This window comes from Tachypleus tridentatus, chromosome 4, assembly GCF_004210375.1.
Source record: "Tachypleus tridentatus isolate NWPU-2018 chromosome 4, ASM421037v1, whole genome shotgun sequence".
Classification (NCBI taxonomy): domain Eukaryota; kingdom Metazoa; phylum Arthropoda; class Merostomata; order Xiphosura; family Limulidae; genus Tachypleus; species Tachypleus tridentatus.
In genome coordinates this window covers 67,068,163-67,212,341 of record NC_134828.1, presented here as the reverse complement: position 1 = coordinate 67,212,341, position 144,179 = coordinate 67,068,163, and the positions used below count along the sequence as shown (strand labels likewise).

At 32.8% G+C, this 144,179-nt stretch overlaps 4 protein-coding genes across 17 annotated transcripts in view; 1 reads left to right on the top strand and 3 right to left on the bottom strand.

Annotated features, from left to right (window-relative positions):
- Positions 1 to 18,129, top strand: part of Atg101 (autophagy-related protein 101) — a 19,969-nt gene extending 1,840 nt beyond the window's left edge. The window contains exons 3-8 of one of the 3 annotated variants that reach the window (XM_076499067.1): positions 514 to 597; positions 770 to 868; positions 2,691 to 2,805; positions 3,512 to 3,678; positions 15,666 to 15,796; positions 17,787 to 18,129. In XM_076499067.1, the coding sequence (XP_076355182.1) occupies positions 514 to 597; positions 770 to 868; positions 2,691 to 2,805; positions 3,512 to 3,678; positions 15,666 to 15,749 (549 nt within the window). In that variant the 3' untranslated portion in view covers positions 15,750 to 15,796; positions 17,787 to 18,129. Of the gene's footprint in view, positions 1 to 513; positions 598 to 769; positions 869 to 2,690; positions 2,806 to 3,511; positions 3,679 to 15,665 lie in introns of all 3 variants that reach the window. The other 2 variants (XM_076499066.1, XM_076499068.1) reach the window with 2 other exon arrangements.
- Positions 18,130 to 18,364: 235 nt separating this feature from the next.
- On the bottom strand, positions 18,365 to 49,709 carry LOC143249353 (uncharacterized). 6 transcript variants are annotated; one of them, XM_076499059.1, is made up of 12 exons: positions 49,590 to 49,709; positions 40,086 to 40,232; positions 38,676 to 38,791; positions 37,951 to 38,003; positions 35,205 to 35,268; positions 34,732 to 34,811; positions 30,924 to 30,980; positions 28,742 to 28,823; positions 27,899 to 28,023; positions 25,289 to 25,349; positions 24,572 to 24,670; positions 18,365 to 21,031 (listed from the first exon to the last, which is right to left on the bottom strand). In XM_076499059.1, exons 2-12 carry the CDS (start codon positions 40,112 to 40,114, stop codon positions 20,730 to 20,732), a joined length of 1,068 nt encoding a protein of 355 aa, XP_076355174.1. In that variant the 5' UTR covers positions 40,115 to 40,232; positions 49,590 to 49,709; the 3' UTR covers positions 18,365 to 20,729. The 6 variants fall into 6 exon arrangements, with proteins under 6 accessions (XP_076355174.1, XP_076355177.1, XP_076355179.1 ...); XM_076499062.1 differs by having other exon boundaries at positions 18,365 to 21,028; XM_076499064.1 differs by having other exon boundaries at positions 18,365 to 21,004.
- A 19,970-nt stretch (positions 49,710 to 69,679) lies between these two features.
- Positions 69,680 to 83,579, bottom strand: LOC143249351 (serine/threonine-protein kinase PAK 1-like). 4 transcript variants are annotated; one of them, XM_076499055.1, is made up of 6 exons: positions 77,650 to 83,579; positions 76,432 to 76,520; positions 75,144 to 75,341; positions 74,703 to 74,840; positions 71,179 to 73,092; positions 69,680 to 70,758 (listed from the first exon to the last, which is right to left on the bottom strand). In XM_076499055.1, exons 1-3 carry the CDS (start codon positions 77,893 to 77,895, stop codon positions 75,338 to 75,340), a joined length of 339 nt encoding a protein of 112 aa, XP_076355170.1. In that variant the 5' UTR covers positions 77,896 to 83,579; the 3' UTR covers positions 69,680 to 70,758; positions 71,179 to 73,092; positions 74,703 to 74,840; positions 75,144 to 75,337. The 4 variants fall into 3 exon arrangements, with proteins under 4 accessions (XP_076355171.1, XP_076355170.1, XP_076355173.1 ...); XM_076499056.1 differs by having other exon boundaries at positions 76,428 to 76,520; XM_076499057.1 differs by having other exon boundaries at positions 71,179 to 72,268.
- A 152-nt stretch (positions 83,580 to 83,731) lies between these two features.
- Positions 83,732 to 125,751, bottom strand: LOC143249350 (MYG1 exonuclease). 4 transcript variants are annotated; one of them, XM_076499053.1, is made up of 10 exons: positions 125,623 to 125,709; positions 121,190 to 121,262; positions 119,456 to 119,498; positions 113,645 to 113,837; positions 108,042 to 108,137; positions 100,809 to 101,039; positions 96,664 to 96,742; positions 92,234 to 92,356; positions 88,542 to 88,723; positions 83,732 to 83,963 (listed from the first exon to the last, which is right to left on the bottom strand). In XM_076499053.1, exons 4-10 carry the CDS (start codon positions 113,797 to 113,799, stop codon positions 83,783 to 83,785), a joined length of 1,047 nt encoding a protein of 348 aa, XP_076355168.1. In that variant the 5' UTR covers positions 113,800 to 113,837; positions 119,456 to 119,498; positions 121,190 to 121,262; positions 125,623 to 125,709; the 3' UTR covers positions 83,732 to 83,782. The 4 variants fall into 4 exon arrangements, with proteins under 4 accessions (XP_076355168.1, XP_076355166.1, XP_076355167.1 ...); XM_076499051.1 differs by lacking the exon at positions 119,456 to 119,498 and having other exon boundaries at positions 125,623 to 125,751; XM_076499052.1 differs by lacking the exons at positions 119,456 to 119,498; positions 121,190 to 121,262 and having other exon boundaries at positions 125,623 to 125,751.
- Between the last annotated feature and the right edge of the window lie 18,428 nt (positions 125,752 to 144,179).

The window sequence follows — 144,179 nt, the reverse complement described above, 5'->3', positions numbered from 1 at the left end:
TAAGACAGGGATATCTGGCTCAGCATTGGTGAACTTAAGATGAAGATGCGGCTTCATGTCAATAAGACTATTTTGGGCTCAGGGGCAAAACTTTTTAAACCTAGTGTCTTCATTTATATTTTGCCCCTACCAGGTGCTAACAGTGGTACATGTACCACACTCTGAGAAACACTGTCTTAAGTGAATGCAGTTTTAAATTAGTATTTGCTGATTTATTTTTTTTCTCTTGATTGTTTCAAAATATCTGTTTTGTAGTTTCAAACTACTTGATGCATTGTTGGTAAGGTAAAAGTTATTAAATATTTAATGTAGTTCTTAATCATATTTGAAATATAAAAATAACATAAAATTGAATTTTTTGTTTACAAGAGAGCAGTTGGTTATTAATGTGATAAACTTGTATATATGCATGTGTGTCTGTGTGTCATTGTGAAAAATAGATAACTTGTAACATGTAGTTCCCATTAATAGGGATTTCATGAATGGAGTAATGTAACTTGTTGTTCATAATAGTTTCATTACAAGCAAGAAGGTAGTTATTCAGTTGGGACTGTTGGCTTTGAAGATGTTCAGTGTGACTTTGTAGACTTGACTTATGTAAGTATAAAGAAATAAATAGTACTGAAACTGAATAATTATTTTAACTTGAATTTTTGAAATTTATTTCTTATTCACATATATAAATTGTTTTAGCTGGAATCATTTTTGTATGTATGGCAAAAATAATAATTCCATGTATACAAGGATTATTATTTGTATATAATATAAGGTTCGTTGTGCATCAGAAGAACTAGACAAAGCAATAACGAGAGAAATTGCAGCATTTTCTGATTCCCTTCGTAGCACTGAAGGTTCTCGAACTGGTCAGGTAATATGTGTTTTATATTCTAGTGTATTTCTGTGTTAAGGTGAACAACTGATATTGTAAGGTTTTAGTACTCAACATATTTACCAAGTTAAAAAAAGAAATATTTCTACATCTAAAACTAGTATAGACTTGCAAGTGCTTTCAAATTTTATGAGCAGTAAAAAGAACAAAATGTGTTATCCAACTACATGTGATTCACTATTTCTCAATGCTAAACGTAATATTCTATGTTTTCAGAACACTTGCATGTAACTTTATCATTCTTGTTCTAATTAAAAATTTATATTCCTTTTTATATACCAGTATTTGGACTTCTCATACTTTTCACGTATCACTGAGTTTGAATTTTGTGCTGATTATGAACCTTCTGTTACTATTTGTACTGCATATATATATATTTTTTTTTTTTTTAATATAGTTAAGGTTTAAACTGAGGTATTAACTTTTGTTGTGATTCTGAAACATCACATTCTAAAAACAGGTTACAAGTTTGAAAAATAATTTCTATTCAAAATCAAGCTACATATGTAAATGAGTCAAAAATTAATCCAGTAATGAATATAAGTAATTTAATATACCACAGGAGTAGATTTAGGATTTTAAAAAGGGAAAGATCCAAATAAATGGATATCGGAGTTTCTGAGAGGGCTTGCCCTCACATTAAAAGCTTACGATTTTGTGAAATTTTAAATCCCTTTAAGTCCAATTCCTGACACTTTCCATTGATTAAACAGGCTTGCAATGGTGTTTAGTTTTCTGAAATTTTTACATGTTCTATGGTAACTCCTGTATGCTGAATTAAAAAATATCCATTTTTCTCTATCATGTACAGACTTATCACAAAATTTCATAACATAATACATAAAAGATAGACCCCAACATGTAGTTTTGAGACTAAAAGACTTAAATTTCACAAGAAATGAGGATGAATGAGGATTTATATTTGTTTGACATCAGTGTTCTTCCCTTTTCTTCAGCTTGTTTGTATTTTTGTTAACAAACTTAATAGAAAATGCTCATTGTGGTAAACTAAGTTTTTTTTTGTTTTGTTTTTTTTTCCAAATTGGTAAATCTTTGTGATAGAAAGAAATGAATACTATTTTCAAAATCTGCATAGCCAAATCATGGAGAAATCTGTTATTAAATTCAAAACTACTTTTATATAGTTTAATTTTGCAGGCCAGTGTTATTGCTATCACTACTATCTGGGAATTATTAATAATAAATCTGAATGACCAATATTTCTGTTACTATCTGGAACAACTTTACCTTTATTTGTGGAGCTGACTGTTAGAATCAGAAGCTTGAAGTGACACTTAGAATCAAGTTTGGCAAGTGCAGCTCACTGATGGGATAAAATGAGGGATGTAGTGTATAATATTCATACCATTATAAGTGGCTCTTTCAAAGACTCGTGAGTGATTTTAAATTGATTATAATATTTATAGGGAAAAATATCCTTTTTATAGCTATCTTCAAGATTTTACAAATTACAGATAGTCCAGAACTCCTTTTCATATAGGAATATGAACATAACTAACCGTAGGAAACAAATATGCTATTTTTCACTTTATTAAAAAAAAATCCAGACCCCTTTTTCTCAGATCTTCTGTTTCTGGTACTGTCTTACTTATAGGTATCATCAGTTGGTTGGTCTTGCTGTTAACAATATGAACTACTTTAATTGCATGCTTCACTGATTTTATTAATGATAACAAGTTCAATATTCTGTACTAAATACATTTATAACTAATACCTTTTGTAATTAATATTAACATTTTTTAATTTTTTTTTTTTTTTTTTCTCCCATCCCATTTTGAAGATATCACTGGAATTCTATCAGAAAAAAAAGGCAAGATGGCCATTTCCACCAGAAAGTATACCATGGGAAGTATGGACAGTGAAAGTGACTATAATCACTTTACCAAATGAACATGGTAAGGTGTTGTTTTGCATCACTGCATGTGTGGTCAGTCAGTGAGTTTAAAAATAGGTTTTAGTTATGTCTATGTTACACAACAATTTTAAATAGTATATATTCATTCACAAAATTAAATGTGAACATATTCAAAAATTGAGCACAACTGATTAACACATTTTGAAAAGTAAAATGACAAAATGTTCAAGCCAAAGTTTTCCAAGATGTTATGAAATTAGATGTAATTACTATATTTATAAAATGTAGGTAAATTATGCTACTTAGTAGTTCAGTGGACAGGGGTGGCTTTTTATCATCTTTAATTTTTAATATTTGTATGTCGATGAGTAAAAACAAAAAATTCTACAGATGTTTTTGCTGTAAGTTGAAAAATGCAGAAAAAGGTTTTTATATTGATACATGTTTCATTTGGCAGTTAAGAAAGTGATATTTCTACTGTGGAATGTGATTTTAGAAATCATTAAACTCAGTTACATTTCTTTCTTCAAAATGTATTGGTTATTAATGCATCTAATGGGTTGAAAGGTGAAAATAAGTCGTATCGTTTAACAGGATAATGCATCTATTAGGTTCTGTTAAACTAATTTCCACAGGTTGACGTTTTAACGAGATTCTTTTAATCTAGTCATTGGTAACTGAAATTACACAGAGAAAAGACTTGATGCATTCTATTTAAATTATCTTTATTACCCAAATTTTAATAGAAAGGCAGATTTATCGGGAGAAAGTTGGAGAAATGTTAGCAGAGAAAGTGATGGCTATAGCGGCTGCCATGAACAAGCATGACTATATTCCAAAGATGCCTAATCAGTCAGAGCTGGACTTGATCTTTGATACAAGCTACCCAGATGTTCAACCTTATTTATTCAAGGTGCGTTATTAGTTTGAGTTTAAAAAACCTCAAGTCCTTCTCAAGCATTCATGTATTCTTTGTATGATACTCTATTACTAAGTAAACTTTCTTGTAATCTCAAAATAATACCTATTTAACAGTTTAACTGTATTCCATGTAGTTTTTTAACTGATCCATTCCAGATTCTCATAATTAACATTTTAAAATATTACTATTTCATGTTGGAGTTGAATATTTTTTGTGGAACCCCTCGGTGTGGATTCCTGTACGTGGTGAGGGGACCTCCCAGGGAAGGTTCTGTTCTATCTGGTTACCTTCTCTGGGATCTAAACATCCACCCATGTGTTTGCCGTGCGTGGCGACCCGTGAAGGGGAGGAGAGGATCCTGGTGATTGAGGGGTCCAACCCTAACACACCACTTTGGCCTCGAATTCCTGTAGACGGGCGGCCTTTGGGTGGCCCCCCTTGGGTCAATTGGCTGGTCTACTTGGGCTAGAGTGAACAAAGTACCAGTGTTGGAAGTTCTCAACGGGTGTTGTGGACATTGTGCCTGATGCTGGTGTTTGGGTATAGTGCTCACGAAACCCTGGCGTTGCTGCATTGTCCTTGCGTGACTTTGTAGTGCGTCCCCTTGTAGGGCTCCATGGTGGGTGGGGTCAGTGGGTACCAAATTTTTTCTTTTCCTATGGATCCTCTAAAAATTTAAATAAAATTGTAAAAAAACAGTCAATGGGTAGCGACCACGCCTTGAATACTCAGAACAGCAATCTTCAACATCAGTAACACACGCATTCCTCATTTTCTTATATTACATTCTCTTTCGGAAAACCTTTAGGGCAAATGTTCCCTTTTTTTATTCAAAAGGGACTAGAGGGACTTGCTGGCTCTCCAAAATCAGTAAAGAAACTTCGATCTGGTGACATATTGGTTGAAACATCCACATCCCAACACAGTGAACTCCTCTTGAATTCAAAGGCAATTGGGGATATACCTATTGAGGTTACACCCCATGCTACCTTGAATTCTTCACGAGGAGTTATTGTTGAAAGGAATTTGAAGAACGTTCCTGAGTCGGAGATTCTCGCTGGTCTCTCCACTCAAGGAGTTTCTGCAGTGAGGCGCATCTCCACTCACAAAAATGGAATTACACTGCCAACAAATACCCTCGTTTTAACATTTACTTCACCACGTGCACCTGCCACCATCAAGGCAGGTTATCTCATTTGCAGGGTTCGCCATACATACCAAACCCTCTTCGATGTTTCCAATGTCAGAGATTCGGCCACTCAAAGACATCCTGTTGTGGTTCCCTGACATGTGCTCGTTGTGGAGGCAAGGACCACAATGCCTATGACTGTGACATGAACCCACATTGTGTAAACTGCAATGGTTCTCACCCCTCTTACTTTCATTCTTGCCCAAAATGGTTGGAGGAAAAAGAGGTGCAGCGTTTGAAAACGACACATAACATTAGTTATCCTGAGGCTCGAAATTGCTGTCCACAACTCCATCTCGACATATGCTGCTGCACTTCATTCCACAACTACAGTGGGAGTGCAGACAGATCTGTGCCTCCAAAAGAATCGTTTTCAAAACAAATGAAAAGCCTTTTGACCTCCGTGGTTAAAAAGGTTGAATCGACTTCCACACCTATCTCTGTTCCTCCCATACCTTCCAACAAACCTCAAGATCTACGTCCTTCAGTTTCAAATACAGGCATTTCTTCTGATACATCTTTTTTTCTCCCACCACAAGAGACAAAACAATTATTCGTTCGCGTCCTCAGTCACTGGATTCCCCTTCCAATAACAAAAACCTGCCCACCCGACACAGAGCAGGATCCATGGAGGTTGATAGACCTCCTCCAACTAAAAACAGTAAAGAAAAAAGACGTGGTCGTAAACCGAAGGGTTCTCCAGCCACTTCACCTACCCGTTCTTAAAAATGGCCACCTTGATACAATGGAACTGTCGAAGTTTACGTTCTAATCTGGATGATATCAAAATGCTGATTGCTTCCTACCATCCTGTTTGTCTTTCTTTACAAGAAACATTTCTCAAAACTGCTGATACTGTCTCCATTCGGCAGTTTTCTCTGTACAGAAATGACAGGTTGTGTGATGGTTGAGTACATGGAGGGGTGGTTGATCAACACGTGCCCACCCTGTCTTTGTCACTCAACACACCCTTGGAGGCTGTAGCCATCCGTGTTTCCTTGGGTCATACCATCACTGTTTGTTCTCTGTACCTGTCCCCTGGAAAGACATGATCAATCAGATCTTGATGCTCTCGTTGAACAATTGCCATCTCCATTTCTAATCCTAGGGGATTTTAATGGACATCATCCCCTCTGGGAAGTGCTATTATTGATGGGAGGGGCCAATCTGTAGAGCGGATGCTCTCTGATCACAATCTTTCTCTTTTCAATACTGGTTCTTCCACTTACTTTCATGCACTTAGTTAGTCCTTTACCGCTATTGATCTCTCAGTTTGCTCCCCTTCATTATTTTCCCATTTTTCATGGAGGGTTGACAGTAATCCACTAGGCAGTGATCATTTTCCGATCCTTTTGAGAGAGACTGGCCGTGGTCGATGCCACCCTACCTGCATGCCCCGGTGGAAGCTGGATCAGGCAGACTGGTCCACTTTCATTGCTCTCGCAGAACTTGATCCTGCCATTGTAAATCAGCCATCAACAGACGACTGTATAGCAGCGGTAACTGACTGTATTACACATGCAGCTGCTCAGTGTATTCCTAAAACCTCGACACGTTTTCCATGATATCCTCGTCCGTGGTGGAATTCTGCTTGCCACTTAGCACGGAAGGCTCAAAAGCGGGCCTGGAATACTTTTCGTAGATATCTCACACTTTCAAACCAGGTTGCTTTCCAACGGGCCCGTGCACATGCTAGGTGGGTAAGACGTCACAGCCAGAAGGAATCTTGGATTAAGTTCACAACTAGCATATCTTCTACCACCAGTTCCAAGATCATATGGGACAGGATTCGAAAGGTTAATGGACACTACAATTCTATCCCCCTCTTGATCTTGCTCTCTGATGGTCAGGAGGTGACTGATGTTCGGAACATCGCTAACACTCTAGGTGAAAGCTTTTGCCGGGTATCTAGCACTTCTGCTTGTTCCTCCACCTTCCTGGCCATCAAGACTCATGCAGAGCGATCACCTCTTTCCTTTCGAACTGACTGTTTCTTTGACTATAATTGTTCCTTTACCCTGGTGGAACTAAAAATGGCCCTTCATCGGTCTGCCAGTACGTCTGTTGGGCCTGATGATATTCGTTATGACATGCTGCACCATCTATCTCCTGCTTCTCTTGATGTCCTTCTGATTGTTTTCAACCGAATCTGGCAGGAGAATGTTTTTCCTGATGCCTGGTGCCAGGCTATTATTTTACCTTTCTCTAAGCCAGGGAAAGATCCCAAGATTCCTTCAAACTACCGTCCAATTGCTTTGACGAGCTGTCTCTGTAAGACATTAGAAAGGATGGTTAATGCTCGTCTTGTTTGGTTCCTTGAATCAAACATCCTCCTCTGACCCACCCAGTGTGGGTTCCGTCGACAGCACTCCACCACAGACCACCTAATTCGTCTTGAAACATCTATCAGAGAAGCCTTTCTCAACCACCAACATCTTGTATCAATATTCTTTGACATAGAGAAGGCTTACGACACAACATGGAGGTATGGCGTTTGGCGAGACCTCCATACATATGGGTTACGTGGCCATCTACCCATGTTTATTAAACATTTTTTAATGGACAGGAGATTCCAAGTTTGTGTGGGTTCGACACTTTCCCGTTCTTTTGTACAGGAACTTGGAGTCCCTCAAGGCTGTGTATTGAGTGTTACACTCTTCAGTATAAAGATAAATGCCATCACTGAACAACTCCCTCTCACTGTTGCGAATGGGCTGTATGTCGACGACTTTCACATCTCATGTCAGTCGTCAAACATGAGATATATTGAGCGGCAACTACAAACCGCCTTCAATTGTGTACGGAAGTGGACTATGGCGAACGGCTTTAATTTCTCTCTCTCCAAAACTGTATGCATGCACTTTTGCCATCGACGGGGTATTCACCCTGATCCTGAACTTCATATCGGTGAAGTTTTGCTGCCAGTGGTCCCGGAGACCAAGTTCTTGGGGCTTATCTTTGATCGTAAACTGACCTTTATACCACACTTAAAGCAGCTTCAGGTCAAATGCACAAGAGCACTGAACATCCTCCGTGTTCTCTCTTCTACCAATTGGGGGGCAGATCGCTGTTCAATGTTAAAGGTATATCGTGCTCTTATTAGATCGAAACTCGATTATGGATCAATGGTCTATGGCTCTGCCAGACCCTCGGCCTTAAAGATGCTGGACCCCGTTCATCACCAAGGACTTCGACTCTGCACTGGGGCTTTCCGCACCTCTCCAGTTCAAAGTATATACATTGAATCTCATGAACCTTCTCTACACCTTCGCCATTTGCAACTATCTTTACAATATACTTCGAAACTTCATTCCTTACCAAAGCATCCCACCTGGAAATGTGTTTTCCTTCCTTGGTGGGCAGTACTTTTTCAGAATAGACGATCTGTCATTGCTTCGTTTGGCCTTTGCATCCGGGAGCAATTGGATGAATTGGGTCTGTCCTTGGATAACATTGCAGATTCCACAGGTCGGCCCATCCCACCATGGCTTATTACAGCCCCCAAATGTGACCTTTCTTTCAGTCACCTAAAAGGCAGTTACTCCAGATTGGAAGTACTGTCTTTTATTCAATGAATATCTTTCAAACAATCATTCAGTTCCTATTTATACAGATGGTTCCAAATCAGGTAATTCAGTGGGCTCTGCTATGGTTTGCTATGGGTCGGTAGTTGCGTGCAGAATCCCTTCTACAGCATTTTGTGTTCACTGCTGAACTGTATGCCATATCTCTTGCCCTGGATCATATTGCAGCTGAGCAGTACTCCAACTGCACTATTTATACTGATTCGCTTAGTTCTATACTTGCCTTGGAATCGCTACACGTTAGCTCACATCCTATTCTCGCTGATGTTCGAAACCAACTGGCCCATTTCTCATTAGCAGCTACTTCAATCCAGTTTTTCTGGATACCAGGCCATGTTGGTATTCGCGGGAACGAGCTTACAAACATGGCAGCTAAATATGTCTGCTTCAGCACCATCACTCCTATGCCTATTCCGTACATAGACTATGGTGTTGTCTTCAAGGCTCGGCTCCGTGCCAGCTGGCAGTTCACTTGGAATGAGCAACGTGACAACGAACTTTTCAAATCAAACCCAAAATTGGACTTTGGCCATCTAGCTTCCATAAAGTTCGGAAGGAGGAATTTGTTCTCACTAGGCTACGATTGGTCACAGTTTTTAACTCATCATTTTCTTTTATCTGGAACTGATGCACCAATGTGTAGTTTGTGTAACACTCAAATCACTATCAGCCACGTTTTACTTTCTTGCCATCGTTACAATTCTCAACGACGGCAATATTTTAAACTTATTTTTCCCAGGGTCAATCTGTAACATTGGACAGAGTTATTGGTGATGGTGACTCTGTCCACCTTGATAATGTTTTTAATTTTTAATGGCCATTAACCTTTTAATCTCATTCAAGTGTTGCATATTTATTCATTACACCTTTTTAATTGTAGTTCCTTTTTTACAGTTTTAATCTCTCTTCTTCAATTTGACATTGGACAATGGCCAGAACATTAGATAACTCGACACCAGGACTGGAAAGGCCAACTTCAGGTGACTAACGCTCCTGTTTGAACTATCCGTTTGAACTACTCATTAGTCATCCTGGCGAGTTGTTATTATACTTTTGCTGCATATCATTTTGCACTTTTACTACTTAACTTTTTAGTACTGGCCATATTGACTCATAACCCAGAACCAGGACTGGAAAGACCAACTTCAGGTGACTGACGGTGGTTTTTATACTTACCTGTTAGTCTTCCTGGCGGGTTACGATCATTACCATTCTGCTACAGGTAGTTCTTTACAACTTTGTTGACTGGATGTCAACATTGGTTTTTACGCCATTTTCTGTTTTAATTGCCGTTTTGCTTTTATCTTCAATTACTTTTACAAATTTTACTCCATTTACTTGACTTTTATCTTTTTACTGGACATTTGGCTACTCATTGTTACGATTTTGCAGAGTGTCTTTTAAAACTTTTATTCTTTTACATTTTGATAATAGCTGCTATGACACATAACCCGAACCAGGACTGGAAAGGCCAACTTCAGGTGATTGACGGTGGTTCTTGAACTTACCTGTTAGTCTTCCTGGCGGTTATGATCATTAACATTTTGCTAGAGTAAATATTTTGCAACTTTGAAGACTGGATGTCAACATTGGTTTTTACGCCATTTTCTGTTTTAATTGCTGTTTTGTTTTTATCTTCATTTACTTTTACAAATTTTACTCCATTTACTTGACGTTATCTTTTTACTGGACATTTGGCTACTCATTGTTACGATTTTGCGGAGTGTCTTTTAAAACTTTTATTCTTTTACATTTTGATAATAGCTGCTATGACACATAACCCGGAACCAGGACTGGAAAGGCCAACTTCAGGTGATTGACGGTGGTTCTTGAACTTACCTGTTAGTCTTCCTGGCGGGTTATGATCATTAACATTTTGCTAGAGTAAATATTTTGCAACTTTGAAGACTTGATGTCAACATTGGTTTTTACGCCATTTTCTGTTTTAATTGCCGTTTTGTTTTTATCTTCATTTACTTTTACAAATTTTACTCCATTTACTTGACGTTATCTTTTTACTGGACATTTGGCTACTGATTATTACGATTTTGCGGAGTGTCTTTTAAAACCTTTATTCTTTTACATTTTGATAATAGCTGCTATGACACATAACCCGGAACCAGGACTGGAAAGGCCAACTTCAGGTGATTGACGGTGGTTCTTGAACTTACCTGTTAATCTTCCTGGCGGGTTATGATCATTACCTTTTTGCTAGATTAAATACCTTGCAACTTCTTATACTCTGCCTTCTATCTTAACATTGTAGACTAGGTGTCAACATTGGTTTTATACTTTTTTGTTTTACCTTCATTTCCATTTATGTCTATTACTACATTTATTTATTTATTTTTTTTACATTTTTACCGAATGTCTGGCGCAGATAGCCTCGCTGCTTTGTGCTATAAAACACTAAATCAATCAATCAATTTTTGTGGAACTTAAGTCCATACCACCAGTAGGACTAATTTCAAGTCCATTTTTTCTGTTCACTTCATATCTTGATTCACTATTTGCTTATTTTACATTTCTGTGTCAAAAGTGGTTCTTGTTTTTTTTTAACATTTTCTATCTCATTTAGTATTTGATAAATTATCACATTTAAAGTTGATGTTTAGTATTACCAATTATCACACATGGATTCCAGTCATAAATATTCCCTTATACATTATATGAAGAGAATTTCATTTCTTCTATGTATTCTTTATTTCTTTCTTTCACATATAACTTTGTATATAACATCTTTCTTGTGTATGTGTTTAGGATAACTGACTTTTGCTTTACTTAATGTGGAAGGTCATGTTTATTTACCTTGATCATTTTTAATGTAACATTTACATAAAATGTTTTAACAAACTTAACAAAACTTTACACAATGAAAGTTTGCAATTTTTCAACAGTTTCTTCTTTATTTTATTTCTAATGAAGAATGTTTAGTTGTTATCTTATACTAATGCAGAGGATGATGTTTACTTTTTAAAACATATCTAAATGGGCCAATTTTTGTTTTAAGATCACCTGTGCCACAGAACTACAGTTTTATTTTGATGGAGTTTGCATTAGTTGAATTATAATCCAGTTATCTGTTAACCCTTCAACTGTGGTTGTCATCATTTGATGTTTGTGTTGGCAATTGCAGCTTATATCATATGATGCAAGAATCTTTGCATGTGGGATGGTAGACAGATTTACACAAACTAGAAATGAGTGATTTATGTGATTTGATTTATGGTATAGTGTAGTGGATATTCTGAATCCATTTCTCTTTGTTAACACATCTAAAAATTGAAGTTTGGCTGGTTTTAATCTATGTACTTAATGCAGATCTGGTTATTAAGGGGGTCAAGGGAGATTGTGGAAGTTTGTTCTCATGTTGTTATATAAGAAATGTACCCACGTTTTTTTTTTTTTTTTTTTGACCAGATTTTATCACTGCTTTTTGTAGAATGATTTTATTTAAAGTTGGCACATTTTTGGGGATAGAAGTGATCCATTTGATTGCCTCATTTAAAATAACTGGATGTTAGATGTAGCTGTGGAAGTTGTTCAACAGAGAAGAAAGAGATTGGTTGCATTTGCAAGGGTGTCTTGCAGCCAATTTCAGAGAATACTAATAGCTTTATCTATAATTACTCTAGTAAAGTGAAAGATAGTATTAGAATTCTCAAATATACCCTTATGAGCAGTTATTGCACCCTTAATGTTTTCTTGACAAAGTTTTTGTAACACAATTTTAGTTTATTTAGATATAAACGAATATCGACAAAATGTCTAGCAATAAAGCATATTGGAGAGTTCATATAGGAAATATGTTTCGGAGATACGTTAGAAGTATTCTTTTTTAACAGTTCATAAATGTTTAGCTACCACTTAACTATTTGTTTAACTTCTTAGCAGAGAGCAACATGGAAATTTTCTTTTTCTCAAACAACTCATTCATTTTTTTTTTTTTTTTCAAATTTTATTACTGAGATTTTTAGATGCAGACATTTTTGGAAGTAAAATTTTTTGAGGAGAATAATTTTTATTGTTTAATCTCATTTCTTCATGATAGCCTTTGCCTGCTGGTAATACAATAATTGACTGGTCCTTTTGGAAGTTCTTAAACTGTCTTGTTACCTTTTCTGTTGTGGAGAGTTTTTTTAACTATAGGATTCTTGACTTCAGTCTGTAATTCAATCTGATATTACAGTCATGTGAAAAAGTTAGGACACCCTATGAAAATCTGTGTATTTTTGTAACATTTTTGGATATATAGATATTTAATCTCAATTTTAACAATACTGAGAGATTATAGGAATGTAACTAAAGAATTAAAACTGAAGAAAAGACTTTTCAAGATCTTCTGTAAATGTAATTCTACAAAAATGCATATTCTAACTGAGGAAAACGTTAGGACACCCCCACATTTATTCCCACTTAAAATGGCTCAACTCACACACAGGAGTAACACACCAGGTGCACGTGATTAGAAGATCGTTACTCAGCATTTTTAATGAGGCTTGCTCTATTTAAACCTCGGACATTTAGTTTGGTGTGCTCCTGACTGTTGAAGTGAGAGTGAGCACCATGGTGAGAGCAAAAGAGCTGTCTGAGGCCTTCAGAAAGAAGATTGTAGCAGCTTATGAGTCTGGTAGGAATTTAAAAAGATCCTCAAAGATTTTGAAATCAGCCACTCCACTGTCTGGAAAATAGTCAACAAGTGGAGGGCTTTCAAAAGAACTGCCAACATGCCCAGGTCTGGTTGTCCAGGCAAGTTCACCCCAAGAGCAGATTGCAAGATGCTAAAAGAGGTCTCCAAACACCCTAACATGTCATCACGGGATCTACAGCAGGCTCTGGTTACTGTTGATGTGAAAGTGCATGCTTCTACAATAAGAAAGAGACTGTACAAGTTTAACTTGTATGGGAGGTGTGCAAGGAGGAAACCTATGCTCTCTAAGAGAAATGTCAAGGCCAGACTGAAGTTTGCCAGAGAGAATGTAGACAAAGACCAGTACTTCTGGAATAATATTCTTTGGACAGATGAGTCCAAAATTTAATTATTTGGATACCAGAACAGAGGACATGTTTGGCTTAAACCAAATACAGCATTCCAGGAAAAGAACCTCATACCAACTGTGAAGCATGGAGGTGGAAGTGTCATGGTTTGGAGCTGCTTTGCTGCAGCAGGACCTGGACAGCTCACAATCATAGAATCCACCATGAATTCTACTGTGTATCAGAGGGTGCTTGAGGATTATGAGACCATCTGTACGAAAATTAAAGCTGAACTGGAACTGGACCCTGCAACATGACAATGACCCAAAACATACCAGTAAATCTACCAAGGACTAGCTGAAAACTAAGAAATGGAGAGTTCTGGAATGGCCGAATCAAAGCCCAGATCTTAAACCCATTGAGATGCTGTGGGGTGACTTGAAATGGGCTGTACATGCACGAAACCCCTCAAACATCTCACAGCTGAAAGAATTCTGCATTGAGTGAGGCACATTTTCTTCAGACTGATGTCAGAGACTGGTAGATGGCTATAAGAAGCATCTCACTGCAGTTATTTCAGCCAAAGGGGGTAACACTAGCTATTAGGTAGGGTGTCCTTACTTTTTGGTCAGCTAGAATATGCAAGTTTGTATAATTACATTTACAGAAGATCTTGAAAAGTCTTTTCTTCAGTTTTAATTGTTTAGTTATATTCTTATAATGTGTCAGTATTGTTGATATTGAGATTAAATATCTATATATCCAAAAATGTTACACAAATACACAGGGTTTCATAGGGTGTCCTAACCTTTTCACATGACTGTAGGTTGCAACATTCTAAATAGGAGCAATTATACATTTACAGAATTGCTTCAGAGATTGGTGCAAAGTTAAGACATTTTGTCAGTGTACTGATCTGAGATTTTGTTAAAGCAAGATTTGTTATAATAGATTTATTTGTTATTATTGTATAGCTTATGATACTTATTGGCTAATCATTAAATGAATTTGACTGATGTGGCACAAGCAACAGGTAACTTGTACAATTCAAATGGATGCCAACAAAAGACAATCCATCTTTGAAATCATAATCATCAGTTATTCCAACATTTTTCCTGCCAGCCTTGTTCATATGAAAACATTACCAGGAAAGATCTTAAAAAGAAACAACTTTCAAATTAAGTCCATCCTTTTGACTGAGGGGGAAGTATTGCAATCTTATACATACATTTTAGTATATTTAAAAGTACCTTCATAACTTCATGCACATAGCAGAAGCTAATTTGTGCAAAAAGTGGACAAAAATGCAAGCTCTCAATGGAAACTTCTTAATAAGGTAGAGCTCTACCTTTGGCTGTTAAAATTGCTTTTGTTTAGTAGGGAATCTTCAAATTCTTGAAAGGTTTATTGGAGAATTATGTTCCATTCCATGAGGATACAATTTTACACAAGTCATAATGATCATTGAATCAATGTTGCATTCACCTGGTTAGACTTGTGGAATAATTAACACACTGTACCAAAGCCACCTGTATTGTGGTTTGTTTTATTACATGAGAAAAACAAGTTTTTGAAACTTGAAGTGAAACTTCTTCAAATTGTGTAGCTTCTGCAAATAGAATTTTATTTTATGTGATGTTTATGTGAACTATTAGCTTTGCGTATTTGAAAAGATTTTGTTCTGATATATATTTTAAGAAACAATTAAAAATATTACTTTTTTGTGAATTTCAATTACTGATTGTGTTCCTACCTTTTTGTAAGACATTCCTATAAAGATTTTCTTTGTTTTGATTCAAACATACCACATTGTTTTGTTTTCAATCCTTATCATATGAAAGTCATAAGCAAGCCAAAATTTCAGAATTGTTGATCAGAGGCTTAATTTAATATTTGTATTAAGTTTTAAACCTTTTTTAAATAATTTTGTGTGTGTGTGTGTGTGTGTATTTTGTACATTTCTTTTAATGATTTTCCTTTTTACAGTAAAATAGTTATTTATGCCAGTAAGACTTAATATAAACATAGATTATTGGTGGCCTTGTCAGCAGAATAAAACTTTATATGGTTGAGTGCAAAATGATCTAATTAAATAAAGTCATTGTTAGACTTAATATCCATACTTGTATAAAATAAATATAGAAAATTACTAACCAGACTATGTAAATATAGCATGTGGTTTATAAGTTAGTGAACCTAGCCTAATGTTTTTCTTTATCATCATTTAGATTAGTTACCAAACATGTGATCCAGGAAATGCTTCAGTAAGTAACACCATGAGAAAGCTTTTGAAGGACACATTGGCTTTTTGAAAGATGCTGTGACATAAATTTTGGGTCATAAGATATTAAAAACAAAAGTAAGTTTTTCTTGCCAGTGTGTAAAGAGATATAACAACATAACTATGTTCATTCCCAGAGTTTGCCATCTTTTGTGAAGTAAAAAGTTAATAATTTGGATTTTTCTTTTTGCCATTGGTTTTTATTCAAGGCAAAAATGTTAACCTAATGATGAATACATAAATCACAAAATGGTTGTTTTTAAGAACATACCATTGGTATAATTATAAGCTCAGTTTTTCAAAGCTTGTGTAAAAAATATAAAAGTGCTTCATATTGTTTTATAGTGTACATTTCTTATTAACTCCAGATTAAAACTGAAAAGTTTTTTAGTTTTGACAGTTTCATTAATGACTTAAATAACTGTCAGTTGTTCATATGTTCAGACAAACAACTTAGCATCTAACTGTGCTTTATGTAATGTCCAGCTCATAGACTTCTCTTAGACTATTCTTCTGAAAATGTTAGATTTCATGAGGAGATTAAACTGCCCTTTCTTTTGCCATAGCTGACTTGCTGTGGATTTTTATGATTTAATGTCAATATCCTCCTAAGTTTATTCTCAAGTTTCTTCTAGGATACTTACTTTTTAAACCTAATAACTGTGATATCTTTTATGAAACCAGAGGATGCTGTAGTGTGCTATTACTCTTCATTCACTCTACTGCAATTAAAAGGTGTTGTAAGGACTTTTTTTTAAATTCTTTCTGCATCTGTCAGCAACTGAAACAATATTATTTGGTTGAAAGTCAACAGGCAACTTGCCAAGAAGTGTGATAATTCATACTTTGCAATGGTGTCCTCTAAGAATTTTAACAAGGAGGACTTGCATGGTTTCCTATCATATGTGAACTTTACATCTTCTAAAACTTTCTCAGCAGGAAAACTAATTTCAGTTTGGTTAAAGGTTTTTGTGCTTTTGGTGTTGGAGACATCAGTAAGAATAAACTTCAGTGTTTGAATTGGAAAGAATATCTTTCTTAATGAAGCTTCTCATCAACTTCTTTATAACTAATGACATCATCAGATAGAAAAGGGACTATTAGCTAGGCTGTATGATGTTGGGCCAGAGATTGTTGGACCTGCCCAACAATTCAGTTGAAAGGCAACATCTCAGGCTTCATAGATATCCTCCACAGCTTGATATACACATTTTAATGGCTATAAAATATCTTATGAAAGATTAACAGACTTGAAGAGCATCTTTGTCCTTCCTGCAACTTTGACAAACACTTTGAACAGGAGAGTTCTTGAATTGACAGTGTAGAGATGACAGTACTTGGTTTCTGAAGAGCCAGCCTTAAGTCCTCAAGAGCCAATGTGTATCAGGTGCTTTCCATAATTGTAGTTTAGCTGGATTTTTGAATGATTGGTAGTTCAACAAAAAAGGTCCATCTTTTGAAAGCACTTGGATCATAGCGTTTGTTAAACAGATTTTTTTTTAACCTGTTTCCCTAACATCATGAAGGAAATTATAACACTAAGTCACCAACATAAGGAAAATATACCAGAGAAATGAGTGCAAAATTTGGTAAAAACAGTGCTGTAAATGGATATTCAGATTTTATAAGATATAAATTATTTAGGAATACCTATTGTTGGGCTGAAGTAATAAAATTCAAAATTTTTTTTATTGTAAAACTGTATTTCAAGCATTTTAAAGGGCTTTGAGTACCATGGTTAAAAACTTCATCAATTATTAGAGATTTTTGCTTATGAACAATGTTTTGAATGTAGAGGCATGTACAATTCTAGACATTTATTAACAGCTGTAGTAACTGATTTTCATATTCATAACCAGTAATTTCATGTATAAAAGATAGTGTTCTGTAATGTTGCAAATAACTTATGACTACAGTTAAAACAATTTTTAGGAAGATTATTAGAAAGAAACATGAAGGGATGTACTTTAGTTGTTTTATAACTTAAAATAAGAAACATGAGAATCAATTTGGATCATTGCTGTACCATGTTTCACATGATTCCTGTTTATTTCATTGACTATTTCAGCTGGAACAAAAATCCTCCAGCAGTTAAAGATTGTGTGGCTACAGAAGGAAAACAAAATAATTAACATGTATTATCTTTAGGACCTAATGGAAATAGATTATAACCCTTATCTGTTTACTGGCAGACTGTATATTCAAAAGCTTTTAACTTTATCACTGAATTTGTTTGGTTATTAGTAGAAAAAATTTTTATTGCTATAGATGCCTTTTGAAAGTATAAATGTTTTTACTTGGAAAGGTTTTATGCAGATTGTATTAAAATTCTGTCAAATGAACATTTATCAGTTAGAAATGTGCCCGACTGATAAGTTCAAATAAAATCTAGATCTGTGTTCCTTCTTTTACGTTTGAGTGCTCTTGTATAATTTTTTTTAGAAGGCAGGTATACAGTTCATCTCGGATTTAAATTTTGAACATTTTTGATGGAAAGTACTTTTGGAGCAAGCAATGAGTAAGCAGTGTATAACTTGTTACCAAGCATTCACAAAATTATTTCTGTAAATTAACAACAATTGGAGGAGTGGTAGTATCATTTCTGAACCTTCCTGTTTAAACAAAGGTTTGACAACAACTTCAATACAAGATGAAGTTTCTCATTTTTATTTTAATCAATAGTGGTGCTTTGTACAATACAGACTTTAAATTTAAACTCTTTAAAACAATGAAACCACATTCTTTGACTTGTGCTAAATATATAATTAAGATGCAGATAGTGTGTAAACATATTTACAAAATGTTTTGCAAGAGTGACAAATATAACCGAAACTTAGAAGAATGGAGTACAAAAAGTTGTTCACACATTTTATATAAATAGTCTATCAATGAGTAAATGTCATATGGTACACACAAAGAAATAACTTGTAAACTTATCAGGATCAAATACTCTTAATATTAAAACATAATTGAAAAGTTAAAAGGAAAAGGCGACGTTATTTGCAGACTATGTACAAATTCCAAGATTGGTAGAAATGCCAGACTAAAGTTCAGTTATGTTTTTAGTAATTTTATTTTTCTTAAGAACAACCTCTTAATTACTGTGGATTTAGAAGAACTGCAATTGGGCAAGAAACCTAAATCCCAATCACCTGCATATAACACTAATACCAGAAAAGAATAAGAGATTCTACCTACACAGTCTTTCTTTAAAACTTGGACGATACAGAAGTAACAGAGGGGTTAGATACACTGTATTTATGTATACAAGTCTGAAATCGTACACAAATGTAATTTAAGGTTTGCTTTTACACAGTTAAAACTACTAAAGTTTTTTTGAAGAAATATATGTAATAAGGTAACAAATTAGAGCAAATTTTAAATAAAGGAATAAATTGAATGAAATTTTTTGTGGTTTTTAATAAGGTCTACCCATGCTAAGTTAATCTTCTGCTACACGTCTATTTAAACTATAGCTACTCACACTATCTGGAAGACTGGCAATGCCTTACTGTTAGTCTGAATTCATATACATTATGGAAGGGGGGGTTAAACTTTAGTAGAAGTTGCAATTTGATGGTATATTGTTTGGTTTATATTCTTCATAACTCAACTAGGAATTCTGCTAACATTACTTCTTTGAGAAAATCAAAACTGCTAAGGGTATAAGCTAATAAAAATAAAGAAAGGAGAGTAAAAGCCTGTAAAAACCCCAAACAAAACAGCACCTTAAATATACGAGTTCGTCTTCACACTGTTATTGTCTACTAAATTATTAAGAGGATTTTATTCACTCAAGCAAAATGTAGGCAAGACTAAACTGCATTATTAAATTAATTTATACTACCAGAACACTTGTACATGTATCAGATGAAGGGGAGTTAATATAAACCAACAGAACAATCTGTTTATTAACTGCACATTATTATTACTGAAGATATTTATTTTGATAGGAACCACTTGTACCACACCTAACAGTAAATTTACCTTATTTACCTTTTGGTCAATAAAAGAGATACTTAGGTTTAGAAAATAACACTGTAATTACCAACAAACTATTTTTATTCAAAAAATAGTTAGTGTGCATGCCATGATTGAAAGGAACATACTGATAATATAGAATGCTGGGATACTACATTATACAATAAATATTTCAAAACAACAATCAAGTGACAACATGATTCTCTATTAAGACTTTTGGCTGAGAAGATAATGTAAATATTTTAACAAGCAGATTTCAGTTATCAATTCACCAGCATCAGAACACAATTTACTTTCTACATTAACAAATGCCTAAAAAAAAAAACCAACCAAAAAACCAACAACACTGATCTAAGTAATAAATTTTAAGTCTACATCACAATATGTCTATCAAGAGTTGACTTTGAGATTTTTGTTGTTTATTTAAATGTTATAATTTGTTTTTAAAAATGTTTTGATATCAGAACTATGTAAAGAGGTGCTTTTACTTTTACAAGTGATTTACAAATAATGAATGGAATTACGTGCATTTTGTTCTACAATATTTGTCTTACACTCTACCCTCTTTACAACAGCAAACACTTTTAAACAACCCTAGAAATGCTGAACAGACTCTCAAAGCACAAGTAAAAACATATTAAGATTTCAAAAATTGACAATTATTGCATGAAGTGTTTGTAATCTTCATTCAAATAAGCTCTTTCAGTACACATTATTTTCAGTGTCATCTGTTAGTTTTTCCATTAAAACTGACCAAAACTATAAAGAATGTTGCATTTTTCAAGATGTTGATGGTCGTGGCTATAAACAGACAAAAATTGAAGTCACAAAAAGCAATAAAACAAATGAAAATAAGTTTCAAATACAACATTACCATGCAAAATACAAAGGCTGAATTTTCTGTCTTCATTGTGCTGTAGTCTTATCAGAAATTTCCAGGTTCACTCAACCTTTTCATAAATATATGTTAAAGAGTATCACAGAGACAGTCTACTGCTTCACTCAAGGTTACCTGAATATTTTGTAAAAGTCAAATTTTGGCAGCCCCAAGGGCATCAGCTAAATCATCTGGATAACAGTCCTCTGTATCCCATTGGATGTCAGAGTTCCAAACTGGAGGACAAGAAGGTGAAGCTTGCCAGTCTGATTCTGATGGAAGACTACCAATATATGAAGTATCAGATGGTAACTGGGTTACGGACGGCACTGCACGTTGTCGCTGCACTGTACTTTGGTTTCCAAGTCGATTGTTGGCTAGAGTTTCTTCTTCATTATAGAACTTGCCAGTGGTTGGATCATAAAACCCTGGGGTGTAAGGAGGCGGAGGATCTTCTAAAACAAGTGGACATAACTGGATCGTAACATGCATTTACAAATACTAGATATATTGCTAAATGCAGTATTTAGTCTTTAAGACAATTAGATCAGACTCAACATACAATTTTCTTATTATTAACAGCTCACTTGAAAATAATAAATGTAGGTTGTACTGAAGTAAAAAGGATATCACATGATTTATTGTTGCATGAACCAACAATAGTAATTTTATAAACAGGCATACTTCATTAAAAAGAAATAAAAAAACTGAAATTTCAGATGGTTTTAATATTAGTTTTAACATCCTTTAGAAGCCACCAGAATATTGTTTAGTCAAAATTGTTCATAACGTGGTAAATTTAGTTACAATTACCAAAATATGTTGTATAATATATTCCATAGATACAGTGCTCTGTCAGCTATGTGGGTTGAATTCTTTACAGTTGGTTTCTGTGTATTGTTGGCTATAAATTTCAATAATAAACAGACAACACACAATCCACTTGTTCTAAAATAATATTTTCAAAACAAAGCACTACACTACTGGTTACTACAATTGAATCTAAAGCTTTTAAACAACTCTCTTTATAATCAAAAGTTCACACAGACTGGTTTAGTTACTTCAGAATCCAATTGACAGTAAATTATTTCTTTTCTACCTTTTCATCAAAACAGATTAAATGATATATTCACTTACACTACCCCATAGCTTACCACCATTGTATCCAGATCTTTACTCCTTAAATGGCAGCCATCATCAAGTGATGCTGCTACCTACAACATTCCTGCTGTTTAAGGATTAAATAATTCTGATTTACTTCAAAAGTCTATACAGCCTTATTCAGTTACTTTAGACAAGTTACTGTTCTCTGTATCTCTCTTGTTACAATAAAATCTCTGAAACTCACATCAAAATCACCATTATAACTGTTAGTGACCACAGTTGGATCCAAAGACTTACATAATTAACTTCTTTTAGTCAAAGTCCACACAGGCAGGTTCAATAATTGTAGAACAACCTTTGACAAGACAAATTATTCTTTTCTTTGTCTCTGTTAATATATGAACTATGAAACTCTCACTTTATAAATTGCCTATTATGGCTAAACTGACAATCATGCAGTCTAATTTCACTTTCTCTAACTGTACATACTTATAACCCATGACAGAAAAATCTATAAATATCTAGTCATCTTGTTGCAACAATACTACACAAGCCTATCACAACAATTAAACTGCATGCACAAAGTAAGACTTGTACATAATTATGGGATGAAACTTATAACTATCACTTAAAATAGTTAACTTTCAACACACTTGTTATGAAAACTATATAATCATTAACTATTAGATAACTACATAAAGTAAATGATGACTCTTATTCCAAACAGTCTTGTATATCCAATAGCCTTATTAATAGTTTACCTGCTAAAAAATTCAAGATAATAAAATTAAATTATGTAACTAATCAAATTATAAATATATTAAAAGAATTTAGTTACACAATATTTTTTTACAACTCAGAGCTATTACAGTAAGGAGTAATATTGGTCAAAACAAGTATGACTTATCAATCACTTGCATATTAAGTCTCATGCACACGTTTTAATAGTATTTCCTTCACTTATATAGACCTAGCATGGAAAATCCATTTTTAGGTATCTTAACCATGCTTTTCTTAAATACCTTAAAACAAAATGCAATTGTCCCCTCATTATATAAACTTTCATTTGGAATTAGATATGTAGATGTTTTTTGGTTTTTTTTGCAATTTTCCTTGTCACAGTGAATAAAATTCCTCTATACACAACATATATAGACATAAAATTTACAGTTAAAAGTGAAAATAATTACACAAAGAAATTAATAAATGTTAACACCACAAGCTGCTCCTTGGCTTTGACACTAAAATCTATGGAAAGTATAAGTAGTGGAAATTATGTAAGCTGGTTTTCTAATCATGTAATCCACCAGAAATTAAACTGTGTAAACCATAGAATACATATGTGAAGAAGCTACACATTTAGCCCAGTGCTTTACCAATATAAATTCCTTATTACAGAAGTTACACAAAATACTAATGAATTTAATAAACATACACATTTAACAAACAAACTGAAAAAACATTCCACAGAAAAAAGGAAACCTACTCATTGTCACTAACCTGTATATAAAACACATATCACATTTAACAAAAACATAAAACATTAACACAAATATAATCTTAGCATAATGACTAGATTTATTTTTTACACCTGGAATGAAAATTAACCACGTTACAAATTAAATAATGAACCGTCCCACCTAAATAGCACTTACAAAAACAATATAAAAATTACTCAGCCTTTATATAGGTGAAACATGATTAATTTAATTTGATTGGTTTGTTTTGAGTTTCGCACAAAGCTACTTGAGGGCTAGCTGTTCCTAATTTAGCAGTGCAAGACTAGAGGGAAGGCAGCTAGTCATCACTGCCAACTCTTGGGCTACTCTTTTTACCAACGAATAGTAGGATTGACCGTAACATTATAATGCTCCCACAGCTGAAAGGGCGAGCATGTTTGGTGTGATGGGGATTCGAACCCATGATCCTTAGATTACAAGTCGAGTGCCTTAACCACCTGGCTATGCCGGGCATTTAATTTGAATATCAGGTTAAAAGAATACCAAAAACCCTCTTTCCACAGTCCTTCTAACACAGGGTTACTATACTAAGATATGAACCTGATATTAAAAATAGAAAAATCATAGAAGCTTTATTAACCCTTTCACTGCAGCTGGGATGTACATTTTCAGGAGCACTAGGAAATAAAAAGTGCCAGCCACAGTGAATGAGTTAATAAAATCAAATAATTCCTCAACTGAAAAATACCCAGACACAACTTTATGTTTTCAATTGTTATTTCCCCAGAAACTCCTCAGCTTATCTTAATCTTTCATAGAACATTTTCCACATACTCATATTTATCTTATGAATCTGCTTTTCTCTCTTCAGGTATAAATAATCTATCAATTTATGCATACTCCTATACACATGCATAATTATCACTATCAATTCTCTAATTCAAAAACATTTAATATTGTTGAATGTTGATTTAAAAATAAAAAAACGTCTTTACAATTAAAATTTTTGAATTCGAAAATGATCACAACAGTGACTGAAAAGTCATACCTATTTTAAAAACTAATTCTTCCTTACTATAGAAGTAGCAACTTGTAAAAAGACTTAGAATCAGTAGGTAAACTCTAGTAAAGCTATTCATTAGGTAGTCATGTTCCACTATTGGTATAATTAGTTAATTTTTGGATTTAATATGTGAAAGAATACCTAACATTATAAAATGCATAATTCAATTGTAGATAGTTGGTATGCATACACATTATAAACATTTAAAGTGTTTATTTACAAAAGAATGAAGTACATGTTTTTTTTATTACATTCTGTTCCAAATTAATATTATTCTTAAACTTATTCCTTAGAACACTTGTGTTAAAAGTCTATAAGCTTGGATCTTGTTTTCATTATATTCTATTGAAACTTAAACACAAACATACCTATAGCTGGATTACAAGGAAGGAGCCGATAGTTCTGTTGTCTGTACTGCAAGACCTTTTCTCTGGCTTTAATTACAGCCAACTTTGTTGCTCCTGATCCTACAGTGGTGTGAAAGATTATGGATTCAGTTAAAGTTTCTGTAAGAACTGAACAAGTGACAAAAAATCTGATACAAAAAATATTTTGGTTAAATATATTAATGCTAAAATTTTGTTGAAATTAAAGAAAACTGTAAAAAAGAAAGAAAGAAAGAAAGAAATAACAGATGTTTGTCTAGTGGATCATAATTATAGATCTGGGTGATTAATTTGATTACATCACTTAATGAAACAACAATGCATCTGCTGGAGAAGAGAATTTTCAGTGGAAGTTTGTTTTGGTTTTGGAGAGAACCTGAATAAAAATGACAATGCACTGGAAATTAAAAAAAATTCTTTAAATAGCCAAATTTCATAATCAAGTGATAGTTTTTAATTCTTACATGAAACAAGACTAGTTTTAACTTCATATTAGTAACACTAGAGAAGATCCTTCAAAACAATAGTATATTTAATTAGCTAATTAATTTAATAAACACCTGTGACATTTACCAGTGAAAAATTGTGATAAATTAATATAGGGAATACAAGTGAAAGACATACACAGGACACACAATATGTAATAAAAGTTATACATTTAAAAATAATTATTATACCTCTATTTCAGCATTGACTTACCAGTATATTTGACCTCATGCAAGTCTCTACCATGAACATCTGGGACATAATGAGATATCTCCTAAAAAATTAATTTTGGTCAAATAAATTACTCATTTCATTCCATTATATTTTTGAACAGTAAATGTTACTGAAGATTTGAATTAAACTATTACAAAATTATATATATTTCATACTATAATGTGAAGAGCAAATTAATTTAAAATTATACATACATTATACATACATCCAGGTATTAAAATATTTTCAGATCAATAAAAAGTATAAATGTTTCACATTTCTGTCCTTTTGAATAAACAAGTATTATGTATACATGTATGCAAAAATAGTACACAAGGAACACAATATCTAAAACTTGAGTTTCAACTGCAAGACCTACTTTGCTTTTTACATGACCAAGATAGTTATTTTTCAATGTAACATTATCTCAGAATTATTAAACCGACATGTACACAGTAATGCAATACATACAATGATTCCATGCCAAACACCTGAACACCAAGTACATGCACAGTGGTACATGGAATTCTGTATTGCTCTAAAGCTGTACACTTTAAGGCTCATTTATTGTTGAACGTTTAGAAACAATGAAGATGTATTCATTTCTTAATCATCTATTGCAATAATACTGCATACAGTTTAACAGATGTTTTATTCCAAACAATTAAGTATTGTTTAAATGTTCAGAAGTGTGTCTATGACAATTTTGAAGTCTTAGTAACTGTATCTACATGTGATTACATAAATGCTTTATAACCAACAAAGGAAAACAAATAAACATAACTTGTTTTATTTATTCTACAAACTTGTACTACACCAATTGAAAACCTAGTAGTTTGTATATTCTTCAAATAGCTTAAACATAAAATCATGAACAATAAACATCAGAATAATATCAAGGAATCAAAGAAAACTACAAAGTTTGTTTATGGCAAACCTGCTGAGGCCATCTTTCACTGTATCTAATTTTGAATTATCAGAGGAAAGACAACAGGTTGAGAGTGCCCAGCATAAACTCTAAAGCTAATATTTACTAACAAATAGTGGGAAGACTGTCATGTTATAATGTGCTTAGGACTGAAAGGGTAGGCATGCTTTGTGTCTGGTTTGTTTCCATGACCTCTAGATTGTGAGTCGACTCTTCTATTTTAGAATTTAATCATTTTAAACATCTTATATTCTAACTCAAACAATTTCCACTGATATATAGATAGATTTCTATGTATCCACCACTAGTGGCTCTCAGCATCGATACTTAATTTCAGTCCATGTTCTCCATAACACATCCACAGTTACAGATGCAATGGTATACATTATTCTCATCTTTAGCTCTGTGACATTTGCCGTAGGTGTGAGATAAAGAATGTTTTTAACATACCCTCAAAGAAAGAAATCTATAGAGTGATGTTTGGTGAATGCATAATTTGTTTGTTTCTGAGTTTCACGCAAAGCTCGACGAGGACTATCTGCACTAGCTGTCCCTATTTTATCAGTGTAAGACTAGTGGGAAGGCAGCTAGTCATCACCACCTGCACCAACTCCTGGGCTACTCTTTTACTAACGAATAGTGGGATTGCCCATCACATTATAATGCCCCTATGGCTGAAAGGACGAGAATGTTTGGTGCAACAGGGATTTGAACCCCAACCCTTAGATTACGAGTTGAATGCCTTAACCCACCTGGCCACACCAGACCCAATAAATGCAGAGGCCACAAAATTGGCCCAACTGGATCAATGCATTACTTGAGCCTTTTCTTGCATAGTTGCTTTTTATAAGGTAAAACTACTTACTAGAACAAAAAACACATGACAAGACTGTTTGAGTTGGGCTACAACATACTGAAAACTGCATGACTGTATTTCTTTAATTACTTAATTATTAAAACCTAATAGAAAAAATAATCTTGGACCAGCCTATGTTGTGTAGTTGTGTTAACAATGCTGTTTAATATCTCTTTGCTAGCCACCATAATGTTTCATTTTTATAGTAATATAGTAATGATATGATAAGCATTAACTTTTTAAAAGCTAGCTGTGTAACACTGTAATCACATTTCTAGCATTTCTTGTACAAAAAAAACAAACTTGTTATGACTTAGCAATTAGGATGAATTGGTGTTGACCATATACACCTAAAGAAATGTAAATAAAAGTCAAACAAAGTTAAAATAATGCTAACATATTCTCTAATACAGTAGTTTGAATTATTTTATAGCTTTACCTTAAAAAATTTGAAACCTAGTATGGAATAAGTAATAACAAAACCCAGGATTTAATCAGATAACAAAGTTAACTGTAGTTACAATACTGTTAAATTCCTGTTGAGGATACTTGAAACAATAAAATATTTTTGTGATTTATTACAAACAAAAAAAGATTGTTAGTTTGAACCAGTAGCTCTTGTTATTTCTGCATTTATTATTTTGAGCTTTATTAAAACTTCCTGCACAAATAATGTAGAATTCTGCATAAACACTGGGTACATAAATAAATTTAACTTTATAAACTATAATATCACAACTAATTTACTATATTCATTGCCTAATTTATTTAAGAGCAAATTTTTTTAAATAAAAAATTATCTTGAGATGTAGAATAGCTCTCTCACCTTCTGTGCACTAAATATGATAGCACATTTGTTGGCCATCTCTAAATATGCATCAGACACTTTGATAAGTCCTTCTTTCAACCTTATCAACTTTACAGCCTCATTTTCATGAACTCGTTCTACTACTGTAAAAACAATTATATTCCAGCAGATAGAAAATTTTAGTATCTATTCTTGATAACATTAATTAAGAATAACTTTTAAAAAAAAGATTAAGTCAAATCACAAAGATGCAAGTTTTTCAATTATATCCACTTCATTTTGTGACTGACGGTATTAAACTACAGATTTATTACACTTCTTATGAATATTCAGGTATAGAGAAATTTAAAATAAAAAAAGAATTGCAACATGAGAGAAGGTCTAAGATATGTCCTACCATATATTTACTGCAACTCAGAATGATGTGTGTAAAGTTTGAGTAATGGTTCATTGAGCATCATTTTATTATTTTACATAACCACAAAATAAAAGTAATGCATTCACATTAGTAATGCACATTTCAGATTTTTTCAAAGTTACAAATATCTTAGCTAGCTATTCTTAATTTTCAACTGATAGGCTATAAGGGAGGCAGATAACCAACAACACCCAATACCAACTCTCAGTTAATCTAATAAAACAGCAAAATCTGGCCATCACTCTTATTATGCACACACAGTATCAAAGAGTAAGGTACTATTTTGTGGCAATGGAACATAACTGAACCATGGAACCACATCAGAAAAATTTTGAAATAAAACATTTTCAATACAAAAACAGAAATAACAAAATACTGTGTGTTTGTTTATACAGATATAAACTGGTAAAAGTACCAAGAGGGATTAAAGCAGTAACTGTTACCTTCTAACTGAGCCAAATCTTTTGCTCGTTCAGCTTGAGACAGCTTGATTTCCAGGTTATTTATTTCTTCAACTGTGGTTTTCTACACATTAAAAAACAGTATTGAGTTTCTAAACACAAAAATACTTTAGTAACTCTACACAAAACAAAAAGCAAATTACAAGAAGGTTCCATATAAATATAGATTCCAAATGAGTCTTCCTGTATACTATAAGTTTATTTTCTGGTAATATAAGTATCTATATAAAAATAACAATGCAGGTTATTACCAAAGATGCCAGTTTTATGCATAATAATCCTTAGTGCATTTAAATGGAATATCCTTAATATAGGATCTTTTCTTCAATCAGAAACCCCTTGGAAAGGGTTAGGTATAAAGAATAAGATTTATCTCATGTTGGTGAAACTTCTCTAGGATGTATCAAATTATTAAAATTGCAATTTACAGAATCAAAATCTTACTCAAAAATTGACTGCAAAATACAATATCCTATAATCTGAGCACTCTTGAAAGGTGAACCTATCTTCTGCAGTTTATCTCTGAAGAAAAGTCTACCTTTGAAATTACCGAGATTTTACGGCATTGTTTCTTTGCGTAAAATTGACTTCTTAAACCTATGTTTTGATGTGACTGGCCATATCATCAGCAGAATCCTGATACTTAATGAAATTACATTCTGTTGTCAGGTTCTTCACCATCAATGACTCTTTGGCATGTTTTTGTCAATCACATTATTTCTTTAATTACACCTTTTCATGCAAGGTTGAGATCTTTGGCTAGCAACTTGTGCAGCTGCAGTGGATACAAGCATAAAGGACTTTTTGACAGCCCTTGTTAAAGCAAATCAATCTATCATGCCCACAGATGCCATGACAGCACTCAACAAGGGTAGTAACAACAGTAGCAGTAGTAGCCTTCTTCCAATTCTGAAGATTATGTTAAAGATCTCCAACCACAAGCAGACAATGAAGAAAGGTTGCATAATTTGAAATGAGAATAGAAAAAAAAAAAGGGAAATTATTAACCTATATGTGTGACCATTGCTGTGAAAGCAGTGTGGCTACTCAAACCTTTATCTACTAATTATAACTCCCAAATGAAATATGTTACCATAATACAGATTACATATTTAGATACAGCAGAATCACAATGTATGCAATGCAACTAATAAATAATTAGTGGAGTTTCCTGTTCCTTTCTCTACTACAAAAACACCCCTCCTCTAGTTAAGGGAGAGATCTTGTGTTCAAGGATCAGGAAATTATCCAACTTCTTCAATCATTATGTTTTTACTTAGTGCATCAGTTTTTTGGTAATAAGATAAGTGGGGATAAGAATAAATGAACTCAGTTACAGATTATCTTGAAGTTGAATGCTTATTCATTCCTAACTTGTTAAGCTTAAATTCCTTCTTTAAACATTTTGTATATTAGTTTAGCTTAACACTAAAGAGTACAAGAAATCAGCTTTAACTTGAATTTGAAATTTATTAAGAAACAAAAGTTCACACTTGAAAATCATCCAACCCCTTTTAATTATGTATCTAATAATATTAACTGACTATTATTGGTTATATTTCAAAGAACCTGTGAAAGTAACTTCTTAATATATGAGACCCTTGGATTAAAATAATTGTAATCTAGAATTCATGCTGCAGATTCGTGAATTTTTTCATCCATGAACTCCTCCAAATCTGATAAGTGGAACTGGGCATGAAGGGGTTGGGGGGTCTAGGAGTAGGTTATGAGGCTTGTGAACACAAATCTGATTTTATTTTGTGTTATTATCCATCCCACTCACAAGTTACCAGAAGCAAACATAGGACATGTACTCAGGTACAATAGATAGGTGTACCAACAGCGATAGAACCCAGTTTGGATAGCCAGAGAAATAATTGGGAATAGCAAAGGAGTTCAGTTATTAATGGATCATGAAGGAGTCTATGAACCCCAAACCAGAGTACAGGTACTTTATTTCAGTAAGCAATAATGATCTTTGTTTCTAATATACTAATTCAAATTTAACATATTAGAATCTACAATTTGAAAGATAAAAATTAAAATGCATTTTACTTAGAAAGATCAGAAAATCTATATTTAAAAGTAATATTGCAACAACAATTTAACTCGATTACAAAATAGCTATAAAAGTTTTGAAAAAATCAAAGAAAATACAACTAACTTTTGCAGCTTTCTTCAATTCTTTTCTTATTTTTAATTCTCGTTGTTCACACTGAGCCTACAAAAATAAATGTAATTAGTTCTGTTCTACTTGTACCTCATTTACTATTAACTACTCCTAACCTAACTTCATTATAATGCTACAAATATAAACACGTACAGTCATGTGAAAAAGTTAGGACACCCTATAAAAGCATGTGTATTTTTGTAACATTTTTGGATATATAGATCTTTAATCTCAATTTTAACAATACTGAGAGATTATAGGAATATAACTAAAGAAAATACTTTTCAAGATCTTCTGTAAATGTAATTCTACAAAAATGCATATTCTAAATGATGAAAAAGTTAGAACACCCCCACATTTATTCCCACTTAAAATGGCTCAACTCACACACAGGTGAGTCACGTGAACCTGGTGCACATGATTAGAAGATCATTACTTAGCATTTTGAATGAGGCATGCCCTATTTAAATCTCAGACATTTAGTTTGGTGTGCTCCTGACTGTTGAAGTGAGAGTGAGCACCATGGTGAGAGCAGGAGAGCTGCCTGAGGCCTTCAGAAAGAAAACTGTAGCAACTTATGAGTCTGGTAGGAATTTAAAAAGACCCTCAAAGATTTTGAAATCACCCATTCCACTATCCGGAAAATAGTCAACACGTGGAGGACTTTCAAAACAGGCTCTGGCTACTGTTGATGTGAAAGTGCATGCCTCTACAATCAGAAAGAGACTGCACATGTGTAACATGCATGGGAGGTGTGCAAGGAGGAAACCTATGCTCTCTAAGAGAAACATCAAGGCCAGACTGAAGTTTGCCAGAGAGAATGTAGACAAAGACCAGTACTTCTGGAATAATGTTCTTTGGACAGATGAGTCCAAAATTTAATTATTTGGATACCAGAACAGAGGACATGTTTGGCATAAACCAAATACAGCATTCCAGGAAAAAAAACCTCATACCAACTGTGAAGCATGGAGGTACAAGTGTCATGGTTTGGGGCTGCTATGTTGCAGCAGGACCTGGACAGCTCACAATCATAGAATCCACCATGAATTCTACTGTGTATCAGAGGGTGCTTGAGGATTATGAGACCATCTGTACGAAAATTAAAGCTGAAGCGGAACTGGACCCTGCAACATGACAATGACCCAAAACATACCAGTAAATCCACCAAGGACTGGAGAAATGGAGATACCTGGAATGGCATAGTCAAAGCCCAGATCTTAATCCCATTGAGATGCTGTGGGGTGACTTGGAATGGGCTGTACATGCAAGAAACCCCTCAAACATCTCACAGCTGAAAGAATTCTGCATTGAGTGAGGCACATTTTCTTCAGACTGATGTTAGACTGGTAGATGGCTACAAGAAGCTTCTCACTGCAGTTATTTTAGCCAAAGGGGGTAACACTAGCTATTAGGGGGTAGGGTGTCCTAACTTTTTCCTCAAAATATGCATTTTTGTAGAGTTACCTTTACAGAAGATCTTGAAGTCTTTTCTTCAGTTTTGAATGTTTAGTTATATTCTTATAATCTCTCAGTATTGCTAAAATTGAGATTAAATATTTATATGTCCAAAAATGTTACACAAATACCCAGGCTTTTATAGGGTGTCCTAACTTTTTCACATGACTGTATATTAATAAACTCAAACTGATATCATGTGCTACAAAAACTACAAACCTGATTTGTAATAAAATTAACAATTATTTCAAGTTTTACAAAAATAATTATTCTACAAAACTAATTAAAAAACTCAGAATTATATTTTCCAAAGATCTTCACTAATGGCCTTATCTAAACACACACACACACACACACACACTTGTCTTAGAGTTGACAATTAATGTTAACAGATATTTGAGATATTTCCAAATTTAATGCTTTTCCAACATGAATAATTTAATCCAAATGGACAAATGTGTTTTATTCAAGATAATTAGCTCTACACAGCTCACTATTAAAATACAAGAATTAAAATCAGAAATTCAACTCATCACCTGAAATGCCCAGCAATACTGAAGTTTTGTCTTTCCCACACAACTTATTGAAAATGCATTTTTCTTTTGAACATTTAAGCCTGCAACCTAGAGTTATTGGGTTTATATTTCAAAATATAATTCATAGAAAGTTCTGAATTAAATATCTAATATAATTTCCTAAAACTCAAGTATTTCACTTCTACTTTAACTCCCTCAACATGGTCTCAGTCAATTTGACCAACCATGTGACCACTTCATACTTCCTTAGTCTTTATAGATTTAACACTTCTAAACTTTTACTACAGTATGTATATCTTCACAAATTTGAGTCTTTCAGTTAACAGTAAGTTTTTTAGTGAAGTATTTCCAATGAACTAAAATAAAGATCTGTCCATGAATAAATTGAGTATTGGTTTGAATATCCACTTACAAAGTAATTTTCATATTAATATTAAAAATACTTTTCTTCACCTCAAAAATCTCAAATTTCCTTTGTGTAATCTCTGAAACCTTCTAAATGAATTTCAAACATTTGTTTTCAGCAAAATTGTATGGTTATTTTCTCTACCCCATTTCTGTACAGAATCAATTAATTTGACTGCCCACATAACCAGCAAAAACAAATCTAAATCACCCTTCTTTTTTCTAAAATGACTTCAAAATGTAACATGAAAATAGATTTGTTTATCCTAGTTAGCTTTGAGCTTGTAGCAGCATACATTTGTAATTAAATTTTATTGCCCTTTGAACTATGTTTAACTACTGTCCACACCATTATGATTCAAACCAATTGGAAAATGTGCAGCTAACGTTACACAATCAAATACATTATCCACAAGCTACTACAAGCTGCTTGCATGCATGTCAAAAATGAACCATTTTTATTAGATTATGATAACATATTTTACCCAATCTACTCCAAACTAACCTTAAAGGATCCCAATTTTTACATTTTAGTTACTTTTATATTAATAAAGAATAAACATAAAAACAGGAAATAATGTACTTACCCAATCTTCTTTATTCTTGCTGTCAATAACACATAACCTTACTTTTTTATACTAATGATAGTAATGCACTAAACAATTTTCATTCAATTAAATAATGTACCAAAGAACACAGACTAATAATACACAAAAAGCAGACAATTCCCCCTGACTCTCAATTTTTGTTTTTGCTTTACAACTATACATTACAAGAAGCCATTCCAAATTCACCAAATATAGTTGTCAGCTTTCCCATGGGAACAAAGCTTGTACTTCGAGTGAAACTGATAACTATTCAGAACATTATATGGTATGTCATTTTATAGATGAAAACCTTGGATTTCTATTGGTTATAGGTAATAAATAATTAAACATAAGAGGATTATTAACAAATCCTGAAAGTGAGAATAAGACAGGATGGGTGTGGCAGGAAGGGTCTGACTTTTCTATTTGATAGCTCTGTAACCATACAAGATTAAAGACTACAAAAACTGTTTTGTTTCAACAATGATGATTTTATAGTGAATAACAAATTTAATTTCACACTTTTTGGAGGGAGTGGTGGATAAAATAGATAACAGAAAGATACCTAAAAATATGTGTCATTTGTGTCACACTGGGGGAAATTCTGGTTGTCTTTTTTTTTCAATTTTTACTTAGTTTTAAGTTCTTAATTCTATAAGCTGAAATTTTATGCTATACTAATTGATATAACATTGAAGTGTAGTTTAATAAAATTTTGAATGTAAGGCACTAAAACTGCAATATGGTTGACAGTTTTATGAAATGAGTTAAGATAAGACACAGACATTAACAGATATTAAAATGAATCAAACTTACGAGGTGGGTGCGTGCATGATCAACTTGTTTCTCTCCTTCTAAAATCATTTCAAACTGGTGCTTAAACTTTTTCAGATGCTCTAAAATAATATTACAATGAAAGCTATTGGTATATTAGCTTTAATATATACATGTCAAAAGGTACTGATATAAACATCTCTCATTCTCAGAGGTTTTATTTAAATCAATATTATGAAAATCTTCACTTCCAAAATTTCCAACACAAATGATATGATTCAATATTTTACATAAATATATGCAGAGCTGCATAAAACCTACTAGTACTTTGACCTAATTAAAAGTCAAAATTAAAACCAACATTATAAAAAACAAAACATGTTTCCTTTTCAAAGTTAAATTACAGAAATAAACTATAGAAAATTAAATAAAAATACTACATGAATATTTAAAGATATTATAAAATTAATGCATAAAATAATATTTCTCTGCTTTTACAAGACTGCTGAACTAACCTGCAAACTCTTTCTGAACATCTGTCCACAGTGTGTTGAGCTCAGCCAGTTGGCTCATTATGTCCTAAAAGTTACAATGATCAGTGTTATAATACAGATTTAATTACCTTTTGAATTCAGTTTATATTTATAATAGTGTATTTAAAAAACATCTTCCTTTTTACATATATTTAATTCTGTACAATAAACAAAATGCATTTCTTCACTAAATGCAAAATGAAATATGTTTGCCTACATTTTTATTTATGAGATTTGAGGGTTGAAATAAAGTTTCTTAATAGGTATTAATAATGATATCAGTAACATTCAAACCTAGCAGTATAAATAGCATCTTGAAGTGACTTTTATAAACAGACCACAGTCTTTGTCACATCAGCCGAGTCCATGACCACATACTCACCTTTACAGTTTCCAAATTAACTTCTAATATGTTTTGTATATCTTCACAAAATTATGCAAGCTTTCAATAAGCATTAAGTTTTTTGTAGACAATAAATCTTAATTCTTTAATAAAGTATTTCACTAAATATTTATCTGTTAATACATGGAGTCAAAATATTGAGGGCTCCAAATGCAAAGTGGTTTTTATGTTGAGATTAAAAATACTTTTCTTTATCTGAAAATTGTCAAATTTGGATAATCCCTAAAACTTTCTACATAAATTTCAAACATTCTTTTCCTGTAAAACTTTATATTTTATTTGCTATTTTTCTATCCTAACTCCATAAAAAAGAAATTAGTTGCCTTTTTTTCCTAGAATGACTTCAAAGTACAACATGAAACTACTTTTGTTTATTCTAAACTTTAAAGTCATTACAGTTTATATCTGTTCATACTTAAAATTTGTTGTTCAGTTGCCATTTGAATCATGTTTAACTAACAAACCCACCACACAAGTTATAAATCACTTGGAGAATGGGTATCTCATACTACCCCAGTGAATTATGCAAGTTGCTCATAAGCATACCTTGTGAAAAATTTTATTATTATTATTATTATATTTTCTATATTTTACCTAGTCTAACCTAAAATTTAGATTTTATTTACTTTTGTAACGATAAATAAAAATATACATGAAAATTACCCCTACTTTTATTTTTTACACTAATGGTAATACAGCAATAAATTTTCTATTTCATCAAATAATACACCAAAGGACACAGTATTCACACAAAAAAATGTAGATAACATCTTATAACTATGTAATGGAATGAGTTAATGGATTTAGATGGAGAATGTTTGACAAAATATTGACATTTTAGTACTAGAAAAGATGTATTATTAGTTTAGTTAATAACATTTACTGTTGCTTAAAATTGTTTCTTATTCCATTTCACATTTGAAAATATGAATCAATTTGAAAATTCCATAAATTGACTGATTTTTAACTCTCTATGGACATCTTTTGTTGTACATATTACAAAGTTTTAGTGAGTTACATTCAAATTTAATTAAAGTAGTTCTTTTTGTGGTATACCAACAAATATAGTATATGAATGTAAATAATAATACATATTTTAATAATATCCTCCAATCTTATATGGTTAAAGAGTATCAAACATAAAATTAGGCCCATCCATCTTGCCATGCACACTTGTTACACCCTCTCTTTCAAAAATTCACAATTATTTTTTCTGACATTTAATACTATATTATTTATAACCATCTGAAAGACAAGCTTTTTATCTATCAAATGACTTGTTATATTATGTTGCTTTCTGTGTCTTAAAGTTTTTGGAATAGAGGGTTAATGAAAAAATAAAGGATATAGAAAAGTTAGAATTTGACCAATTCATCAGGTTCTTCAACAGGGCGTGCACCAATTCACGTAAAAGAACAAATACAATAAAGAAGATTCAAAATATAAATTTATTAATAGGGTAAAATTGAAAACTTCGGAATTTTGATTTATTTGTTAATGGGATAATAAATAAAATTAGGATTGATATAATAATGGAATTGTTGATTTCACTTTCAGCAACTAACTTAGATGAACTTGCAACAGCTCTTGTTGCATAGTTAGAAAGCCAGGAATAAATTCAACAAAAACAGGAAACGTTTTAGATTAGTTAAGGTTAGATTAGGTAAAACAAATAATAATATTATAAAAAAATTTCACAGGGTACACTTGTAAACTGTAATTCAGAGTAAAATGATCTGTACAATTGATGAGTGATTTAAAATTTATAATGACATGCACAGTTCATAATTTATAATAGCATGAATAGTAGTTAGATGTGGTTCAAGGGGCAAAACAAAACAATAAAATTTAAGCATAAATAGATGTATACTTTTATGAGTTTAAAACTATTTAGGGTAAACAAATGTAGTTTCATGTTACAATTTGAAGTAATTCTAGAAAGATAAAGAGGATAATTTAAATTTATTTAGGTTTCAGTTTCTTTGATGGTTATGAGGTCAATCAGATTGACAAAACTTTTATAGATGTAAAGTATAGAAAACAACAGATAAAACATCAAGTTCTAGTGAAAATGACTAAAATTTAGTTGGGTTGTTTTAAAAACTATACAAAGGTGTATATATATTCCCAGACAAATCTTTTGTAAAAATATTTCAATAAGAACCTAATATTTTGTTTACAATAGACTTGTAATGTTTACTAAAACTGTCAAATGTTGTAAAGATACACATACTGTATTGAAAGTTATGAAAACTACAAGTACAAAATGGTTACAAGTTTGGTCAATTGGATCAACCTCATTGCGAGAGATTTAACTAAACTTACTTGAATAGCTCTGTTTTCATTCCCAGCAGCCCATGATGTCATGTCCTGAGCAGCTAATGAAATAAAGTACAAAATAGCTATTACTCAAAGTGAACTAAGCCTCCCAAGAAAAATGTTATGTATGCTATAAACAAAAGCATTTGGTTAATATGTGTCACAACTGGCAGAAATATAAAATGTTTTCTGACATTAAAAAAAAACATTGTAGTACTAGTACAAAACACATTCATAACAAGTTGTACACAATAATATATTATGTTATAAGTGTTCTCAGATGAATGATTCAATCTACGTGTAAGAGTTTATGAAAGTTATTCATCCCAACGGCTATCATTAACTTATACTAAGAGTTCTAATTTCTAAAAAAAAGTTACAAGTGTACATTAACATTGTTTATTGATATTTTATCAAAGTTTATTTTACTTGTCTAAAGATGAAGAAATTTTATTACAAACAAAAAATATTAAAAAAAAGTGAAAAATCTGGTAGGAGTTAGTACTAATCACAGCTTTTTTTGGTAGATTTAAAACTGCAAAGCACTCGAAACAGCTTCAGTTAAAATGGAAGCCTATATTTTGCCAAAAATAAAAAGCATTCCACGTATCTCAAATTTTCAAAAAATAACGAAGTGATCTTCAGTCGTTTATTTTGTTCAGTTAATGTTGACTTGAAAATATATGTTGGAAGTATTTCTACAAGACCTCACTTCCATGAACTTAACTCACCAGAATTCTGAGCAGTCATGAAGACTTTGGCAGCTTGTCGTACATCTTTCATTTCAGATATAACCATATTAAGTTCTGAATGCCCACCACCTAATGACTTCAACCGAACACCACTCCTGAAAAAAAAAATATTTAGAATCATTTACAGACAAAAAATCTAAAAAAATTCTATTACTTAAAAATATAAAGGTTTTTTTTAAAAAAAGAAAAAATACTATTAACTTCTTAACACATTCTCTCATTATATTATTGAAAAACCTACAATAATCATTCATTAAAGTTAACCTTCTTCATGTTACTTTTGGTCCCCTGACTAACTGAATTAAGTAATACTCCAGCTTTATAATGTTTCACTAAGTGAGGTTTTTCTCTATCCCCCTACCCAAACTAGTTTGGGATCAATCAGCACTTTTGTACACCAATAATGTTAACATCCAGGTGGCTGGCCTATTCAGTAACACATGGTGCAATCTTGCTCAGTGACAAGGATCTGAATTAATGACCTTCAGGTGTTGGGTCAAAAAACCTAACAACCAGGTCATGCCAGACCCACTAGGTGATGTAATCATGCAATATACATTGACTTAAACTTATACATGCAATTTATATTTACTTATGATAAGAGTTAATACAGACATCCAACATTATGTTTAAAATTTGTTTTACTGGCATTATATACATATAAATATGGCATAAAATGGTTTTAGCAGAAACAAAACACAAAACTTTGTTGGTTTCCTAAATTTAGCAATACTTTAACTTAATGATAATAAGTCAAAACCCTCTCCATGCAACCTTATTACCTGAATATAATCTAAATGTATACTTTATAATATTTAATCATTTTGTAAACTTGTAAGGAAAGAGATAAGAACATAAACTACTATGTCAATCACACTATATCTAACACATCCAGTGCTGACAAGACTGGCTGAAATCCAACACGCACAGCAGTGGCTGAGACACTATTTATATTATCAATTGTATGCTCTAAATTAAATGTACTTATTATCAATTTCTTAAAAGTCATCTACAATTCAAAACAAAAACTGCTATGGTGTAAGATATATAAAGTGAGGTGTAATTATCAATTTTTATATAAAGTAACAGTTCAACTTTTAAAAAATCACAAGTTCTATAAAGAAAAACATTGAATATAAAATGTCTATTTAGAAGCTTTGTTTTTGTCTCTTTCAAATTTACTGTAGTGACAATATTGTGTTAAAAATACTGAAGTATAACAATTAAACATTAAAAGAAAATGTAGATATCTTCCCCATCAAATGAAACTTATGCAGAGTAACTGCCAACATCCACTAAACTATTACAATGCAGTATGTCAATTTTTATTAATTATTTAAGTACTGTAAAGTTAAAGTCACTGACAATGACACATTTGTTCTGTTTTACCTGCGAATGGCTTTGCTTGCTCTTTCCATTTCTTGACAACAGTTGAGACTTATTCAGATATAAACCCCTGTACTTTGTAATTCAGTTCCTACTACTCTCAGTTGTGTTGTATAGCAAGTATTCACACATCTGGTAAACTGTTGCTTTCTGAAATGGCAGAATGGTGAAATGAAATAAGTTACAAATGCTTGCTAAAGTACAATACCTGAATTTTATTAGTTACCATAAAATGTTTAATCCAGCCAAAACTTTTATACTACCTTTTCTCAAATACACTTACATGGTTAACTAAAGTCAAAAGCATAACATTCAATGCATCTGATAAAAAAGAACAAACAAACAGTGATATATTATGCCTTCTTTTTCTAGTAAACACATGTAAATACCAAAGATACTTTCTTTAATGTAACACTGATCTAAATCACTAAGGTTATTTTGAAAACACTATCATTCAGTGGTGGATTTAAGATTGTTTGGACTCAGGGGCTAATAATTTTTGTGGGTTCTACATTCCATGTAATATCACATAGAATAAAATTATCAAGAGCAGTGAAAGAGGGCCAGTTTGCCTGATCCAGCTTCCACCAGGGCACTCGAGTCAGGTGGCATCAACAATGGCCAGTCTCTCTCAAAATTGTAAGTAAAATGATCACTGCCTTATAGACTACTGTTAACCCTCCATGCAAAATGGGAGAATAATAAAGGGGAGCAAACTGAGAAACCAATAGCAGTAAAGGACTAACTAAGTGCTTGAAAATAAGTAGAATAACCAGTATTGAAAAGACAAAGGTTGTGATCAGAGAGTGTACGCTCTACGGAGCAACCCCTCCTATCAATTTCAGCACTTCCCCAGAGGGGATGATGTCCATTAAAGTCCCCCAGGATTAAAAAGGGAGACAGCAATTGTTCAAGAGCATCAAGGTATGATTGATCATATGTCTCTACAGATGACAGGTACAGAGAACAAACAGTGATGGTATGACCCAAGGAAACACGGATTGGAAACAGCCTCCAAGGGTGTGTCAAGTAGCAAAGACAGGGTGGACATATGCTGATCAACCAATAGTGCCATCCCTCCATGCACTCGTCCATCACACACCCTGTCACTTTTGTACAAAGAAAACTGCCGAAAGGTGACTGTATCGGCAGAATTCAAAACTGTTTCCTGTAAGGAAAGACATACAGGATGGTAGGAAGCAATCAGTGTTTTGATTTCATCCAGATTAGAGTGTAATTCTCAACAGTTCCATTGGATCAAAATAGCCATTTTTATTTAAGTGTAGGTGAATTGGGTGGAGAACCCTCCTGTTTATGATCATGCCTTTTTTCCTTACTGTCCTTATTTGAGGGAGGTCTATCGACCTCCATGGATCCTGCCCTGGGTCGACCGAGTACATGAATGAATGATCGTTTTGGATCTTGAGGTGGGAGAAGAAGATGTATCCAGGGAAATGCCTGTACCCGGAACCAAAGGAAGTGGATCTTGGAATTTGTTGAAATGTATGTAAGGGCCAGAGATTGGTGTTGAAGTTGATTCAACTTTTTTAGCCATGGAGGTCAAAAGACTTTTCATTTGTTTTGAGAATGATTGTTTTGAAGGCACAGAGAGATCTGTCTGCACTCCCACTGTAGTAGTGGAATGAAGTGTAACAGCATATGTCTGAGATAAAGTAGTGGACAACACCTTTCGACCCTCAGGATAAGTAATGTTATGAATCGTTTTCAAACACTACACCTCTTTTTCTACCAACCACTTAGGGCAAGAAGGAAAGCAGGACAGGTGAGAGCCATTGCAATTGATATAATGAGGGTCCATTTCACACTCATAGGCATCATGAGCTTTGACAGCACAATGAGCACATGTCAAGAAACCACAACATGTCTTTGAGTGACTGAACTGCTAACACTGGAAACATTGAAGAGGGTTTGGAATGTATGGCCATACCCTGCATTCAAAATCACCTGCCTTAATAGTGGCAAGTGAACGTGGTGATGTAAATGTCAGAATGAGGATATTGGTCGGTATCGTAATTCCATCTTTGCAAATGGAGATACGTCTCACTGCAGAAACATCGTGGGTGGAGAAACCAGCGAGAATCCCCGACTCTGGGATATTAAACAAATCCTTCTCAACAATAATTCCTTGTGATGAATTCAAAGTAGCAAGAGGTGTAACTTCAATATGTACATCCCCAATTGCCTTGGAATGCAAGAAGAGTTCACTGTGTTTGGGTGTGGATGTTTCCACCAATACATCACCAGATCAAAGATTCTTTACTAACTTTGGAGAGCCAGCAAGTCCCTCTAGTCCCTTCTGAATGAAAAAGGGAGACATTTGCCCTAATGATTTGTCTGAAAGATAAAGTAGTATAAGAAAATGAGGTACAACAGGTGTTACAGATGTTGAAGATTGCTGATCAGAATCTTCAAGACATGGTCATTTACCTATGGACTGATTTTTCACTATTTTATTTGGAGGATCCATAATAAACAAAAAAGGAAATTTCGGTGCCCACCGACTCCACCCACCATGGAGCCCTACGAGGGGACACACTACAATGTCAAACAAGGACACTGCAGCAATGCCAGGGTTTTGTGAGCACTATACCCGAACACCAGCATCAGATACAATGTCCACAACACCTGCTGAAAACATCCAACACTGGTACTTGGTTAACCCTAGCCCAAGTGGACCAGCCGACTGACGCAAGGGGACCCACCCCAAGGCTGCCCATCTTCAGGAATTCAAGGCCAAAATGGTGTGTTAGGGTTGGACCCCTCAACCACCAGGATACTCTCCTCCCCTTCACAGGTCGCCACGCACGGCAAACACATGGGTGGATGTTTAGATCTTAGAAAAGGTAAATTGAAAGAACCTTCCCTGGGAGGTCTCCTCATCATGTACAGGAATCCACACCAGGGGGTAGTAGACTTAAGTTTTATTAACAGCTTGTGATCAATATTTCTGAAAATGTAAAAATTACAAAGAAATTGTTGTCTGTTAGGGGCATGATTTCAATGAACTATGAAATATTTGTCAAGATTAAGAATTTCATTCAAACTTCTGAACTTGAAACAGGTGAAATACATTTCTGACAATATTTATAAACATTTTAAGAATTTGCTATTTATGTTATTAAAGGGAATGTTTCATTACATTTGGACAAACTGATCAAGTCTGTTTCAAGTCAAACTATTCATTACCTATTTGTTCATTGTTATAATGATTAGTACCTAACCATCTATTTCAATCTTGTATGCGGGTCATTCCATGTCAAATCATCCAGATTTTGGAAAATTTTCCAGGTGAACCCTTCAGAATGCCTTGAAAAAATTCACATGTGCTCATCTACCCATAAAATGAAAAATTGCCAAGGATTAGATCAATATCTCTAATAGTTTCTGATTTACAGCCCTGTAAAAGTTAGTTAATACTTTTTTATTTTTGGCAAATTTATTTTTGGGCAACTTTGGCTGCTTAAAGCTGCAAGAGTAATGGTGGTAGAAGGCTGATATTTGCTACACTGACTGAATTAATCTCACAAAATTCAAAAATGGTCTCAAACCAAGTTTATCTCTCAGAATTTTCATAGTGAGGCTGAAAAATCACCTGAAAACCCAAAATTGTAAAAAAACATTTGTTTATTTAATAAACCATAGCTCTTAGACTTAATGATACAAAGCTGAATTTTGTTTCCAAATTTCCTATAACATATCAGTTGATAAATCAGCAATTGTTGTAATTAAAAGTCTCTTAGATTTCCTGTAAAAATATTTAGTTGCATGCAACTTTTTATGATTTAGCTAAAAATAGCCCTACTTCAGGCCACAGTTTGACCATGTCACCAGTTATTCAGCCTTTTCAGATTTTTACCATATATTCTTACATCTCTAAATATGATCTACAAAAAAAACAGGATGGTGTTCAACCTACTTTTTGAGTTATAATTTTTTAAAATATCCTCTGATCATATGTTGTTTACTTGAGAAAAACAAACTTCAATTCAGGTGTGTTACTGTGTGCAAATATATCCATACAATTTTGAAATATTTATGAATCCCATTGAAATATTCTAATCAGCCTTTACCATATATTCTTACATCTCTGAACACAATCCTCACAAAAATCAAAGTTGTGAAAAATAATAAATTATCAAATTTAAGTGTCTCTGATATGTACCCATTGGGCAAAGGATCACATTCAGGGCATTCAGTTCTTTCTTGTCAATCAGGAATCAGTCCTGTAGAATTGTGTAAAGTTTGATCTACTTGAGCACTATGAAAAATGCAAACCTGTGGCAAGTATTAGGTCAAATCATAGCTTTATTCCCTACTCTACCAACAAATTGTATGTGAGAAAGATATCACATGATGATGTGTACACAGTTGTAACTGTTGGTAGTAGCAGTAAAAGTGATGCTGCAGCAGCTCAAATAGGGTCTAATGATAGCAATTATCAGCCAGGGAAATATGTGGCATGCATATACGATCATGAATGGTATGTGGGAAACATAAAAAAATAGATCAGATGAACATTCTGATGTATTGGTGTCATTTATGAAGAAATCAAGAGACAAACTGTTCTCATGGCCTGCAAGTTTACATAAGGATGAAAGCTGGATTCTTTTCCAACACATTCTTTGTCTGATAAGTGCACCTACCATACAAGGCAGTAGTGCTCCCCACTATGTTCTAAGTCAAAGTGATCTCAACACAATCAAACTCAAATTTCAGAAATTTATTCAAGCTGTCTGAACAAAGCAATGTTTATTTGATGTTGTTAAGGCTAATATATTGCCAAAGCAGTTTTTGAAACATTTCATTGTCACAATTATTGCAGTTTGGTGTGACTGTAGTCTTTCTCAGTTATCCCCTGTTGTAGCACTGTGCTTTTTGTGTCTGATTTACCTTTGTATTTATTATATCAAGAATCTTAAACTCAGCCATATCTGCATAACTGTAATGTATACACACTATATTTGCATTGCCATGTGATCTAACTAGTTATGCCAATAAACTTGTTCAGAAATGAATTAATTCTTTCTTGTTTCTTACAATTTCATAATTTAACATTGTGAAAGGCTGGTTAGAATATTTCAGTGGAATTCATAAAATTCTGACAGGTATTTTTCAAAATTGTATGGATATATTTACATACAGTAACACACCTGAACTGATTCTTAAAAAAACAACAACAACGTATGGTCAGAGGATACTTTAAAAAATTATAACTCAAAAAGTAGGTTGAACACCATCCTGATTTTTTTGTAGATCATATTTAGAGATGTAAGAATATATGGTAAAAATCTGAAAAGGCTGAATAACTGGTGACATGGTCAAACTGTGGCCTGAAGTAGGGCTATTTTTAGCTAAATCATAAAAAGTTGCATGCAACTAAATATTTTTACAGGAAATCTAAGAGACTTTTAATTACAACAATTGCTGATTTATCAACTGATATGTTATAGGAAATTTGGAAACAAAATTCAGCTTTGTATCATATTAAGTCTAAGAGCTATGGTTTATTAAATAAACCAATGTTTTTTTTACAATTTTGGGTTTTCAGGTGATTTTTCAGCCTCAATATGAAAATTCTGAGAGAGATAAACTTGGTTTGAGACCATTTTTTGAATTTTGTGAGATTAATTCAGTCAGTGTAGCAAATATCAGCCTTCTACTACCATTACTCTTGCAGCTTAAAGCAGCCAAAGTTGCCCAAAAATGAATTTGCCAAAAATAAATAAAATATTAACTAAATTTTACATGGTTATAAATCAGAAACTATTAGAGATATTGATCTAATATTTGGAAATTTTTCATTATATGGGTAGATGAGCACATGCAAGTTTTTTCAAGGCATTCTGTGGGGGTCACCTGCAGCCCCCTGGATGATTTGACATGGAATGACCCATATATAATTCTTGGGAAACTTGCTCCTGAAAATGTAATAAATATTTTTTTATGAACCATGAAAACATTTCAGCAGACTAAGAGAAGTTAGTTACAATGCCTATGACATATACTTAGTTGTGATAAATATATAAAAAAGTTAGATGTAATTTCTCTAAAATGAAGTTAGTTGTAATTCCAACAAGTTTCATATTCTTTAAAGGGTACTATCTGTTTCAAGAGACTGCTTTGAATTATTATTTTTTGCTTTTCATATACTGTAAATTAACACAGGTAAATATTAAAACATACAGTAAACTTTCTTTAACATACAATACTTTCAGTTTTGAAATGACAAAACTACAGGAAAACTTAGCAATTCCAAAACATAAACAACTAATAATTTATAAACTGGTTACTGAAAAAGTTAAGGATTTCTTTAAAACTTGCATCATTAATGAAGTTAATATTCTTTGTTAATGTTTCTCTTGTGGGTATGACAAATGTATTGCTACCTTGAGAATAAAGATAGAAAAACAAAAAAGCCTTTAATCTCCAGAAAATAACAAAAAATCTTTTAACTTCAGCCACACTTTTAATTCTTCAAAATATCTTAAAAGACTAGATTAAGAAGGCAGTGTTTAAAAAATGTAATAGGCCTAATGATAAACACCTTATGACAAATGTTTGAACAATTTCTGATGACACATATAGCTGTAACCTGCTAAGCTTATTGTGCATAGTTACTTTTTGTTTATCAAATGCATGCATACCACTACTAATTTGCCCCTGTTGAGTTGTTCACTCATAACACATGCTATTAATTAAGAGTTCACTATATCAAAAGCTACAGATTTAACTATCCAGATGTCTTGATAATCTGGAAGAAATGCTTCATTACAAGTGTGTTCAAATTAAAGAAACTTCACAGTAGTTTGTGTTTCTGCAGCAGTCTATTTCTGAAGTTATGAAAGAAATTATAATTCAGACATATCACCTGGCACAGAAAAATGAAGAGTTAATTTTTAATATTTCTTTTTAGATTAAGAAGTTAAAATTTATACAATATACAAATGTAAATTATAAACTATGTTTTCATGCCAAATATATCAGTATTCATTGATAATGAAGTTGTTTATAGTCTGAATGTAACACTATAAAAGGTCACATGTCCAATGGAACCAGGCCAAGACATGTGGAGAATATAGTGCTAAAAATTGAGTTTTGATACCTGCAACAAGCAGGGATTCCTATTGTGCAGCTTTATGCTTAACAATCTACTAACATAATGGTAATATTTTGATTATTTTGATAATTGGAATGATTGAAAACAGTAATATTAAAAATCCAATTATTTATTATCATAATTTTGTTTAATTAATTACTAATGGAAATATTAATGTAATTAATGCTTATGGGTAATCTTTATCTCAGGATGGCTGGTATGGGTATTAATACAGGGTGTTCGGAAAGTCACTGTGCAGTTTTGTCTGTTAATAAATATACAAGTCACAGTGACTTTCCAAACACCCTGTACTTTTACTAATAAAGCAGAGAACAATGTTTCAACTTTCTTACATATAACATGGATTTGATGCTTTGGCTACTTATTCTTACAGACAACAAGTAATAATCACTATATTTTTCTTTATAAATATTACATTTACTGTAGCTTTAATACTTTGTTTGATACTGGTGGATGGAGAAGTCTTAGCTGTTCAAATAGTTAAATCACTGATGGCTCCTCAAACTTTGCTCATGATTATATCTACTGTTTGAAAATTACTTCTTTATAGGATGCTTGCATTAAGATTTAACTGCAATATACTTTATGTGATGCAACTGTAAATTGACAAGCAACTGCGGAACACACCACATTGTGCGTTTTAATAAAAATAAAAAAAATGATAAGATTCTGGGACTATACTGTCGTTTTCAACAAAAAAAACTCTGCACCTGAGGATTTACTGTTTCTACCTTAATTAAGGCCTGGCATGACCAGATGGGTTAAGGCATTCGACTCATATTTTGAGGATCGCGGGTTTAAATCCCCGTCGCACCAAACATGCTCGCCATTTCAGCCATGGGGGCTTTACAGTGTGACAGTCAATCCCACTATTTATTGGTAAAAGAGTAGCACAAAAGTTAGTAGTGGGTAGTGATGACTCGCTGCCTTCCCTCTAGTCTTACACTACAAAATTAGGCAGGACAGCTAGCGCAGATAGACCTCGTGTAGTTTTGTGCGAAATTCAAAAACAAACAATCTACTTTAATTACAGGTATCTTTTTTAATTTAAATATTGATACATCAATCTTCTCAACAAATACTGAACAATTTTACAACTTAAGAGAACATGCAGATATACTGATGTAAAGAAGTACTAAATCTATTAAATTTATCTGGCATAGTTATGCATACCTACTCAAAGATCAAGTACAAGAAAAAATTCCATGTGGCATTTCTTTTAAAAGGTATGGTGAATACAATTTATTTTTAATTAAAATATACAAAGTTGAACTGTTTTTCCACTTTTCATACAACTTCAAATAAGGATATTATAAAAACTGATTTTAAAAAGTAACATAACAGTATAGATTATGCATAACTTACCATCTTTCCTTATATAATCTAACACATAACTCAAACCTAAGCTCCACATCTTTCAAAGTTATCATTTTATTCAACTCTTCAGTTATGCTGAGTATGTTGTTCTCCATGGTGTGCTTGTTAACTCGGAAATAAATTGCATAATTAACAAACTCAATACAGAATATAACTTTCTTCATCACAGATGTACATACTCCAACACAGGAATAACTATTCAACCTTTTACACTTATCTTTTCATTTAACTACAAGATTATTCTAAGTCAATTGTTTCTCACAATGTACTGTGGTCATCAACTTTATAGATTACATAATTAATAGTTATTGCAGGATATAAATAACTTTCTTTATCCTAACATTACATACTCCAACACAAGTCTAAGCATTTGTCATACCAAACTGATTTATAATCATATCTGTTATCAGTACTAGTCAGAAATCACACAGCCTGTGCTACTGTTATATGAACATTTCATGTAATTCAGTAGTACTTACCACATTCTAACCAAGTGAATAATTTAAAATACAAATTAGTACATCTCTTTGAAATGTATAGGGCTAAATTATAAAAATTAAATACATGCTTTAGTTAAGTCTAATCATAAAATATTTTTGTGGATTTCCTGTTGCTTATGGCTACAGCATGCATATTACTATCAATTTTAATGTACTTCTATAGAATTTCACCAGTTCTTCTGATAGAAATTACATAATTATACTAAGCAGCGACAGATCAACATTCAGCCTCTGAGCACAGACTATACGAGTTTTATAAAGATAACTATGTAAAATATATAACAAATAAAAATTCATTCCTTAAACTTACATGTCGACTAGTACTAGTTAACTGTTAAACGATCAAGACTTATTAAATTTTATTTTTAGGACAGGCAATAGTTTCACTAGGATCACTCTCAGGATTACATGTTAAAATCTGATAAATTATTGTATGTATTTACAAAGCTATTATTCTAATTCAATTGTTTAAAAATGATATAATATACTTACAAATTTAGCTTAAATCAAAGAGTAACAATGCAGCTTTTCACGTAATAAAAATACGCCTATCCCCTCATCTTAATCTTAACGCAGTACTTTTATTGTTCGTCTATAAGACCTAGCGGCAAGGAAGAAAACGTATATAAAATATATGATAAAAACTATTACACCTGTAGATTGTATATAATATTTATTATAAAAACGATCACGTTATTTCCTTGAGGAATTACACAGTTACATAAAAATCAGTATAAGCAAAGCTAAAATCCAAAGTTTCCAAAAAAAGTTTCATTGAATTTCGAAATTCCTACACCACCATACAATTTATATCTGAGAATCACAGTGGCTGATAATATTGTTGTGCTGTTGCTCTTTTCTTGGCAGGTTCCTTTTAATTAGGAATGGCATGGCCAGATAGTTAAGACGCTCGACTCGTAATCTGAGGGTCGAGGGTTCGAAGTCCCGTCACACTAAACACGCCATTCAACCGTGGGGGCATTATAATATAACTGTCAATCCAACTATTAATTACTAAAAGGGTAGTCTAGGAGTTGGCGGTGGGTGGTGATGACTAGTTGCCTTACCTCTAGTCTTGCACTGCTAAATTAGGGATGGCTAGAGCAGATAACCCTCGTGTATTTTTGCGCTAAGTTAAAAAGAAAACAAACAAACAATGCTTTAAATTATCTTGAAGGAATAATTCAATGCCCATTTTACGTAACGATGACACATTACTTTCCATCCTTTAACCTTCTACACACTTGATCCCTTGTATATTGTCGTAAATTGTTACAGACCAACGTTAAAAGTGACGTTAACTTATTTGGATGAAGTAAATGTGATATTTAAACTAACTAATTCACTGTAATATAATGACAAACTATACGCACTTCACAACTACCTCATATTTATTATCTAAGGATGTGAGGTCAAGTTTTACTCGAATAATCTAGACAAAAACTTGACCTCACATTCTTAGAACTTTCCAAGCATTTTATGCCCTGTAGCTAATATGCAAATTACAACATGAAAATATAACTTACAACACTACAGTCTTCCTGCATTACAAACTCTCTTGAAATATACTAATACAAAAAATAAGAGTCTATCCTAAACTCTTCATTCACCAAGCATCTTTGTTTGTTTTCTTTTCTGAGGCTTGTGATATACAGATAGGATAATATGTTGTCACTTGTTATCACTAGCCACCCTGTTGTAAAAGGGCTCTTTTTGGATAGGCAATATCAAAGGAATTAACTTGTAGTCTCAGCCTTAATGATCTTCTAAAAGCAATTTTATCAGGATCTCCAGGCTACTCTTCAAGTTGAAGTTCTACTGACAAGCTCTCTGGAGTTACCTAGTTGGCATACTTGAGAAGACTACCACAATATATGACTCCTGGCTTGAATAGTCTATTATTTAAAGTTCTGTAAACCACATGAATATTCTTTCCAGGACAGCATATGGTTCCATCCAGCACTTACTTAATTTTATAGTTCATCCTTTCTTGCAGAGGAGATTGTACAATGTATAATAATACCATGTCACCATGATATAATCCAGTTGTACCAATATTTAGCATTGTAAAGACTTTTCATTTTGTTGTTAACAAATTTAAGACTCTATATGGTAAATTCGTGTATTTCACCGATAATGTTGTTTTGTCTCTTTACTTATCCTGTACAAGACTTTTCCAAATCACTGTTCTCCAGGTGAAAGTACAAAAAGTCCAAACGCAATTTCACTTCTCTCCTGAGCATCATTAATGATGGCGTGTTGCTGGTAGCTTTAAGTACTGCTTAACAATAATTCAACAGCAACACTGTAAGATCTTGATTTTATGTTATCTGAAACTCATCCCTATATATGACTATTGAATTTAACAGTGTGTAGTTGCATCTTTACACCATACATTAAGAAATTGGATAAAGGGCTTTTCTGTAAACAAGTCGGATTCAAAGTTCGATCCCTGATATGAGCGAAGTTCCATGGGCACATTAAATCCTTAAGCGGGTTGTTTAATAACAATACTTAGAATACTTTCTTTTCCTAGTTAAGAACAGCATATGTTTCTGCCAATTTGATGAAATAATCCATTGCAAAAATAATGTTTTTATACCCACTTTTATTCTGTGGAGAAGGACTAAGAACACCAATAACAATTATCTCTAGTGATGCTCCAACATAATACTGCTGTATTTTCCCATTCTTTTTTCTTGGACTTCTCTACTCACAACGCATTTCACGTGTTTTACATCAATTTCCTACGACACCCCGGCACTCAACTTAATAAAAGCATTCTGTTACTCTTACCAACGTTTTCTTAACACTCAAGTATTCAGCCATTGGAAGTTTGTGGGGAGGAAAGAATGCTTCAGAATGTAGAAATTGTAGTCCTTGTTTCTGTCTCTTGGTATCTTCCCATTTCAAACATAAACAAAAGGAATTACACTCTGTCCAATACATCTTTATTTTAGGGTTATATGGAGCAATTCCTTGCGAAATGGGCCTTTTTGTACTAGTATTAAGCCACTGAATAATTGGCTTTAAATTTGTATATTTAACCTAGCAGTTTTTATTTGGAAACTTATCCACATCTGTTCTCCATCATCACTTATACTCTGTTGAACCTTAGATTGCTAGTTTTCACTATCTTCTGCTATTCTCTTTTAATGTATCAAATTCCATGGTTCCTTTGAGGGTAATGAGTAATGCTAAAATTGTATTCCTTACGTTTTTAGAGCCATCTTTCCATATGGCTTTCTAAATTACGAAAGTTGATCAGTCACTTCTGTGCAGCATGATCGGTCTGTAGTATAAATGTTTGTCCATATGGAAAGATGGCTCTAAAAACGTAAGGAATACAATTTTAGCATTGTATTCTGTAGTATAAATGTTTGTCCATAAAGATAATGGTGGAAGTGATTGAAACAACTCTTAGTGGCTGCTTTAGAGTTGTACAGTTTTCCTTTATGTGACAATCATTGTCTTACTATAACATGCAATTACATGTTAAACTTCTGACAAAACTACTCACACAGTAAGTAGATTTTGGTATGCTTATGAAAGAGTAGTGTTATCTCTTTCCTCGGACTGTCGAATGTTTCTTCAAAATAAGCAATCCGATATAATTTTATCGGTCTTCAAGTACTTATGTAAGTCAAACTATTTCAGGGGAAAATGTTTTAAAAATATGCTAGTAAGAACATAGTGTGAGAAATTATCATATTATATAAAAATTCGTTGTTTTGGGTCAGTTCTTGAAGGAGTCATCTCTTATGTATCTGTATACGTTCCCCTTCTACTAATCACATTATGTAACAACATTTTTATTTTTTCTTGTTACTGGGCAGAAAGTGTTATTTCCCAATTGCTTATACATAAATTAAATAAATAGAAAAGACCTATTTTTCTCTTCAACCTTTGCTTTTGTGACCAGGGAGCGCATAATGAAAATATGATGGGAGACTATATTTGGGGTCTGTTAGGTGAAAGTGATTTACATTGCAGTCGCAAATCTCGAAAACTACTCACTTCTAAACATTTTTGCTCATTTTTGTATAACTTTAGTTTCAATACATATAAACCTTGATTCATATGTTGTTTTATTCAGACCTTATGCAAATTTGCCCGTTTTTACATAAAAAAATAGGTTAATTTCTAAATTTCATTATCCAGGTCACAAAAGCAAAGTTTGAAGGGAATAATGTCCATTTTCTGTACTTTTACAACATAAGCAATTAAGAAATAACACGTACTATCCAGGAACAAAGTTTGTGTTACATAGTATATATATAAAATGGCTGGTTTGGGTTGAGAAAATTTTTATGTATAGGAACGAACAACGTTTCACCTTCTTCGATCATCGTCAGGTTCACATCGGTCAGAAAGAGGTAACTGACCGATAGTTGACCACATTTTGAAGGGGTTGTGTAACTGAGTATAGGAATGTAGAGGGCGTCCTTAGATGTTTGATTATATTTATTAATATAGGTATAAATGTATTCCTTTGTATTAGTTTATTTTGGGTTTGAGTTGTTGTATAAGTAAGGCTTCTTTAATTTTGCGTTTGTTTATGTTTGTTTCTTTATTTAATATTTGGGTGTTTCTATGGTTATGATGTGTTTATTTGATTTGCAGTGTTCGAAAACGTGTGAAGGTGACTTTTTGTGTTCTTTGAATCTGGTTTCCATTTTTCTACTTGTTTTTTTCAATATAGAAGTCGTGGCTGTTTTCACATTGTATTTTATAAATAATGTTAGTGTGGTGTTTGTCAGTATAGTTTCTACATAGTATAGACCTTACTTTTGTGCCTGGTTTTGAATAAATTTAGTATTAAGTGGAATGTCATATTTTGTTTTTAGTTTTTGCCAAATGCTGGTTATTTTTCTGCTGATGTCGGGAATATATGATATGCAGCAGTATATGGTTTCGTGATTTTTTAATTCGTGGGATATATTTACTTTTGTTGGTTGATTTTGCTTTTTGTCTAGGTGTGTGCGATTGTACAAGAAGTGTAAGTCTTTGTGTTTTCTTCATGTATTTGTACTTACAGTCATGTGAAAAAGTTAGGACACCCTATGAATGTGTTTTTCTTACAGCAAAGCCACATCGGGCTATTTGCTCAGCCCACCGAGGGGAATTGAACCCCTGATATTAGCGTTGTAAATCCGGAGACATACCGCTGTATTAGCGGAGGGCCACCCTATGAAAGCCAGTGTATTTGTGTAACATTTTTTGATATATAGATATTTAATCTCAATTTCAACAATAGTGAGAGATTATAGGAATATGACTAAACAATTAAAACTGCAGAGAAGACTTTTCAAGATCTTCTGTAAATGTAATTATACAAAACTACATATTGTAACCGAGGAAAAGTTAGGACACCCTATCCTCTAACAGCTGGTGTTATCTCCTTTGGCTGAAATAACTGCAGTGAGACGCTTCTTGTAGCCATCTCTCAGCCTCTGACATCGATCTGAAAAAAGTTTGCCCCACTTCTCAATGCAGAATTCTTTCAGCTGTGAGATGTTTGAGGGGTTTCTTGCATGTACAGCCCGTTTGAAGTCACCCCACAGCATCTCAATGGGATTAAGATCTCGGCTTTGACTCTGCCATTCCAGGAATCTCCATTTCTCCAGTCCTTGGTGGATTTACTGGTATGTTTTGGGTCATTGTCATGTTGCAGGGTCCAGTTCCAGTTCAGCTTTAATTTTCATACAGATGGTCTCATAATCCTCAAGCACCCTCTGATACACAGTAGAATTCATGGTGGATTCTATGATTGTGAGCTGTCCAGGTCCTGCTGCAGCAAAGCAGCTCCAAACCATGACACTTCCACCTCCATGCTTCACAGTTGGTATGAGGTTCTTTTCCTGGAATGCTGTATTTGGTTTAAGCCAAACATGTCCTCTGTTCTGGTATCCAAATAATTAAATTTTGGACTCATCTGTCCAAAGAATATTATTCCAGAAGTCCTGGTCTTTGTCTACATTCTCTCTGGCAAACTTCAGTCTGGCCTTGACATTTCTCTTAGAGAGCATAGGTTTCCTCCTTGCACACCTCCCATACAAGTTAAACTTGTACAGTCTCTTTCTTATTGTAGAAGCATGCACTTTCACATCAACAGTAACCAGAGCCTGCTGTAGATCCCGTGATGACATGTTAGGGTGTTTGGAGACCTCTCTTAGCATCTTGCGGTGTGCTCTCGGGGTGAACTTGCTTGGACGACCAGATCTGGGTATGTTGGCAGTTGTTTTGAAAGCCCACCACTTGTTGACTATTTTCTGGACAGTGAAATGGCTGATTTCAACATCTTTTGGGATCTTTTTATATTCCTACCAGACTCATAAGCTGCTACAATTTTCTTTCTGAAGACCTCAGACAGCTCTTTTGCTCTCACCATGGTGCTCACTCTCACTTCAACAGTCAGGAACACACCAAACTAAATGTCTGAGGTTTAAATAGGGCATGCCTCATTAAAAATGCTGAGTAACGATCTTCTAATCATATGCACATGGTCTGATACACCTGTATGTGAGGTGAGCCATTTTAAGTGGGAATAAATGTGGGGGTGTCCTAACTTTTTCCTCAGTGAGACTATGCATTTTTGTAGAATTACATTTGCAGAAGATCTTGAAAGGTCTTTTCTTCTGTTTTAATTGTTTAGTTATATTCCTATAATCACTCAGTATTGATAAAATTGAGATTAAATATCTATATATCCAAAAATGTTACAAAAATACACAGGCTTTCATAGGGTGTCCTAACTTTTTCACATGACTGTAGGTTGCAACATTCTAAATAGGAGCAATTATACATTTACAGAATTGCTTCAGAGATTGGTGCAAAGTTAAAACATTTTGTCAGTGTACTGATCTGAGATTTTGTTAGATTTAAAGCAAGATTTATTATGTCTGAACTAACATACCTTACACCACTATTAACAGTACACACTCATACGATCGTAAAGAAACTAAGAAACTTTAACCAAAAAATTGTCAATAGAGAAATGATATCTATTTCACTCAACAACGTGGAAAGGAACAACTAACCCCTAATTTGTAAAGGTAAAACTATCTAAAAAATTTAATCAATGGACAAACATTATCCAAAATGTACAGAAAAAAATACTTAAAGCCATGTTGAACACGAAATAGAAAGAACTACATGACTTACAAAAACAAAAAGTGAACCATTGACTGGTATGCTGCATTAAACCAGAGATTTACGGACTTGTACAACGAAACATCAACCAAATCAACACTAGGAATGACAGAGACAAAAAGATCTGCCACAACAAAAAACTAGAGAAACTAAGAGGAGCGAACAACGTTTCGATCAGGTTCACAATGACCGAAGAAGGTCGAAACGTTTTTCGCTCCTCTATCCTTTATATAAAATTTTCTCAACCCAAACGAGCCGTTTTCACATATATATTTCTCTACAAGTGGGTTTTCTCGTCATCACTGATTGTGTTATGTGTTCAAGTGGAATAATTCACACTTCTTCTTGGGATTCAGCTTAATATTCTCTTTTCTCAATTGATCCACAATTTTTTTAGCCCTTCATAAGCAATATCAAAGGTATTCTCATGTGTGATCATATTCATTTATTTGAATAACATGTTTAAACTGCCCTGCACTCTCTATTAATTGTTGGAATGTAATAGAAGCATTACATAATTTAATTTGTAGCACAACAAATTGTCACAAAACATTTCTTGCTGTAAAGGCACCTTTTGGAAATTCATAATCCAATTGAAATTGGATAGAAAAAATATATCATGTAAAAGCAACATTTCACTGCTCTTAATGCTCACATAGATAGTGAGAGAAGCGGCTGAGACTTCAAACGACACTTTGCAGTTGTTTTCGAGTTGTAGCATTTATTGCCTTACTATAATAGGCTATCAAATGCCCATTTTCCCTTGATGATGTCACATTCACAGTGATGAAACATTTCTTTTAAGTTACATATTTTTCTATCCCATTTTAGCTGTTTTGTGAATTTAAAAAAGAAAATGTTTATAGAGTGCATGATACCGCCAAGATTTATATTCTCTCTACTTGCTTTGTCGGCTTCCAATATCCATTTTAAATATCCAAGATCGAGTGTTGAATATCATTTTGATCCCGATAATCATCAAAGGTAAAATCAAACCTTCGGGTTATCCATGCAGAATCTTGTGGATTCATCATACTTTTTCAGAAGTAAAATAAGTCATGTCTAATAACTAGTACTTGTTCTATTGCAACCTGTTTCTAAATGGATTTTATCTCTATAAAAGCGTCAACCTCTTTTGCAAGTAGAAATTATCTGGCTGACTCGTGTATTGAAACTACATCTCCAGTATCAATTTTGTAAGATATTTTGTTTGTTTGGCCTGAGCCATGAACTCCATTGGAGAAAGTTTTATTACCATCGGCTACGATCAGTTGTAAGACCTCCACAACTCCAATATATCTCTTGTGAGTGAAATAATAAACTGTCCTTATGTAAGGGCTTTACATCAGAATTCCTACATCTTTCAACAAAGATGACTACTTTTGTGTTCTTTGAGTGAAAGTACTATCTTACAGCTTTACATCTTGCAATTTCTCACCCAGATTTAATTCAAATTTTATGTTTTTTATTCTTTGTCCGAATTATGTCGGTATTATTTTTCATAATGCAAGAATTTTATCAACTGTTATTAGGGTATATGGTTCTATGATAGCTCAGTCTCTTAATGTACATTTATTTTTAACACATTCTTTCATGACTACTTCACTTCTGTATGGTATATTTACTGCTCTCCTTATTATAATGGGAAGTACAATTTCTGGTTTGGCAATTGTCATGTAATGCACAAGGATTTCCTGGTCGTAGACTGTGAAGCTATTTAAAGCTAGCCTTACGTTGCAAAAAGTCATTTCTCAATACGAACTCTTCTTTAACGTTAATTGCTCTCATGTCATGAGGCCTAGAGAAGTCAACTGAAGATCTTCATTTAAGAATATACATCTGTTTTGTTTCAGAGTAATTATCATACCATATCTGTTATAAGATCTGTAAAATATTCACGTGCCAAGTAATCATTTAACGAGTAAAAATAATAAATTTGGTCAGTCTTTCAAACCTTCAGCAAATTCAGCTAATATTTCTTCTTTCTGAAGTACCCTATTCTAGAACTTTGCTCTGAATACTTCTTACCAGTACAATACTCTGATCCTGTTAGGTAAGATGGCCATTTATTCATGATTTTTGTAATGGATCCCAGCTTGAAGATTACTAAATGTTTCTGAAGCTTATCTTTTCAAATGGGCATAAAAATGGATAATTTATTATTCATCATTTCACTTGTTCACTCCATAAATAATTTCAAAATGGCCCTGGTATGACTTCAATCGTAACTTTCAACAATAATCGATTGGTTTCTCTATTATGACCAATTTTTTGAACAAGTTAGCTAAATTATTCAACTAGGTTTAATATTGTCATATCTGAAATAATTCAGGAAGATCCTTTAATAATAGCTGGCATAGCAGTGTTAGTAATAAGTATAGACTAAGTATGTTCTCCTATTTTGTATCTTGTAGTAAATTGTGCCTTTGGTTGGAACTTTTGAGCCAGTACGAAAAGAGGTATGGCTGGTTTAAGCCTTACATTTAATATTTCGTTTTTCAGATGCTTCAGTCTCTAATTTATGGTTTTCCTTCCTCAATGATACCTTTACCTTCCTAGTTGATGTCTCTTGATTTTGTCAATGTCATTTTGTTCTTTGGTTTTAACTTCACTGAAGTTCTTTTGTATTTCTTCAAAATATTCTTCCACAGTTTCATCGATCTTATTTTCAATCATATTTATTTTTATTTAATCAATCTTTAAATGTTACATCTCTTTCTTTTAAAGTCTATCTTATATTCGTGTATTCATTTATTTTTCAATCTATTTCTTTGTGTTTTTATAAATTGTTTATCTCTTTCTGCATGTTCTTTCTATTTTTCTATTACGTTTTGTCATTTCTTATTTTACTCTCTGTCCTTATAGTTTTCATCTTCAACAGTTAAAGTTTGCAAATATATCCACAATTATATTTCATTTTTATCAGAGTAATATCCATCTTCTCTTGAATATTTTTCTTATCGTTAGCAGTTTTTGATTATCGAATGAAAATAATACAGCGCTCGGTCTACGTGACGATAATACAATATTTTATTTGCTGTTTCACCTTTCTAAAAGCTCGAACAATTGCACACTGCCATACGTTGTTGAAGGCTTATATCACAAATGACGTTAATTATTGCAAAACAAATCAACTTAGTTGCAGAAAGTAATCGCGATAGCCAAAGTCTTATTAACTGTGACAAAGTGTCTCCAGGACTTCAAATGGTGAGAGGTCACTACTGACGAACAGGAATGTGAATTTAACTTTCTCTTGTTTATATATAAATCTTCATATTTTATACCTAATTTGTTCTATTCTTATTCAATACAGACTATATCAATTTGACCGACCTCGTAACCAAAATAGTAAGAAATAAAACTACTACTTTGATGAATAAAACGATAACATTAGATGTTGCTTTTATATCAATGCTTTGGTATCAAATTATTCGAAGACTTGATAATATAAATGCTAAGTTAAAAAAGAGACTTGATTTGCCTTTTGCTTAAAACTTAGCAGTTCACTGAAGGAATATGCAAATTTACTATTTTAAAAACTCGATAGGATAAAATTTTAAGCTCGCCAGCTAATCAGTTTACAGGTGAGATGATAGAAACAGACAAAAAAGATGGCAAATGATAAGACGTATGAAGGTGAATTAGTTTATATAAACTCAAAAGTTTCATATAAAAATTTTTATACCAGTAGTTGATTATTTACAAAGGTGTTTGGAAAACGGTTTGCTGCATTTAAAGCGACAAAGACGAAGTTTGGTTTTCTATCTTATATTAATAATTTAAATGAGACTGAAGCTGTAGTTAAAAGATTGGGGGACATATACTCTCCAGAACTAGACAGTTCCTTTTCCAATGAAATGGTACAGCTTGCGCAATTTTTAGAGTGAAACATCATCCGCCCAACAATGCATCAAAGTAATAAAAAAACAACACTAATCTTTGTTTCCTAATGTTGACGTGACATTAAGAATATACTTGTGCTTACCTGCCACAAAATACAGTGCAAAAAGAGCTTTTTTTTTTTAAATGGCTAGAGTTAAAACGAATTTATTTGCTTCGATGTTAAGTGAACGCTTAAATATCCTTTCCTTATTCACTATAGAAATGGTATTGCTTAGGAAAATAGATTATGAAGATATAGCCTGAGACTTTATTGTAAAAAGGAAAAAAACAGATTTTCATATCGCCTTCGGTAAAAAGTCAGCTTGTAAGGGTGTGAGGCCAGTTAAGAAAAGACAGCACTAGCTTAAGCGAGGTGTAACAATATGAGTTTGGAATTGATTTTCTCATCGTGGACCGAGACTGTCGATAAAATATTGAGTTTTCGACCAGATAGTGGACTTAGTATAGTGTGTATGTTTGTAAAACTGTTGTATATGAACCAATATTCATAATAACCGTTATTATAAATTGTATTGTTGTTTTATATTAAAATATATATGTATTAAGAAAAAATCAGTGTATCAATCTTGTTGGCAAATATCGTAAATCTGATACATATTGAAATTAAATTAACTTCTAAATTAATATTAAAATTTCCAACTTCTTGAACTAGTACTACGTAACATACGTAAAATAATAAATCGGAAACTCGTCCGAGAGAAACACAAAGCTACTCGCTTTGCCAGTGACGAGAGAGGAGCTGTTGAATGGCTTGGCTATGCTTTGTATATTACCAAGCAGGGCACTGCCATGGATGAACAGATAGTGAAGTGAGTGAAATTAGACCTACAAGACCACAGGCTTGTTTCGACCAAGTCGTCTTAGGAGAGGAGCAATTTCATGGCTCAGTGGTTGTACAGGATGCTGATGAAAACCTCCCATTCATTATAATTAAGTAAAAGCCCAACAAAAATGGTCGTTTGATTGAAAAATGAACAACAGAAAGTGAAGTTGTACCTCTTCCTTTTTTGAGTGAAGATCAACACTCAATGGAACAGTAATGACATATCCACAACCATTCCAATGTCTCTCCTTTTATGGTTAGAGTTGATTGTGCCACTAATGAGTGAAAGACCATAGCTTCCCTTGTATTTTGAACCTTTGACTGAAAATGGCATTACACTGTACACTACCATTAGTAAAATAGATAGGACAGTTATTTGGTCAGGAATCCTACAAATAAAAAACTGTTGTACCTTTTTTCTTTCCAACACGTGTGCAATCTTCCAATCAAAAATTGTCGCTCTTTTTCCGAAGTAGCATCAGTTCATCCAAATATACTACAGAGTTCTTCAGAAAGCAGATACTGTACTGTAAGTGTAATATTCTATGTTATGCAAAAGACCGTGCTCCTCACAATGATGTTGATGTGTAAAGTAGGAACAAAAGACAATTTTTTTTTTTTTTACCAGTACAAGAACTTGGGTTGAACAATAATTCCGACAAATTGCACCAGAAAGTATTTCTAAGCTGGAAAAAAATCGTCGTGTCTTGTCTTTAGCAGAAGGAAGTACTTAACTGTCAGAAAACAGCTTACAGAAGTAGCCCACGAACTATAGCAACGGCAAACTGGCCTGAAGCAATCTGTCAGAGTTTAAAAGTAAACTTGACTATGTATTTAAGTTGAATGGTTTCGTATATATTAAAATATGCATTTTTAATTGTATGCTTGTGTGGTGTGACACATGTGTATAAATCTTTATACAAAATCATTCATATGTATTGACCAACACAATAAGAATTAAACTTGAAGTGTATAATTGAGGACAATCTTTATTGCAGAATAGTATAATTCAATCGGAATTTTGAAACAGCTTATGAAGAACTGTGAATGTTGGTATGCAGCTGTCTCACCAATCTGGAAGCACACCCACATACGAAATATGTATAGCTTCCTATTTTACGGGTTCTAACTTCTCTGCTTTGTCGGAAATTATTTAAATCTCACAAAAATAATAGACATCTATACGCGGACTCCTAGAGTATTTGACCAGGCTAGCTTGCTTACATGCTCATAAGAAGCCGTTCAGGTTGAAAAATTAAATTTCAATTCATATAAGATTATATTCAGCAATTTATACATTCATTATATAAAATACTACACTTTCTGCATAAACAAAGGTTAATAAACTTTCTTCAATTATTAAAATATCTTTAAGCTGTTTCTATTACAAACTCATCCTATTCGATTTTGGAAATTCTTAGTAAAAGAAAATGAAACAGAAAACAAAACAAACTAAAACAGAGAAAACAGCCCCTCCATATGAATCAATGGTGTGTTTACGGACTTACAAAGCTTAAATCTTGAATGAATGGAATTCACATAGTGCACTAAGAAAACAGCACCAAAAAAGAAACAAACCAGAAAACAAAATTGCCATACACTAATAGTTTCTCGAAAATTAGTCTAGTGCTCTGTGATTATTTTGAGAACTATACACTAAATATTTAAAACACTGTCTTCTTAATAGTAACTAAAAATCAAAATTCAGAGACATATCATTGTTAACTTAAAGTAGGTTGGAGAACCTTGATTTAAGTTAATAGAATCTGACAACAGATAATTATCCCGGAACTAACTTTTTTACGAAGTAGCCAGTTTTTTGGGCTTAATATTGAGGAATCAATAAAGAGACGCCACTCTTGCGGGTCATGGTCACAAACCAAAGCAGAGAACAATCCTTCGATATCAACACAGAAACAGAGACGGTCAACTTATGCAAAGAATTTGGTTATATCATCTTGGCGGATTCGAAAAACAAAATGTTTCGTACCTGGTAACAGCAAACACCATTCTTGCAGTCTCGAACCCTGCAATTCGGCTTTTGCTTTCGACAGACCCAAATCTCTGACCAGATCGTATAATTCTGACTGTGTTATGAGATGTGGATCACCTGAGGAGCACGATTCAAAAACCGGATCAATGTCACTGCATTGCAGTTTCTTCGTCTGGTTCGTCTGAGGTCCATTCCTCTGGTGATTTCGGAATTGGAAGACTGTCGTCATGTGGCACGGGTCTCATTGCTGAAGGCAGATTAGGGTATTCAATTGACTTCTTGTTTTTGGCAGAGAAACCAGACACATTAGTCAAACAGAAGTAACAGTCCTTCACATGGTTTTTCTGTTCTCGCCATATCATCGGGACAGCAAACAGCATTGTCTTTCGAATGCCTCTGACAGACAGCACATGTCGCACAACAAATGTGAGGCGCCCATTCCTGGTCTTAATCACCAATTTTGCAGCCGAAGTACAGATTATATGCTTTCTTCACATGAGCAGTCATTGAACGTCTTTGATGAACAAGCGATAACTCGCTACAAATATAGCAGAATGTGTCGCGGGTGTTACGATATTGATGAGACATATTAACCAACACCAATCGTCCTGTAAAACGTTTATAACATCTAACTTACTTGTTACAGTGCCACTGAGGCAATGCTATATTCTGAAAGAATAAGTAAACACTATAAAGTCTATATTAACCCAATGAGCAGCGTCTGTGTATGCAAGCCACTTATAGCCTGCTGAGACAGTGTCAAGCTGGCTCCTGCCTGCCTAGGCATGCCCGGGCTGCATACTTCCACAGAACAGCTTCCAACCTGGCCTGATTTAATGCCTGGACATGCCCAGACTGCACAAAACATTGTTCATAGGTTTCTTACAGAAACGAAATTTTTGGACACAAATATAAGAAAAAACATGAGAAAACTGAAGATTTCGATGAAACGGTACGTGATGGGCAAATTTGGATGTGATTTTCGTGATCAGCAGCCAAAAATCTATAATGAACACCAAACAGTTTACAAGAAGCTAAAGCTTTGTGGTGCAGTGTAATTATCGCTTTCAGTAATATAACACCTTAATAATCTGAAATACACCAATGAATCATGTCTTCGTATTACACTATGTAAGAAAATTTTTACTTTTTGTAGTTCCTGGGCAGGGCCCCAATGACTCAGAGGTATGTGTGCGGAGTTAAAACGCTAGAAACAGGGTTTTCATACCCGTGGTGGGCAGAGCACAGATAGCCCATTGTGTAGCTTTGTGCTTAATTCAAAACAACAACAGTCCTGGGAAGAAAGTGTAGTTTTCCAATTGCTTATGTGTAAAGTAAATGGAAAGACCAATTTTTCTCTTCAAACTTTGCTTTTGTGACCTGAGAACATATAACGAAAACATGATGGGAGATTATATTTTGGGACTGATACGTGATAGTGATTTGCATTACAATCGCATATTTCGATAAACTAGTCATTTCTAAAATTCTTGTTCATTTTTATATAACCTAAGAATAAATACATGTAAATCTTAATTCATATGTTGTTTTATTACACGTTGTGTAAATGAAAATGTGCAAATTTTCCAATTTTTACATAGAAAATAAGTTAGTTTCTAAATTTCATTATCCAGATTACAAAAGCAAAGTTTGAAGGAAATAATGGCCATTTTCTGTACTTTTGCAACATAAGCAATTAAAAAATAACACATACTATCCAGGAACAAAATTTGTGTTACATGGCGTTATCTTATACCTCATTAGACTGGAACATTTTTAGAGCAAATATTTCGAGATTGCAGACTTGCTGTTGACACAGGAAACAAAGCTATATTTGAAGTAGTGAAAACTGTATTTTGAGCACTACGCTACGCAATGTATTATTTTTTCTGTGCTCACAGCGGGTATCGGAACCAAATTATTATAGTTATAAGGGTATTTTTATGTGAATTATTCCTTGTAAAATTAAAACCAACAATGTTTTCCGTATACGTAATGAAACATTTGATTATCATTTACATAATTTGCTGCTGAAGAAGAAAAGTTCACCTTTCCAAAGCGCTCTCGACTCTCTGAGGTTCGCAAGTTCGAATCCTGGTGAAACAAAAACATGCTCACCATTTCAACTGTGGGGGCGTTGTAATGTTACGGTCAATCCAACTATTCGTTGGTAAAAGAGTATCCCAAGAGTTGGCGATGGGTGGTGTTGACTTGGTGCCTTCCCTCTAGTCGTACACTGCTAAATTAGGGACGGCTAGCGCAGATAGCCCTCGTGTAGCTTTGCGTTTTTACATATATAAAAACCAAACAAAGCGCTTGGGTTATACGATTTCTATTTCATTTCTATGAAGATTTCTTCAACCTACGTGTTTTACCAACATCATGAGTTTATGTAGAATAATATCCATCCAAATGTTTGATTTATAAACACACAAGTCTCAGTGTTAAATTGTTCTATAGGTTTCAGGAAATGTTTGCAACGTAATTAACATTTAGCTTATTTTCCTATTAAAGACTTCACTTTTGTTCGGGTCCAGTGGTTGTTGATCTGGACCACATGTCCAAAGATCAGCGATTCGCACCTGATTACCACAGAGAGAAAAAAGGTGTTCTGCACTTTAGTGCAATGGGTGTGCTATAAGAGAGACAGTCAAATATAAATATTCGATCAGAATAACCAATGAATTGACAGTGAATGATATTGTATAATTTCCTTCCGTCTAATCATTCACTTCAAAAGTATGGACGTCTGGTGTAAACAGCTGTAGAAGAGCTTTGCGCAAATTTCATCAACCAACAACAGTTACTCATTTCATTTCTCAAGCATTGAATTCTTGGGATTTTGTCCAATGATTCTTGTCGAATTAAAGACACCTATAAATGATAATTTCTGGTTTTGTTTTGATGAGGAAGTTATATTAAATAGAGTGTTCAATGTAATGTAGTTAGTATATTATTTTTATGCGTGTTAAATACAAGTTCACGTACAGGATATAAGCGATACAGCTTGGAAGATTAATCAGACTGTTGAAAAGAAACATTAATTATCAATTAAAAATAATGATTGGTTGTGTGTTAATTACAGATGGAGTCGGGATAAGACCATTAACTGTATGTAAGAAAAAACTGCATCAACTGAACAAATCATTGAGCAAGAAATTGATCGCTAAATCATGCGGCCTGGCCAGATAGGATAAATCTCATGATATATTATATAGTGCCCGAAGTAACCGTCCAGTGGAAAGAAAATGTATACAATTTGTGATTAATGAAATATTATCTTAGGACATGAAAAACTGCTTCTTTGTAACGAAAAAATGCAAATATGTTCATAAAACCACAAAACTAGAAACGTTTGTGTACCCCTCATGGACTTAATAAATCTTAATACTGATTTTGAGGAAGGACCACGTATATCTTGCGAATTACTTATATAATGTTTCCCGCTGCTCCACATGTTTTGTTAATGGCTGTTCCAGTAATCTCCAAGTTGTTTTGATAACTGATTTTAATACTTAAAACATTTATTGTTTGTTTTTTTATCCATGAGTTTAGCTTTGTGCATACAAAATAGGAAAACTGAAGATAACAGAACTAAGAGAGAAAGCAGGAAAGGAACTTGACAGGAAACTAACTAAACCTCTTACGTGCTGACGTTTAACAGTAGAATAAACTTACGTTACTAAAATCTGAAGACGAATAATAAATTTGTAACGTCCAACTGCAATCTCGTTCCCCTTTATACTCTCGTGCCTAAGACATGTGCCCGCAATGGTCAGTTACATATTCTCTCCAGCCTAGGAAAGTCGAAACGCTCTTCTGTGCTTATCAATAAAAGTGTTAATACCCTTATGAGCCGTTCTGAGATACATTTTTATTTCAAGGGAATTTCCCGTCATCAAGAACAAAATGGTTTTAAGGTTTGTGTTTTTTTTTTCTCTTCTTAAAATGGGTAATATTTCATATACTGTACCAATCTGTTTCTCACCATATACAATTATGTCTTGTTTCATCCCTTCAATAACGTTTCATGAAGTTTTAGCACTAGTGAATGAAACTATAAAAGTGTCTTTGTGTGTGTCACGTCACTCTTCCTACATCGTTGGTTACATCAACTGTTAAAAGATACCAAACCAATCGTTACAGTTCAAATATTTGCACAAACGTAAAGCTTTTGACATCACTCTTTGGGGATCCCGAAGATTTTCTTCAAGAAACCCTTAGTTTGAACCGCTGTATTTCTCGACTACTAAATGCTGCCAAACTAATCTTCTCACCCCCGATGTTTTGCATATAAATAAATAACACTCCACTTATAAGGAACTGGATACTTTTCATAAAACACTTTACATTTATACACAGAAAGCTAATCCTAAATTTGTCAGAGACTTAGATTAGAACACGAGTATAAGTAGGCTTACAAATTACCTAAAATGTTAGATCAAGAATTAAAGTTGAATTATAGTGGCCTTGTACATATGGAACCTAGGCTCATGATTTTTCTAATTTAGAATATATGATTATTTTGTGAAGTTATGAAACAATCTACAGACAAGTAATAATTAATTAATCCTACATATGAGATAATTTTATTGTAGACCACTTCAATACCATTTCCTTACGGGTCGGGACTTTGTTATAGATCGTTGTGTAATTATATTTGTTTTGCCCACCTAGTTTATAACAGTTATACTTATTCATATTAGAAATTGTCTCACATTAAAGTAAATATGATAAATTGTTTTTTATGTCCATATCAATTAAATATCGAACTATGTTCGTTTCTCACTAGCAGTATGCTACTTTCTTCTTTCGCTGCTCCTAGTTTATTCATTCTCTCTCACACCAAAAATGTTTTTTTATTCTATTTAATCGCCTTGAACTTTTCTATATATCGTGCAACAACACCAACTATGTCCTTTATCATAGAGTTGCATCGATTTTCCGTAATTTAGATTATAACTTTCAAAATCATAGCGGTTCTTGTAGCTTTCAAATTCGAAGAACATTAAAAAGGCCTCCTCTAATAATTCTCTAGCAAGTGCTGTAATCCATTAATCCCTAAGACTGGCTAAATTTCTGTCACTTATTGACCTTTTAACCCAAACCAATTTTTATATCAAACGATAAAGTGTATAAGGTTATCACGATAGCAACGTTTCGAAGATTTTTATTGTAGGGTTTCAAAGACTGTTTTCTTGGAACCTATTTCATTAGCTTTGTTCTTCTGCACTGATAGCAACCATTAGGTGATATTAGATTTTACCCTTATTACATAATTCTTACCGAGTAGTCTATTTACTCGTTTGTTCATCTCTAATAATTTCATTATTTTTTCTTGATGTTAATTTTTTAAATATTAACTTTTAAAACTATAACAGTATAAAAGTTGTACGTGTTTATATTATCGATATGTTTCAAAGAAATTGATTATTTCAGTTACATTTAGTGCTCTAATTTTTTTTAAAGTTTAGGAAGTAAAAGTAAAAACATTATTTTATAGTTCGCCACTTAATAAGATATGTTATCTTTCTTGTTAGGAAAGACCTTTAATGTAAGAGAGTTTCACGACATCATCCTACAACATCAGGGTCAACTAATGGTTCTGGAAAAACAAGTGGACAAATACATTAAAAAATTAAACAAGAAACGTGACATGATTCCACTGTATATCTTTGTATATCATATCTGTCATATTTCAGCAACGTGTTTTTTGCTCTGGGTGTTTGCTCACATTTTCTTCCAACGATATGTCACGTGACATATGTATATTTTTTTTACATTTTGCTATTACTAGAAAAACAGAAAACTAGTTCTTGCTTTACTTTACTTGCTTTACAACAAACACATACTGAAGATTTTAATGAGACATTTCAAAATCATTATTAAACATGCCTGCTGTATTTCAGTTTTCAGTTTTGATTGTGGGTATTTCTCTATAGTTCCTTGAAATAATCTTTAACGATACAGATATTCCGGTCTATTGATATTTCTCAGGAAATCCGAAATAAACTTTTCATTCTTTTATTTGTTTTAATTGTCTTTTTAAGGGCATGAAACATTTAATTAAAGCCAACTCAAGTTGAAGCTTTTAATGAAACGTTATTAACAACACTTACCTAACCAGAGCCATAAATATACTAATAACATTTGTTCTCTTTTCATGTCTGCAACACTAAAATAAACTAAAACGTATTTAGAACTTAGCTTTTAGTCTACATTAGTATAATTCAAATCTAGACCGTGTAACTTTGTGGGAAATTAAAAACAAATATAAGATTGCCATGATCTGGGATGATGTTATAAACATTTGTCCTTCCTCAAACAGCGATTTAAAATTATGGCTGAACAATCAGTAACATTACTTACATTTACAAAAGAATGATATATTTCTACATCAAATAAGATTATCGCTCACAGTTGGACCAGGCATGGCAAGGTATTTAGGGCATTCTACTCTAAATATAAGAGGCGCGGATTGAAATCCCCATCACACCAAACAATTTCACCATTTCAGACGCATGGGGCGGTATAATGTTGCTAAAATAACAACCCAAGAGTTGGAGGTGGATGGTGATGTCTACCTACCTTTCCACTTGTATTACACTGTTAACTTAGGGGCCGCTAGCGCAGATAGCTATTACCTGTAGCTTTGCAAGACATTTTAAACAAAAACAAACAAACAAATTTTTCATTACATTTATTACATCTTTGAATACACTGCACAAAAAGCTCAGTATTTTATATTAAAACAGTATTGAATATGCAACTGTACATAATATAAACAAACGAAAATTATGTCCAAAAACTAGATCATCAGAGTATTATTGGTTCTACCAAGATAAGGCTTGCAGTCACATCTCCCATACTGCCGTTGTATATCTCAAGAAGGTTATTAATAACATAAGGATTTGTGTCAATAAATTGGAGAACATATCAGTTGAATTACCAAACACGGTGTCAAGGGATTTCTGTGCTAATAAGCAGTCGTATTTATATACTTATTGGATCATGAAAACCAAATGGTAGACGTGATTTGTTTTCAACACAACAGAATTACGACACAATTTTTGGTATTTTAAACTGACGAACTATTGTAGAAATGTATTGCTGTCTGGTAGATCATGACCGGACATGGAGACACGAGGTGTAACCTATGTTATATTACGATCAAAAATAGTTCTAATATAAAATACTAAAGTCACTGTACCATATACAGCTGCAGGCCCGTTACTAAAGATTTGGAGGTCTTATTGTAAAAATAAAATCTGTGTCTTAACTTGGTCCATGTATATTTCTTTAACAAATAAAATCAGGTTTAAAAGTCGAGTTCAAATATAATTTGTAATTACAATTATAATTTTTCACAAAGTTATTTTATATAAAACCGGTAATTCAAATCAAATGTTACATACTTTTCAAACAAATACAAATTCAAAGACTCTTAACAAAACAGAAAATATGGCACGCTTACTTTTGATTGTATCATAAATATTAATTTTTAGAATATAGTAAAGGCCCTGTACAACTGTGTTTCGATATTTAAATAACTAATAAGTTTGGCTCTAAGTATTTCTATTACAGAATCATTCACTTCTCCCGATTGCATGAACAGTCCTTTTTATTCCTCTAACTGTAATACAATTGTCAAGATTCGATATTCTAGTAATCGTTACAATGACCTGTTTTGCTCTCGATCCTCGATACTGGCCAGACAACCACCAAAGAAGGCAGACCATTAAGTACACTGGAATAAAGATTTCAAATTCATTGGCCATGAAGCTATCGACCTGGAAAGATGATTTACTAGTTGTTAGATAAGAAGATAATACTACACAACTTTAACATTTTAGAAATACAAAAACAAAACTATATCATAGGAATTTAAGAAAAAAAACAATTTTATAAGATATTTAAAATACATTTCATGGTGAAATTACACTATATTAGTACCAAAATTGGCCTTTTATGAAGATAAAACCTAACTTTTATCCTTTTAACTTGCCTTAATTTGTACTTATTATGATGTAATAATTTAGTCACAAAACAGACATACAGAAAGGGGTTTAAAGGTTTTTATGATGCTCTTCATTGTTTAATATTATTGCAGTAACAATTGTCTTAAGTATTTCCACGGGTTGTTCATGTTGTGTTTTGATAACAGTGATGCTTATAAGCTAATAAACAAGTGCAACAGTTTTGTGACTTACACAAGTTTTTGTTGACCTTCTAAAAAGTGGATACAATTTCAGATGCCACAGTCTTCATGACCTGCAATAAACTTCTTAAAATTATAGTTAATTCTTTGCAACTATCAGATATTGCTTTGAAGATAAATTTTTATCATGTGTATGTTAAATAATTGGATATTTATAGTTTCAATATTACAGTTAATGTATTTATGCGTCTATTCGTGTGTTTACCTTCTTTGTTGCATTAAACTTAATCTATATAAACCACTTAAAACTTCTACAGATATCCCATTATATGGTTTTGTCTGTAATGACAATTAACCAACAAAACATTTTTTTATCAAAATCATACTCTACACATTAACTAAATGTTGTTTATGCAGAATTCCTATCTTATTTTATTGATATTTTCTCGATAATTTTCAAATATGTTAGTGAAATGGAATAAACTGTATCAAATAAACCTCTACAGTTATTTTGGATTTTTACACAAAAATATAGATAATATCAAAAATATCAAAAGGTTCAATCAAGTAAGCTTGACATCATAATTAAAGCAATAAATCAAGTAAATAAGGTACTCTTACTGATACTTTGAATTCGTAACAGTAATGACATCACTATGCACATGAATTAACACAACGGACTTTACTAATGATTCTTATTAATACATATAAATACTTGAAGGACAACATGGGAACCTGTTGAATCATCTACGCTGTCCCATTTACAATACTAATCTATAAAGTAAGGAAAAAACTCAAATTCAACAAATATGATTAAAATATTTATCAAGTCCTCAATTCATATCCGTTAACAGATTACATATATCACATTTGAATGAAAAACGTTCAAAGACCAACCACCCTTTTAAAGAAATAAAATTGTATCAGCAAAAGATGACTCTTACCATGCCAAAGTTTACACTTGTGTAACCTAATCTTACTTTTCTTATTATCAAGTACGAACTAAAATGATGCTTCAATAACATCCGTTTCCTTGACAATCGTCCCTCGCTGGTTCAGTGGTGAGTCTACGGATTTAAAACGCTAAAATGAGGGGCTTGATTCCCCTCGGTGGACTCAGCAGATAGCCCAATGTGGCTTTGCTATAAGAAAAACACACACTCTTTGATAATCCTAAACATCTCAGACTACCAAAAACTCTTCTCACTGCTCAGGCAAGACAAATAGGTACATACGTATCTGGACAGTTTGTATTGCCTCCATTGAAAAAAGTTTACAATCTCTGACAGCTGTCCACTATTCAAGAATTAAAATAAAATTATATCTAGAAAATGTAGAGTTTATTAACAATTCCATAATCATCAAATGTTAGTTTTTTCTGTATCATCCCGAAAAATCCCTTCCAGAATCCTAACATTTTTGTTATTCTTAATGCAATTACAAAAATTCAAACATTCAGCCAACCTTATTTCTTGTAGTTTTTTACTTTTTTTTTTAATTTCATAATCTCCCGTTTGGCCAATTAAACAAGCCTCTCTAAATCTTCAATCTTTGCAGTAATTGAGATTGTTTAAACTATTAATAACAAAAACTAATCGAGACTGCAAACTTGAAAACAATTTTCATTGTCATTATCTATAATAGTAATATTGTCATTTAATACTTGATTCACAGTGTAAAAAGTATAAAATAATGTCACAAGAACATCAACTCCCAGCTACTACTGGAACTATCTGGGATTTGTTTTATGTTTTTAACAACACTACATATTTGTTTACTTTTACTAAATTAACATTAACATGATATAAGTAAGTTTAGTTAATATGATGATAAGTCAGCATTATACATTAGTAATATATTGGGATATCTGGTTCTGATCTATTAATAATTTCTTCTACACATTTCGCTGCTGTCACTGTGAGGGGTTGTAAAGTTTCCACTCTTCTGCTAGATCCATGAATGGATGCTGTGTGAGAAAATAAAAAAACAAAAAAAAGATATCTGTTTAACAAAATGTGTAAAATGTCAAATAAAGACTTTTGTTAAACAGATGATTTTACTGTATTATGACAAGAGAATATTTTGTCATTCCTTTCATTGCCATTACTCATTGTAAAATTTCAGAACTGAATGAACCTGTGTGAAAATAGTTACTTTTCAGAATTCCCTGTATATGTACCAAGGACATATCATAAGGATTTTGCTTAAAAAAACAAACTGATCAAACTTAGAGCCTGAAATACTTGCCATTGTACTCTATGTAGTGTCTTAACTATACAGCTAACATAGGATACTAGTATATGCAAGATACATATAAACGTTGATAAGAATGTGATTAACACTATATATTAAGTTTTCTTCTTATGTTATAGTCCACAAAGCATAGAGAACAATATGTAGAGCAGGGAGTTTGCGTTACGTAATACTGTTCACGCTCTCCAAACTTTGATGAAATATAGACTTAAATGACTTCCCAAACACTGTCAAGTACACCTATACTGTGAAACCAAAAGAGGTAAATTGGTAAATGAGAAAAGAAAAATTGGAACATCTTGGCTTGATGAACAGAAGGAAGACTGCCACTCATCTCAAACATGATATAAACAACCATGCTCCATGTATCTAGCAAAGTATTCAAAATAACCGAAGGATCGTATATCTGTAAAAATGATATTTATACAGATTTACATAAATTATTCTACTCTGTGAGGATTTACATCACAAAATCATACCACTCTTGATCATATGATATGATATAGACTAATTGCTAAGGCTCCAGTGTAACTTCCTTTTCAAGACATCATATGGTATATTTCATTCACAACAACATGAATTGACAAGTGGTTTCTCTTGTGGTAGATATGCAATTCTTCATAATGTGCTTATTTTATAAATATTAGATATGTGAGATTATCAAACCATGAACTTTTAAAATAACAAAAACATTTGTAATTCTAAAAATTTATGGAAATACCTCAAACAGCTAAGTGACTCTTACTGGGAAAAACAAATTATACCTTAATCATGTTATGGAAGAGTTGTTTTTTCACTAAGTAGATAATAATGTACATCATGTTTATATCTGAATAAAGACAAGGGAAAATGCTAACAATGAAACAGCTTTCGTCATAAAAATATAAATAGAGAACTGTCTCTTCGATAAGCCATACAATATAGTAAAACACAAATTTATTTTTTTCAATTTAAAGTATCTGAAAATAAAATCCAGCATTTTCACTTTTATAACTTTGGCACCACTATCAAGTTAAAACACTTTTACCTCTAAGAAATCAACTAAAGTAAATGTGAATGGATGGGATTAAATGTAACATGACGTTTTTATAAAGTAAAAATATTTAAGTAAATGTTGGTTAGGGAAGTGAAAATTACTCCATTTTTCACTAATAAAAGTTGATACTGTACAGAGTTATGGATATTATGAAATAAACAAATATGAAACTATAAAATGGCGCCATATTAAGATGAACCTCTCAGATTCTAAGATGAACATTGTAAGATAATAGGTTCAAAACAAAACAAAATAACCTAGTAAAATAACACTACTTTCTACCATACCTTTAAGAGTTCAGAAGCACTGTATCTTTTATCTTCATCAACTTCTAAGCACCTGTCTAAGAAATCTTTAAACACTGAAGACAGGCTATCTTTACATTTGATGTTTGGCTTCCCATTTCTTGCTATTAAATCTTTTACCTGAAAAAAGATTGTGACTTGATGACTAAATCAATAACCTAACTTTAACAACACAAAATATTAAAGCAAAGCATTAATGCATCCAAATTATTAAAAGACTATAATTTTATTCACTGAAAGCCTAAAAATTTTATACTATTGCTGTACCAAAATCTTTAATTATCTGTCTAATTCAACGTCTTTATGATTTTTAAAACGTAAACAACTTACACAGAAGAAAAATGAGAGACATTCAAATGAGGAAAAACTCAAATTCAATCTACTTTTACTCTTTGGTTCTAAGTACTGATTGTCAGCACTTACCACATCAGGATCTTTGTCATAATAAAGAGGGCTACCATTTAACATTTCAATTGCTGTGATACCTAGTGACCATATGCCAACTTTAGGCCCATACTAAATAGGCTCTTCCTATTTCAGGAGCCATCCAATAACGAGTCTCAACTAGAGATGTCCTTTTGTTTCGTTCTTCGGATATTTTTGCACATAGTCCAAAATCACCTGTGTGATGGAAAGAAGCAAAAGAAAGTTATCATATCAATAAAGTAGTTGGTGTTGAAAAGTTTAAAATACAATTAAACATAAGTATAATTTAAACAGAAAAAATAGATAAAATATTGGCTTAAAATATGTTATAAACATCAATCAAGTTCAGATGTCGATTTATGCTTTTCCAATGTTCTCAGTTTCTCCATTGTGGGTCAAAATTAAAGCTATGTGAGAAACAGCACTTCTAATCTATCTTTTATATCCTGTAATACAAAAACAAACAAGCTTTTTATTCGATATTAGAACTCAAGTTAAATACAGTTGTAGTTCATTTCACACGTTCCTTGTAATTTGTTTATTGAGGTTTAGAATTAGAGGTATATAAAAGATTGATGTTTTCATTTTTTACACGCTTTTGATTTTCAGCCACAACACACAATTTAAGAAAACTATGTCTAAAGTAATACATCTGTAATTAACGTGTTTTATAATACTCAAATCTTGAAAAGTTAAACTTCAAATAGACAGGTTTCAAAAACAATATAAATATTTTGTGTGTGTTTGCTCATTGTATATTACTACTGGTTAATAGTACCTGGAGCCAAATGTTACTTTCCATTTGTTTCATATGTACATATAATTTATAATAAGTTCTTTATAAACAAGTTGAAAACTTGGAACTGCACATGTTCACAAAGGTATACATTTGAAAAATAACCTAGTTTTATCCTCCAATCCCTTCCAAGTAAAATGTTGTCACTTTTAACATCTCGGTGAATAACATTGTTAAAATGCAGAAAGTCTAATCCCTTGAGAACTTAAATAATATGCTAGTTTATTTTAAAAATTAATATCTTAAGATGTCAGTATAATTTTTATTCAGTGTGCTTTTGTTATTTAATATCTTATCTTATATATGTGTATATACATCTCTATGCATACATACATACATATATATCAGGTTATCCCATAAGTAATGTCTGCAAATTTAATATTAAAAGTGAATCATCATTTCTGTCTTTGTAGAAGGCTATAATGACTGAAATATGTAGTAGGACAAATAAGAGAAACCTATTAATAACAATCAATACAACTTACTTACTTACAAACTGCTGATATTTCACTTTCACAGAAACAGGTTTCGTTGATAACATTAGTCAGGCAGCCAACTTCTAAATATTCCATTATTATCTAAACAAAAAAAAGTTTATGATTTCACTTACAGTTTTTTACTTAATAAAATTATACAGAATAATGAGACAGAAGAATTTACTTTTCCTCATTTAAGATTCTGACAGAAATCATATACCTAATCAAAATAGCAAAGTTGTTTAAAATATTCTTCATGACGAAGGAAACAAGCTAAAATCACTTCTTTAACATTGTTCAGGAGTTAGACACTTATGTTATAGTAAAATGTGTAGTTCAAAGAAAAAAATTACAAATTCAATTTAAAGAGTGAATTACAAAAGAACACTTTTCTACATCCTTCTTACTTTTATCTATTTCTACTTTTATTTTACTACGTGAAAAGATTTTTTGAAGTACACTCATGTATATTGATCACTGAAGTTATGATATCATCCAAAAAATTTATAAAATATTGTGTTGGATGGCATTTTGTGTAAGAAACTGAAAATTTAATATTTATTACATTAAACAATGTTTACAATTTTCCATGTCATGCTCCATTTCTGAGTATTGTATAGACTGCCAATAATTTAAAAAACTCAACTATTCCTGAATAAAATAATTTCAACAACTATATATAGACTGTGAACCAAACATATGTAAGTAGAAGCTGAATGAACTAAACGTATAAACTAAAATTTCCAATGATATATTTTGTGCTAGAACAGAAAGTGTGCTAGTAGTAGCACAGCATGTCAGTATAAACTTATTTGAAAGTCATATACAGTGGAACCCCTCTAAGCGGCCACCCCTTGAAAGCAGTCATTCAATCACAGTCCCTTTTTTTGTTTACACATCCCTAATTATGTACAGTGGCACCCCTCTATTCAGGCCAGTTTGTCTCAGTCCCAAAGGTGGCTGCTTTAGAGGGGTTCCACTGTATATGGAATAAATTAAAATTTTTTGTGTCAGAAGCAAATGTGGATATAACCACACAGTCTCCTTCTCTATTACACAATTTTAAAATTCACACATATATGAGTAATATGTAAAAACATTCTTAAACTTGTAGGGTTGCTCAAAACTATCCCACTTAATTAAATAAAGCCAGTACCTTTACCTACACTCCATAATCGGTAAATTTAAAAATAAAACAGAGTTAACTAATATATAACGCTAAAACACTTACCCAGAGTTCATCACCGACAATGAAGCTGTCCAAGTAGTTCACAATATTCTGATGTTTTTTCTCCTGGAGCACTGAAAGTTCGGTGATGAGAAGTCCTTTTCTAATTTCTTCCGTTAAGTTAATCTGCTTTATAACCACCTCCAACCCTGTTTCTGTTTCTACTGCTGAATACACAGTTCCTGAACAACTGAAGCAATAAAATATCATAAGAATCTGTAATGTGCCAATATGTGAATGCATTACCATCCACTACTGATAAAACAAAAAAGGATTATATGCTTCTAATCTTATATATTTGAAGGTGATAAAATTGAATGTTTACTTCATAATACAGCAATTAAAAAATCGTTCCCAAATGTTACACTGACATACTGATAAAAAATATAAGGTAGACTATATTCACAAAAGTAAGTACAACCTTACTTTTGTGATGATAGTTTCCAGCTTCTAATACTACGGTTTAGCTAAGTCAACATCCACAAATTAATCCATTGCAGTGACAGTATGCTTTAAAGCATTACAATATTAATGATACAACAGATTATTTTGATCTATAAACCTTGTAACCTTGTGTGTAATCAAATGTACTTTAGAGTTGTTATGTCAAAGATGTCTTTCTGGACTGTTCCTTAGTAAAAGAGTAGTCCAAGAGTTGGTGGTCGGTAATAATGAAAAGTTACATTCCTTCTTGTCTCTCAATACTAATTTAAGGATGGTTAGCGTGAAACGTTGGTATGGTTTGTTGTGAATTTCGTGCAAAGCTACACGAAGGTTATCTGAGCTAGCCATCCCTAATTTTGAAGCGTAAGACTAGAGGGAAGGCAGCTAGTCATTACCACCCACCATTAACTCTTAGGCTACTCTTTCACCAAGGAATAGTGAGATTAACCGTCACATTATAATGCCCCCATGGCTGAAAGAGCGAGCATGTTTGGTGTAAGAGAGATTCCAATCCTCGATCCTCAGATTACAAGTCAAGTGCCTTAACCACCTGGCCATGCCTGGCCTCTTTGGCAAAACAAAATAACATTCAATATTATTGTGTTCTTCTGAAAATTTTCTCAAATTCCCCCTTCAAATCACAATGTAAAATTATTTACTTTCAAGCTGTTACAATTTCTAAAATATACAATTATTTTTACAGGGAATGAAATAACTACTTTTGAATATAAGCCTCTCCCATGAATAGCTAGAACTTAACACATAAGAAGCAGCACTGAAATAGTTTTTATCTATGTTTGTGAATTTTATACCAAGCTACTAGAGTTATCTCTGCTGGTCATTCCTAATGTGAAACTAGAGGAATGGTAGTTAGTCATTACCACACCATCTTTACCAACATCAACAAATTTCCTCCAAAATTGTTTTAAAAAAATATGCATAAACACATACGACAAAAAGGCACTCAACAACAAACGAACAATAATAAATCCAAAGAAAGAAGAAACCCTTCCGCTACTACATTCCATATATTCTTGATATAAGCGAAAAAACAACTGACACTGGAAAAAAAACAACTTAACTCAAAATGTAATATTTCAGAAAACAACTAAATTTATTTTAAAACAAGATAAAAACACCAACATTCTACAAAATACAAACAAACGCAATATCATAGAAGCTCTACATACACAAGAACTCAAACTAAAATTAAATCTATAAAAAGGAACAACTTTATACATATATTAATTAATAATCTAAAATCTAAGTGCAGCGCTCCTACAACCTCGTACCCGTTTAAGCTCTCTTCCCGAAGATGCATGCACAGCAAGAGTCACGTGCAAACTCTCTTTCTTAACCCGAAAAGTTGTTTTGTACTTTATTTTAGTTGAAGATTTAATACTATCTTTAGGATACAAGTTGTTAGACTGTGTCATACTCCAGAACATGCGCTATGTGAAACTGAAACTGGTACTATTATGTACAGTTTTTCTCGGTTCTTGAACTTAATTCGTTCCACAAGGCTGTTCGAAAACCGAATCAATTTTTCCAATAAGAAATACTGTAAATTAAATTAATCCGTTACAGACCTCCAAAAATTACGCATTATGAAGCATTTTAAGTAAAAATATTGCTTATTTATACCTGTATAATAATACTTACATGCATAAAGTCAACCACAAAAACTATAAACACAATAAAAAAAAACAATAAATGAAAATTTAACTGCACTTTACGTGTGCTGAGGAGATCTGATGGCGTAAGTGAAAGGTGGTGAGGAACGTGGAGAGTAGGAGGGTTATTATTGTTTGAAAGGGGAGTCACCTTCCATAAAAACTTCAGGTAACTCTCCTTCTGAGGTTCTTTCTCTTTGCACCGCTACAACCTGCTTGAAATTCACTGGACTTATTTCTCACTAAAAACTTGTCTAATGAGGTTTGTTTCTGCCTGGCATCCTCCCCATCCATGTCTCACCACACTATGTATGCCACTTCTCTTCCTAAATTTTTCAAACCACACCCTACTAGCCTTAAAGGCATCACTTGTATCAGTACTCGTTCCAGGGGTGTTTTTCAGGAGGTCAGCATGCTTTCTCACAAATGATGGTCTCAGAAATGCTATCACCAGCTAATTGTTTTTCGTTTACCCAAATCAACCAGTTTTTCTACCTCTTCCATTGTTTGTGACTTTTGTGTCGCAAGCACTGTCACTCCTTTTGCAACGTCAGCTCCTTTGATGGCCTCTTTATTTTACAGTATAGTGCAGACTGTAGATTTCGCCATATCAAACTGTGTAGCAAGGTTAGACACGTGAACACCACTCTCGTACTTCGCTATGAGATCTTTTTTTTCACCTCTATTGTGGCTCTAACAACTTTTCTTTTTGGTTTGCTGCTTTCATTATCCTTCTTTAACCCAATGGTGGCTTATTCAATCAGAATATTTAGAACAACAACAAAAGAAAAACGAGAACGTTCACAGCAGATTTTAGCGGGGATGTGGACTGAGAGACAGGTGCGGGTAAATGTTTTGGGCAAGATTGGCGTGAGCCGAAAATGGTCCTTCGGGTTATTTTGGGGGGTTCAGGCCACGACAGCTTGATTCGGGAGCCGTGTTTATGTTTGAAAACCGGATTATCTGAGAAGGGAGTAGTTCAAGAGCCGAGTTACCACTGTATATTGGTGCAATGCACTGTTTTATAAATGGTGATTTAATTCCAAGCACCACTTAGCATTCATGCTAGCAAGTCGTATTCTTTTTTCCTCTTCTGTTAAAATGTCTCCTGATCCCAGAACAAGCCAATTTTAACGTATATTTTAATGAATGTTTAAAGTATTCTAAAATTATGAATTGGTAATACCCCATACAGTTAAATCCTTCTATCAAGAATACGATTGCTTTCTCTACGACAGTACGTTTTAAATTGAGACATTCAATTCCTGCTATTCATTTAGAGTAGTTAACAGGTTAGTGTGGTTGAGGGGAGGGGATAATGACTTACCTATCGTTTCAAAACTAGGTACGGCTAAAGCAATCAGACATGAACAGCTTTGTGTAAAAATAAATAAAGAATAACAACAATTAAAATATAGCCAATCATTACAGTTTCTTGTTTAATCAAACAGTTTGTTGTATTTTACCACAGCATAATGTGTTTGATGTTCACTGTTTTTCTAAACATTAAACAAAATTTATTAGCTTAAAAAATAAAAGTTTTCAAATTCTGATAATTTTCTTTAAAAATACAGATGTTTTAAGACATTTCCAGTTAATAAAACCTAAACTTCTATATCGAAATGCTTTTTTAAATGCATGTGTAATACAAAAACAATTACGTTAATTGTAAAAGAAAACCTTGAAAGACTTTTTTAGACACATTCGAGATGTTTCATGTTTTGTTTGTGTTGTTTTGAGATTTAAGTAAGATAGATAAAAAATATGTGTAACACAAAAGGAGAAAAATAAAATAAAAGTAAAACCCACTGAGACATTGTTGAGTGAAACAACAAGTTTTTTGAAGGTTTTAGTGACGAATTAATTACTTGATATAACGCTGTTTGTTTTGAATTTCGCGTAAAGCTACACGAGGGCTATCTGTGCTAGCCGTCCCTAATTCAGCAGTGTAAGACTAGAGGGAAGGCAGCTAGTCATCACCACCCACCGCCAACTCTTGGGCTACTCTTTTACCAAGGAATAGTGGGATTTATCATAACATTAAAACGCCCCCACGGCTGAAATGGCGAGCATGTTTGGTGCGACCGGGATTCGAACCCGCGACCCTCGAATTAAGAGTCAAGTGCCTTAACCACCTGGCCATGCCGTGCCCTTCATGTCAACAACCTAGTAAATTCGGGGAATATTAAGATGAGATCATATTAATATTAAGAGAATCAGTACAGCATTCGGCCAGTTTTGTTTTCAATAGGTAGTACCTGCAATTAGTAAAGTACCCGAATCAGAGTTAGTTATTACGTTTATTCAGTTACTCGGTTTATTATCTCTGAAGTTACACAAGCAAATTATTCCTTCTGCAGTCACAGTACAGTACCATTATCGAGGTATTTTCGTTGTAAGGGTTTTATAAACAGACCTACAAGTTAAAACAGTGTACAAGTGAAGACAGTTTGTAAAGACGTTGTAAAGAAGTATTAAAGTATTAATACTTCTATCATTTATCACGTATTATGCTGTTCATTTGTCTTTTGCGGGGTTTTTTTAAATAGCAAAACCACATCGCGCTACTAGCTATTTCCACCTGGAGGAAACGAACCCCTGATTGTAGCGTTGTAAGTCCGTAGACTTGCCGCTGCACCAGTGAGGTTCTCATTTGTCTTTTATCATAGGGAAGGTAGATAGTCGACAGTATTTACGGTCAACCTCTGCTGACCAAATAGTGGGATTTCACCGTTACATTTACCACTAAGCCTAATTGTTTTGTACTTGTAACTTTATTCTAGGATAACTTGTACTGGACAAAAATACACCTAGTTCATATCAACTACTCTATCCTAGAAATATACTTTGATATATATATAAGTATACTTTTACTAACGTTCTTTAGAAATTGTCGGTGTTGGTTATTGCTATTGCTTAATTTATAATAATTTATTGTCAGAAGCCAATATTCCAGTACAACTCTCTCTTAGAGATTCACCATACATCCTCAAAATTCTGGCATTACGGTCTCTTGAAATTTGTTTTCCACACCTTGTATTTTTGTATTACCCATTTAACTATTTCAAATTATTTGACTTTCTAAATTCAATATCTTGGTACAACAATTTTGTCTTTCCAGAAGATTCACTATACAAATTTATTGTGCTGGAATAAACATTCCTTGTTTCAAATAATCAACCACTGTACAATAATAATGTAAGACAATTATAAGACTCTTCTAATTAATCTTTCCATACTTGCTCTTCAATTTCTCTAAAAACTTGAAATATATAATGAGTGTTACTTAAATCTACAGTAAAACTAATTTCAAATTCTGCAGGAAAACTGATTTTTTGTTTGTTTGAAGTTAAGCACAAAGTAATAAATGGGCTATCAGTGCTCTGCCCATGGATATATAATACACAGTTACTAGCATTGCAAGTCCATAGACATACTACTGTGCTACCAGGGGACACCAATTTGTGATTAAACAAAAAAGGGAATAATATATTTAATTAGATTTAATGACAACAAATAGTGCAATTAATATTTTGTCTAGTATTTAAGTAGTAAAAATTAACTACTGTATTGCCTCTAATTAATGCCTCCACAGGCACTGCAAACAGCAAAGGGGGGGGGTACTAATTATAGTATTTGTGCAGTTACAGTTTATATTTTCACATCTGATTTGTTGATTTCAGTTCTAATAAAAGTGTGTGTGTGTGTTTGCTTTTCTTCTGTTTTTTAACTCAAAGTATATATCTTGGTAATATAAACTGTTTTTATATGTTGGATTACTACTGCTGTCAGAAATGGTAGGCTTTATAAAAATAATAGAGGTGATAATTAGGAGCAATATGGTATTTGATTTTAGATAAATGACCTTTTCTCTCTGTAATAAAATTTTCATGATCAAGTGATATTCCTCTGAAAGAAAACTCTGTACAAGGGTTATTGTAACAGAATAAAAACTTAAGTAATTAAAATGTTATCAATAAATATTTATTGAAACTTTCAAAGAAAACTATAATTTCCAATTAATCTTTGTTCTCTATAGGACGATCCTTCAGTGTCCATTGAGCCATCTCAAGCACACCTTCATATGTCTTATTTCCACCAATAAAACCACTAGCATGAACGAAAACACAGTCTGGAATTCCACTCTTCTCAGTAAGCTCTTCATTTCGAAGTCCTCTCCATTTTTCAGGCAAAGACAACCTAGAGAAAGCACTACAATATCATAAAAGATTTGACTACATTTATCATAATGTTAGTTTTGCTTAAAAATAGATTAAAAATTACTTGAAGATAGAAAAGATGTCATTTTACTCTGGTCTAATACACTCAGTAGAATTGTTTGTTTTTAAATTTTGAGCAAAGCTACACGAGAGTTATCTGCACTAGCTATCCCTAATTTGGCAATGTAAGACAAGAGGGAAGGCAGCTAGTCATCACCACCCACTGCCAAAACGTAGGCTACTCTTTTACTAATGAATAGTGGGATTGAACGTCACATTATAACACCCCCACAGCTAAAAGGATGAGCATGTTTGGTGTGACGGGGATTCAAACCTGTGATCCTCGGATTGCAAATCAAACACCTTAATCCACCTCGGCATTCCGAGCACTATTCAATATAAAGTGAGAGGTGTAAAAAAAAAGTACTAAAATTCAAATGATTTAAAGAAATGAGTATAAAGTGAATAATTAATAACTGCTTTATCCAAACACCTGTAATGTTAATTACAATATTAAAGATTATTATTAATTACAATGACATATTCTGCAATCTATGATGTCAATCACTTCTGAGAAAACATTTTTCAAGCCACTGACATGGTAAAAGATATATTTCAATCACACATCTTCTAAATAATGGATATTTAATTTTGATAATAAATTTTACAAGTAAAGTTTTTCATGTCCATTTTACTTTAATCTAAATAAAATAAATTAATCATTTTTTATACAATGCATGAATATAATAAAATGTTTTTTGTGATATTATTAAAAAAAGTTAACCATGATGAGGGACTGTAATAATTATACCAGTAGAGGGCATCAATACAATCAGATACCTATATGTTCTGTGTCTTGCAATGTTATTGTGCTTTCTGTTTACTTCATAAATATAATAGTTCAAAATTGCCTCAAACAACTTGTTGTATGTCTAGATGTTCTAAGAGAGGTGGTAATTTGTGGCCTTTGTATCTGAAATTGTCTAGAAAGTGGCTTCATGCATTCAGACAGGACTAGAGGAAGCCAAAGAAAGTTGTTTGTTATGACCACCTTATATTTGACATCTGCGTATCTGAAACTAGCTATAGTAGGCCTAAGTTAAATACAGTTTTTCAATAATTGTGCTTTTCATTTACAAATGTGCCTACAATTATTCCCATCTTGTTACCTTTTTATGACCAGTCAAGTTTTAAAATTTTACATTCAAAATACATCTCCACCACATCCCATTTAGCTAAGCTTGGTCTGAAAAAATATTTTTATAGTATAGGTGTATGATTAAGCTTATGTGATGTATGATACTTGTTGGAGAGAAATATTTCAATAATGCTTACCCTGTATGCTAAAATCTATAATAATCCTGGAAATGATTGTCAGTAAATATTATGAAAGTAATATATATATATATATGTATATTCCTTTGTTGTTTGCACCTTTACCCCAAAATAGAGAGGTAAAACCAGTGCCATTCAAAATGTATTCAGCTGGCCAAAGACAATTACACTGTAATCCATGTGAAGAACTAAGTGAATACTGAAAAAGAATGAAAATGGTTAACCTGCCAGTTGTTGACATACCCAAGAAAACTATACTAGCTCAATATAATGTTTGTGTCAGAGCCAAATACACCTTTAAATGTAAACAAAAGTTAATCATTATTATTCAACAGCTTCAATCATGACGTTTTATTCAACAGTTGGAACAAAATTCTTACCAACATATTGAAACTATGCTTATTCTTAAGTAACAAAACAATAGTCTTACCCTGTATTATCACTTAAATTATTTGCTTTATCTGCTGATCAAATCAGCAGTAGTTTTAGTTCCATTGTATTTAAATTCTGTCTTAATCATACTAAGATTCCAATTCTCACATTTCCTATTGATTTTAGTGGAACTGGTTAAAAAGAAATAAAAAACAACAAGAGAAATTCAAGTACCAGTTAAAGAGGTTTATTGACTGACCAAGTGCTGAAGATGACCTAGGAAGGTCAAAATGTTGTTCTCTCCTTACACTGCACAACAAAGTTTTTGCTTCTTGAAGACTATTGGATGTTCCTTATAGATTTTTGGTTGCTGATCACAAAAATCACATCCAAATTTGCCCATCACGTACAGTTTCATCAAAATCTTCAGTTTTGTCATGTTTTTTCTTACATTTGTGTCCAAAAATTTTCGTTTCTGTAAGAGACCTACGAAACAATGTTTTGTGCAGTCTGGGCATGTCCAGGCATGAAATCAGGCCAGGTTGGAAGCTGTTCTGTGGAAGTATGCAGCCCAGAAATGCCTGGGCAGGCTGAAGCCAGCTTTACACTGTCTCAGCAGGCTACAAAAGTGGCTTGCATACACAGATGCTGCTCATTGGATTAATATAGACCTTATAGTGTGTACTTATTGTTTTAGAATACAGCATTGCCTCAGTAGCACTGTAAGTAAGTTAGATGTTATACAGACGTTTTACAGGACAATTGGTGTTGGTCAATATGTCTTGTCAATGTCGTAACAGCCGCGATACATTTTGCTATATTTGTGGAGTGTATATGCTTGTTCATCAGAGACGCTCAATGACTGCTCTTGTGAAGAAAGCATATCATCTGTACTTCAGCTGTAAAGCTGGTGATCAAGACCAGGAATGGGCGTCTCACATTTGTTGTGCGACATGTGCTGTTTGTCTGAGAGCTTGAATCAGAGGCATTCGAAAGACAATGCTGTTTGCTGTCCCAATGATATGGCGAGAACAGAAAAACCATGTGACGGACTGTTACTTCTGTTTGACTAATGTGTCTGGTTTCTCTGCCAAAAACAAAAAGTCAATTGAATACCCTAATCTGCCTTCAGCAATGAAACTCATGCCACATGACGACAGTCTTCCAATTCGAAACCACCAGTGGAATGGACTTTAGATGAACCACATAAAGAAACTGCAATGCAGGGAACTGGCAGTGACATTGATTCAGATTTTGAACAGTGCTCCTCAGGTGATCTGGTCAGAGATTTGGGTCTCTCAAAAGCAAAAGTCGAATTGCTAGGTTCGAGACTGCAGGAATGATGTTTGCTGTCATCAGGTACAAAAATTTGTTTTTCGAAGCCGCCAAGATGATTCAACCAAATTCTTTGCACAAGTTGACAGTCTCTGTTTCTGTGTTGATATCGAAGGATTGTTCTCTGCTTTGGGTTGTGACCATGACCCGCAGGAGTGGCATCTCTTTATTGATTCCTCAACGTTAAGCCTCAAAGCTGTTCTGTTACACAATGACAACGTTCACCCTTTAATACCTGCTGGTTATGTAGCACACATGAAAGAAACCTATGAGAACATGAAAATGTTGCTGAAGCACATCCAGTACAGCAGTACAACTGGAATATCTGTGGAGATCTGAAAGTCGTTGCTCTGTTACTAGGACTGCAGCTCAGCTATACAAAGTACTGTTGTTTCATCTGTGAATGGAACAGTAGCGCCAAAGAGTCACATTATTCTAGACAGAGCTGGCCACTCTGTAAAAAGTTAGTTCCAGGACAGAAAAAAGTGGTGCAAGAACCGCTTGTTGATCCGGCAAAGATTTTTTGCCTCTTCCTCACATAAAATTGGGATTTATGAAGAATTTTGTGAAAGCAATGAACAAAGAAGGCAAAGGATTTCGTAATTTAAGACAGATGTTCCCAAGAATAACTGAGGCCAAGATCAAAGAGGGCATTTTTGTTGACCCTCAGATCAGACATGTTATGAATGGCAAGCGGTTCGAAGATCTGTTAGTTAGGCCAAAAAAGATTGCCTGGAAAGTTTTCAAAGACATTGTTGACAATTTTCTTGGCAATTACAGAGCCCCACATTGCATTCAGCTGGTAGACAAACCTCTCAAAGCATACAAAACAATGAAGTGCAACATGTCACTCAAGATTCATTTCCTCCACTCACACTTGGACTTCTTCCCCGCAAATCTCAGTGCTGTCGGTGACGAACACAGTGAAAGGTTTCACCAGGATATTGCTACAATGGAAAAACTATATCAGGGCAACTGGAATCAGTTAATACTTGCTGACTACTGTTGGGAACTGCAACGTGATGCACCGGACATTGAATACAAATGAAAATCATGAGCAAAACACTTTTAATTATGTTGAACTTAATAGTGTATTAGAAACGTAAATGCAATTAAATACATTATTGCCGGTAAACTGTTAACTGTCTATTTCTCAATGTTCCTACCTGATGAAGCAAAACCAAAACTATATTTGTGCATACCCACCAGGTACCTGTCACAATCAGCAAAAACTTTTCAAAATAATTGTTGTGCAGTGTTATCAGTAAGTGTTAATACCCATACTAGCCATTCTGAGATAAATTTTTATTTCAAGTGGGTTTCTCATTATCAAGAAGTGCTGAATTGAAAAGCATGCTGGGCCCATTAGCAGTTTCATGCACGATCCCTGATTAATATATAAATGCTTCAGAAGAAACACCTGATGTAAATATTAAATTGATTGAAAACAAAGACACATATGTATGTACATATTAATAAAGTTACAAATCACTTCCTGATCACACATCGGACTTGCCTATTTTCAAATGAACCCAGTCGCACAGGAACGCACTGGACTCGCCACTGTTGGTTCATGTCTTGATAAATCACAAACTTAATCTTTGGAGCTATGGCATGTTCCTCTTCAATAGAGAAAAGATGATCTTTCCATGGACATCCTCCCTTTGTTAGATTCACAATTTCACCACTAGGATCAACCTGGAAGATTTTGGAAACATTAACACTGCACATCATTAATTTTCTTCATAAAAAATGCCTATAAACAGTATTTTGTTTTGGTTGACAATTACAGAAATATATAAAACAACTTATAAAAGGTTTGAAATATTTCTAACCAGTTACTCATCATGGTGGAACTGATTCATAGCCTATTAATTCATTTTACTTAAAAAATCTAACAAATATAAGAACTGTTGACATCATATTATGAAGCTGACACAGATCAGATTAATAAATATTCACTCATACATTAAAAGACTATTATGTCAGTTTTCTATTTCATACCAGAATACATGAAACAATTCAGTCATAATAAAATTACAGCCTTGGCTCATACATTGTTTATACATTTCCTTGTGTGACACAAAGCATTAAAACTTTCATATCTACTACTTGTTTCATAAACTATAGCTAAGTGAATGGACTTTTACTGATATTAAATTTCATTGGATAACACACACACAGAAGTATAAATAAAACTCAATAAAAAATAAAGTAACAGCTCCGAGTGTCATTTAAGAAAATTTTGAACCAGTTACCATATTAAAATGAACCAGAACCAAGTAATCATAGCTCCCCTCAATAAGAATATTATTGAACTACAAGATCATAACACTTCTTAAAATGTGTAAAATTAAAATACAGAATTATGTCCTGTAGGTTTTTTATCACAGATAGAAAGGAAAAGAAATTTCACATCACAATTATTAGTTTATAATAAAATAATTAATGTCAGATTTATTAGGAATAGAAATGAAAAATCTTCTTGTCAGTTCCTTGGGTGTATATACCGATCAGAGTATGTGCTTCACATGGATATCCTATAGAACACATACAGCATGGGAGATTACTAAAGTAATTATTAATATCATAAATGTCATCTTCAGTCCAGAAGGGTTCAAGTATAAGCACAGACCACTGACTTATTTAACCAATTCTTGGGGAAGCGAAATTCAAATAAGAGCCAGAATAAAATTATCTTTTTTATTATTTTTTTAAACACGTTAAATTAATTAGTATGAGAAGTTGCTTAATATAAAAGATAATTAAGTCCACTGGCTTAAAAATGTTATTTATCTTTCTTTTTTTGTAACTGATTTTGAAAATTTGATTGCTCTGACTGTTAAGTGCAGGGAATTGAATTATAAAGTTTTAGGAAAATTATAACCCACTGTCACAAACAAACACACACAGATAATTTATATGATATATGCATGTGTCTTAATTAAATTATGTAATGTTAGGGCTAATTCATATTTTGCAGGGTAATTAAACTGGAATTATGAGGTGAAACAAATTATTCATTGAGTAGGAAGAATCTTTTCTCTGGTTGACTTTGAATCCCACTCAAAATCCCTTATACTATTATGATGATGAATCAAGCATTCATACAACGATAAACCAATATTATCCAAAATTTAGAACACTTAACTAAATATACATTCAACTCAAGACTAGAATTAAATCCATCTATCTATTAGCAATTTCTTACTGAGTAATGTTTAATACAAAAGTAATGCACCAACAAAATCACGTAATACTCGAGAGGGTTAAATATTAATGTTTTTGTGTATTTAAGTAAGTAATTAATTGGGACATGTATTATTAATTCTTTTTTCAAATGTACATTGATATACTTCAAACAAGCTAAAATACCCATCAACTGATGGGAAATTTTTGAACTTAATTAAAACAATGTAAATTTAACAACAATCATATATTTCGAATAATAACTTGAGCATAAACTTCATTTCAAAATTATAATAAAGATTCTTATTAAACAATATTTGCAGTTTTATTTCCATCTACCAACAAATAAAGATTGTGAAGTGATCCCACCCTTGAACACCCTACATTTCAATCATGAGAAAAACACAGTTGTTTAAGAAACACTCCAGCAACTTTCATACATCAACCTTGAATCCCTTCAGAATATTCAATGTTGTCTAAAGTGTGAACTTGACAAGATTGTTTGAGATTGATTCAAAAGGCTAAGAATAATTAATCAACAGGCTTCAGAAAACAGAAATATGGTTAAGTTCAACTTTGAACCCATTAGAACATTCCCTATAATTCAGTGTTTACATATACATTTTGGTTGAGATTGGCCCAATAGATTTGGAAAAGTTGGGTGCAAAGAAAAATATGTTTTGTCTTTATACATAGAGATGGAGTTTTTATGTATTATATGTACTATTAAATAATGATGAGAATAAAAGATGAAAAGTTTAACCAAGTCCTGCTCTCATCACTAATATGTCTCTCATCTTATTTTCTTCAATGCTCTCAAAAGCCATACCCAGACATCATCCCTAAATAAGCATAATAAAGGTTTTCTTTTTTTCACACATTGAACCAGGGAGATTTTTTTCTCTAAACTTTCGTTAAAGCATAAACTAAAGTTGCATATTTTTATCCATTTTAATGTAGTAAAACAGTTTTATACAGCTAAGATTTTTTTGCATAAATTATGTTTGCACTGCTGTGCAGAAATTAGAGACCACTATTTAGTCTCCTGTGCAAAAGTTGTCCAGATTCATGCATCGTACCAGTGGATCATACATTACAAATGACTTCAATTGGATAATTAAATGTAGTATATTTATTAATACAAGTATCAAATATGTGGCTTAAGTATGAAAAAAATAAAACTGTGATTGGAACTAGGTAACAAATTATTGTCTCCAAAAATTTCAAGAAAACATTGCAGTGATTTAACTTAATGGTGGTAGTACAAAATATTAGAGAAATATACCTTAAAAGTACTTTATATGCATCACTTATCTTACCCTCAAACATTAAGAAATTGTGAAATATTCATTCTAAAAGGGAGTCAGTCTTTTGAATTTGAAATATATGGTGGTGATTATAGTAGAGAGGTTTACTCAATATAATCAGTTACCTTTAAGAATCAGTTATCATGATATATAATAAATGATGAATCAACTAATGTAACAAAAGTAATCAAAATTGGTGTTTCTAATTACTACTGTTTTTTATTATTCCAACTATTAAAGTTACATGCAAGAATAGTTTGTTAAGCATAACTGATTAATGAATCTGACAATTAATGAACTACAAAGTATGAAGCTCCACTAAATGCCCAGCTCTAGTAAGACCAGTTTCTAATTTACAAACAGTAACATACTGTTACTGCAACATTGTTGTTTCAAAATAATGTTTAACATATATCAATACCAGCTAAATAAATTAAAAATTATATGCTGGCAAAACTTGTTATTTTAGTGACACTGAAGACCCACGTCTCACAGAAACACTGGTGTGATGACAGTAATGTTGTATGCAAATATTTTATAACCAATTAAGTTCTTAAGTGCTACTTTTTTTTTACATAAAATTACCAACACATTTGAAATTTTAAACGTTATTAGTTATTTAAAAATAAAAAGCTCATTGCACAAAATCTTGACAAATACATGGGGTTAAAAAATTCCTACTTAAAATTAAAATTAACATACTAAGACTAACATTTTTCCTGTTCTTAATGGCTTCTTCAACTAGTAGTCTAGCTGGCCACCAAACATTCCCATAATAAGAAACTTTATCCACAAACTCACTGCCTGTCAGTTCCATAGCTTTTTTAAATCCTTCCTGAAAACAGAAAAAAACAATAATAAACTCTTAATGAAAGTAGAAGAGTAGTAAGTACCTTCCTTTGCATCATGATGAGTGTATGTTGTTGAGATGTAAAAATATTTCATATCAACAAGATATTAATATTATGAGAACTTCTCAAGATTAAACTTGTAAGACAAACAGAATACATCTGCATTCGGATTACTGCAAGTTTATGTTACAAGTATATGAACATCTTAATCTTCAAATTACTGATTTATTTACATATGAGTCTCAAATATTGCATCATATTATGTAGTCATAACATTCTTTTAAACAACTAATAAAAAACAGGATATTACTGACTATCTATGTAAAATATATAGGAAATCCTAGCACAGTTGATTGGGTTAATTACAATACAAACAATATTTTCTTTGAATATTTTATGCCAACCATATGGTAAGAGGAATCCTGAAGCCAACAAAGTCATTGTCCCCATGAGTAATCTTGTGCATGAAGGGTTTTACAAAAATGTGTTTGAAAATCCAACAAATTCCATAAGGAACCATTAGTAGATCTTTGTTCAGTTAACTCTGGAAATATCTAATAATTCAATATCTGAAGTTGAAATCAACTTCTTGTATGTGGAGAATTGCTTCTTTTTTAACTAAAGAGTCTCCATTATTATTAATGATCTTAGGTGAAAAACAACAGGATTAGGACTAATTTTTTATTCTGAGTTTTAGATCTTTTATAAATTTAATTATGTATATAATAAAGCATTTAATAAAACTCACATGTATACTAAAGTCACCTTTTCTGTATTTTAACAAATTGGGTGGAAATTCTTAATAACAGCAAATAAATTTAACTAAAGGTTTCTGGAATGTCACTCAACTGCAATTTCAACTACATCATTAAGTTTCTCCAATATAATTTTTACAGACAATATACGAGAAAATCTTAAATATCAAAATTTACAATGAAATTTTCCATTGGCAATAAAATGTATTTATTAAGTGCTTCAAAAATACAATTCCAGATAACAGATATATATATATATATATATATACACCTGTTATTACATAAATCTTATTTCATACTCTCATGATAAAAATTCAACCTGTCGTTTTTAATGTCAACAACATTAAGTTCTTTGGTTAACTACAAGCCAAAATCATTTTATTTACATTTCTAAAATTTTAATCATATGTTTGTAAGTCATTAACGTTTTTTTCTTTTAACCCTTTCACTAAAAGCTCAGTATAATATACACAAGTTCATGCACTACAACTTTTGATACAACATGTGCATCTTCACAAAATTTGGTGAACTTATAGTAAATATTATTTGCATAATCTCTAAAACCTCCAAAATACATTTAAATGTTTGTTTTCAGCAAAACCTTATATTTTATGCTATTTTCTATACTCTAAGTAAGTGGGGTCTATCACTTGACCAACCTCATAAGTATAATAAAAAATTAGGAAATAAATATAAAATATGTTTTTCATGCTAGAATGACTATATATTATATGAAAATACAAATGTTTAGTCAAAATAGTGTAAATCTCATAACACTATATTTACATATACATTTTTAATTTTTGCTATACTGACCTTAGCTAACATGCTTAGCTAACAAAACTTGCATTGATGTGGTGTATGTGCACTCACATTACATATCCAGTAACATAAAACTGACCTTCACTCTTCTCTGTTTCAGTGTAGTAGTATTTTGTAATATACAATCACATATCAACATTATTATACATTATATACAGATGTATATAGATTACTATTTAGAAATAAATTATCAAACTTATTTTTCTTAAAATATAGAACAATAAATTGAGTAAAGCAAGGAATTATCTCTTCTCGCTATGACTTTTGAACTTGGTTGCTCCTGGACACAGGTTGCTTAGCCTTCTAAAATTTCTTATGTGAAAGATATCAAACAAAAGTGTTTTTAGGTTTCATATATACAGTTTAATAACCAAAAAAAAACATAAATAACTACACTGATACCATATATTCCACTATAATTTATTAAGCTTAGTAACTGAGATGTATTTAGATTTTAAAAAATGTGAAACTTCAAGAAGACTAAAGATATAACCTACATCATTGAAATCTTGGATCAAAAGAACGTGGTAGCCTGTTCAAATGGCTGAGAAAACCACTCTTGGGACATTCTAAGCTGTTGATTGGTTACTTACGTCATATATTGAAGTAAGTGGATATAATGGATCATTTCCAAAAACGAAAGAGATGAATGGGGCCACTGCTTTTGGTTGAGTACATAAGCCATATTTCAGCAAAATAAGATGAAATAAGATTCTTATCTTATATTATAGCTTCACTTACTGGTAATTTGAGTTCCTAAATTATATGAAACTACAGACTTAATATTTTGACATCACAAATGATTTTAAACATTGCTGCATTCAGCATACCATATGACTCACCAAAATCTATATTTAAATATGTTCTTTTAACATTTACTTTTAAATTAAGAAATCAACTCATATATAATATTAAAATTTGAATTATAGTCTACAGTTTGATTCAAACTTATTGACATACATTCATAAAATAGTAGTTCAATAACATTTGGGATGCAAGTCAACAAATGCAATAACACGACCTGTGACCCATTGCAAAGGGGTTAATACATATTAATTATTCCATTGAAGTAATATGTAATAAATAGTTTTCTCCAGGGGCAGTGTACTGCTGCCACAGTAACACTCTGGTAACAGAAACTGCAATTGGATCCAAAAATTTAAAACAAAGTTATTCAGTTTACACCTAAAATTAAGTGCCTTTCATAACCAAACACTTAGTGTTAGAGAACACTCTGGCTGTTTGTGTGATCTTCTGTGTCCATTAGTAGAGCTCTCTCAGACTTCTCGTCACACAAACAAACACAGCCACACTTCTCTCCCTCAGGAGCTGGCATCACCCACCATGTGACTGCTCTGGCTCTTGAGTGAAGGTGTCAGAGCATTAACAGGGTGAAATGTTTTTGTCATATGTCAATTTGTTATAGGATGCACTAATACAGTATTGAAACACCTAGTCAAATACATTTAATGATGATGTGTTTAAAAGATATACATTTTTAAAGTATTTTATTCACATTAGATACTACAAAGTTTTCTTTCTTTTTAGTTATTTGTGTTGTGCAGAGTATAAATGTTAAATGTGTTATTACTGTTTGAAGAATATTGTTATTGAAACTGAAATAGAAGAAGACAAAGTATTATTTATAAAGTATCCAGTTTTTTCTTTTTTCCCTACTGCTCAATTTAAAGGAAGTTAAACTGCATGTTTTCTCATAGTAGTACATGTGCATTCAATTTATTATCAGTGTAAGTAATTTTATTTTTCATAAAAATGGGACTTGGGCTATGAATATTAGATATTTACACCTCAATGGAAACACCACACGTCTGATAAATTTTGGCACTTTAAAATTTGCACTACTCTACTGGTTTACTCATATCAAATTATTTTTAAAAGTTTTGACTTAGCAATAATTAAACTCTATTTTAATAAGTCTTAATAACATTTATACCCTGATAAAAAAAACAAATATTCTAACTTGTGTACTGCTTTTAAAAATGAAGGTCACATATCATAAAATGTAATTTTCAAAAACACACATAGAAATATTTGACTACTGTTAAGGACAATATATATATATACATATTAACTATATCCATCTTCTATTTATCGGTGAATATTGACATAAGTGGACATAATAATGTGAATTCATTGGCTTACATTGAAATTAAATGAAACTACTTGTTTCCTATTTAAAACTGAAGTATATTTCTCTGGGAAATGTGCTGAAAATGTTTTAAAAATAAAATTTCTTATTCTAAATTACCACCAGACAGTTTTTCATATGTCATATATACATCCTAAGAATTTACACATTTGCTAATACATTATTTACAAGTAAACAGTACTCAGTGATAAAACTTTGACTGATAATAACCTTACTTGAAACATGTCCTCAATGTTAAAATTTCTCTTACAAACCACCTTGACGCGTAAATTACTTACTTAAATCTGAATTAATATCTTTCGTTCTTGAACTTACATCCTTCATGTTTACACAAACCTACCTTATTGATATTTAATATATTTAAACCTATACACATGTTCTTCACTGATCATAAATATCCACATTTGATGTATGAGTTACTTAAATGTACATCCCTGAATTACAAATGATTTAAATCTACGTCTTTAATATTTTCATTATTTTATCCTATGTTCCTGATGATTACACAGCTTAAACTCCCATTATGGACGTTCACATTACTCACTTCTGTGTCCTGGGTAGGACTATTCCATGATGGGTTCAGATAACTGACACGAGAGCTCAAGTGAGTACTAATGTGATATCTAAAGGAAAACAAGATTCAAGTGTTACAGATTATGTGTAGATGGAGTTATACAAATGCATATTTTAACATTACTCATTGCAAGTAATAAGATGACATAATAAACACCACAATTTAACTTCTAGATGAATATTTCTTATGACCAGTAACAATATGCAACACCTTTCATGCTCAAAACCCCCTTACAACAACTACAGAGATGCCAACCATTATGATTTGAGCGTAATCATTACGATTTTGGTGTATACATTACGACTATACGCTCATACAGACAAATATTACGACTTGTTGCAACTCCCAAATTATTATATATTATATAGGCCTATACAATAAAGTGATAGATTGTTCCCCCAGGGTTTCAAAGGGTGAAAATAAAATTTCTAGTGAGATACAAATAAATTTTGATAATAAATAAAAGACATAGTCCAAATGGCTACTTGAGATAATCATGATTGAAATAATAAAAAATATTTGTATCTCCAACGTCTACCAATACTTTGAGTGCAGTGCTTCTCCATACTGGGTATGTGGAGGAATCCATAGTTACGTCATCAGTGCTTGTCAGCCAAGCAGTGCTCGCGTAGATGGGCATTTCTCATTTTCTAAGCGGCATAGAAACACCAATGCGATCGTTCACAAGATGGAAAAAGAGTGGCCTCGTTCACCAGATTGTCTTGTTTCTGGCAAATCTAAAAGAATTAAAACTGTGAAAGGGCTCTGTCTACAATCATTATGCTCAGTGATTTGAAATAGTTGGGATCTCTGATATTCAAGGTACCATTTTCACTTAGAAATTCTTATTAATAACTACAAATGCAGTCTTTTTGCATTGTCACTGTGGTTACTTGATTCATATGGGGTCATGAAGACTATAATTATCATTGCTTCTAAGTAATAAGCCCATAAATTCATAAAAATAATAACATATGGTGCTAAAATAAATAAATAATATACAGGGTGTTAGAAAAGTCACTGTGCAGTTTTGAAAGCAGTGATAACAGCATTCATTCCGTCTGTTTCAAGCCAGCAACTGATAATGGTGTTTCGAAACAAAATAAGAAAAATCCAAGCCTGTATTGATGCCAATGGGGGTCACTTTCAACATTGTTTATAACTGTCATTCATATTTACCTTCTGTATTCTATATTGAAACATGTCTGTTAATAAATGTACAAGTGCACAGTGACTTTCTGAACACCCTGTAGTAATAAAATCCTTCCATAAAAAGAACTGATGAAAAATTTCACTCTATCAGCTTAATTTATCAGGTCATCCCTTAAGTAATGTCTGATTTTAGGTTCAGAAGAAGAGAAAGGATTTCAAATGCTTTTAATGCCATTTAATCAATAATATATGTTTCATTATTACTGATTACTTCCTGTTAATAATTCACAAGTTTATGAATGCCACTTCTATAAAATTCTTGGGGTTTGGAGGAAAAGAATGTAGAGAAAGTAGTTTTGACATCTTCGTGTGTTCTAAGCTGTTTTCTTCAAGATGGTTCTGCAAACTTCAAAATAGATGATAATCCGATAGGGCAAGGTCTGGAGAATAAGAAGGATGTGGAAGTTTTCCCAGTCTTGCTCTTCAATCTTTGTAGATGTGATCCTTACTGTATGGGGCCATGCATTATCCTGGTGTAATACAACACCTTTACAATTGATCAAAGCAGGCCTCTTTTCTTTCAGTGCAACATTCAAACGCTCTAACTGTTGAAATAGAAGTCTGATGTAATTGTTACATTGAGTGGCAACAACTCAAAGTGGATCACACCAACAATATCTCACCAAATGCTTAACAAGACTGTTCTAAGGTGGAGGTCCATTTTTGGCAGTGCTTTAGACAGTTCACACTTGCACTAAGCCATTGTCTGCAGTGCTTAAAATTTTTACAAAATTTCCATCTTTCATCTCCAGTCACTAACCTTTCCATAAAATGTGAATTACGTTCATGAGAGTTGCTCTTAGGTTGGCTTCTGTCAAATCATGGGGGACCCATTTTCCAAGTTTTGACACCTTCCCAAGCTGTTGCAGATGATGGTGAACTGTTAAATGGGTTGAATTAAGCTTCTGTGCTAGTTCTTCAACTGTTACAGCAAATTTTCATCAAGTGCAACCAGCAGTAAGTCATCATTAAACTTAACAGGACAACCTGAATGTGGCACATCACTTAAGCTGTAATCACCTTATCTGAATTTCTGAAATCACCTTTTACATTTTATTTCATTGAGAGACTCCACACTATAAACACCTTGAATGTTTCGTGTAGTTTCTGCTGCACTATAGCCTTTTCTCAACTCATAAAGTATTATGTGCCTAATGTGCTCCTCAGACACATCCATCTTCATAAGGGTTTATTTAAGTAATGATCTGAAAAAGTGGAGTTGAGTTAGTTTCCTTTACTTGTCTGAACATTTTTATACTTGTCCTACTACATATTTTAGTCATTAAAGCCTTCTACAAAGACAGAAATGATAATGCACCTTTTGTATTAAATTTTACTTATAGGATGACCTGATAGTTCACACTGTACTAGTTTTTGTCAAGACATTTGCTCATATAAATAACACTTCAATAAACATAATATGTCACATCCTACCCATCTAAAAAAGCCCTTCAGTCCTTGTTCTGAAGTTTAAAACATTACCCAAAATAAACTTGTATGGAAGTAAATTCTCATCTTTGTTTACAAGCACTATGAAATTATAGGTCTTAAGCATTAAATAAAATGAGGCACTATTCAAAATATAACTGTAATATATACTCTTCAAAACAAGAAACGCAAAAGGGATATTTTTGTTATTTTAAAGAAAAATATAGGTAATAACGTTACAAGCTCAGAGTATGTGATGTTACACGTGTTAAGGCACTGATTGTCAGACCAAAATGACAATAAAAGTCGTGCATTTTGAAAACAGAAGAAAACATCGGACTTTTCGCCAAAACGCATGCGTGTCCAATACATTTGTTTGAGAGATCTGCATGTTCTGCAAGTGCAACATGTGCAAAATCCCTATAAAAGTGACAGGTTCTCGGTTTCCATAGCTCAGTGTTAAGCCACTGACACGCAATACAGTTACGCCAAGACTGACTGAAGCACAACGCAACAACGCCATTGGTCGCTTGGAAGCAGGCGAATCTCGATCAGATGTTGCCAGAGCTGTGAATGTCCACCCAAGCACCATCACAAGGCTATGGAATTGTCACCAACAACATGCATCAACTCGTGACCGTCCATAATCTGGCAGACCTCGTGTGACCACGTCCTCACAAGATCGCAACATCCGGTTACGTCACCTTCGAGATAGGACCACCACTGTAACGTCTACTGCCTCAACCATACCAGGGCTGCGTAGGATTTCCGATTAGACCGTACGCAACTGTCTACGAGATTCTTAGGCCCCATGTGCAACCCATCATGGTGAACGTCAACGACGTTTTTCAACATGATAATGCCCGTCCTCACACAGCCCGACTCACCACTGTCTTCTTGAGACACCACAATATCAACGTTCTTCCCTGGCCCTCCAGATCACCAGATTTAAACCCCATCGAACATCTTTGAGACGAGTTGGACCGACGTCTGCTACGGCGACAACCTCAACCGCAGACTCTACCTCAGCTTGCAGCAGCTTTGCAGGCTGAGTGGACAGTCATTCCACAGGATGTGATTTGTCATCTCATCGCTTCCATGGGCAGGAGATGCCAAGCAGTTCTTGATGCTCACGGGGGGCATACTCGTTATTGACGTTAAACTTCACCTAGTGAGCGTGGACTTCGCCTTTGCAGACTTTGGATGTTCAGCAGTGAATGTGCAAAGTTTCACACGTCATACAGAACTACCCAGAATAAACTTGTTAACAATGTGTCTCATATTTTGCCTTTTGAGTTTCTTTTTTTGAAGAGTATATGTATATACTACTGGTATATTCCCTATTTCTAATGATATGACCTAAAAATCAATTTATACAGCATATTTTTTCAACTAATTTAAATCCCTAAGTTTAACACCAACTAATAAAAATCAATGTACAGAAATACTATAAACAAAAGTAGCAACTGAATAACCTTGGTGGTTCATCATGGGTTGATATTCCATTATCAATAGCATCTATTTCTTCCATGAAGTTCTCATACACTTTGTCATAAATCTTTATGGTTTTTCCATCTTGGTTGCTGGTTCCAAGAAACTGGGCAATAACCCTGTGACCAAAGTGAAAGTATACAAGTCCTGCACTACTTAGCTTTGTTGTCCATGGATTCTTGGGGTTCAGACTGTGCATGCTTTCACTGAAATTTCTGTAGAAGTACATGAGCTATTACTACACATCTTAAAGACCTATAAAACATTACTGTAAAAGCAATTTTTTTGACAAATAATAAATCTTGTTACAAAAATGCATCAAACTTAGTATAATGTTTCATTGCTAAATATGAACTGATTTCTTTCATAATCAAATATAAATATTATTTCTGAGAAGTTTTCAATTGTGCTATAATGATAGAAACAACATTTGAAATTAACAATTTTTAAAAATATGACTTTTTTTTATTCTTTAAATATTTCCAAATGTCATATTAATGAAACTTTTTGTAAGAGTACTAAAGCTCTCCTGACTCGCTGTTGATTTTCATACTTCATGTATAAAGTACACCTGTTCAGTTAGCTTGATCTGGTAAGTACTTCTGGTACAAGTTCTTGCATAACTACTAAATTCTATAAATGACTGGCACATCACATTGTATTTGTGTGCACAGTTAAAAATGAGTTTAAATATAAAAATATTAATTTACAGTTGTTTAAAGTATGTGGTAATAAATGTATTTTTCATGATACAGATACCTTTCACTAATTCATCTTGAGTTCAAGACTCAATCACAACTAAAAAAAATGAATTAAATAAATTCCTTTCTAGTGAAAAGAAATTAACAGAAAAAAAGTCATTTATATATCTCTATACATAACCAAGCAATAAACCTACTTTTGTAACAGAAATAAAGTGGTTTCTGGTTTGAGAAGTGTGTACAATGTTTACAAACCAAAGCTGAAAGAAATTTTAAAATTAATATGGAAATCAAGACACATTTTTACAACTATGTGTCTCTTGTTTTAAAAACCAGCACACCCTTCACTCAGCTATGATTGATGTAATCTAAACAGACTAGTAATACAAAGTTATTATTGAAGGTAATAACTTATCTTTAGAAGATAAAATCTATCCAATGGTTAAAATTATTTCTCTTCCACAAAAAACTAAGTATTTGAATTGTTTTTTTTTATAATATGGTAAGTGGGGTGTTATATACTTTCAAACTTTTATTAAATATGGTTGTAAATTTGTGGAAATCTTAATGGGTAGTTTTTTGATCAGACACTGAATATCAAGTTCTTTGCAGAACAATGAATAAATTCAGCTGTAAAACAATTCACACATTTGTTTAAAGTTTCATTAGCTTCACAAAACACTGGAAACTGTATGACATATGAGTGAATAGAAAAGAGTACAAAATTTAGGCAAGAGCTAGTTTAACAAAGGATAATATAACTCTACGTCAATAATATTTATACTGTAGCCATATTTAAAACTGCCAGTAATACATTTTTAAAGATATGAAATAATTTTATCAATATTCTTATCTTTCCTGATATGTCTAATGTTACAATTTTTCCCCTACTGAAAATGTATTTCCAACAAGTACTTACCTCCAGTCATAAGATCAGCTATTTTCATTTAGTGCTGCCCTCTATATGTTAAGTTTTTGTTTGCATATGCCACAAGCCTTCCATCACCCCTGTTGGAATTGGAAGATTTCAATGTCTCTCATGTCACTCATCATGTTTCACCTTTTAAACAAGAGCATGATAAGCTCAGGTGATGCACATGGCTCCCTCTACACTCCTCTACCAAACCTTTACTCTGAAGTTTATCAGAAAGTGTCAGCACTGGAAAAATGGGAAGGAAGGGTGGAAAGTATCTATTTGAAATACATTTTCACTATAGGAAAATTATAACTTGATATAGTTTCTTTCTCCTCTTCCAAGATAAACTATAACTTCACATTAAAAAGGAGGATGGGCAAGTGAAGGAATGACAGAAGTAACCTGAAAGCATCCAAAGGATAACCTTGACGGTGAAAGAAACAGATGTGAAGAAGGAAACCACACCATTTCTAAGCTAAGTATACTCTTTGCTGTGTGTAGTGTGTGCAATACACAAGGGTGCAAAATTGTGAGGTGTAGAACAGCTAGGGTGAGGAAGACTGTACTCAGTAAGTCAACTACATTCAAAACCTCCTCATAGGATATCAACATCAACACAAGGGTAGGATTAGGATCATAATGTCTTCACCTCAAATCCAAGAATTGGGGATTAAAACCCACATTGATTTCTGGGTATGTCACAAGGATCTATCGATCTGGGAACTGTCATCTGGTATTGGAAGGATGTCAAAGGTAATAACATCTCTTAAAAAAGGGTGAGGGAGAGAATGAGGGATGGTCAAGAATATAACTGGCACAATCTCACCCACCACCACTGTGACCCAAGACACAGACAGAACAATTGGAGGAGGAAGATAAACAACCCAAACACGTGTGAAGACTTGTGATGATTGGTTCACTTGAATACAAAACCTTAACATTGGGAACAGACTTCCACATGAAGATAAGATGAGGGCTCCTAACTAAAGGGGTGTTCTGCAATTGAGACAGCTCAATTCCAGTGTGTACGTAATGTGTATTAGGAGGCCACATCATGCAATAAGGTGACAGCTCAGTTTCAATATTTGTTTAAAGGAACTGAGAGGCAACATCATCCCACAAGATGAAGGCTCAGCTCCTGTGTTAGTATAAATAGTATTAGAAGGTTACACTAAACAGGAGGCAGCAGTACAACTCCAGTGAGTGTGTAAAAGGTTTAAGAAGACTACAAGTAGTAGATAAAATCTTGAAAAGGAGGAAATTATAAGATGAGGGCCCAACTCTGATGGTTGGGTAAATGTTATAAGGAGATCACATCACCTATGAATGTGACAGCTTAATTCCAGTGGTTGTGTAAATGTTCTAAGGAAGTCATGTTATTTGTGAATGTGACGTGTGGATTACAGAGGTTGTGTAGATGTGAACAGGAGGTCATGTCAACCAGCAAGGTAACAACTCAACTCCTATTTCACATCTACACCAGTAGAACATGACTGTCTTACTTTCAAGCTGAATGGTTCTAATCTGTTGCTTGTGGAACTCGTTCAGGAGGGTATATCCATGCTCAACCACTCCAACAGCTTAAAACTGGAAAGTGGCAAGGATTTCCATACTCCACTTGAAGAAGAATGGTGAAAATCTGGTGAAGAGTCTGGAAAAACATCATTACTGCAGACAGTGCAATGGGTGACAATGAAACCCTATTTTGAAAAGCAGATCATATCGAGTAATTCACTTGAGGCATGACAGGAATGGGTAGCAATCCCTTTACCCATGTAGTCCAAGGATGATATAGTCCAGAATGGCCTGAAATTGATTAACCAACTTCAGAGAGACAAACCAAAGAGATAGATAAAACAGAAGTGATATTATTATATAAAGTAACTGTAGGAGACATTGATAGATGATACTGACAACCCAGACAGAAACACCTATCTTATGGAAAGAAGGACTCCCGAGTGAACTTGGATGCTGATACAGAGAGGCTGAAGCAAGAACAATCAATTACTGGCTACTAATGTCCACATGTCTTGGGGACAGTGAAAAGGTGGGAACAAAAACCCAGAAAAAACAGGGAACAAGTTCAATTACTGAACTGCTTGTGAAAATTGCTGGTCAGTCATCAGAGCTCAAAAATGAAGAACGAAAAGAGGGAAAACACAAGGAGTTGAAGCTTTGACAGTGAGAAACAACTACAATATTTGTAAAGGTGGAATGTTAGTTGACCAATGACACCCAAGGGCCTATAAATGTTGGAGAGTGCTGATCCTGAAATAAACAAATGTATAGCATCACAACCTATAATGTTCTAGCAACAAATAAACCATTATTTAAAACTAAGAGAAACCCATAATTTGGGAGTCATCCTCCAAATAGATAATGAGAAGTCTAAGAATTGGTGATATAAAATTGATAAGTAGCCTAACAGGAAGATAGGATGAAATAAGCCAAAAACATAGGGGGGTGCAGCATGCTATTTCCACCATATAGCTGGAAAGCTAAATTATCAGCATGAACCTGAATATCAGGAAAGTGAGGAAAAACTGAAAGTAATTTATATAATAAAGTGACAGCTTCACAATCCTGACAGTGAGCAAACATACCACTGACAACAGTATTATTAACTTCATATATAATCAGTGAGCTGGAATGTTAAAATTGACCAATAAAGACACAACCTCAATAACTTCAGTGTTATCACACATGTGGCTACTCTACAATTGTCTATTAAAAGATGACACACTACAGATAGGAATTCAAACAAGCAAAGCATCCTAGAGAGAGAAGTTTAAACTACCCATATTTCATCTTTACAATAACCAATCTTTAAATGTGGGAGACTGTGTGGACTATTGCCAAATAAACCCATATTTCAACAGTACTTGGCTATGAAGATGTGGAATTTAAGGGGATGGCCAGACTGTTGTTTTTCTTGCATAAAATAAAAGTGTTCTAGTTTAGGTAGATACCACACTTACTCACCTTACAGCAGCAGGAAGCTTTCTTAAGGCTTCCATGGCTATCTCTTTTGACAGAACAGCAAATAAAATAGCTTTATAGAGCTAAAAAACCAGATCTTGTGCTATACAACACATGCAGACACAACTGTGTGTTGTGTGAAAATCTGGATGATGGGTATGGTTTTATTCCCTAATAGTCTGAAAACTAGCATGAATTTGATTATGTTGTTAGGCAATTCAGATTGTAAATATCACAAGGAGGTTAAATTTCTATTAAGAAGTTAAATAAAGAAAATATCAGAAAGCTTAGTTTGGAAATCAGCCCACCAAACATGTCTCCCTGACAAACAGACCTGGTGTTAAAGTAGCATTTTTCAAATAGCAATAGAGCCAAGCAGTGAAACAGATTTGACAAGAAGAGCATTCCTTCTGCCAATTTAACAATTAAATGTAATTGAAGCTAAAAAGAGACAAAAATGATATGATATACAGTACTTTCCATCATTACACTATAACCTGTTAAACTTTTATGATAAAAGACACAAAATTCATTTATGGTATTAAAAGTGATAATTAATCTTTTATTGGAGTGAAAACTAAAAACAACAATTTTTTTTAATAATATCTTAGCATAATGGTTCATACAAGCATTAACCAGCAGTGTGTATAGTAATGTTTAGTCACTCCTTAGAAGCTGGAAACATTTATGGGGAAAAAAAAGGAACTAGATGTTAACACTAAATGCAGAGCTACCATACTACCATTTTTATCTCACAAGCTCTAACTACTTAAGTACTAAACAGCAATACTGAAGTAAAAAATCATGATGATAAAAAGAACACTGTAGTACGCCTTCACCATAAGATAATGGATAATCTTAATATAGCATACTCATGAGTGTAGTTTTACACAGTGAAAAACAAAAATACCTAATCTTACTACATAGTTTTTCTGACATATCACTAATGTGCATTAATAATAAAAAATCCTTTGCTTTTTATCATTTATGCTGATATATCAACTGGTCCCCATAGAGCTCTATTATTATTATTACTATTAGGTGACTCCCATGTGCAGACTGACTTCACTAATGCTTGCACATGCCAATGACATCATCTTGTTTATAAATTTTCATAATTTAAACAACAAATTAAATGTATAAAAAATATGAATTTTAAAACACAAATAATACATAATTGATTAAAATACAAATGTAAAACCTGAATGCAATATGTCTATCAAACTAATACACATAAGGATAGAAACACTTGCTGAGCACTGTGTACACCTTGAGAAAACAATGGACAGAGCTTCATTTCATTCCATTTCAGAATTAAACCATACACACACACACCATTACATTACAAAGATTAAATTTCTCTTGGTTATAAGCATGCCAGTAAACTTCAAACTGTCACATAGCAATACAGCTTTGACTTTGCAAATGGGCGTGGCTCAACTTCAACTCAGAAAACATTTAAAATGATTAAGTAAGGGGAGAATGTCTTCTAAAAACCTTGAGAAACTAATGTAAAACATCCTTATTGTGTACCTTCACTGTCTGTAGAAACTATCTGCATTCCAAGATCACAGTCTTTTCTCTACCAGCTCTTAAAATTTAAATTGTAACTGTAAGCAGATCATGTGACAACAAAAACTGCAGTTTTAATTGTTTTAGATGTTTCTTTATAAAAAAAAGGAAAATAAAACTTGCATAAATCATTAAATTATAATGTATTTGATAACAATAATAATTTCCTTATAATATATTCATAGTAAAGTTGCTTAATTAAATTTTGAATGTTAATCAATATCATACATGGGTTTACAGGGTTTAAAAATGGCATCCTTGCTTCAGAATTAAATGTTACTTTTGTTTCCTTACAAAGTTGTATTTTTTCCTCAAAAACAAGTAATAGATTAAAAAATCCATTAAGACAATCACAAAGGTGAAATTGAAATGGTTACTAAATGCTTAAAAATGAGAAAATAGACAAAGTAAGGAGATTTCAGAATCCTTCTGAAGTTTACATCAAATCTCTAAATGTTTTGATCAGACAAGGCAAACCGAAATATCTGTCAAACTCATAAAAAAGGGAAAACGAGTAAAGTAAGGAAATTAAAAATCTCTTTGAGACATATCTTTGAATGTTTTATGTTGACAAGAGGACAGAAGTTGAAAGGATTCTGTTGTGGATAAACAGATGCAAGATGTTTTATAATATAGATTTATAACTTTTGATTTTTTAGTATCTGCAGCATATTTTAGACTATATTGTTGTTGTTGGTAAAGGATATGACAATTTCAACTATTCAGCTGTCTAATATAAACTAACATCCAACAAGTTGAATAGCTAGTAGAATTACCACATAAAATGTTACCCAAACATCTGTTACAGCACTAATGTGAAAAACTGCACTGTTCTGGAGTAGAAGATTTGGCAGGTGGAAGGAATAGTGACACTCTATCTCTTTGCTCTTTTGCTGTTTTTACAATGTCTCCATGACACATTAAACCGGTTATGCATGACACATATTACAAATATTTGTAACTGTAAAGTATGTTTGCTAAAACATACTACAGAAACTACAGATAATCTAAATCATCTTGAATGACATCTGTAGGGCCAAGAAGCTTACCTTTGATGATGATCATACCGATGAACTTCAGGGTCATAAAGTCCACCAACATCAACAACAACATCACAATCTTTTAACAGATTTTCATCACGTGTTCTAAAAATTATGAGAAAAGAAGTTTAAATATTCTTCCCAAATTCCTATAAAAGCAACAAATATACAACATTTATAACAGTATATTAACTCACAGTAAATTAACTTGATGTTTAATGAAAAGAGCAAATAAATTTTCAAGGTTTTGAAGCACAAATGTCTCCAATGACAGACTGAAACCAATATTTTATCAAATGAGCAACAGGGGTTAAAACCCCAAGCACTTAAGTCTCATCCCAATTGCTACATTTCTCTACAATCAAAGAAAGGCTCATTTGAAAATATACAATACATAATATGGTGCAACCTAGTTATTTAGTGAAAACAACCAGAATTTGTACTTTGTGTTAGCTCTTAAAAAAACAGTTTTAAATGCGTGTCTTTTAGAAATATATTTTCAATTGTAACACTTAATTTTTACCACAATGTGTTTAATTTCAAATATAATTTTAGGTTACTTAAGTTAAAATGCAAACAGTAATAAATCACCTACAATGCCTAATGCTTAACACCCAAACCCATGCACACGTGCAACAGTCAAGGTCAAGGGATATTGGATATCTAAAAGCTAAATGTTAGGCTGATTAGCTGCTGAATGTCTGGAGACAATGAAAGATTTACTCACTTATCAATCACCTGTTGCAAAAATACTGTGTATACACTTTTCTTTATTGTTTTACATATTTAAAAGCCCTTTAACAAAAAGATTGAGGTCTTAGATGGTTGTGTGTGTGTGTGTGTGTTTTTGGTAGGGTTATGTGTGTATATTAAATGTGTTACTAGGTTTGGTGGTGGGGGGATATGTGTGTGTATTAAAAGTACTAGGTTGGGCAGAATATGTACATGACTGTCCAAGAATTTGCACACAAGTTAATGGAAGGACAGTGTAGTAAGGTTGGGGCACATTCAGACTACACCAGGTGTGCTCACCTCCTCAACCATCAGTATCTACAGGTCAGTACAAGCTGTGGGAAAAGGGCACATGTGAAAAATACCCAGACACAACTCTTCAACCACCAGATACTATGGGCCCATGCTATCTGCAGGAGAAGGGAACTACAGTGGACACAAAATAAAAATACTCATGAAACCACCACTTCCCAATAAGAATTTACAGGCCCATTGCCAGTTGTGGGAATAGGGCTAATGAGCATTACATTACAGTTAAATATTAAGAAATATCAATAACTCCACAAGCATAATTGGTGATGTCACATCCTTGCAGAAGTAAATAAATGGAAAAAGAGTAGTTTAGATATGTGTCACAAATCCACTGGGAAGTTTTGATGTGTCTTGAATACATTCCAGAAAGTGTGGCCAGATTTCTATTAGTTCTTTAATCCAATAAGGTCTTCTACTGGAGACAGGACAATGGTTTACAAGAAATCCTAATTTTATGGGCCAGCAAGCATTACTTGAAGAAGCAAGAAAAAACACAACTCTGGTACTGGCTTTTCCATGACATTCCATGGAATGGATATAGTCTGAACCAGACTGGAAAGTTATATTTGTATAGTGTGAAATGACTGGACCAGAGCAGATGATCCAAGTACTTTCTGTTATCCTGACCCAATCTGGAGCATGAGGTAAGTGTATCCTGTGAGGCAACACTAGCAACATTGAAGGATCCCAAAGTAGAATACTTGAGAAGAAGGAATAAGCAAATAAATAACTACACCCATTATGAGTGCAGGGTTAAGCAGAAAACAGTCACTGGTGGAAGTCTGTATTCTACTGAAGATGAGGTAACCAGATGATAGAGATAGTTAAATGTGAGATGAATAATTGTAGGGTAAAACACATGCTAGCTCAAAGAAAATGGGGACATAGCTGAAGAGAGGAGACTTGAGAGAGTATACAAACATCTGCTATCAGAGGAGCATATACAAGATGTATGAGTGGTTGATCCAATCCATAATGGGGTAAGAAGAGAGGCTCAGATTAGAGAAGGTGCCCCAGTTACAAAAGGACAGTGAGGAACCACAAGGAATGGACAAGAGCATCCATCTGTACACAACAGACATGACACAAAAAAGAAAAAAACTGAAGGAGAGGATGTGACAAAAAGGGAATGACCATTTTCTCCTGCCATGGAATATGAAGGAAGGAAAGACTGGCCAAGACAAAGGTGAAAGGAAGAGTAGTTATAAGAGATAAGGGTGAAAGGTGTAGATATATGCATAGCAGCTATCAATGGTAAGTACAAATAGGACTCAGTAGTCCAGGAAGAGCAAAGGCATCTGCTAGAGGTTTGATAAAGATTTGGGTAAGAAAGAGTATAGAGGATCACAAAAATAAAATCAGGTGAGAAGTAAAGGGGGGCAATGGACAGAAAAGGAACAAACAAGGGTAGAAAGTAGAAAAAAAGGCAGAGAAATAGGGAAACCAAGAAAGGTAAAAGGTATAGAAAATATGTCCTAAAATCCAAGACGGATGAGACTTGCAGATCACAGAAGAACCATCCTGTGAAAGAAAAGGAATATGTCACAGTATAATGAAGTCAAAGGAATAAGAACAAGACTAAGGTATTAAGTACATCCCATACATCAGCACATGGAAGAGGCAGAAAGATAAGAGAAGTGGAACAAAAGGACAGCTGCATGATCAGGGAGATGAACTAGACAATCTTGCATGCAATAATAAAGGAATGTCATATCTCAAGGAAAGAGAAATGTTTAAGAGTGGATCAGAATGAATGGAAAATTGAGAAGGGGAAAATAAAGCTGACTCGAGGAGAAAGAATAATAGAAATACAGTTGAAATGGACTGTGAGGGGCCATCAAAGGGACTCATTAAGGAGTGTCCTGAAAATGAGCAAGGACCTGAGGGAGGAGATGGAAAGAAGAACATGCATTATAAAAAAAATAAAGATGGGACAGACCAGATTGACGATTGAGACACAGCAGATCAGAAAGGGGAATTGAGCAATGAGAGGTGTAACAACAAAAAGAGGAAGAACAATGAGAGAGAAAAAGAATGGAGAACCTGTGAAGAACTAAAATATGGGTAGGATGTGACCATGTTAAAAAGACAGCTCAAAATGATGTGCAGGGCTTTCCAAACACCTTAAAATGCCTGAACACTATCTTCAGTATGTGTAAAGGAGTAAGGAAAGACAATTAAATATTATCTACCAGAGTACAAGTAATGGAGTAAGTAACCATATTTAAAAACATTGGCTATGGGTGATAGTGTATGTAATAAACAATTATGTGTAAACCTTAACTCCTTGTGATATGTGATGTATCAATTAACCAGGTCTAATAATTATAGTCTATGTGAAGATATGAAGGAGTAAGGAACTAGGATGAAATATGGCATACAATATGTACATGTGAAGTACTAATGAACTATAACAAAATAGTATTGCTTATATATGTTATATCAAGGAATGAGGAGCAAAAATGTTGCACATTAAAAGTAGTCAAATGGAGAATAGCTATAACTATGAGAGTAGGTAAATAATTATATCAGAACAATAATTTCTACATGCAACCAGGTAAGGCAGAACAAATAAAACATAAAATAGTGGGAGCAAACTGAAATCTAAGTAAATACTTAGTGTGGCTCCAACAGGGAAGAATAATGGAAACAATAGTTAGGAGACATACTTATGGTGGGAAAAAAGATATTCAGTAATTATGAAAGAATGGGATGGAAGAGTCAAGAGATATTCAATAATTATGAAAGAATGGGATGGAATAGTCGAGAGATATTCAGTAATTATGAAAGAATGAGATGGAAGAGTTGAGAGATATTCAATAATTATGAAAGAATGGGATGGAAAAGTCGAGAGATATTCAGTAATTATGAAAGAATGAGATGGAAGAGTTGAGAGATATTCAATAATTATGAAAGAATGGGATGGAAAAGTCGAGAGATATTCAGTAATTATGAAAGAATGGGATGGAATAGTCGAGAGATATTCAGTAATTATGAAAGAATGGGATGGAAAAGTCAAGAGATATTCAGTAATTATGAAAGAATGGGATGGAATAGTCGAGAGATATTCAGTAATTATGAAAAGAATGGGATGGAAAAGTCAAGAGATATTCAGTAATTATGAAAGAATGAGATGGGAGAGTCGAGAGATATTCAGTAATTATGAAAGAATGAGATGTAAGAGTCAATCCATTTCATCATTCTCAACTTCAGCTTCAAATCTGTAAAGTGAAATGTGTGGCAGGGATAGAAAAAGAAAATTTATATTAATTTGAGAATTCATATTAAAAGGTTGAGAATACAAAGAAAGTTACAATCCTTGGCAAAAATAAACATGAATAAGTAAACACAACTATGCTGAGAAAAAGAATGAAGATTTTCATGTGTGAACATAGGAGGTAGCATTTGCATTAGAAGGTGTGGCACACTATATTGGTGGAGTAATAGCACAAATTCACATGAATTTTAGGTGAGCTTTACAAGACTGGTAGCATGAAATTCTCTAAGTTAAAATAAAAGCAACTTCAAGTAGTAATGAAACAATCTAATTAGATAACACTAGTTTTATTGTGATAATACTCTTTTTAAATTTTCAACTGCAAGTAACCTAATGAAATGCTAGTTCATTCCTTTTTATAGATCTCTCATCATTTTATCTGTGGGTTTTTTGTTTAGTAAAAAGATACCTGAAGCAATGGAATGTTTTTTTATGTTGCATTACATAAAAATACACATGATAATTTGAAACATGAGGTCTTGCTACACCTTCATATTGGAAATATGCTGTTACTTTTTTTTTGTATATCTTATAAAATTTTAATAAACATATAACTCGTAATTATGCACACATATGACCTCTATTATGACACATCTGGTAATCTTAAGGTTATAACTCACTTTATCTTCAAGCTAACAACATATAGGCTAGCTGCTGCATCAACCATGTAAACACAGAAGGTTTAAGTTTCCAGTAAGTCAATTTATACAAATATATCACAAGAATTTGACTTTGCAATAACCTGAAATTATACCTACTATGTGCTAAGCTTATTCAGTTTGCTCAAGTTTCTTTGATGCATCCACAACAACTATTTTTAGTGATATCTTCACATCTCAAAGAACTTGGAAAATTAAATACAGCACAATTTGTGTTTCTTAACTATTATAACTATGATATATATTTAAATATCACATTGTTGTTAAAAATGATATGAAATGTTAAGTATAATGATATATTTAACTTGTAGACATTGTTTATATCATCCATATTATCCATCTCTTTTACTTTAATTGTTGTACAATAGGTAATTTATAAGAATAACTTCTAATTGAGACGACAGTGTTTTAAAATAAGACCACCTAATTAGTTTCAATATTTTTTCATAAGTGGAAATTTACACACATATACATAAGCATATGCACACAAAATATAGTACATGAAATATTTTATATAATCAACAACTCAGAACTAATAATAATGATGTTACTGACACTTACTACCTAGCACTCCAATTTAAATATATAACCAATGATTGAAAATTACAGATTACAAATTAAAAAAAACACACCTGAGAATTTTAGCATTCTTGTATTCTGGTAAGGTTTTTAAAATAAAACAAGCAAGAGCTTCGTCACAGTGAAAAGTTCCATTGTGAGTCCCAATAACCGGAACATCAGGACAAGACTTCTTGTTAGGAATACAATTATCACTTTCTGCATACATATTCACACTTGATGGAAATAATGATACACGTCTTGAATCTATTAAGAAATTAAAGTTAATTATGAGACCAATACATTTTGAAACAATGCAAAGCTCTGTTATAATTAGTGTGTAAAATATAGAATTTTGGCAGTTGCCATTATTTTTCTCTAAAATACAGTCATAATTTCACACATCTACATGTACATTTTTTTCTTGTATTCTTAAATAAATAAAAAATACAAGAAAAAAAATTCACATAAGGAATTCATTCTGCCTATCTACAGGTACTCCAATAGCTATCAAAGCAACCAACATTAACATCAAATCCACAACCATATACCTATCTTAAACTTTTAATAAATTCCAACCAGAATACAATACATCATCAGTCAAACTATTAGTGTTCAAAAGTCTAAGCAAGAAATGATTTTGTTAGAGGACTAGCCTATATCTAGATTTCATAAACTTAAATCTATTACATTAAAATTTGAGTTTATATTTTCAACCTGAAATCACAACCATAGAAAAACCACCCTAAGAACAACCATACAAAAAACAAACAATTATGGACATTTTACTTGATCCTAATGATGTAAGTTGGTCACATTGATGGTATAAAATTACACAATATTCCAAAATGTATCCAGATCTAAGATCAATAGATAACACCAAAAGTCAGCAATTAGTTGTACAAATGATCACCAATCTCCAACAACAAACACAATCAGTACATAATGTTGCTATTAAGTAAGGAAAACTTTGTTTTTGAAACAGTTTTTTCACTGCACTCATATGATAGTACCAAAGCAGATGGAAACATTTCAGACCATTTCTGACATCAAGTCTTGTTCAACAGGAATGGTCTATCAGTTTCCAAAATTTCTTTGTGTAATTATACTATTAGATGTGCAAGTTCAGTGATTTGAATGTAAGTGACTGTATTGCATAATTCAAATTATTCAACATTAATATACAACACAGGGAAATGTGTCCTCAAATTTACCAAAACAAGCAAAGACAAAGTGCAATAATTGCCCTATCAATTTTTCTAGCATGAGCACCATTTTAAAATATCTGACCAAACAGCAAGGTTTCCACACTGTTCTATTTATACATTAAGAACTATGTAGCAAAGCACATAAAACTATCTGAATATTATATTTCTGGCAGTACACTGAATGATTCATTGAAGGACAGTCTTGCATATGTTGTATCTGAAATGAATCGATATAGAAATATTTTTTATCAAATGTAAAGACTCTAAAAAAATGCTGAAATTAAAATTTCTGACAAAACAGCAATTAAAACCCTTGTTTAATTACAAAGGGCAACATTATGCAGAAACTATCTGTGAATAAATTTCAAATGAAATTTACAAGTATACAAAGTTCCAAAAGTGATGAAAAGTCAAATTCAGTAAACCTGAAAATGTTTCAGGCATGCATAATCATACCATAAATTAGATGAATGCAGGTTCAATGAAATGATGTGTCACAAATGTAAAAAAGTGGAACATATCAATTAGCCTGTTGACAAAGCAGTAGTAAAATCCACCAATAACACTATGTAACACAAATTTTGTTCATGGATAGTATGCATTATTTCTTAATTGCTTGTGTTGTAAAAGTAGAGAAAATGGCCATTATTCCCTTCAAACTTTGCTTCTGTGACCTGGATAATGAAATTTAGAAATTAACCTATTTTCTATGTAAAAACGGGCAAATTCGCACATTTTCATTCACATAAGGTCTGAATAAAACAACATATGAATCAAGATTTACATGTATTTATACTAAAGTTATACAAAAATGAACAAAAATGTTTAGAAGTGAGTAGTTTTTCGATATTTACAATTGCAACATAAATCACTTCCACGTACCAGCCCCAAATATAGTCTCCCATCATGTTTTCGTTATATGCTCCCAACTCACAAAAGCAAAGTCTGAAGAGAAAAATAGGTCTTTTCCATTTACTTTAGGCATAAGCAATTGGGAAATAACACTTTATGCCCAGGAACAAGAAAAAGTAAAAAATTTTGTTACATAGTGTAATAAATGTAAAATGAACTTAATAAAAGGGGCAATATCTAAGTTTATTAAAACAAGACCAGTGCTTTATTTCCTAAAAACTAAGTTGATTAGAAATATTGTAGAAGAGAATTTTGACTAAAATTAAATGTGTTATACTAATTATTCCAGTTATAAATTAAATGAATCAATGGGTGTTTGTGGTGATTTTAAAGTTACCATTAACCCCATGCTAGTAATATCTTAACACTCATTACCAAGAATTGAAGATATTTTTGCAATACTAGCTCTTCAGAAAAAGTTCACAAAGACAGATGTGTGTCAAGCCTATCTACATACAGTTGAAGATGGATTTTAATTTAGTTTTTGAATTTTGCACAAAGCTACTGAAAGGTTACTTGTACTAGCCATTCCTGATAGACTAGAGAGAAGGCCGCTGGTCAACACTTCTCACCACCAGCTCTTTGGCTACTTTTTCCAACAAGTAATGGGGCTGAACATCACATTTTAATGACCCCACAGCTGAAACAACACGTTTGGTGATGAGAATTCAAAACTGTGATCTGAAAATTGTGAGTCAAGCTCCCTAACCACCAGGCCATGCCAGACCTTTAATCATCTGTGTCAAGAATGATAAAAACACTTGAACAATAATGAGTTTTGGAACATTTCATAATGTAAATATATGTGTTCCTCCTTCCAAGGTTTTCCAACATAAATTTTTATGTTGTAGCTGAGTGATTTATAAACATGATCTTCAAAAGACATCTGATACAGTGGAAGTTGTCACCAAGGTACCAATATCTGAGAACGTGACCAAAGTCAGTGCATATTTTGATCTTGTCAACTACTACTGCCATTTTCAACCAAATGTGGCAACCAGTGCCAGATCAAGATTATCATAGGGTCCAGGCAACTTCTTTTCATGGCCCTACCAGCCATACAAGTTAAACCAAAATTCAAATTCTGGTTTGAAATTTAAGTATTTATATGTGTATAATGTATGCTTGCTGTTTATATGTATTAATACAATGTAGTTAAATATCAGTTGTATATTTATATGAATGCATATATACAAAAATATGTCATATAATTTAAAGATTAATAAAGTTTTTACAGTAAAATGTGTACATATTTTCATGCTTATTATTTTTTGGCCCTCTGAGATTAACTTTAAAGGAAAATTATCATGGACCCATAGTTTTCATAGGCCCTAGACACTGTACCCATTGTGCCAAATAAATAACTTGGCCCTGGTGGCAACTGTTAATTACTACTCAGTCAGTTATTCAAAAGAATGCTACATGGACAACACAATGTGATATGATATGCATTACTTAAAGCTAAACATCTGATTTGCTCAAAACAAGTGTTGACCTTTCATGGCCCAAGAGTACCAAATAAACTAAAATGTGATGCATCACCACATAAACTTGAAGCAACTCTATTACACTATGCCAGGTAGAGTAGACCTGTATCAACTGCCTCCCACTTCATAACACTGGCAGAGCAAACTCATGAACTGGTTGACTCTAGTCTGGGAAGTGAAAGTCTATTCATTTATATGGGCACCATTTCACTTTGATCATTAATCACCAGCCACTATATCCACATTTGGTCCCTGTAAGGGAATTCCAATTATGAAAGTTGTTGAGTTACAGTGATATGTACTATCTTTTTCTCACCTGGGCAACAAAACACAGTACAAAAATACAAAAAAAACACATGAATGCAGATGCTTTATCAAATCTCCAACTGCAGTACACACATCTCACTGATACTGCAGAAGTGTTTTACATCTCTCAAGTAGAAAAGTTACTTAAATCCAGTGAAGTGAGAAATTCAGATTGATCCAGTTCTCTTTAAAGTTTGTGCTTTCATTATGTAAGGATGGAAGGGCTCACCTGATCACTCTATTATGTCATTTTAGCAAGAATGCTTACTCAAAGAATTCCAAAAGTGATGGCCAACAGTCTTACAGTTAGTAGACGAAGGACAGCTGGGAATGGTTAAATTGAAAACTCTTGCCAGTTTTGCATGGTGTGAGTGTTTTCCTAAAAGTCAACAATTACTAAAATATACACACCAGTGTCTATACACTTCTGAGAATGGCCAAGCAAACAATGTCAGCTTGTGCATGTAGACATTACTGATCTATTGTAAGGAAATGTGTGATCTTACCCTCTTGAATGCCTATTCAAAACTGCTGAAGAAACCTTCTATACCATCTACAACCTCAGCACAGACCAGTAAGATTTTTCTGTGGGTGTTTTTGCACAAAATAATTTACCACAAAGATAAGTAAATGAAAACTGGCCTTAATTCACTTTAAAGGTATTTGACCAGTTTATTACAAGGAGTGACATGAAACAACTGAAATTAGTGCCTGCCATGAAAGGCAAAGCAGAGAAATATGTACAGACCCTAAAAAAGGCATTATAATCAACGAAGTTAGAGAAAGGCTGTGTTCAAAGAAATTTGTCAAGTTTCTTATGAACCTATCAGAACAATCCTAACATCACAACTAATAACACTTCTGCAATGTTATTCCATGGTCAAAATCTATGAACACACTTGGATTTTTTAAAACCAAACCTTGATAAAGAAAACATTATACCCTCTAAGAATCCAAAAGGCTTCACAAAACTAGATTTACAAATGATCAATGAATCTTAAAAACTTTACTTCTGGTTTACTTTTGAAGTATATCTTAAAATTATTATTACCAAATATGTTCCAAAACTTCTCTTGATGTCCTTAGCAAAGTGAAGGGACCAAAATTACACCCAGAACTCCAAATAGGGTCTCAAGAGTATGAACAGGTCTTTCTCTCATGGGCTCTAATCTGAAGATTTCAATTCAGCTGGGATTGACACATTCACAGAAGAGGAAGACAAACAATTAAGATGATGGTTTCCCAAATCTATAAGCATCTGTTTGTTAGTCATCCCTTCTGAGACAATTTACAAGAGTCTTCCCAACAGTCATGTAACTTGTTAACATTTCAGTCATGTTCCATTAGTCATCTTTCAAAATCTCTTACAGGAATTATATAACTTTTGTTCACATTTTCAGTTAACATTCCACGTAAAATGTAGTAAAATTAAAACTTTGAGATAGAACAGAACACACTATTCTGATGAAACTTCCAATAGATATCCTTTTGATTCTCTTCTTTGAGAAACCTCAACCCAATTCTCCACATTTTTTCCAACCTTAGTGATACAATTTCTCCAAGAACATCAAGAACAAAAACATTTTTCATTATTATCTCTTTAAAATCATATAAAACTTTCCCAATCTACTAAAAAAAAGTTTTAATACAGCCCAAGATACATTTTCTATGCTATTCCCTTATGTTTATAGAAAAATAGAAGAATTTTGTATATTTTATCATTGTTCACTAAATCAAGAACTTGCTTCCAGAAAGGTTGGAAGAACTTCAAGAGGGTAAAAACTTCTATCTGCAGCAAGATCTATTGAAATTTAAAAAGTACATACAGACTTTATAAAATATATTGTTCAAAAGTTGTTGAATTAATGTTTGAAAATTGCAAATGGGATTTCACTTTAAAAAAAAATTCTGAGAACTTAAGTGAAAGAAGAAAAGAATGTTTAACAATACATTTCAACCACACTATACTTACTACATCTAGTGCCAATAAGACCTTTTGTCCAATACCAGGCTAGCTGGGATAGAAGAAACACAGTAGTGGTAAAGATGCTATATTATTACACTACTGATCAACAAATTTTATTAGATGAATTATATCACATTAGTAAAGTGTAATTTTACATGAAACTTTTACACATTACAATTAGGGCAAGAATCAATAACAATATTAGTTATATAGTTAAACATCAATCATTTATTGCTATTTTAGAGTTAAAATCAAGGGAAAATTAATTGCTTGTGTTGTGAAAATGGCAACAAACATTTATTCATGGAGGCAATTTACTGTAAACTTGTAAGCTGGATTTTAATGATTAATTCTTAATATGACCTTAGAAGTCCCCATCACTTTATTTTCCTACCATAAGTGCATACTCATTAGTGATATATATCTCATCTTCTATAAAACATTTAATAAAGTTCTGCACTAAATATTATTTATAAAGTTAGAATTTTATATGTCTAATAAAAATGTGTTGGTAGTTGAAAATAGAAGGTAGGGTAATTGGGCGTTATTGTGATTCAACAAAAGTCATAAGTGGGACTCCTAATAGGTCTGGTATGAGATTGTCATTAATTACATTCACATCATTAACTTAGAAATTTAATGGTGTTAAGATTTTTTAACTGGTATTGTAGAGAATATTTATTAATTCAGAGGGTCCTAGTCCAGAACATAGTGTCAGTGGATATTTGTACAGCTGGAATGTAGAAACTGGTATTACTAGGAGTCATTCTCTTTGTACACTAGAAGGTTTAGGGAAGGTATGTAGGGAGATGTGCTTTGAATATGACAATGTTTTGCACCAGAAACTATTGTGCGAGGCTATTGTCAAGATGCAAGGTCAGAAAGAGCTTGATCAGACAAGACATGGACTGTAGTAATATTGTGATTCTCTAAAATTGTTTTCTTATAATGTAATTAATCTCTATATGATGATGAGATTGCCCATTTTTTCATAACTGCAATTAAATTTATGCACAAAAGGGTGACAAAATATAATAAGAAATGGTTTCAAAAGAGAACAAAAACAACTTTTTAAATAATGTATAAAAAAACCATTGCATGCATTTTGATGAATATATCCCCAACATTAAAGCAATATCTTGTCTTTCATTCAAATGTTCACAGCATACCAGTGAAACCTATATTACGTGGATCTCAAAATTTTTTGTTTTATGTCTGTAAAATATCAGGGACAATAGATGGAAATAACACGATTAACACTACCAAGAACACTGAATTCTTAGTTAGGTAGTTAGTAGTCTTTACTTTCCATTAGTATATGTATTTTGATTCTGACTTTACTTGTTTATGATATTACTATACCTTCTCATATGTAGATTTATTCATTTCCACAAATATTTTTCTATAGTCATACGTGTGAGGAATAGTGTAATTGATAAGATGGTTAATGTTGTTAGTTTATTTTGATGTGAAAAGCATCATTCTGTTTATTTAGTAGGTTTCAGTCAGTGAAAAAGTGAACCAGATGGGTCAAATTGCCTTCTGTCACTTTTAGTAATTTTATTTAACAGACATTCATTACAATAATAAAGAATTTAAAAAACAAATTACTACAATATCAATCTTTTATACATATGGCTGAACTGGTTTTTAAGAAAGTACACAATCATTACATGTTCCACGGGGTTGATTTAAACTGCTCCAATTAAATCTTAGTAATGGTTAACAATATTGCCTTACTGGATAAAAATACACGTTCAAGGTAGAATAATCCTCCTCTCAGCATCAATACTTGTAACTGCCTGGTTGCTTCCTCAAAATGCAAAGCAAAACAATCATGTTATTAATTTACATTCTTACTAACAGCTGCAGTGTAGCATATTTTCAAAACATTATATCATAATTTATTACAAAATTTAAAGTAATAACATTCTTAATTATTATTAGTAATGATAAAAATAAGTAATAGTATTCAAGTTTTGCTAATGCTATAAAGAGGATTACAATGGGAGACTTCCATTTCAGAGTTATATATTTGGAAAGTTTACTGTTTACCCTTTCACAACAATTGCTAGGAGGATGACTGTTGACATAGAACATTAAATATGACTTTACACTTTTAAGCTTATAGAAACACAAAAGATTAAAGAAAATACCTAGGGTTAAATTAAACTAATGTGAATGCAATCAAAAATGAATTATTTATCAAATATTTACTACCATTTTTATAGCAAACTATAAAGATGAGATTATTTATGTTTGGGTATTAACAAATGGTGGTAAAGCTAATCTTAAACTGTACTTTAAAATAAAGGAAAAAAGATGGATATTAGTTTGGAAAATTTTAAAAAATTGAATAGTATAAGCCCCTCATACAATTACAGTTAGATTAAGAAAATTAAAGGGATTCAACAGTCATTTTCCTTTTCTCATGGTAGCAGTTCCCATTCTGTGGTCTGCAGATTCCTTTCAGGTAGTTGATGAAAAGGTTACAATAATTACAGCAGAGAAATGGCAGCATATCATAAACACTTCATTGAAATCAGTTGATATAATTCAGAAGTTCTGAGAACAAAAAAAGTTTGAAAACCACTGTTTAGAATACTTTTTTAAGGCTACTACTTCCTTGGATAAGGCATTTTTGAGTGAGCAGTTTAAATGCTTTGATAATGTATCATAAAAATGTTAATTATTACTCGTATTCTAATTGTACAAATTAAAATAAATTGCTGATAAAAACGTGTTTGGTGGTAAAAAAGCACCAAAGGATAGTGATAAATAACATAGCACAATGTTTAAGAACAAGGCGGGTATCAGTCTTTCTCAACTATCTGATCATCTAATCCAAAACTATTAAATAAATAAATTTTAAAAAATAGACATTTTAAAGACAGCCCTCATCATTCATGTTGTTATTGAGAGGTTTTTAAATTGGTTGAACTGTGATATTTCTAGCTGGCATGTTTCAATAATAAAAAATTTGAAAGTAATAATATAGACAAATTTATTTAGAGAAATGTGATGATTATGCTTTTGTCGAAAGAAAGAAAGACAGACTTGAGCATGATAACTGAAAAATAACCTTTGACTAAGTATCTGATTGTGATACCTAAAACTAAGTAGGTAATGACATTTGTCATATAAATTTACACAAGACTTATAATTATCATGTGAAACAGTATGTTAAATTTTAGTTGTCTTTAAAATAGAAAAGAATCTAATTTTTTGGAAAAAGGTGGGGAGAAGAATATATCATAATGATATTAGCTGTGAAAACTTTGAGGGCAAAATTACATAATTAGACCATTCCTTTTGTGAGTTTACTCTCACAAATCATACCCAAATTTCATCATTAATTATTACAATGTAGTCTCATAAACAAGGATCAATTACATAGAACTTCAGATTCATATTCCAAGTGCTAACAAGATACATTCTTTCCAAAATTGGGGAGGGACTAGAATTTTTCTTTTTTTTTCTTTTTACCTTACCCATTAGAGATGAAGGAAAGTAACAATCTAGATGAAATATTCATTAACTATCACAGTATGTTAACAAACAAGCAAAAACCATTTATACATGATAAAAAAATTGGTAACATTACATTACCACATCATATAAAAAAATGATTTGTTATAGTAATACTCAATGATTCCACACAATTGAACTTACTATTAACATATGTATTTGTGTGTCTATATTTCTAACTGTAGTTAACTTGTATGTGCAAATATATAGTAACAATTTTGGAAGCATACAACAAAATACAATGTTTATAAATGGCACATCAGCTAACAAAATAAAATTTATTTGAAAGATTTTCTTCAGCAAAACTGTTTAAACACAAGATACTCTAAACAGAAATTATAGTATGCTTTTCACATACATCAATTAAATAGTTAACAAATATTCACTATGATTATGAAGCTTCTGTACATTAAGTGCAGATCTAAGTAACACAGCATATAAGTTTAAGAATATTCTATAATACATATGCATCTTGCACTCTGCTTTCCAATTTTCTTACAATGGACTATTTCAATACTAGAACTATAATAAAACATTAAGTTTATCCACAAAAGTGCACAGTTTTCTTCATGAGCATGTCCAAAGGCTCATTATTTTAAGTTAGATCAACTAATATATCAAGTCCGAAGTTATTACAACTCATTAGCAAGTAAGAACAATAGTGGCACAAATAGTAAAAATTGTAAGTATTTACAAAAAAGGTCTGTTACAAAAATAAATACATAAATTTAAAAGAAAAAAAAAACAATAGATAAACTATCAAATAATTTTATTCCAAAATTAGGTTTTTGGTTATGAAAAAAAATAAGATACTTAGATGAAACAAATATAATATCACAATAACCAAATTTTTTGTATCAAAATGATCAACCAATTAATATTAAGTAACTTTTTCTACAAATCTTTGAATGTTCTACATTCTTTGTACTAACTGCTAGTATTTAAATACTTGTTTTTGTAAACAACCAAGATCAGTTATTTATAATTTGACATTTCATAAATGTAGTACCTTCCTTTACTATCTGCTATATTACATGCTGTCCTAGTAAGTCTAGGGTACTGACCACATACATGAAGGTAGTACAATAAAATATATATACATATAGATATATTTATACATTGGACTGACTTTATGATTTTTTCTTTATTTATTTCAACTAGTTTAATTTAGTTTAGAGTATGGAACAACTGAAAAGAACCAATAAATCCCATGTTGTTCTAAAATGTTAAGTTATATATAACATAGAACCATAACTGCATGTGTTTGGTAAATTTATTTTTTATAGGCCATGTTTGCTACTTGTTCCAACATATCACCATTTCACAGTTTTGTGTTGTAACATGGAAAGGCATTAGTTTCAAAATTTTAGTGAAGGACAATAAAATTTAACCTATGGCAATTGATTTTCTTACCTTTAGCCATCTTTCTGGTTTATTTTTCTTGAAATATGAAACATCATGTGAAATATTTTTTTGTTTTTATAGAGATAGAGCTATTTTTTACATCATCTAAGTCACAGTTAGGTTAGGTTTAGTTGGATTATCCTAGTTTAGGTTATGATAGGCAAGGTTTGATTTAGATCACCTAGTAATACATAATAATCTTGGTTGTTCACAAAAACAAGTATTTAAATACTAGGTTATGATATGCAAGGTTTGATTGGATTTATATCACCTAGTAATACATAATGTTCCAGTGTGGTTGTGTATATAATAAACAGTGTAAATTCCTTTCACAATAGTTATGCAACTATTTTTATTTGATTACATATATCAGTCATGTAGCTGTTATTCTAAAGACAATATACACAATAGTCACAGGTATACTCTCTCATAACTTGTTTTCATGATTACAATTTACATACTGTAGTTAACTGTAGTTCAGTTAATAACCTTAAACTAGTTAAATTCCAAATTACTTGTGTTCATAACATAGCCAAAATCACAGACTGCGTAAATAACTGTCATAACTATATTAACACTGTAATATTATTTCTCTCTACAAGGAGTACTAGTAACACATAGTAGCAGTGGCAGAAATTGTGAAGTAAACATATCTGGATTTCATATAAAATTAAAATGGTATAAATATAAACTGATTATAGATTATAGCTTTATATGTATGTACCTTTTAATTTTATACAAAATACTAATTATGCAGTAGATGAAAACTGATAAAAGCAAATATCACCCAGGGCCTTAACGTTCAAAATTAACTTTATCATTTTGTTATAGCGCATAAAAACTAAGCCTATGTGAATAGTAAAAACGAATCTATTTTAATCTACAGGATGGCCCATAAGTCCCTACCCATCCATATATCTTATGTATCCAGTGTATCTGTGTGCTGTCCCTCATTCTCGCTACATAATATTATGCGACGCCATGTTCTGTGAAAAATTTTCCTCAACATAGCAGGGGTATTGTTCCAAATACCGGGTAAAAAGAAACAAGTTTATAATACATGCGTAATTGAATATAACATAATAACATATGGACGGGTAGGGATTTACGGGCCACCCTGTACATCATAGTGTAAGTTTTAACGTTCAACAACTTATGATTACAGATAAGCATTTATACTACCAACATGTGAGCGGTAAATTTAACCAAGTTTTGTATACACTACTTAATCAAAAACTTACTTTTGCAATTTATATATACTACAGGTTCACTCTAAGAACTTTCGCACAGAATAAACCTGTCCCCAATACATAACTATAGCACAGCAATCACTGAAGTACTTTCAAAAATTGTTAACACATCGCTACCTAGTGACAACAACGTATATATATGTATTACATTTATAATTCTTCTGTACAGGAGTACATTTCATTGTGCATTTTATTTTGTATTGTTCTGCAATAAATTTGCTTAGCTTACAATAACATAAAACTAATTTGTTTGTTTTGTTTTGAATTTCCTCTACTGACTCAGACTCACTGTTTACTTAGGCCTATAGGACCTGGCATAGTCTGATAATTTGGGCACTCCATTTGCAATTTTCAATTGGCAGAATGAAATTTTTGATGAAGAGAAACCCACTTTTGATATCGTTGATATTTGTAATTAAGCACAAAGCTATACAATGTGCTATCTGTGCTATGCCCACCACAGGTATCAAAACCCGGATTCTAGTGTTGTAAGTCCGCAGATATGCCGCTGTGCCACTGGGGGGACTTTACAAAAGACCCCCTATAAAAACATCATGGTGACGCGCATGACAGATAGATGCTCAGGTTTTTTGTTGTTAAGCGCAAATCTAAACAATGAGCTATCGGGCTGTGGCCACCAACATTATCGAAATCTGGTTTTTAGTGGTGTGAATCCTCAGACTCATCGCTGATGCTTAGTTTTAATAACGTAAAATGCAACTAAGAAGTCAAGTAAACTATTATTAAAACCAAAAATGTGTGTGTATGTGTGTGTTTTCTTATAGCAAAGTCACATTGGGCTACCTGCTGAGCCCACCGAGGGGAATCAAACCCCTGATTTTAGCGTTGTAAATCCGTAGACTTACCGCTGTACTAGCGGGAGGCAACCAAAAATTATTTTAAAAAGTTCACTAAAAACGTTCAGTTTGGCTTGAATATTGTTTGTATGTAATAAAAGTCGAGATAGTACGAACTGTTCATTAGATTTTAAAGATAATATTATAACTGATGAAACAAAACATTGTCAAAGTCTCAAAAAAGGGAAGAAGTGCTCATATAGAAAAATAAAAGAACAACAACATACTTTAAGCTTGCATTTTCGTTAAGGAAAGGATTACTTTAAACAATAATTATAGTGAAAAGTTTTATTTTGTGTATTTTTGAATTACGCGCTTAGCTACACGAGGGCTATCTGCACCAGCCGTTCCTAATTTAGCAGTGTAAGACTAGAGGAAAGGCAGCTAGTCATCACCACCCACCGCCAGTTCTTGGGCTACTCTTTTACCAACGAATAGTGGGACTGACCATCGCATTATAACGCCCCCACGGCTGAAAGGGCGAGCACGTTTGGTGCGATGGGGATTTGAACCACCGACCCCTAGATTATATGTCAAGCGCCTTAACCACCCGGCCATGCTGGACTGTGAAGAAGTAGTTCTATTTGAAGAAGCTCGAATAAAGTATTGAAAATAAAGCTCCTGCTCTGACAAAATTTATCCTACAACTCAAAAGAAGCTTAGCAAAACACGTCTATTGAAGTGACTGTTTAACAATTAACACAAATCAAACCTCTTTTGGTAGCAAGGCTAACGTTAGGAACAATTGTTCAGCGTCTTCCATAAAAGAAAAAAAAAACATTTGAATTAGTATTGGTCTGACTGTTTTAAGCATTGTTTTAGAAAATGGTTTATTGTTTGGTTAGACGTTTAGGACAGAGCCTCTGTATTTTTGATTAAGGAAAATCCTAGTTGATGTTGTATATCTTATCCTTGAAAACGTATTTGAGGAGATACTGAAACATGATTTATAGTAAATTGGATATACGTCAGGTCTGTGATAAAATTAAATGTTAGAAATACTCTAAATTAGTGCTATAAAACAAAGTGTTACAAAAATTAATCAATTTTTTTACTTACTAGGAGAGTGTAAATAGTGCAAGTCCTTATACTTCTTTCTGGTATTTTATTGTTAATTATTTATATGTGTGTTAATTTGTTTGAAATTGAGCAAAATCTTACAAAATGGACTATCTGTGCTCTGTTCACCACGAGCATCGAAACCCGGTTTCTAGTTGGATGAGTCTGCTGACGTACCGCTCTGCTACTGGAGGACTGTTATTTATTATAGCAGTTTGAATATCTTTAGGGCCAGTAATATTTCTAAGCTCACTTTTGATATCAAAATGCCAAGAACTAGTGCTATGGAAAATAACTTTCTTACTCAAAAAGAACTTGACAGGAAAGAAGACAAGTTTTATATAAATATTTATAAATAAAGACACTTAAGAGTATAAAGTTTGTAAAGGATTTACTTCACGTATGAGAAAGGTTTCAGTTGGTATCATAGAAATAGAAGATTTAAATGTAATGTTTGGTAACGACGTAAAACATTTTGCTTAGAGATTAACTGTGGCGAAAATTTACCATGCAGGCGTACCATATATTTTCTACCCAATTTAGTTATTTTTTTCCATCGTTTATTTAGCGTGTATGTAGTTCTAGCATAAACACATGGTTCAGAAAGTTGTTGAGGTTATCTTTTTCTAGTTACTTTAATTCTTTGTTCTCTATGATAAATAATATATATTCTGCATGAGAGAATACAGCAGTAATATATAACATTCGTGTTGAAAGAATTAACACTTTAATATCCTTTGATTGCCCTGTTTATGTTGTCTAAACGTAACAGCCAACCAATGCTGTAAGAGCACAAAAATTACTAGGTGACACTATCGACTGGACAAAGAAACCATGTTTATCTGTTGAAGTCAGGTGCGCTTTATTAGTTCACTTTCACAACGAAATTGTCGAGTGAAGACCATACCTCTAAAGAGACAAATCCCGTGAGAGCTGTGGAACTAGACACAATCTAATAAAAATTTAACTGCGATTCTGTCTGCGCAAGAATGTACATTGACTTTTCCTTTTTTTATGTTTTACAATAAAGATTGTGTTGATGTTTGATACGTTCGTCCAGCATTGTTAATTCACAACCAGAGTAGGAAACTCAGTCAGGTTATTAGACTTAGAATTACTCTTCTTATTTCCTAAGTGAATTTGTTGGTATTAGTAGCTTATAACTATTTGATACTTGTAGGGTTGTTGTTTGTAATTAAGCACAAAGCTATACAATGGACTATATGTACTCTGCCCTCCATGAATATGAAAACTCGGTTCTAGCGTTGTATGTCCTCAGACATATCGCTGTGCCACTGGGGGAGTACTTGTAGGGAAATCAGTGTCTATCTGAAAATGTCACAAAAAGAGCAAACGCAACTCTTGTTCTATGAATTTTGAATTCAATAAAAGAAGTTTATCGTAACATTTTATAATACTCTGGTGAATTGTCCTGCTTTCATTTGGAATAATATTTAGTTTTTTGTTTTTCTTAAAACAGGAAAAATATCGATATTATGGAAAGAGTGTTGAAAGACAGTGTGCTAGAATAATACATAACTTAATTCTTGAGTTATTAAGAAAAGATTAGAGTTTTGAAATTGTTTTCGATGAAATGTCAGAGACTTGAGATAAATCTCAAATGCAATTCCGACATGTCTCTGATTTGGAATCCGAAATAGTGAAATTTAATGAAATGTGGATAGTAACAATTTGCGGGATTTTTCACCCATTTTACATTGTGCGTATTGAAAACATAAACATTTCATCTGAGAATATGTAGATCAACAACTGATAATGAAACAATAAAACATTTGTTTGTTTGTTTTGATATTTCGCACAAAGCAACTCGAGGGCTATCTGTGCTAGCCGTCCCTAATTTAGCAGTGTAAGACTAGAGGGAAGGCAGCTAGTCATCACCACCCACCGCCAACTCTTGGGCTACTCTTTTACCAACGAATAGTGGGATTGACCGTCACATTATAACGCCCCCACGGCTGGGAGGGCGAGCATATTTGGCGCGACTCGGGCGCGAACCCGCGACCCTCAGATTACGAAGCACACACCTTAACGCGCTAGGCCATGCCAGGCCCGAACAATAAAACAATATTCTCATCATGATAGTAGTTCATCTGCTACAGTTGGATGGAGCCACTAGCATATCTACATCGTAAACTGATGACAAGACAGCAAGTGTTCATAAACGATAATCGGTCATACTATAGTTATATTATACAACACAAAAAAAAAACATTAAAAATATTTGGCGACTGTACAGTTTAGGTACAGTAAATCAATAAAGAAAGAATATTTTATTTTATTAATCAAAAATGTGGTTTTAATTTGTTTCACACGTTTAATTAATGGTTTAGTTATTGTTTTGTGTGTATTTATAAATATTAATGTTATTAATTACCAAGGGTTACTTTTTTGTTAGTTACGAAAGTTTGAATTAGAAAATATAAAAATAGTCTACAATACTGATCCTCCCCAGATTCCCTTGAACAATCCTATTATGCAAAGCAATGATAAATACAACTTAAACTATCGACTCCAGAGTAATTCGCATTTTCAAGATAGGGCTAGTCATTAAGTTTTTCACGATAGTAACTTAGGACTTAGTTAACTGGTCTGCTAGTTACTTGTCCTTTTCTATAGTTTTGTAAACATTAAGTTTATGTTTTAAAGAAGTGCGAGAGGTATAAATACATATTGCAAGTAAATGAACTTAACGATAGAGCTTAGGTGAAGTTAGGTCTATTGGTGAACATTAGTTAAGAACTTGTAAAATTTACAATCGAATAGATATAAAGCTTTCGTTATCATTAAGTAAACTGAGGCATTATTTTTAGCTTAACAGCTGAAAAGAATCTGTTCAAAAATATAAACCAAAAAAACAACGAGTACCATGAGTTGTATATGTAAAAAAATAATCCGATGCTAACGCCATGTTTTTTCTTACACTCAAACCATTATTCTCTCTTTAGAACAGGCAATCGAAAGTAACAAATGAAATTAAACCTTAAGAACTATTTGAAAATTGAAAGTAATAAAAAGGCTGAATAACTGAGCATCAGTTATCGTAAATACAACAGTTATTAACATATATTATGCAACAAAACTGCTGATGTAATTATGTGCCTATAATAACGTCATTACGTGCAGTACAACAGTTATGAGCAGATACTTTATAATTATTGACGTAATTAGGTACTTACAGTAAAGTTGTTAGGTACAATACAATAGTTATTGTAACTAAACTAATGTAGTAATTAAGTATTTGCATTAAGATTTCGTGACTGAATATTAAATATTGATGTGATTAATAACCCTTATGATCACTTAAATGTAACTATTAATGAATTATTTTTACTAAATAGTAATGTCCAATTAGTGTATTTGCAACTTTGTATTGTCAATCTGTTGTCGTCTTCAAGGAAGTTTTGGGAGGGACCGAATATGGTAGTAGAAACTGGAATTCAATTTTGATTTCTGAGGGTTTTTCAATAAAAGAGTTGATGACTATAGAGGATATTCTCCATTATGACTTGAATCAAGTGACTATGTGAATGGTATTAAGAAATCTATCTCGGTTTGGTTGAGTTCTACGCTCTGTTGGCTGATTGTGTTATTAGTGGTTTGGTTGAGTTCTACGCTCTGTTGGCTGATTGTGTTATTAGTTAGATTGATTAAGAAATCTATTATCTTTATTTTTCTCATATGTAGTTGAGATTGCATTATTTTACTATTATCCCATTTCATTTTATGGTATCCTTCTCTGAAATGATTGGCCATCATAGATAGACTGTTTTTTTAAGATTCGTATGTCTTGTATGCTCCTGAATTCTGACTTTTGCTGATGTTTTTGTTGCTCGAATGTAGAGGAGTCCACGTTCGCAATAACGTTATTTCTATCTATTGAGTCAGTAGATGGTTTTATGTATACAAATTGTGATCGTATTGTGTTCTGGCTTGTGGATACTATTCCGATTTTACCTTGTTTACATATCTTCTGTATGTTATCAAACACACCTTTAGCATAGGGAGTAATGGAAATTCTAACAAGTTATATAGCCATGTGCAAAAAGTTATTTCAGAGTTTTATACCGAAATATTTGACTAGCTTTCTGAAAAGGCAATTTAAGTATGGAACAAGAGTTAAATGACAAATTATTGTGAACTCATTCAAGCAAGTTAGTATATATAAATTGTGTTGGAAAGTACTAAATGACTTTATACGGACTGTTTAAAGGAAGTTTAAAAAGTGGTGAGAGAAAACGCTGACATTAAGAGATTAGGGCTTGAATTTCTGAATGCACGAAATGAATACATCAATTATTCATACTGCTAGAGAAGTTAAAAATAAACTCAGTATTTGTTTATAGATATTTTTAGCATTTGAAATGTTAACGGTAGTTAGCTAGTTACACGGAAGTGACGTTGGTAGGTCTTGATTACATGAAGATTGACTAATAAGTATTTAAATAAATAATATTTCATAAATACTATAGTAATAAAAGGGAAAATATTTTAAGTGAACTAGAAACTTATTATGAAGGTGAAAAAGCCAAAAAAATTAAAACCATGCGACGAACAATTTGACGTCATGCATCCTAACGTTGCTGATAATATATAACAGAAAAAAATAAAAATTGAGTATGTATTATGCGCTCAAATTTAACAAAATTACATAACCCTCATTGAAAGTAAAAATAGCTTCAATCAATAACATTTAAGTGGATTTTTTTGGTTTGAACTCAGATACACAATACTATGCCCATCGTGGGTATCAAAACACGATTTTTAGTGTTATAAGACTAAATGCTTACGTTGATCCAACGGGTTTTATCAGACAGGTCATCAGACACCACAAAAGCAAAGTAAACAACAAACAAGTCAGAAATTTTGAATCTCGTAACACTGACCTTAGTTTGATTTTACTAAATCTAGAAATATGGACTTTGACTATGCGGACAAAGTCTGCATTTTACTATTATTTCATTAACAAAATACTTTCGATCCAAACATAGATGTTTTTTTTTAGATATATATTCTTATTTATCTAGTAGATCAAAATATACAAACAATAGAAACTTCATCAGTATACATATTTTTCACATTTATAGGGGGTGGACAAAAAGTACCCACCTTGAAAATATTGTTTATTTGTTATATTTTTTATTAGATAACAGTGAATATATAAAACTATATGTTTATAGAAAGGAATCCACGATATCTGGTCAGATACGTTCTGAAATCCGAATTTTAACACTGGATTTTTAAAAACCTGAACTTTTCATGATTTAATTACATATTCTCTGTTGTAGCTTCTTAGATATTCTTATTACAATTAGCCTACAGAATAATTGAACAAGTTTCTTTGCAATTGTAGAGTCATTAAAAGATATCTTAGAAATAACAGAATTGATATTATGGAATGGCCACTTCAATCACTTGATATCAATCCGATTGAAAATTTATGGGATGAGTTAAACTGATTAACAAAAGATCGCAAGCCAAACACGGAGATGAACTTATAAAGTACTCACAGAAAGATGGCAGTCAATCACTTGGGAATATTTGCACAAACTCATTGAAAGCATGCCACGTCGATGTGAAGCAGTAGGGGACTCCTAGGGAATACCGACTAAATATTAACTTTTAAAACTGGTTTGTGTTATTTTGAGTTTCATTTTTTACGTTCGCTTTTTGCAGAGAAACTTGTTTGATCATTTTTAAGCTAATTGTAATAAGAAGATATAATAAACTGCACCAGGTGGACAACACTTTTTGTGAAAAAAAAATCATGATTTACGAACGTGAGTGCTAAAATTAGGATTTCAGATGATATTGGAACAGACTTCGTCTAATGCTTTCTACAAACATATAGTTTTATATTTTTATGTTATCTAATTAAAAATATAACAAATTAACAACATTTTCAAGAGGGGCACCTTTATTGTCCACATTCTGTATGTTAAACACCCAAAATATCAAAAAGGATTCCTAAAATTGCACCCCCCTCCAGTGGCTCGGCGGTAAATTTGAAAGCTTATAATGGAAGATTGTCAAAAACAAAAATATGTCCCAAACCTCTATCATCTGTTAGAATAGTTGTGAAAAAGAAGAATAACGTAATTATGTTGTCAAAGTACTTAATGTGCCACACTTTTCATTGATTATAGAGGAGTACAGAGTACCTAATGTTCCACATGAACTTTAACTATTTTACTGATTATAACACAGTATAAATATAAAGAACTTAATGTTCCACATGAACTCCACCTATTTCACTGATTACAACACAGTATAAAATACCAAATGTTCCACATGAACTCCGCTCGTTTCATTGATTATAGAATAGTACAAAGTACCCTATGTTCTACATGAAATTCCCTTGTTTCAATGGACAAGTAAAAGCGAGGAACATTTTGTGTTTTTCTTTGGATATTAACACTTTATACAGTTCGACACAACAGTAAAAATATTACTACTACTCCATATTGAGATAGCAAAAAAATAAACTAGTACATAATTATGTCACATTCTGTATCATTCTGGAGTCGCGGGAGGAGAATAAAACGTTGGTAGTTGTGTAGAAAACCTTTCTGTTTCTATGTACAACGAAGGTAATTTCGGATTATATATGATAGTCACATAAACTTATGTACATATGAATTATTCATTTTAAAGGAACAAACTTATAAACAAAAACGAAATAAAAGACATAAAATTAAACTCCAGACCTTGTAAACAATGTATTCATTAGCAATTTAGAACATTTTAATCATAATAATTTATGAATGAATAACAGAGCCTCGAATAAATTTTTCGGGTGCATGTCAGATGGAAATGTATTAGGGACAATATATTATCCTTATAAATACTGATATGTAAAGTTGGACTTTTAAGTTGTATTATTAAAAAAATATGCAAACCCTACGTAGAAAAAAAATACCCTATATTACGGTATAACATACAAGACTACCTCCATGTAGTAGTATTGTAGTATTTAAAGTTACTTAGATGGCACAACATCTATAATATATATATCAGTATTATTATGTGGATGTAAATGTAAATGCATTTCTTAAATAAAACGAAAATTTTAATGTGAGATTTCACCACTCAGTCGATGAATCACGGGAATAATTACCCTCAAGGTATTTATAAATTTGATAATCAAAAGATATAATATATTTTAAACGTACTTTATTTCCCTTAACACGTGTCGTAATATTTTCATAGTGTGATTAGAAGGTACTCAAGGCTTTCAGGTCAGAATAACAAACGAGATCACGTGACAAATCTATATGGATATCCACTACTTTGCTACTACTCACTTAATGTGTGTTCGTGAGGCTGGTGCAGGTATATTGATTAAAGGTTGCAAGCTAACGTTCACCTGCCGCAATCTGTGTGTGTGTATGTTCAGTCTTTATTCCAGACGAAGGTGTGGTGGGCCATGACGTAAATCCAATTCTCTCAAACTCCTCTTCTTTATATTCTTCTTCGTAAAGTATTTCTCCTTTGCTTCATCAGCGCAGAAATGAGGGCAGTGGAAACTCCATAACTTTAATTAAGCCGGAAATCTTAGTATTCTTATCTCTGAATGCTAGTACTAAGCCTAAAGTGCTTCTCGTTTTTCTGCACAAGACAGCAATATTCTAAAGTTTCAGCCTTTTAAAGTCTCAATTCTTCTCTATAATTGTTCTAACAACTTTAATATTTACTCACTAGTAGAATATTGCTTTAACTACATTACAGAATACAAACATGTGAAAGAAGTTCCTAGGAATTAGTCTGATTTAACAAAGAATAAAGTAAAGGAAACAAAAACTAATGTTTGAAGTTTTCTATCTACCCTATGTGTGACGAACGATTATTTTGAAAACATTATTCAACGCTGTTACAAAAGATTTAGTAGAGCCATATTAAATGTAGCCGAACTTTTAATTCAAAGTTACCAGCATTATCAGTATTCAAACTATCACTGTGTTATATTCCTTTAAAAATCCCTCCCAAGTGGCACAGTGGTATGTCTGCGGACTTATACTGCAAGAAACCGGGTTTCGATACTCGTGGTTGGCATAGCACAGATAGCCCTTTATATAGATTTGTGCATAATACTAAAACAAACAAAAAAAACCTTTAAAAAATACTTTATTAAGTCCCCTAACGGTGAATTATTTATAATTCAGTATTAAATCATTTCTAATGAAATTCAGTGGGATCATAAGTTTCTTTGAAACAAGAATCAAAAGTCTCCTTATTGGGGATGTGGGATTAGGCATTTTGGGAGCCTTGGATGCATTGATAGTGTAAAGATTTTCCAGTTAGTGAAATAACACAGCAGACTTAGGAAAGAAGTAAATATGCATCACCGTTTTCCACTGCTTAACATTGAATAATTCTGCTACTGATTATGCGATTTTCTCTAGAATTTGGGAGCCCCTTGATGAGAACAGGGGAGGGATGTTCCTTTTACTTTTCTCTCTCGCCATCGTCGCTGTAGCTTTCAATTAAGGAAAAGTTTTCGGTGTACCATTAATGCTTTTGTGACTAATATAGTGAGATAATTGTAGGAACTCTTCAAAGTAACTATGTTAAAATATTCAACGGTACACAAATAAAGCTTTAAAAAAAAGAACAAACGTCACATGACAAAATTTGTCTATGAATTTTTAAAGTAGGTTTTACTTAATCAGAACGTTTGGTTTTTGAAATACCAATGTTTTGATTCCACATTCACCCACTTCGTCAGACACATTTATGAATACTTGCAAAGAGAGGTCTTAAAGTCTTCGTGTTATTATTTATAAGTACAAGATTTATTTACTGAACGATTTAATAACAATACCATCATAACTGAAATTTGCATTTCTTAAAGCTAAGTCAGTCGAAGACTGAGTAATAAATATTTTAGCTCAGTTGGCTCAAATTTAAATTAACTTTGTTTGCTTTTTTATATTTTCGTTATTGTTGTTATTAAGTACAAATCGGCACACAAAGTCTATTTTTGCTCTGACCACCACGAGTATCGAAACCTGGTTTGGGGTGCATCTTTATTTTAGGAAAAATACTGATGGCCCCTTTCTTTAAAAAAAAAAAGAGTCATAAAAGAAAAAGTAGAAATATTTCCAGGGGGGATAGGTGGCTCAGGGGATCTCGGCAAGACTGCGTCAATATTTTCGATGACTTGAATGAGAAATGTCATCTCCAATGTCCAAGAAGCTACTGTGATAGCGACATTTTTAATATTTTAAGTAAAGCTTTGGATGGAATGGACTTTTATTAGAATTGAAAATTAAGTTTACCTTATTGTTCTTCTCGTGTAGTCTTGGGGCAAGGTCGGCCTACTTGTGTTGCAGTGTTCTATAATACTTGTGTAATCTAGAGACAAATACGCATAGCACTTGTGTTGTAGTGTTCTGTAATACATGTACTTGTTTGATCTAAAGACAAGTGCACCTAGTCCTTGTGTTGCAGTGTTCTGTGATCAAGCGACAAGAGCGTCTAATCTTTGTGTTCCTCGTCGAGCGTGGTTTAAAGGTTAGCGCACCGGGTTATGATTCGAAAGACCAAATTTCGAGCTCACGGTATTCTGTTGAACTCGTTTCACAGTTTCAACTGGAGAGTAGACACGTTATAAAAATGTCAGTAAATTCTAACAGTTAGTTAGGAACAGTGATTTACGTGATTTTAATTGATTGCCCTCACTTTGGTCAGCGCAATTATAAATTATGGATAGTTATGTCTGAATCACCATCTGCTACAATATATGATAGGAATATATCATGGAGTCAAACTAGATCCAGTTTGTACCAATTTCCTGAATGAATGGGTGGAGAAGTGAACAGTAAACCAGCCACCTTGCTGCCAATTTAAAAGGACACGCTTCGAGAATGATAAGTAACCTTCCAGCTGGGAGACATAAAAGCTATAAGGAATTGGTAGCGACCTTATGCAACAGGTTTGGGAGTCACATCAGAAAAAAAAGTATTACGAGCAATTACTGTAACCTGACACTCCTCGTGAAATGATAGATTTGTTGGCACGTCACCAGTCTATACATGTCATAACAGATGAAGATATGAGAATCAGACTGACACAAAGTAAGTATTCATCCTCATAATATTCTCTGTAGTTGGTGATGAAAGTGAAATCTAATAAACAATTAAAAATGCCCTTTGGTAGTTATAGGATCGTTAGACTGAACGGTGTTGAAACATCAATTACTGCTGATAACAGTTTAGAAGACTAGGACTAATTACATAACTAGTGACACAGAGTGGAGGGAATAAATCACAATAAAATAAATGTCTTAAATGTAATTTACGAAGTATTGTCAAGAGCTGTAGTACAGATTTCTTGAAATGGTAGCTCTTAAAAACACTAAAAATTGATTTATAATAGTGAGAAATTTGACCATTACAGCTGAGCTTGTTCAACTAGAAATAGTCCATCTAAAACGAATGAGAAAACGTAATTATTTGAGGAAAATCGTTCACATGTCCACCAGCTTATTTGTGGAAAACCTTGCAGCATGCTGATTGACACTAGATTTTGATCTGCAACTGATAGTCTAGATTTATTAAAGAAATATGGGAAATTGCTTCCAGAGATGGAAAAATAAAAGATTAATGCGAATGGCATGTGGAAATAATATTACACCAATAGGACAGTTGAAAGTTATCCTTACTGATGGAAGTTTCTATGTGCTTTACAATGTGTGAATAATTGACATCGAGGAAAAGAGCATTTTGGAAACTTAATTCATGCAAAGACATGGATGCAAGATCAGGCTAGCTTCAGATAGCCTCATAGTCAGGAATTCCTTGCTCACTGTATGGCTATTACTGCACTGGAGGTTAAACGTCCAGCTGAAACAGGGATAGTGGTCACTGCCACCAAAAAGTGAGATACTTGTATCAGTAGTAAATAGCAATAATTCTTCATCTAGCGACGGGGGCGAAATGGTGTAATACAGTATAGTATTTCATGAGTGAATGGTGGTGAAATGGTGTAATACAGTATAGTACTTCATGAGTGAATGGTGGTTGGAAGAGCTCTCCTGGATATGAAGAATGAAAATGTTGTATATGACTTTAACTATGAAAAACTTAAATTAGCTGATGATACAGAGAAATGTAATTATACTGTAAATGCTGATAAAACCTGACTCCAGTGAGATGACGTAAAATAGTTAATCGTTTATAGTCGCAAGAGAGAACTAATTTCAAAGTTAAATATATGTTTGTAGTAGAATGTGATCATAGTTTGAACTATGTTGGATGGAAAAAGTCAACTAAGTTACTTCAAAAAACTTTTCAGTCGAATCTCAACCTGTGGAGGAGCCAGGAGTTCTACAGAATCACCAAGGTTTGAGCTAACTATCAGTCTAGGGAAACAATGACAAGAAGGAGCAAGACTATCACATCTGTAAATCATGAGCCTTTGAAGAAAAAACGACAGATAAAATTAGTGAATGGAGAGTTTAATGGTGTTTTTCATTAGGACTGTTCAACAGACTTTACAATCTAGGAAGGGGGCACAGTTGTAACCTATGTGATTATTGTTGTAATTTAAATGTTAGTTAAAGGAGCTGTGGTTCTTAATGATAGCGTTAAGATCAGAATACTTGATAAGATAAACTTAGAACATATATAAAACACTAAAGATGTGGTGTAGAATTTCTAAGTGTATTCAAAAGTAAATTATATATACATGAGACAGTCAAGAGAGTGTAGAGAGTGATTTCAAAATATAGAGTAAACCACTCAGCATTTTAACTATTGCAGCCACTTTGTACAAGTAAGTTCATTTCTTTCATGTTAGTAAACGCCATTTGTGATGTAGGTTTATAGAAATTTACGAGGTGTACAAGCGGTCTTTAGATTTTAAAAATGTTAAAGGGGGGGAAAAAGTAATTTATTATCATTATACGTGCTGGGAGAAGAATTACTTTCACCAGACATTGTCATTTTTTTTTATGTATGGGTCAGATTCTTTACAGAAGGTATTTGTCACTTACTGGCGATAAATTTAAATTGCGACAATTAACAAACAGCAAACAGTGCAATTGTTTTAGAGTAATATATAAAAATAAGTCAAACTTACATACATATATAAATGTTCGTTACACTGTTGGTTATCACAGTTGCAAATCGAGCTTGAAGTAATTTTTTTCTTTTGTCAAAATCCACGCAGGCTAATTCAATTACTTTAGAACACAATTTACAAAATGAATTATTCTCCTTGCTCTATTATTAAAATACAACCTGTTCTAATTTCACTTTAATATTAGAGGGACACTCAACAGAGCGCATATCCCCGTGAACGCAGCTTTGATCATTTGTGTCCCTCAAAAACATGTAAACGAGTCCGTCCTTAACAACGGACATGGACCATTTTGGCAGGACAATGAGAAATAACAGACCATATACGTACATTATGTTTAATCAAAATCCAATCATTTTTGTTTGAGTTATAGAGCAAAAATAATGTGAAAAATCGCTTCTCATGTTAAGAGATAGACTTTTTTTCTCATGTTAAGAGATAGACTTTTTGCGGATTTTTCGTGACCTTGACCTTCCAAAAACTAATCATTTCTAATTTGGGATATAGTTCAAATCCATTCAGTTGTTTACGAAAAATCTTGCTGACAAACAAACAGATATACATGTTGGTGAAAACAAAATCCTCGAAACATTTGGCAGAGGAGGTAATTAACACCACACAATCTTTTAGGGCTAAAACTCACAATCACACAGTGAAGATCTATCTGACTAAATTTTTGACACGTGCTGATACACTGACAGAGGTCTAGAACGTTCCATACCTTACTAGATATTATGATGCAATAACACACAATTAAAACAAAGAGAAAAACTCAGAAGGTTCTAGTAATATGACGAAATAATATAACAATAACCAATCCATATGAACTGCAAAGCTTATATGATTCATAAACAATTACGTAAACAAACTTACAATAAAATATCATTTCTGAAAAAAAATTGAAGGGCGCTCAGTGCAATACACACCTCTGCCACTTCGTATTCGGCTCTCAAAAAATACGAAAATTTGTTTGTACGTCCGTCGTTTTCAACGAACACGGACCAAAAATAGTGTGTAAAATCGGCCTCTTTGTTAAGATATCGGGATTTTTTAAAATATATTTTTGTAACCTTGACCTTTGACCTCGACCCTCCGAAAGCTAACTGCTTTTAAGCTGGGCCATAATACAAATGTATACCAACCTTCATCTAAATTCATTCAGCCTTTTCCAATAAATCTAGCTAACACATACACTGAGAAGTGAAACATAACCTCCGTCCACCATAACACTCGCAATAAATAGTCGTGTATATCTAACAGATACTTTCAAATAACCAGCCAACGAAAAAACAACGCTAAGATAATACGAAACCACATACATCTTTCGACTCACCACTTGTCACTGAGGTATATCAATTTCTGTATAAAAATATAGACAGGTGCACTCATCTCCAGATCAGTGTTTCTCAACCTTTTTAGTTCGATTTATCTCTGTGGCCACACCTTTCGTAGACGCTGTTACTTAGGAAAACAGTTACTTTGTTTCCACCCTGTTAATTTGTAATATATTTATGTTATTTTTACAATATTGTATTGTTTTTAAATATTTTGTTTATAACATACTGTTTACTTATACAAGTAAAAATATTCTGTTAATCATTGACATTTTATTTAGTGTGATCCTTAAGCCTGATGAACACTTGAAAGTTTTTGAATGTTCGGTTGCAGTGTGATCAGTGATAAGCGAAGATCATCTCTCTTCACGTCATCAAGGCTGTTCCGTATTTTTGATAGTAAGTCACCCGACTAAAATCAGGTTAAACCAGATAATATGTGAGAAAAGCGATAAAATACAACTTTGTCTTTTCCTAGAGCTGTAAAACCTTAGCTATTTCACAACTTATCCAGAAATAATGCTTGTAACGTTTGAATTCTAGCTTGGGCTGTTATATCACTTTGTAGTTCGATGAGACATTCTTGTAATGTGATGTCAACACCAACTTCATTCACCCCAAATGGGTTCATCACCCAATCCGGAATATTCATATCCACTAGTTCGCTGAATCGAACTTGTATATCACTATAAAAATGCTTTAAATGTTCCACATACACAAAAAAGTCGTCATCTTGTAGTTCTATGTCAACAGTGGCCAAAGTAGGACACTTGTGTGAACTCATGACGTCCAATGTAACTCCAGTACAGTTTTAGTTTTCCAAGTGAAGCAGTAACGACCTCTTTGCAAGGTATAAAATTACGGTTTTTTCCTTGTTATTGTTTGTTTAACGAATTCAGCTTTTCAAATATTTGACAGTTAAAGCATGCCACACTTAACAGAAACGATCTTTTCTCCAAGCTGCTTATCACTTAAAAATGATACAATACTGTCCCAAAGGGCAATTAAACGACCAGTACAATTTCCCTTTAATAACCAACGGATCTTTGTATGCATTATTAGACGTTCAAAATCTTCTTCGTTTTACTCATAACGTTGTCAGAAACGATCTTGAAGTTCACGAAATTTGATAAAGTTGACAGCAAGAGAACCATGCAAACGTCCTCCCGAGTTCTTTGAAACCAAATGTTGTTGGTAAACCACGCATTATGTGCAAAAAACTTCAGGCACAGCATTTTAAAAACGAGTAATAAATATTTTCTATCTACCTATCATTGAAGCAGCAGCATCAGTTACACAAGTCATTTTGTTTTCAAGAGGGATATTGTTTTATTTGAAATAACTCTTCATTTCTTCAAAACTTGTTCCACCTTTGATGTCTGTTGTAAGCTTTGGAGCAAAAATCATTTTTTCTCTGAGCTGATTATGATCCAAAAACCTAACATATGTCATCAGTAGGGCTTCATTATCCTGTAAACAGGATTCATCAATTTGCAGAGCAAACTTTTTAACTTGTAATTGTGCGACTAGTTGTTTAACAACATCTTCTGCCATTTCATGGATACTGATGAGTTGCTGAAAGGGATGACCAGAGTAATTTCGTGTACACTTTGATTCTTGATAGTTGAAATTACAACAGACACTGCTGGTGAAATCGAAGATTCACCTATCTTATGTGGCTTGCCAGCTTTTGCTGTTGAATTGGAAATCTCGTAAGATGCAATAAAACCTTTGTCTACTGTAGTTGCTGTTTCACTCAACATTCGATTTACCGTTGTCCTCGTTTGGAAACTATCTCGCAGTGTTTTGAAATAATGGTTTGTCTTTCTTGTCCTTGTGTGCTGTCTCCAAGTGCTTCCACAACTTACATTGACGCATGCTTTCATTTGAAAGTATAGTTATACATATTAACCACACTGCCATCCCACTGTAGTGTGGTGATGGAATAAAACTGCGGGCAAGATACTCAATGGAATATTGCCGACCTTTCTTCTTCGCAGCATTATCCATGGGTAGTTTAGTATTAAAAAAATATGTAAATAATAATGTTGATCATAATAAATTTATAGATATATTAAGAAATATATATCAGCACAATTTTGTAACTACATGTAGCAGAATTCTATAAGTTCATATACCAGAATTCACATTTACGGTATTGTATTGAATATAAGCTGCGCTCAAATGTATGATAAACGGTTAAAAATTGACATGCTTTTTCAAAACTTCCTTTCCACCCGAATATAAGCCGCACTCTTATAATAGCAAAGATATATATAAAATTATTTCTTCCTTTACGATCAGTATTTTCTATCCAGCTAATTTTACAAAAAACAAATTACGTCTGCGTCATCAGAATAGTGGCAGTACTCTCTCCAGTATTTCTTATTCGAAACCATTATGGATTGTTGACAGTATTTAGAAGGAAGTTTTCCATCTGTCATACTGTGGTACCACGAGGAGTTTTTCAAATAAATAAAAAAAAATTTTTTACCATGTATTCATTATATTTAGTACATTAAGCTTCTTATTATTTTTCTTGTAAACTGAGAGTTGAGAAAGTGGGTGAAACCAGGACGACATCATTAAAGTAAATTAATGAGCTGTTTGCAGAACATAATATGAAAAAAGTTGAACTCATATGTAATATATTTTAACAATTTCGTCAAAAAAGTCATGACACCAGTGACACAGAGGAAATTCACTAAAACATTCGTGGACCCCTGGTAGGTTACGTGCCTGCGTAAATATCTTAACTTTGCTAAGTTCCTCAACAAGGAACAGTGAAAAAAAAAATGTACAACATAATGTTGCACATGAAATTGAACGTCCAAGAGCTGTGGGAAGAAAGATTTGTGCTTTTTGTTTCACCCAAGAAAAGGATAATGATTGTTTGTTTTTTGAATTTCGCACAAAGCTACTCGAGGGCTATCTGCGCTAGCCGTCCCTAATTTAGCAGTGCAAGACTAGAGGGAAGGCAGCTAGTCATCACCACCTACCGCCAACTCTTGGGCTACTCTCATACCAACGAATAGTGGGATTAACCGTCACATTATAATGTACCCACGGATGAAAGGGAAAGCATGTTTGGCGCGACGGGGATGCGAACCCGCGACCCTCAGATTAAGAGTCGCACGCCTTAACACGCTTGGCCATGCCAGGTAAGGACAATGACAAAGCTTCATAGCGTATGCTTCAT

What these genes read in the sequence shown, in the direction of transcription:
- LOC143249353 (XM_076499059.1), bottom strand. Translation starts at nt 40,114, where the DNA reads ATGGAAAGAGCAAGCAAAGCCATTCGCAG. An exon ending in GCAAGCAAAGCCATTCGCAG is followed by an intron (nt 38,792 to 40,085) that starts GTAAAACAGAAC and finishes TTTTTTTTTCAG; the next exon opens with GAGTGGTGTTCGGTTGAAGT. An exon ending in TCATATTTAGTGCACAGAAG is followed by an intron (nt 25,350 to 27,898) that starts GTGAGAGAGCTA and finishes TTAATTTTTTAG; the next exon opens with GAGATATCTCATTATGTCCC.
- LOC143249351 (XM_076499056.1), bottom strand. Translation starts at nt 77,895, where the DNA reads ATGGTAATGCATTCACATATTGGCACATTACAGATTCTTATGATATTT. An exon ending in TTGTCGGTGATGAACTCTGG is followed by an intron (nt 76,521 to 77,649) that starts GTAAGTGTTTTA and finishes TTTTTTGTTTAG; the next exon opens with ATAATAATGGAATATTTAGA.
- LOC143249350 (XM_076499051.1), bottom strand. Translation starts at nt 121,235, where the DNA reads ATGCTGAGAGGAGGATTATTCTACCTTGAACGTGTATTTTTATCCA. An exon ending in CGGTATGATCATCATCAAAG is followed by an intron (nt 101,040 to 108,041) that starts GTAAGCTTCTTG and finishes GTACTTCTACAG; the next exon opens with AAATTTCAGTGAAAGCATGC. An exon ending in ACCCATGATGAACCACCAAG is followed by an intron (nt 96,743 to 100,808) that starts GTTATTCAGTTG and finishes GTTTTCCTTTAG; the next exon opens with ATATCACATTAGTACTCACT.